Genomic DNA, 144,179 nt, shown 5'->3' on the forward strand with positions numbered 1-144,179 from the left:
GAGTGTACAAAGTGGTCATGACAGAAGCAGAGGCCAGGCATGGGTTCAACAGCATGGCTGCTCAGATGCTTCATTTCAGAGTGCACCAGCCACCAACCACCAACCACAGGCTCCAGTGCTGAGCACCCCAAACAGCACCATTCCCTGGTGTACCAGCCAGCTACGTTGTGCTATCTCAATTACATACAACTCTTTCTTTCATGGATGCAGCAACAATTTGTTTCATCTGTAATGTGCACATATTTTAGAAATGGATTTTCTTTGCCTTTACTTGGTGCTTCTGCCAGAACCACCATTGTGGACTTTTAGAAAGTCTTATTCACCATATTCAAACAAAATTGTTAAATTTCACACAATATTACATAAGACCACAGCACCTAACACAACAAAAGAGGTATAATAATGAACTCGTATGCCTGGAATTCACTGGTCTTACCACAGTCCCCATCACTTAGGTACAGCTGGCCTAACGAAATGGTGGGATGATCTATGAAGAATCATTACAACATTAATTAATAACATCCTGCAAGTTTGGAGCTATGACTTATAACACGTCATCACATGCTTTGAATCAGTGACAACACATGGGGTTCTTTCCCTCATAGCCAGAATACAGGGATCGAGAAATATATGTCACTATTCTATCTGGTGACCCCCTAGCAGAAGGTTTTCTTTGCATCCCAACAACTCTGTGCTCCACTGGTTTAGAGGTCTTTGTTCCCAAAGAAGCCATGTTTATACTAGTAGACATAATTGTTTCACTCAACTGAGAGTTCACACTGCCACTTGTCCACTTTGCATTCCTCAGGCCACTGAACCAAGAGGCAAAGAATGCGATTCTCCTACTGACCAGGGTGACTGATCTTACAGGTAGTTAAAATAAGAGACCCATTGGGATGGCTCTTAAAACTTCCATTTCCACAAGTAAGAGTTAATGAAAAACTAATTTTTATAAAGGAAGAACAACTAATTATTAAGACCTTTCATTAGTGCAAGTATGGGTCTTTTGGCCAGGTAAAGAACTAGCTGAAGTGCTGGCTAAAAACCAAAGAATCACGGAAAGGCTAATGGGAAAAAAAAAGGAAGTTACGAATGTCAGTTATAGCCTTGGGGCCAGTTCTAGAAACATCCAAACAACAGCTATACATATTTTCTTCCTTGTGCATTACATGTGTTTCTATTTCTCTTTTACTATTTTACATAAGGCGTGTTGGTATTAGTTAAATTGACAATTTAGTGTTTAGGTAACTGAATACAGTAGTAATTAGTTATGCATACATGGAAACAATACCTGTTGGAAAAGTGGGTCTCCTTTGGAGGGGTAAAGGGGAGAAGCTCCAACTTACTAGGCAAAAGCATGAAGTTCTTGTATAAAAGTTCTAATGTGTCGTAGAAGCATATTATGCTATTGCCCTTTAATTCTAGATTTCCTCTTCTAGATCCTGCCTTATAAAACTAGGGCTGAGACCTTTCAGACTATTTTGTCAACTGGATCCGTATTAAAATCTGTCATAAAAGGGTCCTAGAGGGAGTTTGAAAGTCAGGAAGAGGGCACAGGCACTTGTTCCTTTTTATTTGCTTGTTCTGCCTGTCAGTGCCCCCCAAGCAAAGGTACCTGACCCTGGCAGCAGCATTATGTTTCAGCCTCCGACTGTTTTTGGCATCCCTGAAGCAGCCTAATCAGTCCTGCTCTACTCAGAAGCAGCAGCAACAGCTGCCAGTGCCTCCTAAGGCTGAGTTTCAGCTCTTCAGACTCTTTCTGATTCTAGGTATTAGCACTAGTTGAGTAGCCCTCCCTCTACAGAGGTCTGGGTTCCAGCTGGCTGGGGCTCCTCCTCCAAACTTGAAAGCTTTAACAGCCCCAAGCTTTTGTATTTGCTTCCCTCACCCTACTGTTTCCTGCAATTACCTCTATTTTTCCTTAGTCTTTAATTTTTGTATTTTCATCTGTGTAATCAACACCTTATGTTAAATTCTCCGTTGAAATATAAATTGTTTTTCTTTTACATACTGGAGCTTGGCTGATACATATGATAGGGAACTATGCAGCAATTAGAAACAACAGTTTAAATGTACACAGAGCAATATAAATATATATATTAAATATATATTAAGTACTGAGCGAAAAGGCAAGAGACAGACAAGATATTCAATCCAACGTCATTTAAATAAATTCAAAATAATTCCTTCAGAAAAGCAATATGCATTTTCAAGAATACATACAAACATATTAGAATGGTGACAGAGACAGAAATTGAAGTGACATATGGGGATAAAGGAAAAGGAAGAAAAGGAGTGGGGAGGAAGGGAGGGAAAGAAGGAAGGAAGGAAGATAGATATGAGAAGAGCTTTACATGGACCTATGATGATAATGTGCCATGAACTGAGGTGTGTAATTAACTCAACCCTCTGCCCTTAAGAATATGAGAAACAAGAGTCATGACTATTTCAAATTCAAGTGACAGAAACTCAAACTAACTTCAGGAGTAAAAGTAACTCCTTGGCTTACAAAACAAAACAAAAAAATCTAAGGGTAGATTTTAGGCACATCTAAATTCAGGGACTCAATTATATCACCTTCTATTATTCTCCCCATTCCTTTTTTTGGTATTGGTTTATCCCAAGCACATTCTCTGCACACGGAACTCCCAGAAGATGAAGGCTTATACCTTAGCATATGTGCTAATCAGGACTTTAGTTGTTTTTTTCTCCTCATCATTCTGGCCAAAATAATGAGGCCAATGTTCATTGACCCTGATTGGCCTGCCCAGATCAGGTACACTTCCCAAACCAATCACTACTGGATGCAAATACTTTTGCTGACCAATTATGATCATTTTCACCAGAGAGTAGGGTGAGGCTTGTGGAATCTGTTACTAGAAGAAATAAATTATTTAATATAATACCAATCCTATTGAGACATTTCTAGTGCTGCCCAATTACTAATAAAAAATTCTACAATGATACTGTTTTGTCCAATAGAAATTTTAGATCTGGGTAGATCACAAAGGCAGAGCTGGTCTTTAAAGAGAAGACACAGCCCTGACCCACGTGGTCCAGCAAAGCAAAAGGTCATAAGTTTGATTCCAGTTCATGGCACATACATGGGTTATGGGTTAAGTCCCTGGTCCAGTGTATATTGAGAGGCAATCGATGGGTGTTTCTGATGGATATTTCTCTCTCACCTGGATGTTTCTCTCCCTCCCTTCCCCTCTCTCTAAAAATAAATAAATACAATTTTTAAAAAATAGATACAGAAGGTGAGTTGTGGCCATGTGGCTATATTGTAGGAGTGCCACAAATTCCTCTTGCCTAAAGTATCTTAAATTCCCATTCAAGATTCATTGTTTGGGGCCTGTGATACAACCTTCTAAGGTGCTTTGGAAAAACATGTAAATGCTATTTAGCATTTATCAGCTTTTAACACCTTGGTATTGATTACCTTATCAAATTGATGATGATAAGAAAAGCTACTATAAGGAGTGCCTCAGAGGAAAGTCTCAGTGGGTTAAAATGTCACAGAGGGCAGAATAGGAACCTGTGTGCTCAGGGTGATAGGAAAAGGTGACGAGAAGGGCAGCAGGTGATGGGACACTTGAGACACAACCTGTCTGATTCACAATTTCTTTTGGTAATGCTATCCACAACACCACTTAATTACATCTTAGAAGGGGCATCCTTTGAAAGGGTGTATAGGAATTGAGTCCTTTCCCTTAACAAGACAGGTTTCATGTTGGAAGCATGGCTGTAGAACAGCATCTGTCCTGTGTTTGCAGAGGGAGAGGACATTGTTTAAATAGAAAGTGGTCACCAAAAAGAACTTCAGACTCACAAGGGTGTCCATCCAGCAGGGTCACATGTGGCTCAGGATGAATGTGGCCCAACACAAAATCGTAAATTTACTCAAAACATTATGAGATTTTTGTTTTTGTTAGTGTTTGTATATTTAATGTGTGGCCCAAGACAGTTCGTCTTCTTCCAGTGTGGTCCAGAGATGCCAAATGTTGGACACCCCTGCAAAAACTCTCTCAAAAGATTTCCAGCTTCTAATCATGTAATAGTTACACAAAGATATCCCTAGGACCTTTGTCAATCTTTTTTAATGACATGAAAGTGCCAGTATCTAAGTAATTTTTTTTCAGCAAGTACAGCAACAGAGATGGAGCAATACCCCAAAGCTAGCTTCCCATGTGATTTGGGGCAAAAAATTGTCCTTCTTTATGGTGTCCAATTTTGTATTCTTTTAAAAATATATCCTATCTCACCAGGCCTCATCTTCCTAAAACCAGTTATAACAGTGTATAACACTAAAAATCTTTCAAAACCTTTAGTAAGTAGGTGGAAAAAGACAGAAAGGAAAAAGGAAGGATGGAAGAAGGAAAGAGATGAGGGGAGGGAGGATTTGGGTGGTGAGGGGAAGAGAGGAAGAAAGAGAAAAAGAAATTCATTAAACAGTTAAAAATAAAAAAATATCCTATGTATTTTATTGTTGTTTGACTTTTGCTTACAGTGATCATGTATTCGTGAATCCTTTTAGTAACTTAGAATTTAGTAAAATTTGTACTTAATTGATTCTGCAGCTAAAATGACATTTGCTCTCATATTTGGGATTAAATATGAGGGAAACTGTGGCCTCAGTAAATGCTGGCCACATAGATTAAAAGTGAATTCTACAAATGTCGCTGCTGGCTGAATTGACCTGCAAAATAGTGTTCACATGATATAAAGCCAATCTGAATAAAAATACAGAATACTCCACTTCTTTTTACATCTACTTTTTTCTTTTTTTCAGGGAGAATTAACTACTGTTCTTGAGAGTGTCATAAAGATACAGGTCGGTTATGCTGCTTCCCTGCATGGGTTTCATTTGGTAATAAATGGTTTTCTGAGAGGTTTGAGTTAAAGCTCTTATGTAAATAGAGGCTTACATAATGCTCTTTAAACTAGAACTTCGAAGACAATCTGCAGTAGGCATATGAAATCTGTCCATGTTGCAACTGGCATCTGAAAACTAACAGGAAACTATCCAAGACGTGGCTTAAGAAAACAGGAAGAATAAAAACCCACGGTGCAAGCTTTTGATCATTTAACCAAACCTCAACCACGACCAAACAGAGAATACATAAAAGGTATGTCTTGGGCTTATAGTAACGCACTAACCAGAGCGGCGCGGAAGTTCTGTTCACTGTAAATTTCTAAGTAAAATTCTCCAGGGGCTGGAGCCAGGCCTTTGGCCGCTTCCCTCCCTGTAAGGTTAGTGCATCATCTCATGGAAGAAGCTAAACTAGTATTGATTTTCCAATTTCTAAAAGAAGTAACCATTTCGAGCAAAGGCACGCTGGGGGCATGGGAGGGAAGGAGGGGCGTGGTGTCTGTGTAAAGGAGAAACACAGTCAAACCGAAACAGCAATGGAGAGCGGAGCTGGGGTGAGCCTGCGGCCGCTTCTCTGACCAAGCTGCGGTGCTACGAAGTTCTTGCCACAACAGCTGCGAAGTTGTAATTCTGCGGACCTGCCAGAAGAGACGTTCGTCTTCCAAAGGAAAGACATTTTTGTATTTTTTCCGGAATGGGGATAGGCAATCTTCTATCCGTTTTCACTTGCGCATCACCTTCCCACCGAACGCCAACTCCCTCCGTCGAGAACCCCGCCGAAGCCGGGGGTGGGGCTGGGGGGTAAGCCTGGCGGGGAGAGTGGGCGGACGGAAAGAGCAAGCACGAGGTTTCGAAAGTGGCCAAACTTCCCAAAAGCCGGGGCCTCCAACCGACTGCTTGCAGGCGTCCCTGCTGGACTCGGAGTCCAGCCCCGCCTCCCTCCCGGGCAATCCACCAGCCCGCCCACCGCGCCCCCCTACACACACACAAACGCACACGCACACCAGACTCCACACGGAATTGAGCGGAAATTTGCCAGCCCCGGATAAGCAAGGGGTAGGCTAACTTTCAAGGCAATCCAGAGACTGGATTTTACAAGGGGCTCGTAGTTCGCTCATTACCTGCCAAGTCTGAGCGCAGGTTGGGCAGCTCGCTGGCGGCCCGGGACCGTAGGGACTGCAGGTCTCGGAGCCTTAGGGAGCGCCCCCTAGGCCCCGCCTGCTGGGCGCGCCACCGACCCCTCTCCGGTCCGCCTCCACTCCCTTCACTTCTCGAGCGCCCCAAGGGAAAGGCAACTTGCAGGCAGAGCTCCCTCCTCTGCCCGCATCTGCCAACTTTCCTAACACCCCTTCCCTCGCCACTAGCACACGATTTACGACCGCATAGACTCGCGCTCACTCTCGCCTGCCCTTTCTCCCAGAAGCCTGAAAGTGCCTGAATGGAAACACTGACACGTGAAAACTCTATTCTGAGTGATTTAGAAATGCCGCCGTGAGGTTTTAATCTTGCTAGGCTCATCCCACCGGGTGCTCAGGGCAGCTGTCCGAAAGGTCCCCGGCATTCTTTACTACCCCTAGGGAAAATGAGGCGAGGAGGGAGGAGCAGGAGGAAACGTGAGAGGTCCGGGGCCACACCGGTATCCCGAAGAAAACACAGAATCCTAATCCCAGGAACTGAGGTCCTTGGGCATTGTTTCCAAACCAAATGTACATGGCAGCATTCTCTGGAGCCCTGGGACCTCCAAGTCGCGTCTTAGGAACAAGGAGAACGGACGCGCCACCACCGACCATCTGTCCTGAGAGTTGGGGTGGGGGTGGGGGCTGTTTGACCTAATCCTGCCCTTTCCCTGCCCCCTTTCATGCCCCCTTTCCTCAGCAACAGGTTTTCAAATGTGATAGACGCTCCCCACTCACTCCCCACCCTGTGGCCACAGCCGCCAAGGATTCACCCCAGCCAGGGTCAGACAGAACGAATTGGCCTCGCCAGCGTGGGCTCCTGGGTTAGAATGGTGTGAGATTTCTAAACGTCAGGGCAGTGCTAGGGAGATGATGGACACGCCTTTTATAAACCTCTTCAGAAAGGAAATGAGTGCTCTTGTCTTAGCCTTTGGCTGTTTTTTCCCTAAGAAAACCTTTTTTCTTTTCCAAATACAACATTGAAAATTACTTACATCCTTGTACTTCTAGCTTAGAAGTTTCTACTCTAAAAGGATCTGTGGTGCGTTTGGGCTGGACTAGACTTTCCTGCCTTCCCTGTCCCTGCAGGGTTCTTACCGCCTAGATTTCCTGAACTGAGACACTGACTGGTGACCCAGCCTTCTAGGGGCAGCTGCAACAGGTCCCTCGGATGCGCCAGGTCTTCTTGGGGACCTCCCACCAAGCTTTCTGCTCTCCACTACCACAGCCAGTAGGAGATGGAGAAGCAGCCTAATTCTCTATAATACGACCTCCAACCTGAGGGCTCTTCCTGCTGAAGAGTCAAGGGAAGAAGAAAAGGAAAGCTGTGCAAAGCCCCAAACTCTGGGGGGTCTGGATACCCTCAAACTCTGACCTCAGAAAAGGAAACCCTCAACTACCACCTCTCCCCATTTTGCACTGTATTCCTGAAACCTGGAAATGAAAATGGAAATTGTTTGATGTATGAGGAGACGTTATCTAATTAGGGCGTAAGAAATTTAATCTTTCCAGCATGCAGGTCATATAATTAATGTTAATTTAACGCTCAAATTCTCAGTCATTAATTTTTATTCTCTTAAATGCGGTTTGGCAGGGGCCCCTGATCCATGGCAATGGATTTTACTGGATGTGAGAGCACACTTGGTCTTAGAAGTGACTCACCGCAGACCTCCCCGTCCCAATAACAAGCTCACATCATGTATGCATTATTAAGCCCCGTAATTGAACGGTCCATAGTTTGCATATCAGACTATTAAAATAATGTGTTTTGCTTTTCTCCGAACACGTATTGTTCAAGCCTCTGCGAATATGTGGCGATTCTGATAATTATCACCAAATTACTGCAAATGTTCTCTTCATTAACATGATTTCTTTCAAGCATTTTTAAAAATTTGAATATTATTATGAATTAAGGAACTTCTTACAGAGTTATATAAACTTTTTTAAGGGACTTGTCCCTGGGAAGGAAAGGATATATTTGAATGGAGGAGGAAGAGAAATGTGTTTCATGTGCCTTTCAAGTGGCTTTTCTCAAGTCAAATAAAAGTTTTCTCTCTAGTTTCTCAGGCAGCTTCTAGGCAAAAGGCAGAAAAAGGGGGAATGGGAGAGAGGAAGAGAGAAAGAATTTAAAAGTCACAGGAAAGTAAGAGAGAATTAATTTTTATAAGTCCTTACAATCCAGTCCTTTTTGATGTAGATAACTTCTCCCATTATAAATAACTTTTTACCTGATCTAAAATAAACTAATATTCCCCCTTTAAAAGTACTAACTCAAATTTTTTGAAAGGTAACAGCTCGCAATTAACTAAATGTTGCTGTTCTCTCCCCCCAGTTATTCTGAGCCATACTGTTGGAGAAATTATAAGCCATAAAGAGCCTTTATTGTAACCTTCCCTTCACACACTGTTTTCAAAGTTGAATGGCAAGACATTAACAAAAAACTACTGCAAAATAAGAGTCTCTTGTAAATGTAGAAATTTGCATCCACACCACTTTCTAGCAAAATTTCCTTTGAGTGATGTTTAAACTCGTAACAAACAGGTCATTCTGCCGCTGGTATTATCTCTCCTTCTGCGTCAAGAGTCGGCGCCCCGTGCAGGTCGCTGTCCTCCGACGGCGCTTCCAACGCCTAAACGTGACATTCAGCCCCTCCCAGGATGTGTTTTCATCCACCGGGAAAGTTTCACGAGTTTGAGAAGGTTGTGAGATATTTTTCCCCTTAAAAAAATGTAAAATACGGCGGAAAAAGTGTGGGAGTGTGGGGCTGGAAGCGAATGGAGAGAGAGCGAGAGGTGGCTGGTGCATCTGGCCGCTCCAGCAGTTCGTTCCCTGCGTGGCTGGACACCCCTCCCTTTGCTGGGTTCCAGGATCCGCTGGGCCCCTTCCTACAGCCCACAGTCTGCTCTCCGGGGAAGGGGTGCCAGGCCCTGGGAGGCACTTTTATTTTGGCTGAGAGGAGGGAACGCTGCTCCCAGGCCCAGGGGAGGCGAACTGAGCTCTTCTGTTTGGATTTCCCTCCTCTCTATAGCAACCAGCAGCATCAGGACAAAAATGCGCCCTCCCTGGACAATGGCCCGGCCTCCCGCTTCTCGCCCTCGTCTTCCTCCCCCAGAACGCAACCAGGCCCTGCCTAGAAGCTCAGTAGCTCAGTGGCCGGGAACGGCTCCACCCCCTCCCCGCTGAGTTCCCGAGCAGTCCCTCGGGAGGTCAGGCCAGGGCGCCGGGGCGCCGCAAACCCTTCTCCCTACCGAGCTTGATCCCCCATGTAGGCCGAGGCCGAGACACAGAACCTCCTGGCGGAGCTCGGGGGCTCCCACAGCGGAGTTCTCAGCGGGATTGTGTGAGTGGTTGGATGGCCCCGAGTGGCACAAATTCCAGCTAGCTTTTTTCAGGGTTAAAAAAGAAATTGTTAGTATAATGCACAAAGCAGACCAGACCCTCTCCCCACCCCCACCTCCCACAAACACATTCGTGTAAATATAAGCATCCTAAACCAAGGTCCTAGGCATGATCTCTGACTTTCTTTCACTCTCCCAAGGTTAATTAAGTTCCCTTCCACGAACTGAGCTCCGCGCCTATTCATTATTCTCTGCCTCTGACCTAGGGCGTTAATATGATCAGGCCTGTGACTTGGCCGTGTCCTATTTTCCTATTTTGCATTTAATGCTAGGACCCGGCTGCCCTAGATTACCATCGAAAACTCGCAGGAAAGGCAAGAGGAGTGAGCTGGTTTCATTGCTTCATCCTGCCTAAGGCTTCCTATTTCTCCATCTTCTTCCCGACAATGTCAGTCTCTACATTCCCAGGACCCATATTCTGGAAATCTGTCTTTTAAAAAATAGTCGTCTCTAACTTCATTAAGTCCAAAGGTGCCTAGAATGTCAATTCTGAAACTCAGAGACCTAGCAGAAGGTCCCGGCCCACAGCCATTACCGCTGTGGTTAACTGTGCTCAAGAACATTTTTGCCGGGGTGCACCACCCCTCCCGCGCCGGCTGCTGCCCCCAGAACACTCATCACACAATTGTGAAGTGCACTCGTTCACTTTAGAAGAAAATTTACATTCATGCTCTGTGCAGCCGGAAGAAGGAATCTAAAGTTCAACCTCGACCAAATGCAGCCTTGTTTCCTCCAATGATGGAAACCCAGATCCAGCCCTTGGCCTCCGCACCAATAGCTGAGGACGCCCTTCCCCCGCGTCTGTGCTCAGGTGTTTGCCGTTGCTCTCTGCTCCTCGCCTTCCGCTACTTAGATTGCTCCCGAAGATAAGAAAGGGAAGGGACTGCGGCAAGGGCTTCATCTCACTACACTTCCAAATGCTTTAGAGCTAAGGTGGTTTCTGTTGAAATCACTTTAATTTATAAAAGAGTTTCCATTCCCTCCTGGTGGCCAGCCATCCACCTGCTTTGAGGCGGGGTAGGGGAATTGGGGTAGGGAGGGACACCTTCAGGCTCCATTGTTAGGAAGTCATTTAACTGTTATTCCTTTGAAAACGAATTTTCAGGAAGGGAACTAGGAGCCACCAATCGTCTCGTGTTCTGTTCCTGATATTTCAATATAAACAAGATGTATTAACTCCAAATAGAATTTATCTTGCACATTGATGAAATGTGTCCTTTATGCTTTCTTCCCCGTAAGGCCTCATATTCACCACTCAGAATTTAACAGCCTTCCTTTGATAAATTACTCAAAGTAATCCCTGAAACAGCTAGACTGCCTGAGTGATATGGTTTTAGAAGTCTTCATGCCTTGCCTGCCCATAAAATATTCACTTTTGGACTACAAAGGTGGGATCATTTTTAATGATGAGATTCAGAACTGGAATAAAAAGGGAAAGAGATTAGTATCCATGAATTCAAATAATTTCATTTTAAACACTCAACTTAGAACATTATATCTCACTGGTTTACACAGCAGTGAAGATAAAATAGAATCATCTATATATGAGATGTGGACAAACAGAATTGCCAAGCATATGAAGAATGGTAGTTTTAACTTTCAGAAAACTTTTCCTTCTTCAAGACCACTTATAAAATGGAAACAGAAGCATGTTTAGAAACTTGTAAATTATATGAATAGATAGTAACATATAAATCTATGTGGGATTTTTTTAATCCAGGAATCAATATGCTGCTACATCAAGATGTTAATTTCTGTCCCTTTTAAAGGTAAATGTTGATTGTGTTCTCACAAGAACTGGCAACTTGGAATAGCATTTTCCATGCTTCTTATAAAAGCATCCCAAGCCTGCAGTTCTTGAAGCTTTAAGGAGGTTTTTATTAAGGCAGCCAGCTGCCTCTTTGTGTGGATTGGCTGTTTAAAGCTACAGCTCTGAAGTGGGAGCCTCAGTTTTGACATTCTGTAGGCCCTTAGCAAAGAAGTTCCATTTAAATATAGGGGAGCTCTCCACCAAATCAGACAGCCTCTGGGGGCTCACAGGGAAGAAAACAGCATGGAAATGAATGGCCAGGACTAGGCAGAAGATGGAATAGGATGATAAGGAGAAGGAATTCAAGCCATCCTCCTTCAAGGTGGATACATTTAAAAGAAAACACCAATTTTACCCATTTAAACCAGGTGCCACCTCCTAACAAAATTTCCTTTGTTTCTCTGTTTCTATTATTATAGGAATACATAGATAATAAACTAAGATCTGTCAAATGACTACTATCTCACCTCTGTTCCAATAACCATGTTCTTTCAGCTCAATGTATGGTGGTTTTTCTGTTGACTCCTGGTATATAGAAATAAATAAATGACATTTACACATGGTGTGAGTGTGTTTGCTAGATGAATGAGTTAATAAACTAGAGTTTGATTTGGAGTGCAGGGACTGGTCCTATTGGTGTTACTCAGGTGAAGACTTGGGAGGCCGTGGGTGAAGGTGTAGGGGCCTACTAAGACAGGGCTGCCTCACTCTTTCCAGGAGTGTTACAATGTGAGGATAAATAAGGGTCTTTCGAATTAAGCTCGGATTAGCTGAGCTGTTTCCTCTGCATGGGCACCAGGGCAGGAGGGAATTCTCACCACTTCTTCATAGGATCAGGATACTGATTGAGTAAAGAGAGAGCCCTTCCTCCGGACCTAAGGGAAGGGAATGAACTGGTACCCTTGCCAGCAATTCCCCTCTGGTGCCTTGCGTTTATTCTTGAGGAAGGGGCCTAGGGGACTCCCCGCCCCAACTCCCCACCCCCGCTGTCCACCCCGAGGCAGCGAGGCCTGCACCAGCCGAAACGTCTATTCTTCCATTGTCCTAGAAAGTGATCTCCGGGAGCTGTGCTGGAGTGAGGGAGACATCGAGACACCTTGTCAGTTCAAAGCATTTTAGGGTTGTTTGAAATCCTCTCCACGTCAACGTAAGCAGCCTCTGTATTTGAACAGCTGCTTTGAACTGTGAAAGGGAATGAGCTGAATCAAAACCTGGAGGTGTCTCCCAGAGACATCTTCAACGTGCTTTTCTGCAAGTGGAAAAGGACTCTGCCCTAGCGGGGTCAAAAGCACAGAAAGGCACAAGCGACAGAGGGGGTGGGGTGGGGTGGGATGGGGGGAGAAGAACAGAGAAGCCCCCATCTGGAGCTAAAACCCAGGTTTCCGAAGCCCCAGGGAGACGCTGCGCGGACTAGCAGACAGGAAGCCGAGGCTATTCTGAACTCGGCGTTCGCGCCACCCGGGCCTCGGGCAAAGGGCTGGGAGGCAAGGGTGGTTGATGGCGTGGGGGGGAGGGCGGGGGGGGCGGCGGGGGTGGGGGGGGCGGGGAGGCGGTTGTACGCAGAGCCACTGTGCGCGCCCAGCCTTGCCCTCCCGGTGATTGGCCCGGCTCTGGGGGTGTGGGGTGGGATGAGGAGGCTGAGGCCCAGGGGTAGAGCATTGCTTTGTGTACTCCCAAGGATTTATTGGGTGTGTTAATCCCCTAGAACTACCAGAGCTTACCCGGTTGGGAACGTTTCGACTCCGTCGTCTACAAGTAAAAAGAGGCGGGGGTGGGGGTGGAGTGGAGACCCGAGACGTCAACGTAGATCTCGCAGCAGTAATCGCCACTGAAGTCCCATTGCAGACAGGAAGTTTTAATGTACTCGTGCAGCTTATTTTTGCCCACCCCCACCTACATATAACAGCGCCCTAAACTAGGAGTTGGGGGCGGGGAAAGGAAGAAAGAGAGAAGGGTGGGGGGAGACTTTTAAACTGACTCCAAGCCCAGCTGCTTCGCTTCCCTCAGAGATGCGTCTGGAAACCTTTTTCTTTGCTGGAGTGTATCACCTCATGGGCTGCAAAGGGACTTGTCCCTAGAGAAATGTGAAATCAAATCCAGAGAAATGCAGACACCTGCCCCGAAGCGTTGGGGGTGGGGAGCTGCTGAGTATCCCAACACGATCCTTCCCGACGGCTGGATTCACCCATCTGTGGGGGCTTAAAGTCTCCAGGGTCAGGAGGGAAGAGGAGAAGCTGTAGGGGTAGGGGGCGAGAGGGGCGCGGTGGACTACAAAAGGCCTGTGTGCTCCCAAAGTCCCAGGGGAGCCGCGACCGGCGTTTGGGACTCAAGGCCGCTGCCAGGAGGAGGAGGTCCTGCCCGCCGCCCAGACTCTTCGCTCCTAGTTGAGGAGCCGCCGGGGCCAGCCAAGAAGTCTGCGCTCTCCAAGGCTCGGACTTTCTCCTTCCCCCCCACCCCGGGCTGGGCAAAGTTACGGGATTCTTAGCAGCCTTCAGGCGCTCGGCCAGAGTGGCTCCGCGCTTGCGCTGGGATCATGCACAACACTGTGTGTCCTCTCCTCGCCGCGCGGGTGCGCGCGTGGGGGGATGTAGGTCCGTCCCGCTGGCAGCCTGTGGGCTCGACCCTCCCCTAACCATTTTGCTCTCTCCCACACACACGCTCATAAACACAGGGCACGTGGAAATTCTCAGCCAAAGCGCCTTGCCCTGGCGGGTGCTCAATGTAGTGATTTATAAACAGCTCAGCCACTCCCCAAAGAGCTTCGCTCCTCGTTAGTCATGATGAATTCTCTGGCCCGCTCTACTTTGGTGTCTAGATTAAGATACTCAGAAGCCCCAAAATGCTCCCCTTGAGCGTTGATTTGGCTTCCTTCACAAACCCACGACTGCCAGCAGCGCCAACGTTAGAGCTACAACGCGCGAGGCCAAGGGTGAACTTGGGGAACGCAGTCAAGTTCCTTGGAGTCTTTTTGCCCTTTCCGCAGCAACCTGTGATTCTCTTCGAAGTATATGCGCCGGTAAGCTTGGCCCGTGCTTCAGCCGGGTCCACTACCAGGCCTTTCCTAGCCAACTTGCAGGCTCCGAACTGCTGCAGGCATCTACCCCTGGGCGGCTAGGAAACTGACAGCGCGTCGCGCTCGCGCAGGGTGAAACGGCACCGACGGTGCACCGTCCTGCAGTCTCGCTGTGGAGTTCACGGCTGAAGACTAAGTAGGCAGCTACGCCAGAGAGCGCCTGAGAGCTGAGTTAGATCAACCCCACCAACCGGCGTCCGCAGAAGTTACTGATTAGGAAAGTTCCCCTAGAATCAGTCCATCTTCCATCACACACTCTTCCTTTCCATCGAAGCAGCTAACGGGAAAGTTGCATAGAAGAGCGCCAGGATCGCAAGGAAGCGCTCACACAGTCCTGGCAGCTCGGCTACTCGGGGCTGGCCTTAGTGCCTCCACTGCACCGGGAGGCTGAGCACTTCTTGCCAGTGCTCCTGTAGCCTCGCGTGAGGCAAAGGTCTGCGCGCAGTCTCCCAGTTTTCTAAACGAAAAACTGTGCGCGCGCCCTAGTGTGGGAATCTGACAGAGACTTTGAGAGTTTTGTTTTGCTTTCAGTCCGGCCCGTTGCGCTGTCAAAGCAGGCAACTCCGCGCCTTAACAGGAGTCTCTCATAAGCTGATGCACCGGCTGAGCCTGCCTCTCGTGGGGGCCTCTCGCGGAGGTGCTGGGAGACAATTGGGCCTGGCACCTAAAAGGAAGAGAGCCTGCGCTGGCTTCGAGGTGGAGGGGAAGAAGACCTTTCTTGGGGGCAAAAGTGTCCGCACACCCTGGAGCAAGAAGCACGTGTGCACTGATAATCTAGCCTTGAAGGGAAAGGAGTCTTCAACATTGGGACAAGTCTCCTTCTGGCTCTCGGTTTAAGAGGCGCTGATCTATATGTGTCCCAAGGTGAATAAAAATCGGACGCCTCCTAGGTGGGTGCTACTCAGCCTTTCTCTTCCTCTCTCCATCTTTACCATCCTCACCACCACCCCCCTCCCCACCCTCCCCAGCCCTATATGAGAAAGGAGGTAGAACGGCATCCCCCACCCACCCACCCAAGTCTTCCATGTGGCTGTGAACGGTAGTGCGCGGGGGGCCGGCCCGGGCCTCCAGACCCCCAGCCCCCTCCCAGCACGTAGGCTGGGGAGACAGATGGGGGGCGGGGCCCATCAGAGATGGTCTGAGGAGGCCGAGGGCGGGGGGTAGAAGGGGAGGTGAGATCTAAGAGAATCTGAATCGGGTGGCGAGGGGGCACTGGAGGAGGGCTAGGAGGACTGCGCGCCCGGGGGAAAGAGGAGGGGCAGCTCTGCGCCAATCGGTGGCGCCGGCCTGGGAGGTTGCTAGTGGTATCCACGTAAATCAAAGGGCGCGGAGCCAATGGGAGGGGGCGGAGGGGGCGGGGCCCAGGCGCGTGCCGCTGCAAGCCGGCTCTGCCAAGAGAGCGGGAGAGAGCTGGAGAGAACCGGGAGAGGGGGGAGCGCAGAGCTAGTCTGAGAGTGAGCGAAGCAAGAAGGAGGGAGAGGAGGAGAAAGAGAGCGAGGGCGGGTGAGAGGCGGCGGCGGCAGCAGCAGCAGTAATAGAAGGAGCAGCAACAGAAGGCGTCGGAGCGGGCGTCGGAGCTGCCCGCTGGGGGAAAGGTAGAGGAGACAGCGAGCGAGCGTGGAGAGGAGCCCGAGGCGAAAAAGTAACTGTCAAATGCGCGGCTCCTTTAACCAGAGCGCTCAGTCCGGCTCCGAGAGTCATGGCGACCGCAGCGTCTAACCATTACAGCCTGCTCACCTCCAGCGCTTCCATCGTGCACGCCGAGCCGCCGGGCGGCATGCAGCAGGGCGCGGGGGGCTACCGCGAGGCGCAGAGCCTGGTGCAGGGGGACTACGGCGCGCTGCAGAGCAATGGGCACCCGCTCAGCCACGCTCACCAGTGGATCACCGCTCTGTCCCACGGCGGCGGTGGCGGGGGCGGTGGCGGCGGGGGCGGGGGCGGTGGCGGGGGCGGCGGAGGCGGCGACGGCTCCCCGTGGTCCACAAGCCCCTTGGGCCAGCCGGACATCAAGCCCTCGGTTGTGGTCCAGCAGGGCGGCCGCGGGGACGAGCTGCACGGGCCAGGCGCCCTGCAGCAGCAGCAGCACCAGCAGCAACAGCAGCAGCAACAGCAGCAGCAACAACAACAACAGCAGCAACAACAGCAGCGGCCACCGCATCTGGTGCACCACGCCGCCAACCACCACCCGGGGCCCGGGGCATGGCGGAGTGCGGCGGCTGCGGCGCACCTCCCGCCCTCCATGGGTGCGTCCAACGGTGGCTTGCTCTACTCCCAGCCCAGCTTCACCGTGAACGGCATGCTGGGCGCCGGCGGGCAGCCGGCGGGGCTGCACCACCACGGCCTGCGGGACGCGCACGAGGAGCCGCACCACGCAGACCACCACCCGCACCCGCACTCACATCCGCACCAGCAGCCGCCACCGCCGCCGCCCCCGCAGGGCCCGCCGGGCCACCCTGGCGCGCACCACGACCCGCACTCGGACGAGGACACGCCGACCTCGGATGACCTGGAGCAGTTCGCCAAGCAGTTCAAGCAGCGGCGGATCAAATTGGGATTTACCCAAGCAGACGTGGGGCTGGCGCTGGGCACCCTGTATGGCAACGTGTTCTCGCAGACCACTATCTGCAGGTTCGAGGCCCTGCAGCTGAGCTTCAAGAACATGTGCAAGCTGAAGCCTTTGTTGAACAAGTGGTTGGAGGAGGCGGACTCGTCCTCGGGCAGCCCCACCAGCATAGACAAGATCGCAGCGCAGGGGCGCAAGCGGAAAAAGCGGACATCCATCGAGGTGAGCGTCAAGGGGGCTCTGGAGAGCCATTTCCTCAAATGCCCCAAGCCCTCGGCCCAGGAGATCACCTCCCTCGCGGACAGCTTACAGCTGGAGAAGGAGGTGGTGAGAGTTTGGTTTTGTAACAGGAGACAGAAAGAGAAAAGGATGACCCCTCCCGGAGGGACTCTGCCAGGCGCCGAGGATGTGTACGGGGGGAGTAGGGACACACCACCACACCACGGGGTGCAGACGCCCGTCCAGTGAACTCGAGCGGGGGGAGGGGCAGAGCGTGAGGCTCCCCCTCCCCTTCGGTCCTCCGCCCTTTCCCGGCCCCCTTGTTCCCTCTCTAACTTCTGATTGTTCTTTTATTTTTAATTATTATTTCCCCGTCCCTTAAAAAGAAAAAAATAAGGAAAGCAACTAAGGCACTGGACTATCCTTTAAACGGTAGCAGGTGTAATGATGTGTTTTGACCTTTACAGGCTAGTACCCAGGCAATGGAGTGGAGTGTCTCATAGAGTGAGGAGAGAATGCAAGAGAGAGTGTGTGCGTGTGTGAGAGAGAGAAAGAGAGAGAGAGGGAGAACTGCGATAAATACTTGGCAAAACTAAATAAATTACCAAAAAAAAATCCACCAAGCCGTGATAAACACAAAACACAGCTTCCTAATGCTCAGAGTTGGCACATGCTGCTGTGTTTACTTAATGGGATCCCCATCAGGAAAGAGGAAAAAATACACACATTCTTTGATGTAGGCAAAATCTAACCACAGAAATTTGCACTGCAAGAAAATTGAAGTTTACATGAACAAATTCATGAACACATTTTTTCCCTCCCGCCGTTAATTTTGAAATTGCCGGGATATGTGTTCTGTTTTGTTTCATTCAGAGGAGAGGGTTGAAGCCAGCTCTTGGCCACTTTCCATTTCTAACGTTCTTGTGTGGCCACTTGTTCTTCTCACTGTGTGTGAACTCCCGTTATCTCCAGACCCCCTATCCTCCCTCACATTGGTGCAACTTTTATCTGCTCCTTTTACCAAAGCAAAACGATTGGCTTCATACAAAATAATTAATTCTCTGCTTTCAGGAAATGTGCATGGTCACCCTCTGTAACCAAGGTGAGAATCCAGTTTGGAATATAAAAATGAGAGTCAAGCACTGGTTTTTGTTACCAGGAACAAAGTAAACTTCATTTTCAGGCAGTGTTTCTGGGGGAGCTTGCAGAGGGGAGAAAAAGAAAAAAAATTGATAATGAGTAACCGATTGCTTCATTTTATCAAGCGGGCCCATTGTGAAAGAGCTCAGAGACTATGTGGAGGTTAAATATATTTTCAGAGTTGTCCAACAGAAAGAAAGTGGCATTTTGAAGAAACCTAGGGAAATATATGTCTTCAGACACCCCCTGTATAGTTCTCTGCCTTCAATTTTTAATAACTTCACTTAGGAGGAATTATTTGTGCTGACAGCAGCAGTTAAACTTTGTTCCTGTAATAGCTTCTTTAAGAAAAAAAAATATAAAGAAAATGATCTGGGAACTTAATGGTGTATGCCTAGACTGTGTTTCTTAGCACACAAATACCCACATACATACAGAGAATATTTCCACTCTAGACTGGTTTTGTTTTCACTAGCTTATTTGTTTATCAAATTATATTTAAGGTCCCACACCCTCTTCTCCAATCATTTATTACAGAAAATACCAGTTTGACCTGGACAGCTCTCCCCGCTTTCATTAAGGAAGCCAAATGAAATGGGGAAATACGCTATTTTCAATCCTTCCTGTTCTCCCTTTGTTAATAGTTTTAAGTGCGTTTTTTGACCTTATCTTGATGGAAAATGGTTAATTCCCATAACAAAAGAATCTACTGGGAAATGTAGGTGAAAATACCTGTAACTGTATTGAAAATAAATGCCATTAAACTGTGATCAGTTAAAATACTTAAAAATAATCAGCACAAAAGGGCGCTAAAAGGGAAAACACTTTTTATTAATCTTAAAAGATCGGGGCTTTTTCTGGTTAGATATTAGGTAAATTTTTATTTAAAAAAATTAAATCTCAACACCATACAGTTATGGTTCAGCATCAGATTAGCATTGCACTCAGTAGTTAAGGTTTTAGGAACTATGGTTTATATTGTCTTTTCAAACACCAGTGATTGTTTCATTTTCAATGTTTTTGCAAGATAAATGATGACTTCTAATGGGCATATTTATTTGCCTGTATTTCATTTCCCCCAATGAATGTCATAAGGAGATGGGCACGGAGCTGCTTGGGGTGCATCACACTGCTTGTTCCTGAGGTGTGGGGACAGGCCTTTAGTGAAGCAATCCAGAGCAGGGCAAATAGCCAAGGGTAAGGGGAGGAAATGAATTTTCAGATTATTACCAAGTGGGTAAGGTTAGAAGCTGGAGTTCAGGGGATGTGTCCATAGCTCCTCTAACTCTCAGAGGTTTATTAAAATGAAAGTTACCACTGAACCTTACCACTATGTATATATGTTTAATATCTGTCTTTTGAAATGCAGAAATAGTTTAAATGTTTCTTTGTTTATTTTTCTTTTTTTTAATGCTACCCAGGGAAATATTTTCATATCATTTTTAAGTGGCCTGCCTCAATGTATATTTATTTCTTTTAAAGCAAAAAGGTTCTGGAAATTGTTTTTCTGTAGCTTTAAATGAGTAGGTGAGCAAAATCTATATGGGATGTAATTTTTTTGTTCAGTCTCTTTAAAAATACTTTGTTTTGGTACATTTGGTTGTGCTTGTGGGGAAAATAAAAACACAGAGATCCTTATATATTTATGTTAAAGTAATATTTTATTATCTACATAAAACAGAAATGCACAATACCTTCATAGTTTGTTCTAATTATTGAAATATCTTTATTTTATTTTAAAGTAGTGCCAAGTTTTGAGAGGGGAAAACCCTAGACCTTACACTGACTGAGTTGAGTTGTATGTAAAGTACTTCCCTTCCTTTATACTTCATGAAGTTTTGGAATAAATTTTATGCATATACTGCTAGGTTTCACACTGATAACTTTCAGAGGCTTTTTTAAAGAAGTGAGACTACTGTTCTGATTCACTTTTATTTGGAAAAAAAAATCAATCCCAAACCATTCAGCTAGTATGCCTAAAGAATTAAATTGAAATGGTCATTGGGTTTGAGCTTCAATTTGTTTGCCATTTCATGGTCTGACAAAGAGATGTTTGTGCCTCTAAACACATGCAGATATCGCTGCATCTTCTTTCCAGGTTAGCTGTACCTTACCCGATTTCACTTTTTTGGAGAATGTCAATGGAACTAGATGGACTTTAATCTTTACCCACATCTCCTCACATAATTTGGGGTCTACAGAAAAGCAAGACTTAGTTAAGGAAATTAATCTTTTTAGTGATTTACAAATATCTTTCAACAAAGAAAAGCTCTGACAATATGCAATGTGTGTGTTTATCAAGTGGTTGAGGTAGGTCCTATATGTTATTCCTGTTAGGTTTACAGGAAAAGGTGGATTTTGCAATGGATTATACAATACTGTCTGTTTCTCATCAGGCAAGCAAACAGCCTCTAAAGCAAGAAAAGAAATGTACTAAGAACTCAAGACTGTGGTGCGAATAACAGATTGTTTCTGATAGAGATGAGCATTATCAAAATCAGTTTTAAGGTCAGTGAGAAATCCAAACAGTGTTGGGTTAGTTTACAAGTTTGCTGATGTACTTAAAGTCCTCCTTGGAACATTGATTTTAGTATAAATGTTTATTTTGAAAGGTAGTTTTTGGGCTTATTACACCTGATCATCTTTTCTAACTCCTAGTCAATATTACACAGGTCCCAAACAGATTCAGCCAAATGATCTTATCAATAGCCTGAACTTGAAGTGACAGAAAGAAGAAGTGTTTTGTGACCGCAGACATGCTGATAGGTAAAATGTTTAAGCTGGGTATAGATTTGAGTTCTGGGTCAATAACCTCCTCCATTGTAGGCAGAAAACAAGCAGCATCTGCCCTCTGCAGGGCATTTTAGTGGACCTTGAGAAGGCGTTTTTGTTCTTAGCCACAGGGGCTACTGACTGGAAACCATCACGTGTTAAATGGACGCACCATGGTTTTGACCCATGCTTGCTGTTCAGTTCTAATGCTACTCAGGCAGTTTCCGTGCCATTTGGGGGGATGTATTACATGCCAAGGTGAAAAACTCCATCGCTGCCACTGGAAGAAATTTGTGGGAAGTCATCCCTAAAATGTGGGCTAGACACAATGACATACTCTTTCTTTTCCCTAAAGACAATAATGCAGAAGACAGCCATCCTGAAAGAGCTTCTGTGTTTCCTCAAAATATGTCACTTTTAAAATTTATGGTTTGAGATGAGGGAGAAAAGATCGTGTGGGAGAGTTATGCGAAGGTCAGATGAAGGGAATGGCCACAAATAATATTATGCTTGGCACCTCTAAACACCCTCTGTTCCCACGAAGTTACCCCCTTTACATTTCAGATGCAGCAACAAAAGCACTCCTCTCCTTGCCCTCCTGCTCCTGCCAGTGGGAGCCACACACTGGCTGGCAAATGTTTTCTGGTAAAATGGCTTTAATAAAGACACTCATCTTTCTACTTTTTTTCTCCAAAGGCAACTAATAAAGTGATGCATCAATGACAATGGGGGGAATGGCATATGAGTGCACTGGTTACCTGCACAAGTAGGTCTATATGTTGCATTAATTTGCCTTTCATTTGCCTTACTTTGGAAGCAGCTCAGGAGTGCTGGGCTGCTGGGTGAGAGAAATTATCTTTTTATCACTGGTCTCTGTGATTTGTCTTTGTTGATTTTTCAATCAGTTTGTACAACTCTGTTCTAGATTCTATTGAATTCCTAGACAAGTTAAAGAATGAGGTAAAGAATGGAGCTTGTACTGAAAAAGTAAGAAGGATGGTGAAGTGAGGGTCAAAGGTAAAAGTGTTTCTTTGGGTCTGCTTGTATATTTCAGTGAGGCAAAAGGGACAGTGTCCATTTAAAATAAAAGAAAATGATGCATCTTTAAGTACTGGAAATGAAACTTGACAATAAGACTAAGTGAGATGTATGGTTAAATTTTATACAAACGTTTTCCCTTTTCAGGAAAGTTTACTTTTTTCAGTGACATATAATCTATTAACAGGGGGCAGTTGGTAGTAGGAGAGACCCAGGGCTGCTGGTTCCTATCCCCACCACTTGGTTCAGGATAGGAAATAATTCCAAACTGGCAGGTAGCAAAACAGAATAAACTTGTCCACCTTTGTAGAACTTGGGTCAGAGTTATTTCAATGCCCTCTTATCTAGATATGGGTACAGGAGTGCCAGAAAATGGCTTTTGTAATTTTCTTTAAGGCTTTGCTTAGTTATGGAGATAAAGAAACAATCAGAATATTTTCACATTGTTCTTGTATTTGGTGGGAAGCTAGTAAATTTGTTCCTTTTTTTTAAAGAAAAAAGTTAATTAACTTTATCTGTAGTACTTCCCTTTACCCTAATAACAACTCTGCTTGGCTTAGCCGTTAGAGGTTTTAGAAACAATATCATACCCCATCAAAACCACCCTGGCCTCCCTTATTGTTCCTAGAATTCTGGTTGTTGATAACATTAAGATGTATTTCTTTTTAAAAATGTCTGAAATGTTATTTAATACACCAGTAAAAGTGCATCTATATCTTAAAAGTTTATTCCTTCCACGTCTTTCTGAGTTTTTATAGCTCTTTGTCTGGGATTGGGGGGCGGGGGGTGGGGAGGACTTCCGTATGCAGTTCCTTCGTGAGAGCCTGGGCTCTGGAGTGGTCTGTAGCTAGCGGCAAACAGCTCTCTGCTCTCAGTCTGGGGAGCTGTCATCTAGAAAAAAAGAAGGAAATAAATGCCCCACAAAGATTCACTTGTCACTGATTTTAGAAAGGGGGGCTTTGGAACCCCGTCTGAGCAATATGAAGGAGATTTTGATCGTTATAAATTGTGTGCGATTAACTCTCGGTGTGCAGAACACGGCAACAGAAACCTCGCTGTACAGTAAATTTGAATCTGCATCCTTTTTGATTTGGGGCATATATTTTTCCTCTCACCAACGTTTCTTCTGGGTTTGTTGTTTAAAAAAAAAGAAAAAAATGTCATACACAAAAGAACATGGTGAGTTTGGCCAGAGAGTAGGAAAAAGAAAAAGTTCCTTGAGGGTTTGTAACACAAATTAGCCATTGTAAATCACTGGGTCCAGGCAAATCCTTGTAGAAAGTGTTGGGAGTTCTTTCCCTCCTCCTATTAAGAAATCTCATTCCGTCAGAGGAATTTTTGTGTTCCCCAGCACATGATTCTGAAGAGAGGGACTTGGCATTACTAACTTTTTGTTTGTTTGCTCCCCTAACAAAATATTCCTTCGAAGTTGGTGAATCCCCTGGCCCAGGTGGGCGAGTGTGCTGCGGGTGGCACCTGCACAGCGCTGGGCGCAAAAGAGGCGCCCCGGCCTGGCTATGCGCCCCCCACCCCAGGGAAGCCCCAGCCCCTGAAAGGAAGGCCCAGACCTTCCCGTCGGTCTCGCAGGGAGGGGAGAGGAGCGGGGCGGGACGCTGAACAGCCCCTGACTGTTTGCCAAGAACGCGGATTCTGGATTCTCTGTCCTTCCCGCGGCTAGCAAGCAGCCCTAATTCTTAGGGGGAAGTTCTACAGCCCCGACGTCTGTAGCCATTCCGTCACTTTCCCTCTCCAAGGAGACCCTGGAGGTGGGGGGAGGGTGTGGGCGAGTGGTGGGTTCGCCCACTCGAGACTGAGGGGAGAGGTGGTGATTTGAAGGAGGACAGATACCATGGGCATGGCCGCCACCCCTGGGGAAGTCGCGGCGAGTTGGCGGGGCCTCGCTGGGGGCTCCGGGGACCAGGGCAGAGATGCACTTAAGGTGGCTGAGGGTCGAAGGTCCAGGAGCGACTGAATCTCCTAGCTTTCCGCCTGAGTGGCTCCTTCCTTTGACTACAAAGTTAGGCCCCGGACATTGCTTTCTGCTTGAGAAAGGCAGCTATGGGAGAAGGTGCCCCAGTATGAGAGGGCAAAAGAGGCAACTCCGAGAAAACGGGAGGAAAAGGATCCGTTACCTGTGGTGTAATTTGACCTTTTTCTGACTGTTAGTTTGGGGGTAGGGGGGTAGGGCTAAAGGTTGGGGAGGGCCAAGGAGCCAGAGCTGGAAAGCGAAGTTCAGAAGTGTGTTTCCTTCAGCTCACACCCATCAAACTTCTGGCCACTCCTGACCTCAGCGTCCGGCCTCCGGAGGAGAGGAACCTACTCTCCAAGCGCTGAAGCATGGAGGACAACGAACCTGGAAACCCTGGGCGACCGACCCCTCCCTGCTGGGCCTAAAATCGCTCTTATGTCAACACTGGAGGAAAGCCAGTTCCCCAGTGAAGGGAACCTGGGAGCCCCTCTGAACACCCCACCACGCCAAGTCAGAGCTGAGGACAGCAAGCAGGGAGGGACCGCGCCCCAGCACCCGAGACTTGGGGTTCCCAGCAGCCTGGGCACGAGCAGTGCGGACAGGCACCCTCCCACCCATCTCTTCCGTCCAAGGCCCCTGGGAGGAGTGCCTGGTGGGAGGAAATCAATTCTTATAACCTTCGCCGGGAGTTCCAAGGTGGTCTCTTGCCTCCGGAGGAGGTGAGGCCCAGCGGGGGACGGAGGATCTTGGGGACTGGGGTGTGCATCTGAGCTACCAAGGCGGGAAGCTGGCTGAGGAGGGTGGGCAGGCGGCCAGGGGCAGAAGCAGGGGCTCTGCCGGGGCGCAGGTCTGCGCTGGCGTTGGGCCCGGCCTCCGCCCGGCGCGCCAGGCCTCTTGCTCACTCCCGCCGCGCCTGCCCGCGGCCACTCGCTCACCCGGCCCCGCGGCCAACCAGGGCAGCGACGCACGCAAACAAGGATGCTTCTATTTACTCGCCTCTGCCTGTGGATTTCTAAGACATTCAGCAGGCACAATCATTAAACTAATTTGTATTTGATTGTTTGGGCGGACGGAGGGTAGTTTTATTGCGCTAAGCATTCAAGCAGGCACGCATCGCTGATTACCAGTATACATTAAATAAAGTTGTTTGTACACATTGTCTTACCACATATAGGCAGAGGCTTATTATTCTAATTACTCTAATTAGTGCATTGAAATGTTTTCTACTTGATTTGAGGAGACAGTGATTAGTTCTATTACTTCTTTTAACTCGTATTTTATGGAAAACTGTTGGTGCATGTTCAAATTACTTTACTTGCCCCTGGAATATAACGCTGACCCAAACGCAGTGAACTGCATGGCCCTTGCGGGGCCCCAACTTTGATGTGGGCTTGGGCTTGGAAGAGGAGCCGGTTATTTATTTCCCTCCCGCCCGCGGCTGCGTCTCCCAGCTCCGGGCCGCCACCCCCACGCCTGCCTGGGCCCCAGACGCACGCCCTGCAATGGCCAAGTCGGAGCAGACGCAGATTCGAAACTTGCTCGGATGCCGCGTCCCTGGCCCGCTGCCCCGCTAGCTCTCCGGGTGCGATTACTTTTTTTTTTAACGCCCTTAAGCATATTTTCTGTGAATCTGTTTCTTGAGCTTTAATGTTACTATTAATTGATAAGATCAGCTCATCAAACATACTATTTCGATAGGGAATTGTAATTAAAACCTTAATCCTGTTTGAGACTTTTTTTTCCTTTAAATTCCTTTTTCTTATAGAAGGGGTGCAAAGTTCACTATAAAAAGTATTATAACAGGGAGATTAATTCGTTATCTAAATAACAATCTTTGCTATTGATCCAACGTACTTTCCGCCACCTTTTGTGTTGGTCGGGGAGGCCCTTAAAAAGAATATGACAAAGCAGAAGATTTGAAATGCGCCCTGCAGACTCCGACCTCCTGGGCCGAGCGAGGGGTCCCAGGCCCTCCACCCTTAAGCACAACCCGAGGAAGCTCCGGAGGTGGGTCTTGGCCTGATGGCGTTGCCCCCGGGAAGCGCCTTGCCTGGGCGCCTGGCCTCCTCTGCGCTCTTCTCCCCTGGCAAAAGGCGACCTGCTCAGTTTCTAGGTAAATATTCCACCGGTTTTGCTTTTACTGCTAATATTTGAACTCGGATTATCCCGTCTCTAAATGCACGTTCCTAACCTTTGCCGGCGGCTGGGATATAATAAACCCTGGTGGGGCCCGGGCGTTCGGGTTCCTGGTCGCGACCCACGCTTCCCGCCTCCCGCACCCTTCCAGCCCCGCCGCCGGCCCCCGCCCGCCGTCCTTGGCCGCCCGCTCAGCAAGCCGCTCAGGGATGAAATCAGCTCCTCCTGGCAGCTGAGGGCTGAGCATCCAGGACGCTGGTATCTAGGGGAGGCCACCCTTTACCCGCCTGAGATTCCTCCAGGGCTGTAGATGGAACTGGGCGACCCGGCGGTGCCCAGGAGGAGAAAGGACCCGGCTTCCCAGAGGCAGCAGCCCCCAAACAGGGGTAGGGAGCGGGGAGATTGGGCGGGGTAGTTGGTGTGCTTGTGGGAAGCAGATCCTCTCCAAATCCACCTCCCCTGCTCCCCTGCTCGCATGCCCCCTTTAAAAGAGTTCAGGGCCCCAGTCTGAGAAGCCCAAGAATTTCAGAAGCCAAGAGGAGCATCTATGCTCCTTGGTCAGCTCAGTGGTCGGAGCTTTTCTTTTCTAAGAGCTTTCCGCCACTCAAACCCTCCTTTCCTTCTTACAAAGTCTTCTTCCTCCCTCCACGCACAGACTTGTTATGTAACAAAGTCTCCCAGTCGACTTTAACTGGAGAATAAAGAACACCCCAGCCCCACCCCTCCTTTCCTTTCCCTTCCCTGCCCCCCTTCTTCCCCCAGTACATCTGTTCCCCAGGACTTCTGTCCTGACTCCCAAGGCGGCCGCGGGCCTAAGCGGAGTAGAACTTTGGCGCCCCACAGTGGCGTCTGCTCAGAATTACTCTTGATTTTACAGCCTAATCTGTTCAAATGTTTTGTTTCAGATCCAATTCTCCTGCCCCCTCCTCTTTTCCTCTCTCTCCTTCCTGTACATTTTCCCCCCTTAACTCCTCCTAGACAAATACTTATGAAGGTGACTCTATGCACATGACTCACAAAAAGGTTTTTAAACATCCAGGTCCAGGTGGTTTCTGAATAGAGATTTGAAAAGCTATGACTGGAAAGACCATACATTCTATACCAGAAAAGTTCCCAAACAAAGGTAAGAGAAAAGAACAGCTCACCCGGTCTTTGGTTCCTACATGCTTGGACTGTGATAGATAAGTCTTCAGTCTCTCAGAGAAGCCCCAGCTTTTCAGGGGGCATGAAGACCGGAATAGCAGGTTAGAAACACAGCTTCACATCAGGGGAAAGGGAGCCCAGTGAATGCTATTTTTAATTCGGCCCAGGTTCCACCTGGGACTTCTTCCTGTCGAGTAGGTTTGTTCAGTTTCAGGGTTCAAAACTGAGTTTCTATCTGCCATTCGAACAGAGACCTATCCATGGAAAAACTTTCCAAAAAAAAAAAAAAAAACCACCCCTCCCCCAACATCTGCCCAAAGTATCAATTCAGCACGTGGAGCTGAACTTTGCTTCTTTCAGTGCCTGCTTAATTAGTCCTTTTCCCACACTGTAGGCATTTTCACATGAATGATTTCTCCCCCTACCTTTATCCTACCTACCACGACAAGGAGGGAAAAAGAACAAGAACCACAGGTGGCACCCCGCAGTCTCAATGGAACTGGAAATGGGCCTGCAATCAGAACACCTACATTTGTGTACCAGCCCTGCACTTATGTGTGAGCACCCTGGAGAGAGTCAGCTGACACCTCCAAGCCTCAGTTTCTTCGTGTGCAGAATGTGTATAATACCACTTCTTTCCTCACAACAGGATTTAAGTAAAGCTCAAATGCAACAGTGTACCCGAAAGCACACGAAGGACAAGTCCAATGTGGAGTGCTGTTGTTGCCAGCTCCAGTGGAGGCCTCTGCTGTGACTGTCCAGCAAGAAATGTTTTTAACCTAAAAATAATGATGCAGCCTTATGTCTACCAGCGTGGGGAAAGAGAAATGCACGCACAGCCATCTCAATTGCATTATCCAGGAAAGGCACCATGGATTCTGATTAGCTTTAAATCAGGGCTGCCACTTGCAGAGGATAGTTTGCATTTAGGGAGTTCAGACCCTGGCTTGTAGCTAAAACTATCTTTAGAGCCTCCTGCATCCACCCCAATAATTGCAGCAATGGTAGTGCCGCTGTGATGCGAGGGCTAGTCCAGTGCTCCTGAGAACCACTCCATTCCTTTAACATCTTACAACCTCTTGACGTCTACAGCGTCCTTCTCTGCGTGTCATTTATAGCAGCCTGCATTAGTCTAGAAGGGAATAATGGGATCTTACAATTAAAACCCATCACGCACATAAAGCAGCAGCAACAACAACAGCACTAACCACCAGCAGCTTATTGTGAATTGATCCAGTTCTGCAACCTGTGGAGAGCAGGTTGGAATCCTCCCGGGGTTGAAGGCCACGTTCAGTCTCTGGGCTTGGAAATACAGTGTGGATCCAACAGCAGCTTGGTGACACCCAGAGTTGCCCGGAGGGGCGCTGTGGAGAAGCTGGCCCCCCACTTTGGGGTACTCTCCACCACTCAGGGGGTCCTATCCCACTCAGAGCGGCCTTCCAACACCCCAAGGCCCCTTCCACCGACTTGGGGATCCCTGCGCCACTCCAGCGCAGGAGGAGTGGTCCCGGTCAGTCCCTCCCTCTGCTCGCGCCAGGAGGTCCCCGGGAGGCACCTAGATGAGAGCGGATGGCGGGGGTGGGGGAGGGGTTTCTGGGCATTTTCCCCGCAGTGTTGAAGCCGGGGCCGTCGTGAGGATATGGCGCCTTCGACAGGGCAGCTGCGCTTGAGTCCCCGCGCGGGCGCCCCGAAGGTGCGCGAGGGCCCGCGGAGCGGGAAATGCAGGTGGAGCAAGTGTGTGCGCCGGACCGCTCCAAGGAGGACTTCCCTCGTCTCCTGGCTGGCGAGGAGGGGCGGCTGGGGCTGTGCCAGTTTGAGTTTTATAAACTTTTACTTCCCAGGAGTCTCCTGCGGAGGCGAGAGATGGTCGGGGGCTGGAGCGCCCAGAGAGGCGCAGGGCCCCAGCATGGCGGGACCACGCGACGTGTGCGGACAAGGAGGGGGCCGGGCTTGGAGTGTTTTGCGGCCTACGGTCCGCTCCTCCGGCGGCCCCAGCCGAGTCCCACCTGGGTGGTTTCCTTCTGACCGCCTGGAGGCCCGGGAGGCTTCCACTGCCCCGCGCTGCCGGAGTGGAAGAAGGAGGCAGGGCCCCTGGAGCGCGGAAAGGGACTGAGGTCAGCACCAGGACGGCCTCCGAGGTTGACTGTCGGGCAAGAGCCAAGGACTCCACACTAGATGCACCTTCACCTGTTTCTAGGAAAAGCCAGACCACTAGCAAAAGGACAGCGATTCTTCTGCCAAATGCCTGGAGCCCCGGACCCAAGATGTGTGAGCTTTGCTCCCTGCGACAAGGCATTTGATAGTGCAGGTGACAGGAACTTACATGCCTTTGCAAAAGGACAGACCCAGATTTAATTCATTAGAGTTCTTAGTCAGAATAATCAAACTTAGAAAAGTAATTTAGCTTTTTATTTTCTTTTCTTTTCCTTCTTCTTCCTTTTGTTGTTGTTGTTGTTTTAGATGGGATGTGCTTTGGCAGGAAGAAGAAAGAGGTGGAGTGGGCCCCCTAGGTAGGAGGCGCCTGGCACAGTATGAGGCAGGGAAGCAGGAAAAGGCAGAGGGTGAGCAGGTTTGGTCGCTAGGTCGGAGAACACAGCCGCCACCAGCGTGAGAAGGCTACTGAGGGAGCCAGCGTGCAGAGTTAATTGGTAGAGGATCTTCAAGAAGTTTTAATTAGATTCAAAAGGCAATTAGGAGCCATTGTAGAGGAGTGATCCGGTGAAAATCCTGCTTCAGGAAGGGAGTTGGTGCTGTGCATCCGATGGGTTGGAGAGGAGGAAAGGCTGGGAGGTTAGCAGGGGGAGGGGTCGTGCTGACCCAGAGCGGTCCGAGTAGTCTGGAAAAGAAAGGCGGCAAAGGTGCTCGCATGGCTGTAGGGGCTAAACAGAAGATGTAAAAAATGGGGAGACCATGATTCCATTTGGACAGGAATAGAGACGAGAACAAAAGGAGGATTGCAGAAACTGTATTCAATTTCAGATGTGCTAGGTTCACTAGGTTGTCTCTCTCTGTCTCTGTCTTTCTCTCAGGTACGCAGAGCACCTTAAAGCCGGCATGACAGCAGGTTTTCCACAACATTTATCTGTTTGTAGGACCTAGCTGTAAGGCTGACCCAAGTAAAAATCAATGTAATTTCAATTCAGGAAACTGTTACTAAGTACCCACCATATGCTAGGCCTTTTCCTCAGTGCTGTTTCTGTAACCACGATGGAGAAAATAGGAAGAAAATATGAACACAAATCAGAGGCAACATATTTTCCATGCAGAGTAGGCACTATCCAGAGTGCCCAGAAACCTCTGGAAGGCCCTCTCCAGGCGTCTTGTCGCTTCCCCAGAGGCCTGCCTGAGCCACATCACTTCCCTTTCTGTGTGTCTGCCCCCACATGTGTTTATCCCAAACTTGATTCACTTCTAAGGGAGGGAGAGGAAGGAGTCTACCTTAAAGAAATTTAGACATAAACTAAACTTTCCGTACTTAACATGTCAAGCAAAACTATGAGGTTCAGATTTGGAGATATTTGTTTATATGAATGTTACTTCCCAATTAAAGTGCAAAAACCACTCTTTAGTAGGTCCTAGCCTTCAGAAGATCGGAACGGTACGTACTGGATTATTTTGAGTTAGGGAAAAAAGGAAGGCATGTGAGAACAGAAGCCAACAGAATACAAGTAGGTCAATCTTCCCTTGAATGTGGTATGAAGTAGCTGAGACTGCCTGGCTTAAAGGACAGGACAGGAGCTGACTTCTACATCATTTCTCTCCTTTTGTCTACCACAGGTAGTTGCCTGGCATTGGTTCTATTTTCTACTTCCCATTTAAAATCAAGCTAACCCATGGACCTTGTTTTTTGTTGTTGTTTTGCTTTGTTTTTTAAGTTTCCTAAGTAGTATTCAAAACACAACTTTTCACCTGAAAATGTTTGTTGGAAATTAATATTTTGAGGGTCCTGGGGGGAAATGAGAAACTATTTTCTGCAATATTTGTCAGAATAATATTTAGTTCTAATTAGTTAAAAGAATTTAAGTTTTCTGAAGTCCTTTTACAAGCATTTTTTTCACATGTAGACACAGGCCTGCCAGCCCACCTCACCCCCTGCCATATTTCACAAAATGCACCACATAAAAATCCTTTCCCGTGCAGCTAAGCGGACCAGAGAGGCTACTGGCTCCAACTCAGAGGATGTGTGTGAACAGTGGAGAAGCTGCTGGGTGCTCCCTATCTCTGTGCTTGTCATTATCATGATTAATTTGGAAGGAAGAGAAAAAAAGTATTATGAAATGGTCTTGAATGGGGACTGAATTGTGAGACTCATCTGTACAGTAAGGCAACATTTTAGAAAACGTTAAAATTATTTCTGAAACAGTTTCAGGTACCATAGATTATAATGTTATCTTAATCAGATATAAAATTCTGAAGTATAAAAGTCTCTTTGTAATTTTGCAGTATTGCATCTAAAGGAAAATAAAATGAATACCTGCCTTCCTACCACACTGTAAGAAATAAAACGTCGCCGAAATGTTACTTGCTCCTCCGTTCGGCTCCTTGATGACTTTTCTCTGTCCCACTAGAGGCACCCGCCGTTCCAAATTCAGTATTTCCCATCCATAAATTTCTTTATATTTTTATACACATTTTCATTCTTAACAGTTTTTAATGGTTTAAAACTCTGTGTAAGTTACAGAAAACTGACAAATAAACCATATGTCATAGAAAAATGTTAAATATCTCAAATGCAAAAGACAGGCCTCTTGGGTACACTGCTGCCCTTCTCGCGGTTGTGTGATGCAGCACACACGCCCCAAGGCCCGCACGGCTCGTCCCCGCCACTCACGTTCTCGAAAACCAAAGATCTGCAGTGGAGAGTAAAAGACAGAGTGGGTAGTAATGACAATATTTGTGTTTTGCCTTTAAAAAAGAGAATATTTATTTTTAGAGAGAGGGAAAGAGGAGGAGAGAAATATCGACGTGGGAGAGAAACTGGACTGGCCATCTCCTGTATGTACCTGCAACTGGTATGTGCTCTGACTGGAAATGGAGCCTGTGACCTTCCAGGTGGCAGGACGACACCCGCCCATGAGAGCAAAGCCTATACAATAATCCGCTTAGTCTACAGCCAAAGAGAATACCCTGGCGTGTGTGTCCTTAACTGTGTGTCCTGATGCTTTCCACTTCGGAAATATTTACTTCCAATGAAAAGCGTTTCTTTTTCATTTTGAGTGCTTTTATAAGTATTAAATGGTTCAGGAAGAATTCTACTGTGTGCATCATGACAATTTTGAAGTAAAAGTCATGCTAGTTTTATTCTCCAATTATAAAGAAAAACAACAGTGAAGCAGATTGTTTCCAAAGATGGCCACGAAGCCCCCATCCTGCACACTTTCAGCAGTGAGGTTCTGCCACTCCGCTCACTGAGTGGTAGAGTTATCCGCCCCCATCAACCAGTTCTATACAGGGGTGGGCAAAAGTAGGTTACTTATAATAAATAGCACAATTACAAATAAATAGTAATACAAGAATAAACTGTTTTGTACTTTTGCCCTGTTAGAAGCTGGGTTGGTGCTCACTTTGATGAGGAAAAGGCAGCCATAGCAATGACTACATGGCTTGCAAAGCTAACTTTTAAGAGACCTCAAAACTCTTGTTTTTGTACTCATTGAATCGCTGAGAGAAAAGGAGAGATGCGCCTCAACCACCTCACTGAAACTCAGCCCAACCAACCAGATAGCTGACTATAGTCAGGAGTGAGCTTGGGCAAGGACAGCATTGCCCAAGCAATCGGCAGAACTGTGGAAATAATAAACCATTATTGTTTTAAGCCATATATTTTGAAGTGGTTATGATGTAATAAATAACTGAAAAGAAAAAAGAATATGAGATGGGTCCATGTTTTGGGTCTGGCATATTTGCACTGTTAAGGTGAAGTCCTAAGAAAATATTCACAAAAGGAAGTCTTACTAGTTTTGCATCATTCTTGACCAGTTCTGTAAAATTCTTGGGGTGCCATTCCTGCCTGACTCACGGTCCTCTGAGATATGTAAAATGTCAATGAAGTGCTTTACACTAAATGAAAACAAGCAACCCAAGTGACACCGTAGCTGTTGCTAAGTGTATGGGGAACCCTGAGCTGCTCTGATACCAGTACTATTCATAATTGTCACAGTTTATAGTCCAAGTATACAAATGCACACCGATTTCCAGAATAACAAAACCACATGCATATTGTGTGAAAGCTGACTCTGAGTTCTTAGGTGGAGAATTCAAAGCTAGAAAGGGTAACATAAGAGAATGTTTTAGCCTTGTTTACTAAAGTGAGGTGACTCGACCTGGCAGGAGCAAGAGGGATGGTGCTAAGAGGGGACATGGGAGAGACAAAGGGACCTGCCCTTTATAGGACATGAGTGAATTAGTTGCTTGTAAGAACTTCTTTTAAAAAAAGTTTTGTATGACTAGTAGGACTCTTTCATTTGCAAATAACTGAAGCTGAATCTAACAGGTTTACATAAATAAAAACAACAAACAAAACAAAACGTTAAAGGAACTCATGGGACCACGCAACATAAAACTTCGGCAATGACTGGACCCAGGGGCAGACGGCGCCATCAGGACTATCAGACTCTCCTATCTCCTGACAGGTGAGCACGCTCTGGTGACAAGAGCAGCTGGCCTGGTCATGTGAGGTTTGTATTCTGTACTGTACAGTTCCCCAGGTGGAAGAATTCCACCTGGCACCCAGAATGAGTCCTACTGCCCTTCTTTTTAAACGAGCAGGGTGTGTGTGTGCACCTGTGTGCAAGGGTTGCAGTGCTTTGATTGGTCAGGCCTGAGTTCACACGCAGACTTAAAACCAAGGCATCAGCTCCATCCAAACCACATTCCCTGAGAGCCTGGGAGGAGCCGTTCCCCAGAGATAGTCAGGGTGGTGTTTCAAGAGGGGTTAAAAGGTGGCTGGATAGCCAAAAAGTCATTTTAAACAATTTTAAATAGAAAAAGAAGTGTCTACTATAATTAATGTACTTTTAATAGAGCAATGCTTATATTTTACACACCTCTAGTCTAACAACTAAAATGTAAGGGTATGTGGAAATGTCTTTTTCTTTTCTATCTTAGCAACTTAAAGAAAAAGGTTATATCAATTTTTTAAATTGTTGTTCAGTTACAGCTGTCCCACCTTTTTCCCCATTGCTCTCCCCTGCCCTGTCGCCCCCCAACTCCCACAGTCAATCCCCCACATTGTCCGTGCCTGAATCCTGTATTTGTGTTCCTTGGTTTGCCCTTTCCCCTTCTTTCTCCATTATCCCCTCCTCCCCTCTGGTCATTGTCACTCTGTTCTTTATTTCCAGGTCTCTGGTTCTATTTTGCTCATTTGTTTGTTTTGTTGATTAGGTTTCACTTGCAGGTGAGATACGGCATTTGTCTTTCACTGACTGGCATATTTCACTTAGCACAATCCTCTCCAGTTCCAGCCATGCTGTTATGAAGGGTTGAAGTGAGTTACAGAAGGGAAGATTATTAGTCTCAACCTACAGTTCCCCTATTTTGTTTAACTGTAGAGGTAATAGGCCTTTATAGGAAACTACTTTTAGATTAAAAGATTTCATCTAAAAGTGTACTTATTGGAAATTCTACAACATTCTTAATGAAAAAATATCTACATAATTATATTAAATGGCTTCTGGAATATATTACCACTAATGATGCTAACAGAGTTAGTCCACATGCAAACTATAAAAACATATCTATAACAAACTATAAAGACATCCATTATCTTTTGTCCTTGAAGGAACTTCAAAAGTTGCTTTTTTTCTTGTAGGAAGCTTACTAATGCTATACTCTAAATTTCTTGCATGTTGTTTTATAAACTGTTCTATAGAGCCACAATATCTCACAGAAGTTTCCAAAATGATTCCGAAGGTATATTTCATAATTTTGTACTTTTTTCTGTGGCCCAATTTCATATGTAATTGATGTAATGAATATAGTAGCCACCATATTTACATATTTAAATTTTTCTTCCTAGCTTGTAGTCAGGCTACAGATATTAGGTAGCACCATAAACAACAAAAATATTTTGTACTATGAAAAACAGCCCTGACTGGTGTGGCTCAGTGGATTGAGTGCTGACCTGTGAACCAAAGGGTTGTGGGTTCAATTCCCAATCAGAGCACATGCCTAGGTTGTGGGCCAGATCCCTAGTAGGGGGGCATGCAAGAAGCAACCACACATTGATGTTTCTCTCCCTTTCTCCCTCCCCCTCTAACAATAAATAAAATCTTTTAAAAAAGAAAAAAAATGTTACCATTACTGGTAATATATAAAGTTGAAAATAAGTTCCATTGTGCATCAGTGTTAACTAATAGTTTACAAAAATTGTCTGTAGCACTAAAGTATTTAATTGAAATATCCTGGGTCTCAAGTTTACAAAAAAGCAAAAGTTTTTTAGAAGTGATGTTAATTAGCAAACAAAGCAGGTGTTTGTAATGTAGGCAACAAGATGCTGATAAAGAAGTCTGAACACTTAAAGCCCAATGGATGACTAGATCTCTCCAATAAAGTACATGTAATGCAGACTTCAGCTACCTTTGATGTTTTTGAATCCAGTTAATAAAATCTCTTTATTTCCTTCTCTATAATTTGTAGGTCACAAACACTTTTGGCCTTGTTCAGAAGTTATTAGGGTTCTCCAGAGAAACAGAACCAATAGGATGTGTATGTATGCATGTATGTGAATGTATTTATATGCTACAATATTATAAGGAATTGGCTCATGGAATTATGGAGGTTGGAAAATCCAAAATCTGCAGGGTAGGCTGATGGGCTGGAGACCAGGAGAATGTTCCAGTTTGAGTCCCAGGGCGGTCTGCGATAGGACCAGAGGGAGCCAACGTTGCAGATGAAGTGTGAACTCAGCCTGGTGGGAAATTCCTGCCTGCTGGAGGACGGCCAAGCATGTTGTTCTATTCAGGCCTTCAACTGGTTGGACAAAGCCCACCTACATTAGGGAGGGCATTATCTTTTACTTGAAGCCCACCAATTTAAATGTGAATCTCACCCAGACCCAGAATACACAGACCCAGAATGATGTTTGACCACATATCCGAGCATCCTTCAAGTTCACACATAAAGTTAACCATCTCAAGTGCGCCCCTTGTCAACTTGGCATCCCTACACACCTCCTGAATCCATGTCATTAACCCCAAAACAATATGCATTATTAATCTCCAAATAAAGAGAATAAGAGGGTTATAATTCCACCTAACATGATACAACTATTCTGCACACCTCCAAAAAACTATACTAACACTTCCCCCAGAAGAGGATACAAAAAGTTCTTGGATATTTACTCTTCTTGATGTCCCTTAATTCAAAATACTGCGATGTAAAGTTAAGAATACTTAAATACTATGTGACAATATATCTGACTTACATGAGAATTAGGTAAGAGAGGGAAGAAAACAAAAGATACTTATTATACACACACCCATAACAAAATAAGGAGTAAATACTCTTGACAATCAGTCCTTGTTTCTGTAACTAGTCACCTGGTCAGAGCTGGTGTTCCTGACTGCCTCCTTCCACTACCCATCCCAAATTCCCTTTGCCTCAGCCAGCACCTCTGCTGGTCCCAGTTCCTTACCTGGTGCAGTGACCCAAATCGTTATATCTGACATTACCTTGGCTCACAGGGCATTTCTAAGCACCAGCCCAGGTAATAAGTAATAAGCAGTGAAGTCTAGGCCAGGGAGGAGAGAAGGTCTGAATAAGTGCAGTTTTAATGTGATTTAATTTCATTCTACTAAAAATGTAAATATTGTTAACAGCTACTTTTTCCCTTTAGTTTTCAAAGGGTGTTGGATCTACTGTCTAAACAACCTCAGTTCTGTTCCAGTTGGCATATTTGTATGGTATAAAAGCCTCCACCAGTGCATATGTTGGTGTTAGAGGGCATGCATCACGTGATGCTGAGGAATAAATTATCTTTAGCTTTGTTTTTAATCAAGATTTCTAGTTTCAGAGAAAATCGTGTACCTACCCCATATATGTATCACATGAAGGTAAGTACTCCGTTTTATGGGAATGTAAATTTGGTTCCTTTCACCAACACTGAATTCATATTGGGAGTTTCATATTTCAATAAAGTAATTAAAACTTGTTGAAATAAAATATCAACTTTAAATTGCCATAATTCAAAATAAAGTAGCAAACATAATTTAAAAATAGACTAGAAAAAGATCGAAAGAAAAGAGTTTGCAAAAGGGATGATAAATCTGAAATAAAATGACTTTCAAAGTAGATGAGAAATTAAAAGAAAATAAAACTGCCTAGGAAAACATTACTTATTTTATATACCAAAGCCAAGCCAAGCTGTGGATAATCTCCAAAAAAAAAAGTTCAACAAGTGTTTACTGAGTACCTACTACGTGCCAGGCATTATTGTGCTTATAGAACTAAAAATAAAGGGGTAGTTATAAATCAATACATAATATGTCAACTAGTCCTAAGTGCTGTAAAAAAAATAAATAAAGCAGAGTACAAAGGCTAGTGATTGATGGGTGGAAGGGAAGATCCTATTTTATTTTGAATGGTCACTAAGGGCCTCTGAGTAGGCAATATTTGAGCAGGGACCCGAAGAAAGTGAGGTCTGGCATAGTGAAAACATAAGAACAATTCAGTGAGCAGCAAGCTGCAGAGGATGGGGGTGGGGGGCAGTTAGGGAGGTAAGATTTTATAGGTAGCCACGATAAGGGCTTTGGTTTTTATTCTGGAGCATTTCAAGTAGAGAAATGATGTCTAAGTATGTTTCAAAAGGTGTACTAAGGCTGTGGAGCTTAGATGGTAGGGAACAAGGAAAGCAGCAGCAAGGCTAGCTGGATGTAATAATCCAACAGTTCTAGTTTTGCAGCATTTCATTCCGAGATAAATCCACCCATCAAAGCACTTTCACTTCAAAGAAATAAAATATTTTGGTTTCCACATTTCTAAAATTTATATATGAATGTCTAATACACTAAATGCGATAATAAAAAAAATTTAGTTCAGGAAGACAAAATACAAATGCCATATAAAGAATGTGTAATTGAGAAACATGGTATTAACAACTAATTTTAAATTATCATGCTAAGTATAGAGTATCCCAGTATGTGGTGTTTTATTATTACCAAAATAATTTATGGGGTTTGTACTGCTCAAACTAGTTTAGACACCTGGGGTGCTTGTTAAAAATGTAGTTTTCTGACCCTGGCTGGCGTAGCTCAGTGGATTGAGCGCGGGCTGCGAACCAAAGTGTCGCAGGTTCGATTCCCAGTCAGGGCACATGCCTAGGTTGCAGGCCATGACCCCCAGCAACCGCACATTGATGTTTGTCTCTCTCTCTCTATCTCCCTCCCTTCCCTCTCTAAAAATAAATAAAATCTTTAAAAAAATGTAGTTTTCTGGGTTCTCTCTAGTCTCAAAATCTCTAGGGGTTTGGGGACTAGAAATTTACATTTTAAACACACTCCCAGATGACTCTAACATGTAATGTTTAAACCAGCAAATCTCAGAGTCACTGAAAAGTATTGGTTTGAATACTAAGATTAAAAACAAAGGGGACTGTAGTCTATTACTTTACCTCAGATCCATTTTTGAATAGGGTTGGATATGAATTAAGAAAAATTAGAATTCCACTGCTCTGTGATACTTCTAAGAAAAACAATGAGTTAAGCTATAATAAAAAGTGCATAAAAATATGTTGTTAACTAGATGGCAATAAAAAAGCATTACAATAAAAGGTGTATAGTTAAGAATAATCTTAGGAAGCTGGTGGAACAACTTCCTCATTTCACGAATAAGTAAACTGAGACTCCAAAAAGTTAAGTAACAGTCACAACACTAGCACAGCCCTGAGCGTGGACTCTGCACAACTCCTGTCTCCCCTCTCTTGTTTCAATTACCGCACCATCAATTATCTAGGAACATTTCTATTAGTTTATCATATTTTCTTTATTTCCCACAGAATCAGGTAATAGTGATATTTGAGAAAATCTGTTTTCCAAAACCTGAAATATAGTGAAGATCCTTCTAAAAATTCTGAACCAACCTATTAAGTGGCCTTGTATTCTAACACCTACTATTTATTATTAAACTGGGTTTATATTTTTCCTTTTAAAAAACTAGGATATTTCCTTTCATATTATTTTGGCATACTTTGACTACTCAGAGTGTGTGCAAATATTTGTGGTACCTGGGGTATTATTGTTCAGAATTCGTTTTTCCAGCACCTTTGGCCATGACTTATATTGGCTCCCTGTATAAAGGGTAGTCTTATTGCTCAGTGACTGGGCTTGGCCATGCAACTTGCCTTGACCAAGAATGTGAACAGACTAAATTAGTATATCCACTTAAACACTTTTAGATCCATTTCACATTGCTATCAACTCTCGCATCGGCACTGGAAGGGCAGAACCCAGGTAAGGCCTTGTCTTTCAGCCTGGGCCCTGGATGGAACAGACCCGAAGCACAGCCTGGGGGACAGCCACAGCACCTACCAACCCACAGTAGCCAACATGCCCAAGTGAGAAATACATGTTTTGGAAAGCTACTGAAATTTTGGAGGTTGTTATTCATTATAATTATATATATATAAATCATATATATAAACATACATATAAACATACATATATATATTATATATATGCTCTTGAATTTGGACCAAAAATCTGGTACCTGAGCCAAAAAGGCATCAAAACTAAAAATTCTGAAGTCCCCAAGCAAAGAATCTTTGTTATAAAGATGTGAAGTATCTTGTCAATGTGCCTGCATAAACATTAGTAATAGAATGTTTTTATGCAGTTTAGATTTTGGTATATGACAGGTATGTATTTGAGTTATGGTCATCTGTGTTTGGAAAATAGGTGTAATGAATCTACATGACAATTTCATAATGTAAAATTGCACCGACGTGCAGAAAGAAAATGTCACAATTTATCTGGGGATGTAATTTCAAAGTCCATGGAAATATATGGGAATGTGTTTTAAAATTACAATCCCACAAACACACAATGCTCTATCAATTTATATGACCAATGTCAGATTTACATCAGCAAAAATAATTTCCTTCTCATTAGTTTTTTTCAAAGTTTTCCTTCTTACTATTCTTAAATCTCCTACTAGTGATTATTGGATATTTGTTTAGAAAAGTTTACCTTCATTTATTCTTTTAATGTATTCAGTGGCAAGAAAGAATTCCATCAATTTTGAAGGACAACTTGACTACAGAAAACACCAACTCTCGAGGAAACCTAGCTATAGATTATTACTCTTACTTTTTCAGAGATGATGAGATCAATGTTTAATAATTTCATCTGGTAGTGGTAAACTACAGCCCGTTCTTATCAACTCAAAAGAGTGAAGTGTGTGCATCTCATCCCAACTCCGCATCAAGTGACTTCACATTGGAAGCTTGCAATCAGTCACTGTGGGAGAATTTATAAGACAAAATCTGAAGGCACTACAAACCAGGGCTTTCTCTCCCACCAGAGCTGGTGGTGAAGCATTTCCACATGCACCACTAGGCTTAAAAATTCACCTTCTTTAACATTTGCTACACAATATTCAAAACATAAAAAATATATGGCCTAATTTGATTTATGAGGGAGGATTTAAGACTAGACTTAATACTGAGGCCAGTGGCTTCTTACAGAGGCTTAGAAGGACTGAGGGCACTGAGCAGGGAGGTCTGACGATGATCCAGGAACATGGTTCTGCTCAGACTCCAGGCCCCAGTAACACTGATGCACATACGCCAGGAAATGACACCCCCGACTCTGGCAGGAGTGTACGGAGGTGGGATGCCAGGAGAAATTTTGAAAGACAGAAGCAGAACAGTCACCATAGTTGAACAGTGTCTCTCTTTTCTGCATAGCTGCACGTGGTCAGACACGTTGCCGACAAACCATAAGGGTGACATATGCTAGCTACACACATTTAAAGGTCTTTTGGTTTTTCTCAGTATAAATACTTATGAATAGTTTTAGTTTTAATACATAGATTTATTTTTAGGACTTTAAACAAAGTCAAGTTCAGCACTATAATTCTTTATTTGGGGTATCTATAGCAAAAACATCTAAAGTAAGAAAACTGGTGTGCTAGTATTTGTATTAACAATTCTCTAGCTTTTGTTGTAATCTTAGTAGCAATTTAGAAATATTCAATGGAACATACTGCAGAAGTATAAGTGCCCCCTAAAATGCTTAACAATTAAACACATATTTACTGGAGACTGAAATAAATATATGTATATGTACATATGTGGCTACACATACAGAAGGGTTCACACAACACTATTCATCTGGGAATAAATGATCAGACTTAAGAAGTCCCTTTATGCATTCCCAAGGGCTAGACTATGGTTCATATTTCACAGAAAAGCAAAGACAAATTCTAAAAGTTTCATATATGAATAAAACTTGAGTTAGAAATTATGAGCCAAAATGAAAAGTAATCATGCTCAGAAATATTTTTTAAAATCATACACCAAAGTATTAATCAACTTCTAAAATGTAAAAATCAATTAAAAATGTCTTTGTTAGAAACAAATTACAATGCAAACTTTAGAAAGTATATTAAAAGTTACTCCAGTAAATACCTTCATAATATACCATACAATGCTTCTTAGCAGCATTTTCCAAACTGTGGTCTGAGAAACTAAGTTTTCAAAATATGTTGACAAGCATTCCACTAAAAACTGGGAAACACTACAGACCCTAACTCATCCCACCTTCAGAGGCTCCATTAGACGTCAATGGTTCTGAAGCTCAGCAGTAAAGAAACCTGCCTTTTGTTGACTCCATTGTATCCCATACTTACATGACCACAGAATTTTTCTCAGCACACATTTCCCAAAAATTGCTCTGCGGTTATTGATATGCATTCTATAAACCCACCCCCACCCTGATCTGTGCCTAGCATACAGATGTCAGTACATCTTTGTTGTCAATAGACACACTGTGGACTAAGTGGATGCCTGAATGTGTCTTATCTGTTGCCATTTAGTCCATTCTAGCTCACCAAAAGTAGTCTGGGCATGACTGACAACTGCAGGACAACTTTGGGGGCTAACAAGTAATGAAAGAATCGGCTTCTAATAAGAAGCAAATAAATACCCTACCAGTGAAGGTGGGATAACACTGGTAAAAGGTGGGTTACCAAACTTTGGTTTATGTGACAAACCTACCTTTTAAGTAAATAAATCCCATTTGGTGGAATTACAGAGAAAGTGGCAAGAATAAATTACAGTATGAAGTCAGTTTACAGTCTAATTGCAGACTTGTATAATTTTAGAGTTTACAATGCATCCGAGCTGATGTCATTTCATAGCATGAAGATGGACTGTTCAGCACACAGGTGATGGCTCATCTTCCAGGCTTAGCCTTGTCTGATTTCACAGAGGCCGGGACACAAACCTACTTACCCAAACCTTCCATTATACACAGCAGTGTCTTGACATGATCCATTTTCAAAGTGAGCTAATAAGGTACTCAAGCCTATCTTATTATTCTATAGTACAGAATAAATCAAACAATAAAGACAATTATTGAATAGCATTTTTACATAAATAAAATTTAAAACACCTCAGTTGTCTGTGCAGATTCTCACTTGTAACAGAAAGAACTATCTACTCAATTTATCTGATTATATGACTCCTTTGCTTTTAAATTTTTCTTTAAAATTTTTTTAGCTAAGACTGTACTAATATACTTTACCAAATAGATTGATGATAATCTTTATTCCCCTTAAAGTGTCACTTTGGACATAATTACCTTTTTCCTTTCAAACTATTAATAGTATTCACATGTACTAAAATTTAAGCTAATTCATTTATAGGCAAAAGTCTTTAAGTATTATTTCTGCTGTGCCAAAAGAAAAATCTTGGCCTCTATCCATATTTATAAAAATATATATAATAAATTATCTCTGATTAAAATAATTTATCTTTTACCTTTTGACTTGTAGCGATTGCTGTCGGTCACCACCTCATTTGTTTGCTGGCATTACTGTACTGCTAGAGAACGAGGCTCCAAGGATAAAATGATGGCTGCTACAGCAGTGTTTTGGCAATAGCTAATATTCTGTTAAGGGTCATTGACAAAATTTTCATAGTGGCTAGATGCAACACTGATAAATGTTTGATAAAAGGCTTTGAAAATTAAAATCACTGTCATTAATAACATCCTTTTAATATCTTAAAGTAAAAAACTAAAAAGCCAAACATTCATTGTTAATATATATGGTAACCAAGTGTAATTTTTATTGACACCTTGGTTAGTCATTACACTTGTAAATACAAGTTTTTGGTCTTTAGTTAATTCCTGGGAAGCACCAAAATAATACTTCTGCAAAGGAATCAGTTTTTCTTGGTTACATATTGGCTCAAACAAAGTCACTCCAAGGGAAAAGAAGAATGTTTTCTGCTACATATTGTGTATTTTTAGGGTATTATTTCAAGCAATTTAAATCAAGAGGATCCTGTAATTATGCTCACAGAGTCAGGGACACATCATTATCTATTACTACCCACTGGAAAGATAATTTACCTTCTCAAAATGCTAAGGCAAATAATTATTAAAAAACTTATGTCAGCTGACAATGCTAATAACAATGGGTCATTTGGCTTCAAATTTGAATGGATAGTCTGTACATGCACTCTTGTTAAGGAAACCCTGGTACACCATCGGTGGAAATGTAAATTGGTATAGCCATTATGAAAAACATAATGGAGACTCCTCAAAAAAGGAAAACTAAAAATATATGAGCCAGCAATCCTACTTCTCAGCATATATGAAAACAAAATCAGGATCTCAAAGAGATAGCTGCACTCCCACATTCATTTTAGCATTATTTGCAATACCCAAAATATGTAAACAACCTAAATGTCAACAGACAAATGGATAAAGAAATGTGGTGTGTCTCTGTGTGTGCACATGTATGTGTATGTATGCCACTTTATATAATCCATTATAATGGATTATTATTATAATCACTCAGCCTTAAAAAGAAAATACTGACATTTGCAACAATGTGAAAGAACCCAGTGAAGACTGCGCTAAGTGAAATACACCAAACACAGAAGTGTGGTCTCATTTTTATGGGGAATCTAAGAGATTCAAACAAGCGGAGAGTCGAATGGCGGTTACAGGGCATTGGGGGATGGGAATGGGGAGGTGTTGGTCAAAGGCACAAAGCTGCAGTCCTGTAAGATGAATAAGCTCTGGAGTTGTAATGTATAGCAACATGGCTACAGTCAACAATATTGGATACTTAACATTTGCTAAGAGAGTAAAGCTTAAGTGTCACTACCAAAATAAGTGATTAACTATCTGAAGAAATACATATCTTAATTAGCTTGAATGTGGTGATTATTTCACAAATGTAAAAAATATCAAATCATCAAATTGCACACCTTAGTATATACAATTCTTAATATAAATAACATATACATTTATATACATTTATATACCTAAAATAAAAAAAGAAAATATTCAAAACTCTCTTGTGTTATGGTAACAAGTTTGGTTTTCTCTAAGTCAATAAAATTCTTCATTTTAGAATCTAAGTGGTAGAATGAGAAAGATAAAGGCTGAGAATAGGTTTGAAGGGGTTTATAAAATTAGGAATGAGCAAACCTGGATTTACTAATTGATTTGAAAATATCCCAGGAGTTACAAATTCCATCCACAACCCAAATACAGACTATATGGTGTTTGTTTGTTTGTTTTTAAATTTTCTAATAGCTAAAAAAAATTAAAGGAAGAACATTTTGTGAGACATAAAAATTATACAAAATGCAACTTTTTGTGTCCGTAAGTAAACAGACTTTTATTGGAACATGGCCACACTCATTCACTTATGTATGTCTATGGTTGCCCACAGTACAAAGGCAGAGTTGAGTAACTGCAACAACAGAGGCCAACGTGGTGCTCACACTGTTTTGCACTGCCGCTTAGCACATTACATAGTACAGTGATGCAGTTATAACTACCAGCATTTCGAATGTCAGATTGTCATACCACAATATTTTTAAGTTTATTACCAGTGCATACTCATAATGTGAGAATGAGAGAGCAAGAGAGAGAGAGAACTTCAAGTGACACGTGTTTAAGGCACAGTGAGGTATGGATTATTTTGTTACTGAATTAGATGGCAAAGCATTGTGTTTAACATGCAGTCACACTGTAGCTGTTCTGAAAGAACGCTATATTTACACTAGCATTACCAAACTAAGTATTCTTCACAATATTTTCAATTTCTAGAATGCAGTGGCCAGAGAAATTAGAAAATTTCAAGGTATCTCATCACAGCAAAATTTCTTTATAAAAATAAAAATGAAGCTATAAAGTAAGTTTCTGAGTGGCTCATTTGTTAGCCAAGCAAAGAAAGCCTTTTTAGCAATGGGGAGTTAATTAAATTGTTTTTGATTCATTAGCTGAAGAGATCTGTCCAAAGCAAACTTGCTTAAGACTATTAGCCTTTTGGCAAGAACAGTTGTTTGAAAGAATTGAGAACACTGGGAACATCAACTCAAAAAAAAAAGGGCAAGTGATTCTGAGTGGTTTTCCTTGGCTCTTGATGAGTCAACAGATGTTAGTGCTACTGCCTAGTGATTGTTGTTTATTTGATAAGTCAATGCCAAGGTTGAAGCATTTGAAGAGTTTCTACAACTAGTATGTATGGAGCAACTATAGGTAAAAATATTTTCTAAGAAGTTAAAACATGATTTCAGTACAAACTGAAGTAGAATCTGCTAAAATGCGTCAGAACTAGTGATGGTAAAAATATGTGTGAAGCAAAAAGTAGGCTTAGTTGGTCAAATTTACAAAGCTTGTAAAAATGTAAAGTGTTAAAACCTATGGTTATATACTGTATTATTCATCAACAGATAGTTCATGGAATATATTTGACTCAATCTTGCGTTGTTGAACCAGTAGTGTTAACCAGCAGACTGTTGGCTTAGCAGCAGTTTTATTTTTTTTGAGCTCAGAGCTGGTATTTAAATTCTTCTGAATGAGAAGAAATACCCTCAGCCACTATTAAGAAACAGTGAAGGGCTTTGGAATTTGGCTTTTGTTGCAGACTTGATAATGCTTTGTAATGAATTCAACCAAAAATTGAAACAGCGCAAAATAAGGAGAACAGTTATTCCCACTTCATGTGGGTTCACTGGGATTCAGGAAAAGCCTCCAGACTTTTCCTCTCAAGGAGAGGTCCAAACTAGCGGCAGCAGCATCACCTGTCTGACTACTTTTCGAAATGCAAATTCTAAGTCAGAAGCCGTGGAAGTGGGGAAAAACAGTGTTTATATATGAAACATAGGTAATTCTGACAACTAACACTGTTTGAATTATGAAGTAACGTCAAGCTGCTTTATAAACTTCCTGCATTATTTTACCTTTTGGTAAGACAAAATAAGCAAGATCCTCATTCTCACACAAATCTGCAACAGATATTTTGAGCTCTGAGCTCAAACTATAGGTCCAACAGCATTTTTTGGACCTTGATGCAAGTATGAATGAAATTTCCATTTTCCAAAACCCATTCAGTTATGCAATTGAGAAGCCTCCACCTAATCTTCAACTGGAAGTGATTAATCTGCAATGTAATAACATGCTAAGTGGAAATTATCACAAGAAGGAATCTAATAGAATTCTATCAGTGCCATCCAAGTGATAAATATGCTCAATGAAAATCATATTCTTCTCATGATTAACACATGTATTTGGCAATACCTATCTGTATTTCATAATGTTTCATATTTTTCTTTAAAACTTACAAATGTCTTAATGTGTTAAGACATTCCCATCATTATAGAAACTACACAAAACAAAACCAGCCCTAAGACAAACCCCACAAAAGCACATTAATTTTACTACAGAACAAATACAAAGTCACTGAGTGAAGCTCTTTTTTATGAACACTTTTGGGAAGCTCGCGTTGAACTCCAGCACGGCTCTATTATCGATCTGAGAGCAGAAGGACACGTCAAGTAGGGAAAGGTCTTTACACGACTCCAGGAGTTTTCTTAAGGACGCCGGACTTACCATTCTTGTTCCTGTTTGGGGGGAAAAAACACACGAAACACTTTAAATAATATTTATATAATGATCTGGTAAAAAGCCCCTTTATTATTTATTACTTAAAATAAACTTAAAAGATTGCCTTTTAAAAATTAAAAAAATATTTCTTAAAACAAAAGACTTCTATTGAAACAGTCCTATAAACAAATACAAACTGAATTTTCCCAGACAATCTGGCATCTTCTGTCAACACTCTATCTACTCTCTTTGCCCCCACCACCTGCCACTTCCAATCAGCTCCTCCAGACGTTCCTATTTCTGTCACCCCAGTTCAAAACTGTTTGAATCTTCTTCTGTAATCCATGGGTCAAATCAGGCAGCAATGCTTACAATGATTCAACCTCTAATTCCATGCAATGCAATCACTGAGCAACTACCCTGCATAAACTTCTGTTGCTAGCACTAGAGATGCGAGGAACTCAGTGACCAGGATGGAACCCAAATACAACACAACTTGGTAAGTTTCACAGTAAGTGGTGGGTAAAAAGTGGCAGTAGTGGAAGACAGGTGACTGGTGATGAGTACTATTCAGTCCCTGTTAAATTGGAAGTGATGATGGGATATTCAGATGGAAGCTAAATTATCACTAGACTCTAAGATGTCATCTGTGGTCACATACCTTTCTTTAACCACAGCTTTCCTATGGAGAAAAAATCACAACGGTATTACCTGTATACATCTACTGAGATGCGGATGAAAGTTCCTGAAATGTTAACTCATGCCTTCTCTGAGAACTCCTTTCTGCTCCCCTCCCTGACACAGGCTCCGGAAGCGGTAACTATAATGCTACTGGGGCCGTGACTGGCCCCTCCCCAAACCAATACAGATTCTCCTAAAAACTGATAATTGGGACTCAGTAAAGCTGTCAGTGTCCACAGATACCTACATGTCTAAAGACATGTAGAACTGGGATGGGTCTGTTACTTTTGGCCATGTATGCCCAGAGAAGTGAAGATGACAAGCATTACAAAAGAACAAGGCACACAATTGCAGAGGGCAGAGGGAGGGGCAGGGTAGAAAAAGGAAGGAAAAACAGAAAATAGCTTCCTTGCCTTTTGATGGTTTCCCAGTACCTCCTGAGGTCTGACCATAACTAGCTCCTACCCATGGCATCTGACAGAGACACCTGTACCGTCCAACAGTTTTCTTATGCTTAAGTTACCTCAAATGGGTTTCTGTTATATAAGACCAGAGCGTCTCAACTAAGACACTTGGCTGTGTGGTGTGTTTACCTAGGATTGTGATTATTCTCTACTTGCCAGTCTTGGTCATTACAATCTGAGTTTCCTGATAAACTATGAGTTCCTAGGGGAAGGCCAGAGAAGGAAGCTTGAGACAAGATTTCACTAAGCTAGGGTGCACTGTCCTAGGCTTCCAGGGCACTCTGTGCTTCTGTTTGGTTACTCACTTATGACACAATTACATTTTCAGTTTGCTTGGTTTAACTAAGAATCCTTTAAAAACATAAAGATTCTAATATTTAAGTATGAAAGGAAAACAAAACAACAATAAAAGAAAAGGTAGCACAATGGTTAGGAGTACAGACTCTGGTTCCAGTCCAGATTCCTTATTAGCCACAAGACCCTGGGAAGATCACTCAACCTGTTTTAGCCTGTTTACTTACTGGCAGATAATGCTAATAATTACCTCCTAAGGTTGCTGTGAGGATTAAGTCACTTAATATATGGTATGCTCAGAACAGTATAAAAGCATGCAATAAATTGCTGTTTACATTACTATTAATACTATAATAATAATGTGACTTTCCAATATATTTGCATGATCGATATCTTCCATCTGTGATTAGCTTTGGCATAACAGATAATATTCCTTGTCCTTATGCCCATGAAAAGTTACAAATGTTTTCAAGAAGTCATTATACCTTTTACCTATTTTTCTTTTATGTCTCAATCAGGTAATACATGCATTTATTTATAAGCCAAAGTGAGGCCACCTGACAACCAACCCCACTGTTCATCACAACCGTGCTGCTGTTTCAGGGACCAGGTTCTGGAGGTCCTGGACGTCCTTGTGCTTTCCTGGCACCTGCTGCAGACTGGCTGCTCTTTGTCCCTAGCAGATGAGGCTTGCCCCTCCGTGCCCCTCCCTTTGCCTCCCCGGCCCTCCCCTCCCCTTTCTTTTTTCCCTCCCTCCATTCCTTCCTTCCTTTCAGGGAAAGAGCTGAAAAAACAGATTTTAAGCAACAACAACACTATCCTCTGAAGTGAAGCGTGATGCAATTAATCCATTTTAAAAAGCCCTAGTCATCTTTCTTCATTCTCCCTGTGAATTCATGATTTTTTCTTGAACTTTATAATACTCCTCTTGCAAATATTTTTCTAGGTAATTTCAAGGTGGGTAGAAGGAAAAGAAACAAGCAAGGTAAGTGGATGTGGTGCTACAAAAAATGGTACTGACTGTGGAGCCAAAACCCATGAATTTGAACCCTTGTTCTACCATATATTAACTGCCCTCATCTATAAAAAGACAATGATGTCCAACCTCCTGAGAAAGGAAAATATAACCTAGATGAGGTATCTGGCCCAAAATATGCATAAAATAATAGGCAAGAATCTCTCCCTAAATTTTTAGGCAAGAATTTTTCCCTAAATGTATCTTGAATAAGTAACACCCAACTATATAAGAAACACATACAAATGTATCATCAATCTGGACTGTGAAGAGATTCAAACTAAAATCACAAACACAGGTGTCAAAAATCTTCAGGTTTTTCTTTTGTTGAATGTTTAATAAACAGGAAAAATATAATTAGAATGTCATGGACTAATCTCTGAGTACCAACAGATTAGCAGAGAACACAGTGCATGTGCTGGGGGTTCACAAGGCAACAGCTGTGTGGGCAGTTACAGCTGTGGCATTGCAGCAAACCACTTCCGGCTAAAGAAAGAGGTAACAAAAACCCACAGGGTTCCCGGGTGAGAAACTGCATTAAGGACACACAAAAAAATCCCAGGATTGGAAAGGATTTTCCTTATATTTGCTTTGGGGCAGCAGTATTTCTAAACATTAGAATTATCAGGGATGGAGGTTTTACAATATTTCTTAATCAAGAGTTCAACATCAAAAAGAGATGTATGTGTGTGTCTAGGTATACACACATGTGTGTACATAGATACATACACATACATCTATATTTTGAATTCATGATAAAAATGGATTAATTTCTTAAATGTCCTTAATAAAACTGGAGAAAACAGCTCATACAAATTCTCACTCTTCTTACTAGGCTAAGAATTAATGGTTATTTAGAGCTTTCTGATTGGTTCAGCAATGAAATTGTTATTGTCCTCACTCTTTTACTCAAGTGCAGATCTAATTAATCTCCATATCAATTAACCTATCTTGCATCTCCTATCAAACCAAGCAGTTTTATCAGGACAAAATTTTTACTGTATCCAAAAAGCTTTTTTTTTTTACTTGTAAAACGTCTGAGGTTAGCTTTTATGTCAAGGTTTTAAAAAAATTATATATTGTATCCTTACCTAGTATGTCCAGTTGCCGTAATCTGGTACAATTACATGCCAGTTCTTCAATGTCTGTGTCACACACAGACCTGTTAGCTGTAAGAAAGAGTTTTTGCAAGTTTGGGAGCTGGCGTGCCAGTTTGGTGAAGCAGCCGGTGCTGCTCTGCAGAGTAGGGCACCAGCCAAGGTCAAGTTCCTCCAGAAGCTGACACCCAGAAGCCAGTTCTGCTATCCCATTCTCAGTGATATTTTTACATCTCCACAGATCCAGGGTACGCAGTTTTTTACACTTGGCTCCTATCATGCTAGCTATCACATCATAGTCTTCAATCTGAAAATCAGAAAAGTCCAATCTTTTACACATTATGCTAAGAAATACTGTTTAGAGCATGTTAAAACATTCTTAATTATCTCCTATTTTTGCTTCCATGTGGACATACCTACATTCTCATTAATACAGATTTGTGTACTCATCTCACAGACCTGCCACTGTTTCATGAGACAGCAAGAGTAATCACTTACTTTAAAATCTATTTAACAGAACTCCAGACAGAGTACGTTAATGAAAGAAATCCCAAAGCAGTCTGAAATCCTTAGTGTCTTGCAAAGATTCTGAGCATTCCCTGTTGTTCCTGTATATCTCCCATTCTGACCTTGCTGCTGCTACTTGATGCCGAGGCCTAGCTTCTCCTATTTTACATATAATTAACCAATTCTGGTAGATATGTAAGATCTCCCTGATAAAGGTGTACCCTCCACTAGGCTCTAACCTAGTATGTGAATATGATGATAGGACTAATGAGGATACTTACTTATTTTGGGTTAAATGAGGCATATGGGGACTGAATGCACAACACAAAAATGATTTAGATTATGATAACGTTAATCACTGTCAGTTATAGGAGGTGTCCAATGAGTTACCTCCATATCACAGCATAAACCTTTACTAACCGAGGACTAAACATTAAAATTCACAGGCTTTATATGCTTCAATGTCTCTTTAAACATGTTTTAAAATTTTAAGAGGTTCATTTAATTTTGTTATAATCAAGTATCAAATTATCACCAGAAGTCAAAAGGAAACAAAACAGCAAACACTTCCAGATTATTTCCTTTTGTCTTTTGCTTCATCATATTCTCAACTACTATGTGCCAGCACCACTCCGGATGCTAGGAACAACAGTGAACCAATGAAGACTCTGTTCACATTTTTGGGAAAGACATACATACAAATAAATGAGCAAAATAAATTCAGAGAGTGATTAGGTGGTATGAAAATAATAAAAGAGGGTTACATGAGAACAGTGGGAGTGCCAGGAGTTAAGGGAGCGAGTGGGGGTTGTTGGGATCTCCAGGATGAGCTCGGAGCATTGGAGGAACTAGAAACAAGATCAGTGTGGGCCAGGGTAGTGAGAGAGAGGCCAGTCGTGAGGGCAGAGGTTATGCTGGGGCTAAGCGAGGCTGTGAGGCCATGACAGAGTTTGATCTTTATTTAAAGTGCTAAGAAAATCAATGGGAGGTTAGAAACAAATATGATTTCTATTAAAACAAAACAAAAACTCCTTTTAATTCTATCTGGAAGACAGCCTATGGTGGGAAAGAATGGGGGAGGAGGTCCAGTGAAGAAGCCTGCACTAGCTTAGAGGACAGATGACAGGGGCTTGGATTGAGGAAGTAGCAGTGGAGCTGGAGAAATGGACAGATTTGGGTTACATTTTGAGTCAGAATCAAAGGCTTATGGACTAGGCATAGTGGTGAGGATTTCCAAGGTTCTGGTCTTTAGTAACTGTGTGGTAGAGCCATGCAGAAGCCATGCAAAACAGAGTGGGAGAAATAGCACTCTTTAACTTTAGTGAGTGCACCTGAATAATACAGAATTGTAATGTTTTTTTTTAAATATTTTATTTATTTTCAGAGAGAGGGGAAGGGAGGGAGAAAGAGAGGGAGAGAAACATCAATGTGTGTTTGCCTCTCACTCCTACTACTGGGGACCTGGCCTGCAACTCAGGCATGTGACCTGACTGGGAATCGAACTGGTGACCCTTTGGTTTGCAGGCTGGCACTCAATCCACTGAGCCACACCAGCCAGGGCCAGAACTGTAGTTTTAATAATCACTGTGGCCAATCTGCTTCTTTAGAAAGAAACAATTTAAAAACTTTCTGAAACCCATGAATCTGACTGATATTTTTTTTAATTTTTTAACATTTTTTATTGTTGTTCAAACACAATTTTCTGCCTTTCCCCCCAGGCCTCCCCACCACCCCAGCCCTCCCCACCTCCTTCCTCTGTTTCCACCCCCCCGCCAATGTTATTGTCCATGTGTTCTTTATATTTGTTCCTGTAAACCCTTCACCCTTTTTCCCTATTATCCTCTCCCCTATCCCCTCTGGTCACTGTCAGCCTGTTCTCAATTTCAATGTCTTTAGTTTATATTTTGGTTTCATTTTATTGATTACATTCCAGTTAAAGGTGAGATCATATGGTATTTGTCTTTCACTGCCTGGCTTATTTCACTTAGCATAACGTTCTCCAGATCCATTGATGCTGTCACAGAGGGTAGGAGCTCCTTCTTCTTTCTGCTGTATAGAATTCCATTGTGTAAATGTAGCATAGTTTTTTGATCCACATTTACTGAAGGGCACTTAGGTTGCTTCCAGCACCTGGCTATTGTAAATTGTACTGCTATGAACATTGGGGTGCATAGGTTCTTTGCTTGCTATTTAGTAGTAGTTTTAGCAATATTGGCATTATTTCTGAACTTCAATGTCAAGTCCTTAATATTTCATTTCCTGACAACAAGTACCAATGGTGGAAGTATTTTGCTAGTAGCTACATACTTCAATTTTAAAATAGCTTATTTTTCTAAAACAGTATTTACCATAGTATATTACATATTAATAAATTTAATATGGAAAAATGGGTTTAGTACTCAGGTAAAGTTGGAAAACACTAGTTTAATCAAAGGAAAAACATTTATTGTCACAGAAACTGCCCATCAAATGTCACTGGGCCCATCCAGAAGAGTCACTAGAGGGACTCAACAGAAGCTCATGAAATGACTTGTTGAGGCAAGAATCTGGCCAGAAGTAAGGAAAACCTAATGCTGAAGTATTGGGCTCCCAGCACTGTTTCCAGAGACCAGGACAGACCTGAGTCCACAGATGAGGTTTAATCAGGCCTAATCACCAGAATTAAAAACTACAAGGACATGGATACATATATATCATTATAATAGGCCTCTCCAGTCTCCACTACCAAACCTTGGGGCATCTCTGAAGCTATTGCTGAGCTCTAAAAGATGTTCAAACAGGACCTATTTTAGGTCAGTGACTGTGCCTGCTGACTCCAAGTCTAGGACACCAGGAGAATCTCTCTGGAATCTTGTAGCCATCCTTCTTATTCTGGTCTTCCTAATAAGTGGATGCAAAACTGGAAAGGTTGGGGACCTCCTGAATCTATCTTGAAGAGGAATGGATTACTCACAATTATATTGGGAGTTGGGATTCCTGTGAGTGTGCACAAGTGCACACAACACACACATACACACACAAACTCGAAGAGTTCTGCTGTCCCTTCAGTGTCAGAGTTATTTATAAGTCATGTAATCAGATAAAAAAGATTTAAATCATCCCATGAGCTCTTGGGATGGCTACGCCATCCCTGGCTGGCGTAGCTCAGTGGATTGAACGCAGGCTGCGAACCAAAGCATCGCAGGTTCGATTCCCAGTCAGGGCACATGCCTGGGTTGCAGGCCATGGCCCCAAGGAACCACACATTGATATTTCTCTCTCTCTCTTTCTCCTGCCTTCCCTCTCTAAAACAAACAAACAAACAAACAAACAAACATACATCTAGGAAAAAAAGATCAGAAGTTTAAAAAAAAATTTGAGTTCTAACATAGAAAATACATCTTTTTATCTCACCCAGCAAGATCAATAAAACAAACAAACAAAGAAACAAACAACCCCCAAACCTATCCATTATCATCAGCATTCTCAGGAATAATCTCAGAACTTAAAAACTAAATCCAGCTTTGTGAAAAACTTACTGAACTACTGGCATTTGGTATGATTGATAACTTTCTTCATAAAGAAATGCAGAGATGGAAATAACTTTTCTGGGGTAATATCTGACTTGAGGCAGAACCATACTCTTCCTACCATACTGTATTTCTTTTCTTGCTCTTATGGCTAAATACCACCAGTGTTTCAAAGACACACTCTCTGATTTAAAAAAAAATGTTTGCAAGTGGGTCCAATAATTAACCATACATCAGAAAAGCGGTGAGTGGGTGTGGGTGGGACAAGTCAGGATAAAGTTTACCCACGGGAAGGAAGAGAGAATGAGCAACTGAGTATAAAAAATTTTCAAATACTTACCATTACACAACTACCCAAACTGAGGTGTTGCAGCTCTGAACAGAAGTTCAAAATGCTGAGCAGTGCTGTTTGCTGCCATCAGGGACCACATCAGAGGCAAATATGGAATGTGAAACAAAGAGAAGAGGTCAATTAGACATTAAAGGCTGTCACTACTTCTCATGAAATAGAGCTCAAAGCCTAGGTTACAGACACCACAAATGCCATTTAATGAGTCCCCAGGCGCTCCCACCATTGATTGGCTTGGAGTCAAGGTAATCATTACCAGTCTCCATGTAAGTCTTCACTCTGGATATGATTGTGCATGCCCTAAAGATACCTATATTCCCTATGACCTCTCATTTCATATCCCAAAGGTAAGCAATTTGAAAGTCTGGTTAAGACTGAACAAGACAAGCTAAACAACCCCTCCCTTCAAGAAAAAAAAAAAAACAAAAAAAAACACCCGCAGTGGGCTGGCGACACTCTGAAGAACAGCGGCAGCTCTGACATTCACCAATCAGTTGCAGACTGATGGAACTGCCAATAGTCACCTGAAATCAGGATTGAGCTGGTGACTTTAATGTCAAAGGATTCTCTTTGCTGACAAGGATCCCAACAACCATTGAGCACCTGTCACTAGCAACATGCTGACTGAAACATATATAACGTGCACTTTCTAGTCATGTTCCTGCCATTTCAGCCCATCTATCCTGTGCAAGGCAATGAAAACGATCTCACTGCTAAAGAAACCCGAAGGAATGCTAGACTGTGACATAATCCTCGTACTTAAAATATCTCTAAATAGTCACAGTTTCATTTGATGACATGTCTGCCATGAAAACCTGTGAAAAACAATGCAAAACATTCAAATTTCTAATTATTTTGTAAACTAAGAAAAAAGCTACTCTACTTATGCGGCAGAATTTCTTTCTAAACATCTGAATTAAATCACATCTAACAAAATTAAGATGATATTATACAACTTATGTTTAATCTGTTCCAAGTGTTCAGAAACTGACAAATATCAGTTGGGGAGGGGATGACAAATATGTCAATGACAATACAAAACATCTGTTCAAACTCACATAAGATTCTCATTAAGAAAATGAAGTAATGAAGTATTTGGGATAAAATGAACTTAAGGCAAAAATAATAGGCCCTAGAGAGATACTAAACTTAAGGCTGTTTCACTGTTGGGCATTTCTTTAAATTTAAGAAAGTTTATTTTGATTTTTATGCTTAAGTTTTAACACAACTTATATACAAGGCAATCCTATGTAGCTCTCAAAATATTGACATTAGGAGAGATATATGAAGATGAGTTAATTTCCAGATTCTCCATAATACTTAGCTATTTTAACTTACTAATAGAAAAATAACATGAACTTTTTAAAATTAAAGTACAGCTCCTTACAAGGTTGTTTTGTAAGATTTTCCTATGAGCAAAACATATTAGCAAATTTTTAGAGAGGATCCCGCATATTTTTGTGGATAAGAAATTTTAAGTTAACACACAAACATACACACAAAAGATACTCAAATACACACAGACTTCATCATGGAACTTCTATGGTAATACATTTTTAAATTACAGTGAAGAATCCCTAATATACAGACTAGTATATTGTCCAGTATAACAAACATCCATTTTGCCTTCTTTGCTTATCTTTCTGTATTTTTGTATCACTCCATCCATTCACATACCTCCTCAGAGGTAACCTTTTTTATGACTCAGTGTTTAAAAACATGCCTGAAGTTTATGTAATTTTATTATAGATTATGTGTCCATAAACAGCATATGATATTGTCCTCCATGATTTATATATAAATGGTGCTATTGTGCAAGTATTTCTGCATCTTCCTTAACATGTTAGTGAGGGGTTTCTCCTTGTGGATACTCACAGCTTTAGTTCACTGACTTTTACCTGTTCTATATTATTCCATTATGCAAATATACTAAAGCATATACTTTCACTCAATGAGTATTTGGTTTGCTTACAAGTTTTACCATAACAAAGTACGTTAGAATAAATATTCTTATAATGCATCCTGTCTTTCTCTAGAAGAGTATTTATAGAACAATATTTCTCTAGAACTCATCCTAGAAGCAGAATTTCCAGGTGTTTATGTATGCTCTGACTTCATTAGATTTTCCAAAATAGCATTACTGAGTGACTGTATCAACTGACACTCCACCACCTGTGCAGAGCGTGCAGTCCCCACATTTTTGCCAACATTCAGTCTTCTCATTCTTTTTATTATCTGCCTATCTGATGAGTATGGAATGTCATAATTTGCATTGGTATAATTCCTACTGAGGTTGAAAATCTTTTCATATGTGTATAGGCCACTCCTATTTCTTGTTCTGTAAATTGCTTAATCGTATCTTTTGCTGAGTTTTTCATTAGGTTGTTTCTTCCTTCTTGACTTATAGGAATATCTTTCCTAAATCTAATATTTGTCATTTTGCTTTGTTTATAGAATCTTCTGAGACATGAGATTTTTAATTTTAATATAGTCACATCAATCTTTGTGTGTATTCTGTTGTCTTTTCTAAAAAGTCCCCCTTTACCTAAGAAAGAATATTATTCTATTATTTTTTAATGACAACTCTAAAGTTTTTTTTTTTGCACTTAGGTTTTAATCCAACTGAAATTGATTTTTATACATGGTAAGATATCAAATTTCATGACTATCTCCTTAGGAATAACTACTTGTCCCAGTTCAATTTATTGAAGATTGTACCTTATCCGCTGATTTGTGATGCTTTCTGTCTTATATCGAGTTCCCCTATATATATGAGCCTACTTCTGAGTCATTTTGTTTCACTGGTCTATTGACCTTTCCCTGCACTAATACTTCAGTCTTAATTATCATAGCTTGTAATAAGTCTATATATCTAGTAAGGAAAATACCCTTTCTTCATTCTTTAAAACTCTAATGATTTTGGCCATTGGCTCTTTCATATTTAAGAATAACCTTAAAGATTTTAGTTTACCTTGTAAAAAATAATACAAAAGATTAGTTTTTCAGCCCTGGCTGGCGTAGCTCAGTGGATTGAGCACGGGCTGGGAACCAAAGTGTCTCAGGTTCGATTTCCAGCCAGGGTACATTCCTGGGTTGCAGGCCATAACCCCCAGCAACCGCACATTGATGCCTCTCTTTCTCCCTCTCTCTCTCTCTCTCTCTCTCTCTCTCTCTCTCTCTCTCTCTCTCTCCCTTCCCTCTCTAAAAATAAACAAATAAAATCTTTAAAAAAAAAAGATTAGTTTTTCTTTCTTCCCCCATGATCATTATTTAATTTACTGGCACATTTATCAATTTCTCTGTCATAATTGTTTATTATATCTCACACTTTCTTCCTGAATTTTTCTTCTTGTTGAAAATTATTTTTTAAAGATGTTATTATCTATTTTTAGAGAGAAGGGAAGGGAGAGACAAAGAGAGGGAGATAAACACATGCCTCTCACACGCCTCCAACTGGGCCTGCAACCCTGGCACCTGCCCTGACAGGCATCGAACCAGTGACACTTTGCTTCATGGGATGAAAATCCACTGAACTATCCACTGAACCCAATCCACTGAACTATGCTGGTCAGGGCAAAAAATACTCTTAATAGTTCTTCTAGTGTGCATCCATGTGTGGTAAAAATGTGAACAAACATTTATTGAGTACTTATTAACATGTCGGCATTGCAGTAAATTTTTTATAAACATTAATCTTCACAATACCCTATTCATTCACTTAATAAATATTCACTGAATGCCTACTGTGTGATAGGCACTGTTCAGGCACCTGGGCTATGTTAGTGAACACAGCAGAAAATAACCTATAAGGTAAATATCATTATTTCCATTTATAGATAAGGAATCTGTGTAACATATTTAGCCTTTATATATCTCCTCAATCTTGAATAAGAGTTAATCCAGGCTTATCATTTTAGTATTAGTCACTTTCTTTCATCATTTTAAAAGCATTACTCCATTACCTATCAGCCTCTATTATTTTGATAAGAAGTCCACTGTCTGTCTAATTGTCCTCCTCTGTAAGTAATGTCTTTGGTCTCTGATAGCTCTTGTCCCTTTATCATTTATATTCTGCAATTTCATCACAGTATGTCTAGATAAAAAATTTACTTTCATTTATTGTTTGGTATCTTCAGTGAACATTTATTTGCAGACATATTTTTCATGAACAATCAAGACTCTTAACAATTCTCTTCAAATATTGCTTCTCCATAATTTCTTACATTTTTTTCTCCTGAAACTCCTACTGAATGAATATTAGAGTCTTCCAAGTATCAGTTTAAAAAATATGTCCACAAATTATTCTATACTCCTTCCTCCTAGACATGGAGCTTAATTCCTCCCTCTTCAAGTATGGCCTGGACTTAGTGACTTTACTTCTAACAAACAGAACACAGCGGAAGTGATGGTATGTTAGGTTATTGTGATGGTTAATACTACGTATCAACCTGACTAGGCCACAGGGTGGCCAGGTATTTAGTCCAACATTATTATGGGTGTTTCTATGAGGCTGTTTTTAGATGAGATTAATATTTAATCGGTATACGAAGTAAAGCAGATTATTCTCTATTGAGAGTGGGCCTCGTCCAATCAGTCAAAGACCTGAATAGAACAAAAGACTGACTCTCCCCCAGGTAAGAGAGAATTCTTCCTGTCAAATGGCCTTTGAATTGGGACATCCACTTATTCAGACTCAAACTGAAACATCAGCTCCCCCAGGGTCTGAGGTCTACAGGCCTCTAGACCAGAACTATACCGTTGGCTCTCCTGAGTGTCCAGCTTTCTGACTCACTATGTAGGACTTGCTAGCCTCCATAATCACATAAGCTAATTCCTTATAATAAGACTACATACATATACTCACTCTTATTTCTGTTTCCCTGGAAAACTCCAATACAGTTATAAAAGGGCTGTGGCTTCTCTTGGGTTCCTCCCTCCCCCACTGCTCATATGGGAAAAGCTAGCTGTCATATCATGAGAACTCTCAGGCAGGAGAGGCCCATGAAGAGAGAAACAAAGCCCTCTGGCCAACAGCTGAATAGAAACTCTGCCAATAGACCTGTGTGTGAACTTGGAGGCTGATCCTCAGGTGCAATCCAGCCCTAGATGACTGCAGACTCTGCAACCTTGTTGGAAACCCTGAGACAAAACTGCTCAGGCAAACTACTCCAGACCTACAGAAAAGTGAGATCATGAACATAGGTTTTTTTAAGCCACTAAGCTTGGGGTAATTGGTAGACAGCAATAGATAAATGAACAGAGAAACTACTTACAGCAGTGCCTGACATTCAAGGCTTTTACAAATTTAAGTACAACCTCAGAGTTCTCTTTCAATTTAGCAGTTCTCTGTGTCTAATTTAGAATCTATCGACTTACTTTCATAGTACAACGACCATCACTTATTTTTTAGATTTCTAATCAGTTCTTTTGCACAACTACTTATTCTTGCTGTTTTAGCCTGTGACCCATAATTCCTTGTTTTATTTTTTAAAATATTTTTCCTGTTCTGTTTAAAAAATATGCGTTCATTTACTTCTCTGAACTCTAATCCCCTGTTTCAGTCTTTATTCTTCCCTAAGGGCCTTGCAGACTGCCCCATCCACAACCACGTCTTCTACGGAAAGTAAGCCGTCCCACTTCGCAGTGCCATGGGGGACACTGAAGAGCCAGGTGGAGGCTTGGCTCAGTCATGCCTGTGAAGCACGGCCAATGCCAGGTCCCTGTACAGTTTTTGGTGTATCTACCAAGGTGCAAATACCCTCCTTTCTCCACTTCCACCCAACCCCTGGAGTGGCCTGGACAGCCATGTAAACACAGTCACCTAGCTCTAACTGACTACCCCCATACTGAGACATGATTCTTTTGAGATAGTTTGAAATGAATTCCCTGTTGAATGGTTCTTCTAATTAAAAATGAGTAGACAAAAAATACTTACTGTCAAGAATACCATATTGAGCTATCTGGACTGTTCCTTATAGGAGTTATACCTATTGCTTACTGTCTATCTTAAAGATTATAACTTTAAAGCACAAACAACTCATTGTTGAATTAAGATTCTAGTAACTATATATTTAGAAAACATCTTGTGTAAGGGTAGGTGCATTCTGGAGAAATTTCAAGTCATAGAAGAAGAATTCATGGCACACTATACTTATTCAGGCAAATACTTTACAATAACTTAAATAGTCTGAACATTAAATTGGAAATTAAAAATTCACTTAATAAGAGAGAGAACTATCATTTTTCACTCCCACTTTTAAAAAGAAGTAATGTAGGGCAAAAGAGATTTATGTTGAATGATATCACACATCTTTGCTAAATAAGAGGTGTGAGCTTGAATGCTAAGACCAAGAAATGAGGGGACAGAGGTGATGGCTAAAGAAAAAAACAAGGCTGACCTTGGAAAAGACGCTTTGAGGTCTGTAACAAGGAGTCAAGTAGAGATAAATCAAAGGGCTGACAGGTAGCACGGAAGTGAGCAAGCACAAGTGAATAGTTTCATGACTCTGTCCAGCAAAGCTCAGGATGAACCAGAGACTGTGAATATCCAAGTTTAAAAAACACATCTGTAGACCAATTTGCATTCTCTCTAAATCTAGTTAAATAGTTTCCTCCTAGCATATCTTTAGAATATTCTTTCACTATGCTATTAGTATTCAGAATTAATGCTATTGATGCTAAAGCAAACAGGAGAAACTAATTCTTCATTTTCAGACATAAAAGGGCTTGATTTTGTAGATCAGACTCAATGGTTTGGAGCAGGGGTTGGCAAACTACTGCCCACAGGCCCAATGCAGTCACCAGCTGTTTTGTAAATAAAGTTGTACTGGAACACAGTCACACTCATTCATCTATTTATTGTGTATGGTTATTTTCATACCACAACACCAGGGCTGAGCAGTTACCACAGAGACCACACAGCCTACAAGGCCTAAAATGTTTACTACTTTGCCCTTCACAGAAAAAGTCTGCCAACCCCTACTTAAAAGGACAATTCTACTGTAATGAGTACTTGCAGCACTTCTAGAACACTTAAGTGTACAGATTAAAGCTATAATAAGTATTCTTTGAAAAGGCATTCAGATATAAAAGTGAAAAATTTTAAGACTCCCTTATTTCAGACTGAAGATATCTTTTAGGTCCCTAAGTCTACAGATTCTGCTGTGGTTAGTTCTCCAAAATTCATTCAAGAGAAGCATGAAAGTAGCTCTATAAAGTTAAAATACAATCTAAAAGGAGAGTAAGTAATTTGTATAAGGCAAGGCAGCATTCATTTTCAAATGAGTTTGTAATTTTTAAACCAAGGCCAACCTTATTTAAACCACTGCAGAAAGAAATTCACTAAGAAATGACTGGTCATGTTAATTTCTTCTACAGAATTATCGAAGCATACCCTAGGTGAGTACTGGCATACCCACTGAAATGTATGATCATAAAGAAAGAACCCTTTTGCATTCCACCTAAAGTCTACCTACTAACCCAGTTCATCAGCTTTAAAATAAATCCAATGGATAACTATAAATTAAAGATAATTATTAGTGCCTCTACTTGTTACAAGGAAATTTATTAAGAGGTAAAGGAAGGCAGGAATTGAAATTTTCATTGACACCCTTTTAAGAGATGCTACCCATAAAGTTCATAACCTCCCATATTCCAGACTTCTAAATTGCTAAACAAAAAATAGTTCATAAAATGATGATGTTTATTATAGTCACATATAACTTTTACATAGGCCAGATTTATGGCTTAGTAGCTATATCATGTATATTCTACAATATTGTCAGACAGTATATAACCAATGTATGCAGTGCTATGTTAACTACTCTATATTTATACTTGTTATAACTAGTTTATAACTTTTACTCAAAGTCTTTTCTTATCTTAACTAAGGAATGCAACCCTTAATTACAACACTCTTAGCTAGGATTCCAAATCAGTATTCTCTACTTTAATACATGATTCCTAGAAAGCATATTAAAGGAACATATAACAAGTTTTATATATTTCAGACACACAGTAGCTAAAATATAGACTAGTGGCATCACTTGATAACAAATATGACACATTTCAAACACATCAGATCAATGTCTACATGTAACAAGATGGGTTGTATAAAAGTATATTCACTAAATGAAAATTCATAAATTTGCATAATGAATACCAGCAAAGAAATCCTAGTAACACAATCACTCAATTACTGGAATTTAAAATACACATATATATGTGTGAATCTCTTTCTCTAATTTTTTAGCCTCAGTGTTTCAGTATCAATAAATTTGGATAAGGAAAATATAAAAGTTGAAGTATTTTGAGGACTATTTAAAATACCTGAAACTAACTATATGTAGAAATAAACAACATCATTCTAGAATATTGCAATTCAATTACTTTACATAGACTTGCTGTGAACCATCCACTACAAATTGTTCTTTTGTATATAGTGTAGATATGCAATGTGGTACAGGTTATAACTGATATATAATCACAACCTGAAAATAACATTGTTGCCCTGGCTGGTGTGGCTCAGTGGATTGAGTGGTGGCCTGTGAACCAAACAGTCTCTGGTTCAATCCCCAATCAGGGCACATGCCTGGGTTATGGGCCAGGTCCCCACTATGGGGTGTGTAAGACACAACCACACATTGATGTCTCTCTCTCTCTCTTTCTCCCTCCCATCCCCTCTGTCTAAAAATAAATAAATAAAATCTTTTTTTTTTAAGAAAATAATATTACCTTTTACAGGTTAAACTTTAAGATTAACATTGTGGTAGAAATGTTAGACTTCTGATTAATCTCCAAAAAGAAATGGTCAAAGACCACATATGACATAATAAAGCTCCTACACATGCCTTCGAGGGGGGAAAAAGGGAAACTTCTTTAAATTAACTGTAAATAGTTACAGCTACAAACTCAGAAATTTGGTGCTATAGTATGAGATTTAGTATCAGGTTCAAATTATTTCTTAAATTCCAGAAATGCATGTGTATAATAGACAAAAATCTAAGACTAAATCACACATATCTTCCTTACCATAGTCTTACTTCACCTATTTTTACCATTGTGGTGGATCTCTCCCATAATAATATAGAATAATAATAATAGCATCTTTGTTCACAGATAACTAAACTGATCAATTTCTATAGCAACTCATAATGAACGAAGGCAGAGATATACTGCCAGAAAGCCACGGCAGTCTACACAGTAGCTGGACTTGGCAGTAATCTTCCAGACTATATAAAGAAAGAATATTTCAGTCAAAGGAGTAAGGGTTAGAGGGGATCATGGAAGCATGCAAGAGGAATTTCAGGCACCTGTTTGTTGACACTGTTCATCTAAATGATGCCCAGCTAAGAGAGTACACTGGTCCAAAAACTTACTCTATCTTCTCCCAAAAGTACCTCTTTTCTTCCTAATATGATGTCAACCTGTTCTGTGCTGATGCCCTTAAGCATTTGTCACATACTTCTCAGTGTTCTCACTCTAAAGTCACCAAATAAGTCATACTACTATAATTTGGTTTCCCTTTTGACACGCCAACAGTGAGAGAATATAGTAATCAGCTCTCTCTGTCGTTTCCAATGACTAGATTGATTTTTTTTAAAAAAATTTAAATTGTTATTCTATTACAGTTGTCCTAATTTTTCTCCATGTGCCTAATTGTTCTCTAGTGCCCATCCCATCCCCCACTCCCACAGTCAATGCCCACATTGTTGTCCACGTCCATGGGTCGTACACGTTCTTTAACTAGTCTCTTCCCCTTCTTTCCACAATTATCCAAGTAGATTTCTTATAATCTGGTTTACTGGTCACTGTTGTGAATGTGGTTGCTAACGAGTCTGACCCTGCCAAAGCTGCCCCCCTGCCCCCACTACACTGACGAGTCAGACTTCTTGACCCTGATGGAACCGCAGTCCGTTCCTTAGATGACATTCACCCAACCCCAACAAAAGCCTCATATTCCTATCGGAATTTCTACAAAGCCAATCAGGATGGAGAGAAGTATAGATATATTCTTTCCTGGAAACAGAGTATTTTTAAAACTTTGTTTATTTTAGTATATGATAATTAGTAACTTAAATATAAATTCTTAAAGTCTTAACTCTTGATTTTGTTTAAGAACAAAATAATTAATATCCTTTTGTTTTATATGTTACCTAGATAATCTGACTATACTGCATTTCAGGTGACAGCTAATGACAGCCTGTATTAGTCAATTTAGGTGACCAAAGTGGGTTGTTCCTATTTTAATTTCTCCTCATGGTCTTGGTTAGTTGTCAGAAATGGCTCTGCTAAGTGATAGTCCATCCCTTTCATTTGCCATACAGTTTGATCTTAGAGTCTGAGTATATTAGCCGCACTGGCTCTACTAAAAGGAAGGCTGTCCCTGGTACATTATATACTTACCAATATATAATGTGTTCCTCAAATCAAGTAAGAATGCAGCTAAGAAGACCACTTTATCTATGTATGAGAAAGCAAATTCAGGGCACTAAACCAAATCATACTTTTTTCAAAAGGCAGTTTATGTATTGTACATAGGACCAGATGCTTTTCACCAACAGACAGGGTGTATGCATTTATACTTTTATTTCCCTTCTGCCAAATAAACTGGTACAGAAAAAACAAAGTAGGAGAGTGTTGGTATGCAACAGAAGTAAAGATCAACTACTTTTGCCGTTTTCTGGTTCATGAAGATGAAGGCAGCAGGGTCCTTGAAACTGCTGTCCCAGCCCAGGAGGCCAAGTAAACAGCTGCCAAACCATACTTTCGGATTACTGTCATATACTAGTCCCCCACAATACATATAATCAGTTTTTTCACTTCTTCAGATTCTTTCAATTTATGCTCTATCATTCTTGAAGTGAGGCAATCAAAACTGGATGCAGGTGTTCCATTTATAACTCCAACTTTTAAAAACCACTCTTGGTTTTCTTGTCTGCTGCTAAGCAACAGAATGACATTCTTACTGAGCTACCTGTCATGCCCCATCTCACCCCTACACCAAATACATTTCTTTTCTGAACAAAGAAAAGGTAAATAGGCTCAAATGTCTAACACCAATCTATATTGCTTTAGTAAAAGCACAGGACTTCACTTAAAGATACTTTTTATGCAATATGTTAAAAAGTTATTATTATGCCATCCTTTACAAATTGTAAGAGGGGAAACCCCACAAAGAACCTGGAATTATCTTCTGGAGGGTGGGATCCTTGTAGTACAGGTTTCCCCTGCTGGCCGAGTGTTCTAGGAACCCATCTGTACCAGTGTACAAGCTGGCTTTGTTGTGAGAGGCTGTGTTTGGCTTCACTGAATTTTTTTTGAAGTCTCTTTCAATGCACTTGCCCATTTCATGATGGGTGATTTACAAGTGCACCTGCCTACACCTCTCTGGAGGTTCAGAAATTTTTGACCAGAGGCATGACCCTGTGCCACCCTCCCTATTCACCTGATCTTGCCCCAGGCAACTTTTTGTTTTGTTTTGTTTCCCTGGAAGAAACAAGTCCTCAAAGGGAAACATTTTGCCACTGTGGAAGAGGGGAAACAAACAAACAAACAAAAATGGCAGAAGCACTTAAAAGGTATCAAAATTGAGAAGCTCAAAAACTGTTTTGAGCAGTGGAAAAAAACATCTGGATAGTTGTATTGAATAAAATGGAGAGTACTTTGAAGGTGAATGAAGTTTAAACATTTAAGAAATACACAATTTTTTATAAATAAATTCATTTTGGGGGTTCCTCCCCTCGTATGACTTGCCTGCTCTGCTAGAACAAAGCACCACAGGCTAGGTCACTTAAACAACAGAAATTAACATTTTCATAATTCTGGATTCTACAAGTCTGAGAGATCAAGGTAAGGTGTTGGCAGGGTTAGTTTCTTCTAAGGCCTCACTTCTTGGCTTGAACAACAAGGATTTGCTATGAGGGACCACCCTAATGGCCTCACTTATCCCTAATCACCTCTTTAAAGACCCTATCTCCAATACATCATGAGGTAGAAGGAGTTAAAACGTCAACACATGAATTTTGGGGTGACACAACTCAGCCTATAGCACAAGTATTTAAGAGTATTTGGCAGACATATGTCTCTACTGGGGTAAAGGAGAACTGTATCTTCTACTTATTTTCAAATGGTTCAGGGGGAAAAATGAGTATAGTAAGGGAATTTACTATTTATACAACTTTTGCATAAAAGGTTTTTTTACTTTTAAGTCAAATTATTTCAAAAAAGAAGTTTTTCCTTTAAGAACTTAAAAGTCTACTTAATGAATTAAATTTTTACAGCATTCCTCTCATGAAAATACATCATTATGTGTGGCTAAAGAGGTGCTTGCAATCAATATTTATTGTATATATAATAAGAATCTTATGAATAGAGAAGAAAAAGACCAAAGGACAAACTTCTTCTAATCATTATATACTGAATACCTATCTAACTCTACTATAATTACTTTCTTGTCACAGATAGAAAAAGAAACAAAGTACAATTAAAAAGTTTTTTTTCCTGTCTGTTCTAAGTTCTCATCTTTTGCCTGAAGTTGCCCACACAACCCGAAAAGATTCCCCAAATTCAGTAAAAAGGAAACTACTCAATTTACCAATCCATTTCACTAATTATTCTGGGATCATGCAATAAGTGTGGCAAAAATCTCAACCCTAGGGTCATTTCTTCTCAGGTTTCCCCAACACGGATCATTCTCCAAACAAGCATAAACATGTGACATCGGCAGCTTGCACTGGGCTTCTCGTAAAAACAGTCATGTGGTAGCTTGTCTCTCTTTAATGTGGTAGTAGCTTTTTCTTTACTAGGCATATATTTACTGCTCTCAGTCCACTGAAATTCAACAAATGTATACCACTAAATCTGCAAATAACTTACATAGTGACTATATATTATTTCGGTTGATGTTATAAGACAGTTGTTACTTCTTTAACAAAGCAATTTTTCATCTCAATTTTAATACATCTGAAGAAAGAAGATCTCATGAAGTAAATTAAAACAAATTGAACTATATTTCACTATTTATTAGGGTTAAAAATTCTGAATAAATACAGTTCAAATATTCTCTTAACATGAGTTTCAAGTTGCTGATAGACCCACCCATCTGCCTAGTAGATGTCGTTATTTGGTAGAAAAGACAAACTTACACAACTTATCTAGTAATGAAAAAATGAATTGATAAAAGACTTCTATTGCTCATTTATTCAATTCAAGTTTTCTAAGTATCTACTATATACTATGGCGAGTAATACTATGGTGAATACCAGACACTGTTCTGTGTAATAGCTGTAAAGAAGTAAACAATCAAACGTGGTACCTCCCATTATGGAATCTGCAATTTAGGAATGAACATTGCTTTCACCAGAAACAAATCTTAAGCTGAAAAGAGATAATGAAACCTCATCTCTCTTACCACTTGATAGAAAAAATAAATTTAGGAAGATCTGTAAGAATACTTCATGGAGGTAGGACTAATGGTGTAGGAATATACTGAGTAAATCTTTATTATCACTTCACATGTACACAAATCCATTTAATTTACAGTTTGTTTGTTTTTTACACATGTGACCTAATTTGGACTTCTCAATAGCTTATGTAATAGGGTAAGATTTTTTAAGATAGATTTCAAAAAAAAAAAACAAACCTTAGTGTAAGTGACTTACCCAAGCACATACATCTTTCTCAGGAGAAAGCCAAGATAAGGACAGAGTTTTATGACTTGGGAATTTGATACAGACTAAGTAACAAATATCTCCCCAGGTTTTAAATTATCACACAATGTGTGAATCAGATAGATACCCAAATCTCGCTGCTATGCAGTTTAATAACAGCTAAAGTCTCAACAAGATCCTATTGCTGCTTTCTCTCACTGTGGAATGCTAGCCATAGTATTAGCCAAAACAGGGGAGGTGGGGCAGAAAAATCTTAATGATCTAGGCCACCATAAAATGTTGGGCTCAAAAATTGGTGACAATGACACCTGGGACTTGTTTTAAGGTTGCTTTCATTTTACTCTACCACCAGCAGCAATCAAGCAGTACAAAGGATATGCACTGGAATATACCCTCAGTTCTTGACAAGGTTACACATGAGGCTAAGAGGTCAACACAGCAGCCATGTTGGTGAAATCTATCAGGCAAAGAGAAGGCCAGCCCCCTGGGCCCACTGCCTGTTTCACCACTGGCTCATAAAGAAGCTATGAGCCATGCTGGGTCCTACCTACAAGCAAATAAGGCAATTCTCACCCTACTACTATAGGCTCATTCATATTGGGTAATCAGACCTTCAACATGCTTGGACATTCCTAATCACTTAAGAATACACCATCTAGACACCAACAATACATTACTTTCAGATCAATAAAAACATGGGCTAACATTTTTATGCTGGCATTCACAGACAACAGTCTTCTCATTTTACAAATAAACAGTCTAGGAATTTGAGACACAATGTGACTTAGCCTAGATTACTAAGCTTGTTACTGGTAGGGTCATAACTATAATCAAAATCTTCTTTTCATCATACCAAGTCACTAGTTAAACTCTAGCTAAACATTTTGCCCCTAAATCAGGAATGCTGCATTAAACAGCAGCTCTCATACTCACATAATTTCAGGCTTCCATAGATTAGGAAAAAAGCTGTCTAGAAAAAGGTATCTACTCTAATCTACCAATTTAAAAAAAGCTATACACCCGGGTGGTTTTATAGGTAAATTTTATCTAACATATAATTTCCATTTCTTCAAGTTATTCCAGATTAGAGGAAAAGATGGGAGTTTCCCAAATCATTTTGCTATGCTGACACAATCCTAGCCCTATACCTAATAAGACAGCATGAAAAGGAAAACCACAGTTCAATCTCACTTAAAGAAGCAGATGCAAAGGTATTTAAAGAATATTTCCCGTTAACCAGGCACTGTTGTAGACAAATCATTTGATCCACACAACTCCTCCTTGAGATGCATGCCAGTTTTACCTCCTTTATGTACTTAATAAAAGGTAAAGCTGAAGCACATGGGGTCAAGAAACTTCTGCAAGGTTAACATGAGGAGAAAATGATACAACTAGACTCTAAACCCAAGGTGTCTGACTCCAAAACGTTAGGAAATTAACCTAGCTATGTATTAAATTAAAAACATGTAGAGATTACTCCAGGAAAGCAAAGACTGTTCAGCATAGACCATTATATTAATACATAAGAGAAGAAAAAAGATGAGTGTTAATAGAGGCTTTAAAAACATAAAAAAATATACATGTTTGATAAACTATTCTTAATCAAACAAGAATGATAAAGACTATTTATCAGAAAACGCCATCAAACAACAAATAAAATTAGTAAGGTACATGAAAAATTGTCTGTTTAGTTGATTATTGAAGTCCCAGGGCTTAGTAGTGCCTGGCACAAAATATGTAGTAAATATTTTTTTGTATGAATATAAAAAACATAAAACATTGAGGACATCCCATTAAATTAGAAGTAAGGCTGGTATGCCCCTGGCTGGTGTGGCTCAGTGGTTGGAGCATCGTCCCACAAACCAAAATGTTGCCAGTTCAATTCTTGGCCAGGGCACATGCCTGGATTGCAGGTTCAGTCCCTAGTCAGGGCGTGTATGAGGCAACCAATCAGTGTTCCTCTCTTATATAGATGTTTCTCTCCCTCTCTTTCTCCCTCCTTTCCCTCCTCTCTAAAATCAAGAAGAAAAAACACAAAAGAAAGAAAGGAAAGAAATTACACTGGTATACCGGTTGTAACTCTAATATTCCACATTACTTATTAAGTTCTATCTAATATAGTATTGTAATAATGCTTTAAGTATTGGAAAAGAAAGAAAAAGTTTATTTCCAGATTATATAACTCTATCATTAGAAAATCCAAAAGACTAAAAAGTTATTACAACAATTAATAGGTATGTTGTAAGGTGAGCACATACAATATATACAAAAATCAAATTTTCCTTTACACTAACAATAACAAACTAAAATTAATTAGAAGAGAAAATAGTATCTGAGACTATAAAAGGCAAGAAATAAAATTTAACCAGAAAGATATAAACCTTACGTGAAGAAAACTATAACCTACTCTTGGACATAGAACAAGAACCTACATGAACAGATGAGAAGCCTCATTAAAGAGCAAAATGAAATACAGTGAATGTACTTCTAATAAAATCCTCCATAAAAGATATACCTGGAAGAATAATATACAAGGATTTATGGGGAAAAAACATTAAAAAAGACTAGAGACTTCCCCTGCCACATGGTAAAACACACTTCAAAACTGCCACAATGATATCACTCTTACTACTGTTTTTAGCATCTACTACTTCTTGAGAGTTAACTATGTTCTAGGCGTCCTCCAAGTACTTCACATGTAACTGAATTCCTACAATGATGATATGAAATCTGTATTTTTATTATCTCTATTTTACAGATGAGGAAACTGAAATACTGAGAGGTTGAATACCTTGATTAAGATAAACGTTTATTTGCTAATCTTTACCAAGTCTATTCTAGATGATGGAAACTTGGCAATGAGAAAAACAGATAAGGCCTTCATGAAACTTATCTCCCAGGTAAGGAGAGAGATAATAGCAAGAAAACAAACAATCTCAAAGTGATAAAGATGCTGAAAATAAAATAAAATGGGAGACATGAAAGAAACAAACTGAAGGGGGGCTCACTTTTATCAATATCTAAGAAGCCATCTCTGAAAAAGAAAATTAAGTTGAACATCAGACTAAGAAGGAGGCAACCATATAAGGCTGGGAGAATACTGCAAACAGACAGAAGAGAAAAAGCCATGAGCTGGGACCAGATCAGAATGTTCAAGGAACAGAAAGGAGGCCAACATGCCTGGAGTGCAGGAAGCAGTTGTAGGACAACAAGTGGGTATTAGTTACTACAGGGGCCCAGGCACATACTCCGACCCGGCAACCCCACTTGCAGAACTCCCTCCCACAGCAACGACGGCATGTAAATGTGAAATTCTGTGGTAGTGGGGAGGGTTGGCGTGGGGGCGAGGGGAAGACAGATAACTGTATTTGTACAATAAAAAAACAAATGAAAAAAGAATAAAAATGACTTGGAAAGGGAAAAAAATTCTGTGGTAGTTTGTAAAAGAAAAACAGCTGGGAAAACCTAAACACTGATCTTTTGGAGAATGGCTGAGTAGATTATTGAATAACATATACTACCCAGTTAATGGAAAGAGTCAGGTGGTATATGTAATGACCTCGAAAGATCTCATACAGATATTATGTGGAAACAGCCTGTAGATCAATATATATAACATAATCCCATTTTTCTTAAATGAGACTCTATGGTATCAGAAATTTTAACTCCTAAATCTGGTGCTGGAAAAATTCTACTTTGCTTTCTCCTACTCCAAGCAGCAGTCCTCCTGCATGCCATGCTCCTGCTCCTTTCTCTAATTCATTGCCTGCCACTTTGGCCCATTGCTTGTTTATTTGCCTGAAATCATGAAAAGCATTACAAAATTTTTAAGAGCACAAAGAACATCTTATAACTAAAACAAGAACAAAAAAGACTCTAAACAGTTTTGAAATGATTGAATTGGTTCTGATGGTTTTTGAATAACCAGGGGGCACCGCAAACTGAATCTATTTAAAAACCAGAAATCACATTATTATAGGCAACTAAATATTCAGCTGGCTATATGTATATATGTAAATATGTAAATAAGTTATTCCTACATAGCAAATATGTAAATGAGTTATTCCTACCTCTACTTTTGTTCGATAGAGAACAAGCCGTTTAAGGCCACATAATTTGGCAATGTGGTTGAAAGCTTGAGGTGGCAGTTTATCACAGGATGACAGATTTAATTCCTGTAGATTTGGACACGTCTCTGAAATAATCTCCAAGCAAGTTTCATTTAGGAAGTGGCTGCAAGATAACTCAAGGCGCACCAATTCGGATCCACAACCCTTCAGAAACCTGGAAAAAGAATGATCAACAGTTAGGTTTTTCCTCTGGATTTTGTAGAACTACAAGTATTTTTTTTTTTTGCAAGTACCTTGGAATTATATCAACTCTATGCAGACACCTTCAGAAGAATGGATTTCTACTAGGGAAAATGTAAAACTTGCTTCACTTAAATACTCATTTACTACATGCTGAAATAGGCATGGTTAAACTGAAAGAAATCAACCCAAGAAGATAAAATGAACTCATATCACAAAAAAGGTCAGCTAAGTGGAAAATTAAGAAAGCAGAGCCTGTGTGTCTCCAAGCATGTCTCCAAGGTACATGAAATTCCCATCTAAGTTAGTAGAGCCAAAAAACAAAACTCTAAACTCTGGTAAGCCATTACCCACCTAATCAGTACCTATTCAATATTGGTTAATTTACTTTGCATGTGGTACACAAAGTGACAGCTTTAATTAAATGACCTCAAAGCAAATCAAACTGGCTTCATCTCAACTCAGTGTTTTCTGGGTTGGCTTAACTGTACTGCTGTGATATGTTCCTTGTATAACTGTTACTATTAAGCAGTTAGACTGATGCTGAAATTACTACAAGATGTTAAAATGCTGCCTCACATAAAATACAGAGAAATAATTCAATGTGGAGGACATAAAATTCCTTTTCAGAACAGAAACAATAATATCTTAGTTACATTACAGATGGAGGAAAACAATTCTGTTTAAAATCATCATCTGAAAATAATCTAAAAGTAAATATGAGTCTAGGGGTATTTGAATCTGTGAAACTATCAACTAAACAAACTGAACCTTCAACAAGTGCACCAACCATCCCCGTCCAGTCTTCTGACATTCTCTTGCCCACCTCAGAGTCACATCACTAACATAATTTTAGTTTATGGCATGTCTTTTTCCTAAATGATTTAATTAGCTTACAAATGTAACGGTGTAGGCTGGGAGGCCCCAGGGCCCCCTAAAAGGAGGATTTGTAATGAGGTCCAGAACTTGGGGTGTCTGGGAATATAGGATATTCCCCATATGCCTGAATGGGGGAAGGGAGACTTGCACCAGGGCCATTGGGAGTTATTTTGCATATCATCAGCAGGCTAGCTTACAGCCTGAGTGGAGCCAGAAAGGATGCATTACTTTGAACCATGATGTAACTGGGAGGCTACAGCACCTGTACGAGAGCTTTAAGATGGTTGTTCCATGCCAGGGGCCACGCCTGCCTGAACTAACTATGGCAGCCTAGAAAGGCTGAAAATACAGGAGTGCTGGCAGGTGGGGCCAACTGAGGGAGGAGCAGGAAATGGGGTTACAGAGGAGGTTATAGGCTGGGATTTAAAGTAAACACAGGCCACCATGAGGGATGGGAGAGACAATGCAGGACTAGGAATGGAGACAATGCAGGGGACAATGGAGGACAACACGAGACCAAGCATAAAATAAAGGGGTGAAAGGACTCTAACTGGTGGGCCATGAGGAAGTTCCACGTGGTTTAGGATTAAAACTGGAGATCATGGTGGCAACACAGCTAATGGTGCTGGGGACTGCGGGAGACCTACCCAGCTGAGCATGGATTACAGGGAGAAACTGGGAGTCTAGCCAAGCTATGGACTTCTATTTCTTTTCCTGAGATACGTACTCTTGACTGGGCTGGCTGGACAAAGGAGGTAAGGCAAGACTGTGTGTGTGTGTTTGTGGGTATTTTAAAGGAACTTCGGGATTTTAATGGTGACATTCTGCCATTAGTTTAAACCTGCATAACTTTTGAATACAGTTCCTTTCCTTTTTACCAAACTCTGGCATTGAGAATCACAATTCCTAATACATGGCAGCAGGCAAAGAACCAAATGACAGAGAGAACCCAGGGAAGGGGGCTTGTCTCAGTAACAGTATCTGGGCTCTCTTCCCAACAGTCTGTGTCAGCAACAGTACCCCCAACGTAGAGCGCCAAAAAACTGTTACAGAATGGACCCATCTGGGGAAGAGACACTGTTACCAAAAGGACACAAACCTAAAACCAAAGACTCCAGGGGAGGGGGCTTGTTTTGGTTCTAGTATCTGGGCTCCCCCAATGGGTTCAGTCTGTAACACACATACACATACAAAATAAAATTAACTAAACCAATCACTTGAACAAATAAAGACGTAACACTGGACTTATAAGTCCAAAGTTGGATTTCTTGCCCCGTTCCACTACTTTCTAGCATACAACCTTGGAAAAGGCACTTACCTAAGCCTCTGCACTTCCTTGGTTGCAAAAGGCACACTAGAATTATATAACAGTGCTCAATACACTACCTCTTGGCTTTGAACATCAAACAACATGTGAAAACAGTTTCAAAAGATCAAAGTACCCCAGAAACACTAAAATAAAAGTTAAGTCTTGGCCAAATCACATTCAAACAATAAAAAGTACAGTTGCTACAAATTTATTTTAAATATGCAAATAACTCTGTAGCCTACACATCTTATTTACACTTGAACACCCATTTATTCTTAATCCATTGCAAAATGTGTCTGCTCTCCCTAAATTCAGCTTTTCCTTTAAAAAGGCAAATTCAATGGCCTTTATTTTCAGTATCTGTATTACTTGACTTCCTATGGCATTTCAGACAACTACCCACTCCTTCCTTAAAATTCTCAGATACCTCTCAAGCTACTCTCATTCCTGGATTTCCTCCCACTGTTCTGACTAGTATTATGTCTGCCAGTTGTATAAACTGAATTGCAGTTTGCATCAAGCACATTCATTCATTTATTCATTCATCCAACAAACATTTACTGAGCTCCTACTATGACCTAGCATTACTCTGGGCACTGGGGAATTAAGAGTGGACAGAACAAAGTCTCTGCTCTCATGGAACTTTGTATATTTGGGTAGTAGAGGTAGACTATAAACAAATAAATGAGTAAAATAAATACTACATTAAAGAGTCAAAAGTGCCAAGGAGGAAATGAAAACAGGGAAGAGTGATAGGAAATATTGCCAAGGGTGGATAAGATAGTCAGAGAAGCTTCACTGAGAAGGTGAGTTGACACCCAAAGGAAGTGAGTGGGTGAGTGAAGCAGGTATCTGGCAAAGGGAGAGGCAAACACAAAGACTCATGGCAAGATAAAAGGAGGCTAATGCAGGAGACACAAAGTAAGGGGGAGATGAGGAACAGATCGGAGAGGTAAGGGGAAGTTCATACAGTGTGTGTCCTATAGATTTTGGCTTTTATTTTTAGAAGATGGGATTCTGATTCACATAAGGGATTTTAGCAAAGAAGTGACACAGCCTGCTTGTATTTTAACAATGATCATTTTGGTTTCTGTGCAGATGAAAAACTGAAGGAAATAGGGGTAAGGCAGAGGGACCATCAAGACACCACTGCAATATTCAGGAAGGATGGTACACTGGATCCAGGTGGTAGCACTGAATGTGCTTTTCACTGCTGAAATTCCAGATCTATTTCAAAGGTAGACAACGTATGAGGTCTGTCCAGAAGGCATCCAGCCATGTAATATGAAAAATAGAAACATTTATTGAAAAAGATAAAAGAAACATTGTAGGTAGGACAATGACACCTCAGTCCCCCTCAAAGTAGGTACCTCGGGACCTCGCACAGTTCTCCCAAATGCCATCAACTGCCTCATTGTATTTTCCTGATTCTTATCAATGGTCTGAAATCTCTTTCCTTTTAAAGGTGATTTTAGTTTTGAGAAAAAAGCCAGAAGTCGCAGGGTGCCAAACCTGGGCTCTATGAGGTCTGAGTAACCTGGGTGATTTGGCGTTTTGCCAAAAAACTCTGCACAAGACGTGATGCATGAGTGGGCACGTTGTCATGATGAAGCCTCCAATCACCAGCTGCCCATAGTTATGGCCTTCTCAATCACCCGAATAGTTTTCTCAGAGGAATATTTAAGCTTAACACAAAATTTGATGTAGATTTGTTGCTCAACTCAGTCATTTTGAATGCAATGGCCACCAAGTATACATGCTCTCTCAGTGCCATCTACCACTCCCACTGCCTAATACAGTGAAGTTGTCACTGCTCACACATGCATGTTCCAGTCCACTTTCCTTGCCTGCCAGGTTACATCAATGTCTCACAAACTGTTCTCATTATATTAATAATGGCTGGACTATTTCTGGACAGACCTCATATACTAAGGTAGGATATACCTTCTAAATACTGAATTAAACTCTGGCTTATCTATTCCTCAACAACTATCTATTTTTCTCTTAACCATAAGTTCCTTACTAATTTGTTTATTGAGTTTTATAAGCTGCCTAAATCCTTTGGCATTTGAAACAGGTTCTTGGTATATCCAGTACATATAGCACAATATCAGGCATGCAAAAAAACATGATGAGAGCTTGTTGAATGAATCTTCCACTTATGAAAATGCACTTGAAGAATTTAGTCCTGGCTGGTGTGGCTCAGTGGACTGAGTGCCACCCTGTGAACCAAGGGGTTGCCAGTTCGATTCCCAGTCAAGGCACATGCCTAGGTTGTGGGCCTGGTCCCCAGTTGGGGGGCACATGAGAGGCAACCACACATTAATGTTTCTCTCCCTCTCTTTCTCTCTCCCTTCCCCATCTCTCTAAAAATAAATAAAATCTTTAAGAAAAACAAAAGAATTTAAGTTCCCTCTATTTTGGAACAAAGTTCAATAGACTCAGGGTATTTTTGCTTTAACACAGTCAAACTATTCCCAAAGACAATGACAAATTAACATTTTATCTTACTTTGAGTATACATAGTAGTTATGGGTAGTTCTTCATTATTTATAAATAGCAATCTAGAAATAACTGGACAAAAAGTTTCAGAGAACTAAAGATACCCTGTTTTGATTTGATACTTCTGAAATTAACTTCACCTCACAGAAGTTATGTGAGTACATTAGCTCTCTTAAAATTAAAATGCTTAAGCATCTTATCTCTTAAAGGTCTTCATGATTTGACACCACTTTGTTCTACAATTCTTTTTCAGATCGGACTTGGGATACTTTAACATTCCTTTTCTCCTCACATTACTGAACTTTTCCCCTCTAAAGAATTTACAGAGTGACATCAAGTCAATCACCAGCAAACCAACTGTTAACAGCCTAGAAAACTTCCCAAATTGATATAATGAATGACAGCATTTGAAAGCACAATAAAGATAATGATCATGTCTAAACTGCCTTTGAGAAGATTATTTGGTCAATATCCCTATATTCTCTCTTCCTAAACTTATAAGATCTACATTACCTCCTTTTTCATAACATGTCCATTCCAAGAAGGCAGAAGTACCAGCAGACCCAATTAGCTGAATACAACTCTTGTTTCCTTCCTTACTGCTGCTCATGTCACTTTTATTTTAATGCATAATTACATAATGTTTTTGTTTTGATCATGTATTTATTCATCTCAATTGTATTACTGGTCTTCCTTATTTCCTACAGCCTATTCATTCCATGTTATGAATTCTCATAAAGTATTTCTTGATATTGAAGGCATTATGAGAAGACCTAAGTTCAGACAAACAATCCCAAACTAGATCTCCTGCTATCAGAAAAGAAGTCTCTGGAGAGAAAAATAAATTGCTTATCCTTATGAGGTGAATTAATTTGTCCAGAGTAATACAAGTACACAGGAAGTAATTTACTAAATGGTAACTTGCACCCTAAAATAATTAACATCACATGAATGAATGATTTAATCTGATTTTACTCATGGCAAAATAAAATGCAGTAATTCTCACAATCTGCCTGATGCATAAAGGTAAGGGGAGAATTAGATATAAATAAATATCCATTGCTCTAATTCCTAATCTTATGTTTTGTTAGCTGAGCCTGGATTTTATAAAACAGTATGTTTAGGATAACTTTTAATCCCAAATAACTTGGAACATTATATATTACATCTGTTCTAAAATAAAGCCATTAAAAACTAAACTTCCTTAACTCTGTATGGTGCTATCCAGCAACTGTAGAAGGAAGTCTATAAATTGTCTCTAATCTCTAGGTATTGACATTCTAAAAGAGACAACTATATGAAGTAAGGGCAAGCAATTGAATACACTAATTTATGAACAGGCAGTAAGCTCTTTATCTCATACAACTATACCTCTGTGTCAAAATATCTAATAAAGCTCTAGAATCTAGAAAGCATCCAAGAATGTTTTCTGAAGGAAAGAAGTGGAGGATTTAGCAGTAAAAAAAGCTCTACATAATTAAGGTGGGTATCAGGTGATTAGTTTGGGTAACTACCTAAAGAAAAATAGTAGTAGAAAAATAAACCTAAGGCTCTCTGAACATCAGAATGATATGATTAAGGAATAGCCAAACTCCCAGCCAAGATAGAGGCATAGGTAGATACACTTTGCCTCCTCACACAACCAAAAGAAGGAAAACAAATTTAAAAACAAAATATAACCAGAAATGCCAGAATCAAACTGTATGGAAGTCTGACAACCAAGGAGTTAAAGAAGAAACATTCATTCTGACTGGCAGGAGAGGTGGAGACAGGCAGCCAGGGTGGAGAGGATGCATGACAAAGCAGTGGCTGTAGGACTGGCAGGGAGAGGCGGTGGCTGGTGGTCCTACATTCACATGTGGATAAATCAGGAGGAACAAGTGGGGAGCAATACAAACCACCCAACCAGGGATCCAGTATGGGGAAATAAAGGCTCAAAACCTCTGGCTGTAAAAACCTGTGGGGTCTCAGCAGTGGAAGAAACTCCCAGCCTTATAGGAGAGTCCATTGGAGAGACCCACAGGGTCCTAGAATGTACACAAAACCACCCACCTGGGAATCAGCACCAAAAGAGCCCAATTTGCTTGTGGGTAGTAGGGAAAGTCACTGAAAGCCAGCAGAGAGCTGAGCAAGCAGCATTGTTCCCTCTCAGTCCCCTCCCCCACATACAGCACCACAACGAAGCCATGTGGGTCACCCCGCCCCGGTGAATACCTAAGGCTCCACCTCTTAGAATGCAACAGGCATGCAAAGACAAAAAAATATGGTCCAAATTAAAGAACAGATCAAAGCTCCAAAAATAGAACTAAGCAATGAAGAGACAGCCAACCTATCAGATGCAGAGTTCAAAACACTGGTAATTAGGATGCTCACAAAAATGGTTGAGTATGGTCGCAAAATAGAGGAAGAAGTGAAGGCTATGAAAAGTGAAATCAAGTAAAATATACAGGGAACCAATAGTGAGGGGAAAAAAACCGGGACTTCAATCAACAATTTGGAGCAGAAGGAAGAAATAAACATTCAACCAGGACAGAATGAAGAAACAAGAATTCAAACAAATGACAAGAAGCTTAGGACCCTCCAGGATAACTTTAAACATTCCAACATCTGAATCATAACAGTGCCAGAAGGAGAAGTGGAAGAGCAAAATATTGAAAACTTATGTGAAATCATAATGAAGGGGAACTTCCCCAATTTGGAAAGGAAATAGGCTTCCAGGAAGACCAGGAAGCTTCAAGTCCCAAAGAAGTTGGACCCAAGGAAGCATACACCAAGGCACATCATACTTACATTACTCAAGATTAAAGATAATGAGAAAAAAGGATACAGTTACTACAAAGGAGTTCCCATAAGTCTATCTGTTGGGAACTGCCCTGCCTGGTTTTAGGAGCTGTAACCCCCATGGCTAAGGCTGAGTGGGAGACCTCTGAACCAGGACACACTAAGGAGACAAGCTTATCTCCCTGGCAGGAGCACTGCCTGCTCCTTGCCTGGTCTCCATTGTTTGGTTGGTTAGCCAATGACAGGTAACACTCATCAGAGGAGGATGGACCTCAGCCAGGCACAATCAAGTGGGAAGGCCCTCAGGAAAAGACTTAGGGGACTGTGGAAAAGAGGGGGTAATGGACCCCTGCACCCCAGCTTTGACAAATCCAGAGTCCTCATTCTGCCTGAGAGACATCCAAATCTCCCAGCTGCCTTTGTCTCCTCTGTCCAACTCAAGCCTGTAACAATAACAAGGGGTGGTGCAATCCACACTGGGGACTGCAGAGTTCTCAGGACTATCAGACCCAAAAAAGGAATATGTAAAATCCTGTGAAACCTGCTTTGCTGAGGATGCTCTTAGATTACAAAGGCCCAGGCAGGAAATGTTTTTAGCTCCTCAAGTTCTGTAGTTTTTTAGATGATAAGACCCCAATTTAGTGTGAGCCCTTTGAACGTTATCTATCTGTTTGATCCTCACTGCTAGACAATGGTTAATAAGCTGTATCTGTGTTCCTACCCAATACTACCTAATAAAAAGCCTACTTAGGCAGCGGCTTGGGGTGCTCTTTCCTTGAGAGAGTGGCCATGCCATCCCTATTCCTCCACAGGACTTGGTAGTCTGTGTGTATTTCTCTCGTATCTTGAGCATTCACAGTGGCTGTGGATATTGCTGGCCAGTATCTGCCACACCTATCAGCTGATTTCTCAAAAGAAACTGCAGGCCAGAAGGGGCTGGAAAGAAGCACTCATGAAAGGTAAGGACCTACATCCAAGATTACTCTATCTAGCAAAGCTATCATTTAGAATGTAAGGGCAAATAAAGTGCTTCCCAGATAAGGTCAAGTTAAAGGAGTTCATCATCACCAAGCCCTCATTATATGAAATGTTAAAGGGACTTATCTAAGAAAAAGAAGTTGACCAAAAATATGAACAGTAAAATGACAACAAACTCACAACCATAAACAACTGAACCTAAAAACAAACTAAGCAAACAAGTAGAATAGGAACAGATTCATAGAAATGGAGATCACATGGACGGTTATCAGTGAGATGGGTGAGGGGGGAGAATGGGGGAAAAGGTACAGGGAATAAGAAGCATAAATGGTAGGTACAAAATAGACAGGGGGAGGTTAAGAACAGCATAGGAAATGGAGAATCCAAAGAACTTATATAGTATGACCTATGGACATGAACTAAGGGGAGGGAATGTTAGTGGGAGAGGGGGTGCAAGGAGGAAAGGAATAAAGGGGAGAAAAAAAAAATGGGACAACTGTAATAATACAATCAATGAAATATATGTTTTAAAAAAGGAATAGCTAAGACTTTAGGGAACTGTACTATAAAAGAAAAGTAGAATTATAATAGATGTGATTTTAATGAGTAATAATATGCATGAGCAGTATTTGAAGCTGAAAATCATAAATCTGCAGATAGAATAGGATTTTAATAACTGATTAAAATTTTTAAATTCTTATTATTTCAATTTAAAGTATTTCCTTGCTATTTTGAATAATATAAATTCCTAAAAAATTCTTTAAAATCCAGTTAAACAGTTCCAACTTGTGAGAATAAAGTTTTTATGCAACAAAAATAAACTGCATCAAACTTTTCCAAGAGACTTGCTCAAAATGTAGCTCATCGTCATTGGTCTCCAGTTTAAAAGTGTACTTTTTTCTTTATAGTATTATAAATAAGTCTTCTTCACAGTAATGAGCACAAATAGACCATACTTATTCATAGATTATTCATTAATAATCAAGCCATGAATATTTATTGTTTATTCTAGGAAAGCTGCCTACAAACCATAATGACTGTCAATTCAGCAGTCATGTCAGGGGGCCAACAGCAATCAGGAGGCAAAACTCCAGTACCTCCCACCCCCCAAAAAGGTTCTTTCCCTGTTATTTAAACTTTCCTTTTTTTATTGGGAACAATGGCTATGCTTAAAGGAATGCTATCAAGATTTATGGTTTTACAGGCTGAAAACTACAGTAAAGTATGAAAAACTTAAATTTATGTATGTGTACTTCTGTGATTATTCAAACAGTCCCACAGCAACTAAAATGGCTGAATGAAAATGAAACAGAAATTGCTGGTGAGAAAGTAGATTGGAGCTTTAACCTTGCAAAAGAAGATCTTTATTCATTATGAGTCTAGAATTTAAAATATAGCACTGCTAAGTTTTCTTCTTAAACTTATGTTTCTGCTCATGCCCCAGAATGAGTTGCACAATTTTAAAATATTGATTTAATATTACCTTACATTTTATTCATTATATGAGTATTATAGGTAATACATTGCCAAAGAAGCTGGACTTCAGTCATCCACTATCAATGCTTCCTTTAATGTCTATATTCATTAATTGCCACCCTGTTATTTTATTTTAAGAAATGTAGCAAAGATATATTTTATGTTTACCTTTATCTTTCCCATAGCCTGAAGGCAGAAACTACGTTATACATCTCTTTACATGATAAACAACACTCATTAATATGCCTTTACACATAAAGGATTGAAAACAAACAATAAATCCTAATAGTGGGAAAGAGCTATGAGGGTAATTAAAATATGGGAAAGGTCCTTATAATGTAAAATAAAGCTTAATGACACCAACTGTTCTATTTGCTCTCCGTTTGTCTTGGTTTATAATCCATAGTGTATGCTCTCAATACCCACAGTCATCATCAGCTTCAGTTCTTCTTGATACCATTAGCGTAGAGGAACATTTGCAAACGAAGTATGTGTTTGGGCAAGGGGAAGTAGAAAGAACTAAACCCTCCTCCACTAGATAGCTGTTGTATGTCCAGCAATTTTTAAAAATTCACCAAAATCACGTTGCTAAAAAAAAGTCATATTTTTTCTATTGTAGATATCCTCTCTTAAGCAAATTTACATAATGAAAAGGAATTTTGTGTACATAGCTTATTATAAAATCTTTAGACTGTGACTGACAATACTGTAATGTTTTATTGAAGAATCCCTTCCCCTCGCTCCATCTCTGGCAGAAAAGAAGACAGACAGTGCATCCCTGGTTTCAACATGTGCTATAAGCTATTGCCTGCTTGTGTGTATTTTTTACTTTATTGCATAAACTATCAATATTAGCATTTTGAACACATTTTTACTACTTCAAACACTTATTTCATCTGAATCTAGTGTTATATTTGTTTTATTTTCTGGAATTACATGTTATTTTTTATAATGTAAGTTGAGGGGAAACAAGGCTCAATATACAAATTTCTAATTCATAAACCACCATTCAAGGATGTAGCCACTAGGGATGTTTGTACAGAGAGCTGAAGTTCATTTTTAACTTCTAAAAGCAGGATAGAAAATTATTCATTGATCAAATATAATAGGTAATTTTCCCAAAGTTTCTACTCTTTCATTATTTAAATTAATGAAATGATAGGGGTAGGTTGTAACATACATTGAGAAAAACCATCATCAAGGTTAAGAGAAAAACATCTGTTTGTATCATAAGAAAAATTACTATGGCATTACTAAATGAATATGCACTGGTGTAAGCTTTCCCATGTTTAACAGGTGACATTTAATAGTAAGGAAACTAAATGCTTAAATAGAAAGGAGCAGAAACACCTGGGCAGGTCTGCAAGTGTGGTCGCCTATTTAGCATGCAATTGCATTTTCAACATAATTAGTTTAAATGTGCTTCTAAATTTGGGTGATGTATTGCATATGTAATTAAGATTTAATTAAAAATGCTCTATAATAAATTGTTTTCCATTTCTGGCAAATCACATTACAGAGGTAGATTTTGATTTGAAAATAGTTTTTTAAATGTGTTAATCATCTGTGCTGAAAATACAAGAAAAAAAAAGAGCTCTGTTGAAAGTTACTTGGGATTTTAAAAGTAGGAGGTAAAGGGCATATCGTTTCCCTTCATATTATCATGAAGATTAACTCAAGAGTATTGTGAAACGTATTCACTTTTATAAGACAAAGCACTCTGAACAGGATGATGCACAAAATGTATTCTTTATTTCTGTAAAGTACATTGTATGTAATTTCAAACTTTACGATGGAAACTACTACAAAATAAGTACAGTCTGCTGGTGAAATAACCTCAATAAACTTGGTACTAACCTGCTAAATCCTGCAACGGAGATGAAGCCCCTATTGCCAGTCCAAGATAAATTAAGCCACTGGACCAGAGTGCAGCGTGTCTGCAGAAACTCCAGTGAGCTGTCGTTTAGTTTTGCCCAATAAGGTTGCAGATTGAGATGGATGTACTGGAGAGGGTCATAACAATGCTGATTCAGCAGTTTGCAAGTCTGTGCTAATCTACACAGGTCTGGTAGTGTAAGATGATTCAGAATCAGTTGAATGAGCTACATAAAACAGAGAAACCAAGATCATCAAGACTGAAGCACAGAACAGTATCATATATTTTATAATGCTCTTTTCCCATACTAAGAAAAAAATCAACATTCAACCAAATTATCCAAAGAAGAAACCATACCTCCTTAAGGCTCTATTACATTTCAAAATTGCTCAAAGTATACTCAGCTCACGTTGACTAAATTTTTTCTAGTGCAGATATATTTTAGTAATCAGTTAAATAATACAATTTTTCATAGATTCAATATTTACTACCCATCAAACACTGGTGATAGAAAAAGAATTCCCACTTTCAAACTTTTCAGAGTCCAGGGGGGATAGTGAGTACAATGACATGTTTTAATAGCGCTGATGGAGAGAAGCACAGACTGCTACTAGAACCTAACACAAGACATGGGCCTAACAGCAGGGTGAAAGAGGACATGTACCAGGAAGGCTCAACTTTAAAGGGTGGGAGGCAAACTAGGTGAAAGGAAAGGCAGGTTACAGAAAGCCTCACAGAACAGCCGGGATTTATTCTGAAACCAATGAGAAGCCTTGAAAGGGTTGAAACTTCAGAGTGACATGCTCTGATTTGTGTTTTAGAAAGATTATTGCAGGGGGTCTTCCTGGAGACAGGGAGGCAGGAAGGGAAACCAGCCAGGGTGCTACCGCAGAATTCCAGAAAGAAAACAGGAGCCAGTTTCAAGAAGCTAGCAGCAATGATGGAGTAGCAGACAGATACCCTCCCCACCCCCACCCCTCAAAAAAAAAGAGAGAGAGAAAGTAAAAAGATTGTTTATCTCTAATTAAAAGTTTTCTCGAGCTAGCCCAAAATTTGGTTTTTTTTCTTCAGGGTGAACAGTTGGGAGGTTCTACACTAATATTCAAAGAACTACTGCTAAGTAACCTATCTGAACCAAGCAACATAAAGAGAGAAAAAAAGATAAAATATTTGCTAAATGGTAAAAATCATTAGATGAGAAAAAGGATTGAGTTGTTTTTTTTTCTTAATGCAGCATTATTTATCCAGCTACATTTTCTTTTTGGCAAATATGCCCTTTAACATAAATGTTCTTTTTCAATTTCTTTGACTATGTAAGCCCAGAATGAATTTCACTGTTTTGGGTCAAAATATTACAAAATAAAGAGTGATAACATGATATTTAAAATAAGTTTAAAGAGTATATACAAAACCTTAGCATTGCTGACAAATTATTTATTGAGTATGATAAAACTTAGGGTGTTTTTGCTACTTATTTTTAACATCTGAACTGGGCTTTCCAACAATAAGATTAAGGGTGTGCATGTTATAAAAATAGGGAAATATAAGAAAACTAAAAATTAGTCTAAAATCTCATCAGATAACATATAAAGTGTTGACATGTAAAATATTACACAAAACAATACAAGAAAATTCAGGTAAAACATTAGAAAACCAAACACTGAGAAAGGTAGAAAATAAAAAGTTTCTAACAATTCCTCTCCCCAATGGAGATAATATGTATGAAATCTATTCTTGGATTTACACTAAAAGAATGATACCATATATACTGTGCTATACCTCATTTTTCTCATTTAATGATATATCCTGTAGATATTTTTATAACTGCACATACAAATCCACCCCATTCCATTTTCCATATGTGGCATACTAATTTAACTCATTTCTCTTTAATATATTTCCTGGGTTTTTTCCTCATTGCAAATATTACTTCAATATCACTGTGTATATGTATATCTTGATAAACTTTACAAATATACATTAGGGTAAATTTCATACATGTTAAAGTTTGGTGTAAGCACAAAACTGTCCTTCAGAATGTTTGCATCAATTTACCACTAATAGTGTATAAAAGCAATCATTCACATATCCTAAACAGCAGTGGTATCAATACTTTAACTTTTATCAATCTGAAAAGCCGAAAAAGGAAAAAAAACATTTGGAACTGTTTGTTGTTGTGTTGTTTTATGTATTAGCTCCTTTTTAAAGAACTACAGAAATCTAACGCTTTGACAATGTTCTCTTCTTTCCGTTGCTTTTTTTCTGGATTCTCTTCTGTTCCATTTATTTATTCATTATTTCTTCCATATCAATAGCTCTCTCTGGGTCAGATAAGTTTATAGATACCATAGTTATTTTATGCTAAGTGAAATAAGCCAGTCAGAGAAACACATATGATTTCACTCATATGTGGAATCTAATGAACAAACAGAACTGAGCAAGCAGAACAGAGACAGTCATAGAGAGGAGGATGACAGATGGTGGGTAGGTTGGGAGGGTACAGGGATTTCACAGAAAGGAAAAAGGACTCATGGACATGGACAACAGTGTGCTGACTGCTGGGAAGAGGGGGGTATAAGGGGACTAAATGGTCATGGAAAAAATACAATAAAGATTAAATTTTAAAAAATTAATAAAAATTAAAAAATTAAAAATTCTATTACCCAATAAATAATAAAAACTTACCACTTGTCATATTTAAATGTGTTTTTTCCCCTTGAAATAGTTTACATTACATTTAAATAATCTGGGTAATTTTTTGTAAGAAAAAAAGTTTCTCTTTTTACTGTGAGATCATTCAGTGTTTTGCAGCCTTAATTCTTTATGTGTGATACTCTGCTTTCATCATGGCTAATGTCCTTCAGAACTACTGATTCTATCTCCTGGGTTTTTCTACATGACTTTATTGTACTGATTAAACCCCTTGTGTATTTTGGAAGCTTTCCCTCTCTACTGGCTCCTTCCCTTCAGCATATAAACATGCTTAAATCTCTTCCAACCTGTATCACAAATGGAAACTTTCCCACTCTGCTGCATCTTCCACCACCCACTCACTTGTCTTTTCTCCCTTTAAAAGGTTAAGTCAGAAGAGATATATCTATAATAACTTCATACACTCCCTCATTTTGACATGCCCTTTTTTGAGTGTGACGCAAAGGGGTGGAGTGTCAGTCAGCATGCCAGTATTATTCATTATTGGTAGACAGTCTTACCCATGTTACAGCCCATAATTATATTATCAGAATTATTTTTCTGCTTATAGTCAGAGATTAAGCCCTTCTTTGTCTCTGCTTCTTCCTCACTCCTTGATGCCTTAACCAAATATGGTAAGGTTTTCTCATCTCTCATCCTATGGTCACAGTTCCTCTGAACCAATAATGGTAAAGGATTATCAAAGATCTCTCAAAGGCCAAAACCAGTGGGCACTGTAACTTACTCTCCGCAGCAATGTGTCTGACTACATCCTTTTAATGCTTTCTGTACTTTAGCTTCCTACCACTTTGCTTTTAAAACTGTCTCATATTTATCCTAAGTGCCTTTTATAACTTGTTTTCCTCTTTGAGATTCTTAGATGTTAGTATTCCCAAGATTCTATTTTTGGTCCTTTATTCACACTTCAAGGTTTCAATGGTCAATTTCATCTACCACCATGTCCCTCCCCTCTCTCGAGTAGACTCTCTCATATGTAAAAATCAGACCTTCCTCCTGAGTTTCAAACTCAGACAGCAACTGCCTACTGTCCTCAATCAGACAAGTCTGCTTTGATGAATCACAGGTACCTCAAAGTCAACGTGCCCTTCCCAGCTTTACCCACTGTTTTATGATAATGGCATGTCTGTCCACTGAGTCATTTCAACCAGAAATTTAAAGTCCCTCTGATGTTTCACCTCCACATTCACAAGTTACCTTTGATTTCTACCTTCTGCATCTCTGGAGTACTTTCCCCACTCATCTGCTTTCCAAAACTTCCAATACCCAGGGCTTCATCATTTCTTGTTCAAATTACTGCAGCAGCTTCCTAACTGGTTTCGCTGCCTCCCACCAGATCTTCTGGTCTATTCTTCATTTACCAACAGAGTAATCTATAACAGAGATCTTTTTTTTCCTTTTTTTAAATAAATGAAATAAAACCTTCAGTGTTTCCCTACATACAAAAAAGTTTACATGATGCCAAACACCTGGGCAGTTACTTTAATTGTGGGCCAAAGCATGTGCAAAAATGCCTGCACATTACGGATAGATAATTCCTGGAATGCTAGCTATTATTCCCCCTCCCTTTCTTTCCACTCAAAAAAAGCCTGGGAAGAGTACAAAAGAACACAAGAGAGTATGAAATTACTACAGATATAATTCTGGGTTGCTCTAATTTCTTAAACAAAAGTGAATTATTCATCATATCTGAAGGATGTATGACTCTCCCAACTGACTTTACTGTGTACTGGAGAAACACAGCACCCTGAGGACATTGGCTGAAGGGATAAAATGCAAACCTCTTGGTAAAACCCACAGAGCCCTCTGTGACACAGCAGAGTAGGCTATGCACTGCCATGGCTAAGATGTCCCAGTCATTGTCACCTCTGCAAAAAGAGTCCTGTGGAGTTCTGCACAGAGGCAGCCCTGTGCCTGCATCCAATTTCATCTCTTACAGCTTCTGCTATCAAATCTGTTCCAGACATACTGAAATGCTGCAGTTCCTAAACAGGTCACACAGTTTCACTTCTTACCTTTGTACACTCTTTTCCCTCTCCTTGAACTTCCTCTCAGTTGCTCATTTAAATGCTATGCATCAAGCATTTTGTCAGGTCTGGACAAAACTTAAACTGTTTAAAATACATTTGCATGAATTTAAATTTCTATTTTGTAGTTTTAGGAAATGGGTAAGAATCAAAGAAGTAATTTAGCTTCCTCCAGATGAAGTACTGTCTCCTGGGAGCCCTAGGGAACAACTGTCACTACCTCACGCTCCTCTCCTTCCCCACTCAACTCTTCCTTCATCTTTCCTCCCTCCTCCTACTAAGGGCCAGAGGGTCTTGTCTTATCTGTGAAGCTTCCCTTCCATAACATAAAACTTGCCCTAGAAAGCCTGGGATGGATCCTAGTTCCATGGCTTATTGACTGAATTATCTTGGATCCTTTAATTGGATCCTTGGATCCTTTAATAAAGTTGCCACCTCTTTATGTGGTGACTTTAGCTACTTCGCAGGATGTACCATAGCATTTTAACAGTAAAATGTTGTAGAGGTGTTATAGTTACTGATAAGCATTGGAGAGGCTATCTTATTGTCCCATGCAAGTTAAGCTACTTGTGTTTTATTACAATGAAAATTGAAATACCCACCAATTTGAAAGGAATATAGTCTGAGTTGGTTAAAATCTAAGATTGTAAATTTTTCTTTAATGTTTTTGAATATATTATTTTTTGAAGATTTCATTTATTTATTTTTAGACAGAGGGGGAAGGGAGAGAGAAAGAAAGGGAGAAAAACATTGGTATGCCCCTAAGAGGGGACCCAGCCCACAACCCAGGCACATACCCTGACTGGGAATCCAACTGGCGACTTTCTAGTTCACAGGCCAGCACTCAATCTTCTGAGTCACAACAGCCAGGGCAATTATACTATTTTTAACCACGCAAAGCAGTTCTCAGCAGGGAACAGAAATGCCAGACCCCACCCCACCCCCAGAAGGTGTGATACTGGCATGTGATACCTGGGAGCCAGGGATGCCAAATATACAGCAGAAACACGCCTATAGAGACACACAAAGGTACTCTGTGCCTGCCTAGACCAAAAGTTGAGCTAGTTAAAAGAGTAAGAATAGAGCTGGCATAGAAAAATAAATGACACTTGGAGAAACTGGACTATTAAATAGAACAAGCATTCCTCTTGTAATGTTATTAATCCTCTTATTTTTAAAAGCAAATCATCCTGCCCTGGCTGGCGTAGCTCAGTGGATTGAGCGCGGGCTGGGAACCAAAGTGTCCCAGGTTCGATTCCCAGCCAGGGTACATTCCTGGGTTGCAGGCCATAAACCCCAGCAACCGCACATCAATGTTTCTCTCTCTCTCTCTCTCTATCGCCCTCCCTTCCCTCTCTAAAAAATAAATAAATAAAATATTTTAAAAAATAAATAAATAAAATAAAAGCAAATCATCCTTAACTAGCATAAAGTTAAGCACATATTGCTCATATTTACCTTGTATAATTATGAACTAAAGTAGAATATAATTTGTTGTTTTATGTATTTCAGTTATTGTTAATCAGTGGCATAGACACATATTACTTAATAGTTTATCCAAAATTATTAAAGTCAATCCAAAACCAAAGTGATGAAACCACTCAATGTAATTTTATCTAGTTTTTCCAAAACCAAGATATATAATACATCAGGTTATGTACACCTTACCAATACTTCTACTTGTTTGATATCTAGCAAAACAAATATCAACATCTAAACTTTCAAAAATTAGTGTTATATCCAATATTGCTACTGAATGTATTTGGCTTACCTCATAAGGTAGTTTGTCAAAATATCCATTATTTGGCCCTGCCCTGAGGGCAGTGCTAAGCTTTTTGTTAAGACTGTCCATTCCACAACCATCCTTTTCTTCATAGTCATCTTCTTCTAGATCATTCATGTCAATAACTGAAGTCTTGAGAGAAAGCACTGGCTTGTCCTTCGTACCATGTAACACAACTGCATCTAATTCAGTGTAATAATCCAGAAGAGAACTATTTACTTCCAGCCGTATAAGATTTGTGGGAAAATTTATGTGCTTAATACAAGGTTTAAACTGGCGAGCCTGGGAAGCATTCACCTTCGTAGGTCTCTCTGACCAAAGAATCTCCCATCTGCTAAAGAAAGAAACTTCCCTATAATACAGTTTAGAATGAGTTTTACTGTTACCTTAAGGCTATGGCCCATGCCCAATATTTTACAGTGTTAAGCAAAGACATTAAATAAGGTGAAGAGAACCAAACACAAATATTGTTTCCAGGACATGAAAAAAAAAAAAACAACTTAAGAACTAAATGCCATAGACCTTATTACAATACTTAAATATTTTTACTGAATTACTTTTACAACTCCCAAGAAAGTCCTTTTTGGCAGATTTCACATTAAAAACTGGAATAGGTAGTTAGAGGTATATGAAGGACAATGTTCAGTTTTATTTAAAAAAAAAAAAAAAAAAAAGCAAACCCAAACTAAGACTAAAGCACACAGGATAAAGCTCCGTTGTACACACGTCTTCAACCAACTGAAAACTACGCTGATCATCTTGCCTACGAAGGTCTCCTTTTCCAGCTTTTCTGTTTCTGTTACTAATATCAAACAAAATAAAAGTTTTGTTATCTTTTATTTTTTTAATCCACCCATTGTTTTTTCAAAACTTTCATGAAATTGTCTCATATATGCCCATCTTTTAAATTTCCATTATTATCATCTTTTAGTCGTCCTTGTGCCCTCAGTACCTAACAAATAATGAACACAAACAAGTGAATAACATTTTCTCCAATTCCTCCAAAATGAACTCCTCCTTTGCAATTAAATTAAATATTACTTTCCAGAAAATATACTTATTTCCACCTTTGTGTCTCTGTTCATGTTGTCTCCCCCAAGACAACATGAGGTTGAAATACCCAACCTACAGATTATCCTATTCTTCAAAGCCGAATTCATACTCCATCTCTTCATATATCTTCTTATAAAACAATTTTCCATTTTTAAGATTCCTCATAAGACAGCATCATTAGATATATATAATATTTTCACATATGTATCATAAATAACTATTTCTCTATATTATTTCTTAATATACCAATGAAAATTAGAGAAACAGAACAAAATGCTCCAATAAACCCCTTTCCTCTATTTCTAATTTAGATACTTTAGGTAGAACTTTTTAAAAAAAGATTTTATGTCAAAGACTAAGAATATTTTTAAGTCTCTCAGTATAGACAAACTACTTTGCCAATAGTATATAAAAATGACTACTGAAACAATTATTTATTTTTAAAAGTAATCTCTAATACCATAGTGAGCCCTATCTCCAAATTACCTAATTTATAATTCACTGATTACTAATAACACTTAAAATGTTTATTCACTTATTAATTATATGAGGATTTTCTCCTCCAGTATAGTTCATTTCCTTGGCCCAATTACCTATTACAATCTAAATAAAAACTGATTATGGCAAATGTTTATAAATCTGAAATAGACAAAAGAATGTGAAATCGAGGGGAGAAATCTGAGCCCAAACTACAGAAGTCATCCACATACAGGTGTCCTGATGGTCTTTAGGCCAAGATCGGAGCAAGAAGGGCACACAGCACCAATCTCAGAAGAATGGAGAAAGGAAGTATGGTAATTTCTACCTTCAGGAATAAAAGCATAAGGCAGAAGCCCAATGGGGATTTTAGGAAACATATCACTAATCATTAACAGTAGGAACTTTTGCAGTTTCTAAAATCTTTATAATCACCCCTACATTTGCTAGTGTCATTGATTCCCTACTGAAAATTAGGAATAAAACCGATCAAACATAGCAGCCTGTAAATATTTGTATTCGAAGACAATATGAAAGTAGAAATACAGATTGATCCCACTCTAAAGCCAATCTTGGGAGGCAGGGGAAAAATTCTAAGGCATAGAGCAGGTTGTGGTAGGTTTAAAGAGGAAAGGAAAGCTGACGAGGCATCTTCCTCTTCCTGTGACGAAGCAGAAAAGCAATGGTCAGATGCCAGTCTAGACCTAAAAAGTGCTCCTAAAGCTTACCCGCAAAAATCTTGAGGGTTCCTAACAACGGAATTGATTTGAACGCTCCAATGTAAATCTATGTAGTTAAACAGAACTAAGCATAGAGGTACATGGAAACAGTAGTATTAAACATTTAAAACCATGTTGGTGGGAAAATGAATTCCTAATTCTGGACAGTATAATTCCAAGAATCATGAGGTAAATGGTGAAATGCATGGGAAAAATTCAAACTTTGGTTTTACTCATCCTTTTCTTGCTACTGTAAAATGACATCAGATGATGTTGGAGGAATGACTCATGTACAAAAACAAGGACCACTCAGGACTGAAATAACTGCCTATGCTGGTTCACAGGACCTGTGGACTAAACTGGCCTATTTTTCAGCTTCAATGAGTTTTTATGAGGCTTAACAGAAACACTGAAAATGTAACATAGAAATCACCTCTGCCAGGTCCTTCACAATAAATACATACAGGAATGTGTTCTTCATGTATAGCCTGATTTGCAGTATAATGTAAATTACACTGTAAAATCATAAATATAAGCTTAAAGAAAAGCACTGATTAGTGCAGAAATACACTATTTTAATAATGTATTAATCAAAATAGTCACAGGGATGTAAAGTACAGCATAGAGAATATAGTTAACAATATTATAATAACTATGTATGATGCCAGGTGGGTATTAGAAATATCAGGGGAAAACTTTGTAAAGTATCCAACTGTTGAACCACTATGCCATACCCCTGAAACTAATACAAAATAACTGAGTATAAACTGTAGTTGAAAAATAAAATTTAAATAAAAAGTAATGCATTAGTCCCCTCTATCTACCTTGTAGAACAGACAAGGTTAAAATGATGCTTTATTTTTTATTTTTTTAATATTTAAAAAATTGATTTGGGGGTATCTGAATTAAAGTGAATTTTTGTTTAAAATTCCATGATAAAACTACAATATATTATTTCAAAGTTAGAAAGAGAAAGGTACCTATATTAGCAAATAAGAATATGACAATAAATTTTTATTCTGGAAAATGAACGCCAGAATCTTAAAAACTAGTGAGAACAAGCAAGCAAATGTAACAAATGTGCATATGTGCACACAGATACGCACATACACTTTTCTATGAAAAAGCACCAATTTTTTAAATCATCTAGACCCAGGGCAGTGTTGATGTGGGATTAAACTGCTTGAAGCCATGGCCTTTGTAGTCTGTACATTTATGTTCTATGTATGCTTACACATTGTATTGTCTACTGGACAAATCTGCCAAATGCTAATATTCTATGTAAGTATTTTAAATCTACAGTATCACACATGCAAAATTCAGGTTGGAATCACTTTCAGGCTCTGCTTCAGTCTGCATTCAGAGTGTTTAATTCTGGGATGATAACCAACAGGACTTACTCCACCAGCACACTTATTTCTCCTTGTGTTGGTTGCACTAAATGCCTACTGTGTGTCCAGTTGTTGGAAACAAAGCAACAAGTCACTCTGTGCAACTGCTGACCTGTTGTTACCCCAGTGAGAAGGTCTAGGGCTCACTGAAAGCAGCAGGTAGATGAGAGAGAAGAGAGATGTTAATCAATGGAAACCCAAGAAAGCAAGTTTTCTAATGTATTCAGGTTGGAAGGCAGCCATAAATGCAGAAAGCTTCTGTATAGCCAACATTTCTCCTGGTTAGTAAGCATATCTAGTAGACAGCACAAAGAAAGTTCTCTTACCAACACTCTTCTATTTCACCATGTGAAAGTAAAGAGATAGAACAGGAAAGCAACAAGAATAAAGGAAAAGTATTCTGATGGGTGTACCTACTCACTCCCTGCCTCCCAGCCCATCTCTATTTGGAACTAACAAACTGGCATCTGCTTTAACAAAAATCAACCAGTAAAGGGTCTGGTCAATTCTGACTTAAATGGCCAAATCATGCTTTCTGGCCCACAAAGTCAAGGGAACCAGACCATGACCAATTCATGAAATTGTTGCTTAATTAGGCAACTCCTTTGGGCAAAAAATTCTCTCTATAACAGCCACTTTCTTTTCTCTTTGCTTTCTTACCATCAATATCATATGGTTAAAATGCCTTTAACACTCCAAAAAAAAAAAAAAAAACCACCCAGAAAAGATCCATACCACTGAATTTTAGCCCCAAATAACTTTATTCTAGTTTCTTTAATATGACCTAAACTTGTCATTTTCTTCCTCCTCTGTTATCTCTTTTCCCCTGTGTAACTCCATGCTAGCCTACTTTCTGCCTCTTCCCCAAGTGCCCACAAAGATCTTCAGGACCAGTACACTCGATACTACCTTTCTTAATTTTCCTTTAATAGGATAGTAGGCAAGAAGTCAGAAGACTTTGAGATCTTATAGACCTATAACTTTTCTACTTCATTCCTTGAAAAAAGAAATACAACCAGATAAAATGGGGAAAGGTTCCTTTAAATTCTGAATGTTCTGGACTACAAGTCCATTTTCTACAAATAAATTCCTGAGCCACTCCAATACACACTCTCATTTACCAACTCCTAAGACAGGCATAAAACCGTGTGCTCAATTAAATGGGCAGTATAGTCCAGTGCTTCCCAAACAATAGTGTGTGATGAAGATTTCCACGGCTAAATGTAAAAATTAAGGAATATATTAATATATACATAAAAGTATGCACATATACATATGTAAAATTACCAAACTGTTTTTTTGAGATTATGATCATGCTACTTTCTCAATATAAACTGAGGTTTTAATATGAGATGACAGTGATAAATGAGTTGGTATTTCATTTGCTTGCCATTTTAATGTGTTTATTTAGCAAATAATCTGACAACCCTGTATCAGTTCTCTAAGTTTTATTATCATTACTATTATGTTCACTGATTTATCATAGCTGACTTTTCCTACCTGTGGTCCAGGTAAGTTCTTTGGGCCAATCCTTCAGATCTGCCTGCTTCACTAAGGGCTTCCACCTGCAGCCTTATTCAGAGAACTACCTCTTCATCCAGAGTGTGGCATGTGCCTGAAAGATTTCCATTCCATAGCCCATAGCCAAGACAGACAGGTGCAGGAGAGTACGAGCCCATCTCTATACCTCGAGGCAGACTGGGACGGCACACATAAAACTGTACCCTTGCGTGACTTCTTCCCTTCCCCAAAGCACTTTCCCCACTCTCATACAGGTGTCTCCAAGAGCATTTCCATAACAAATCATTTACAATGAACAGTCTTCTCAAGGTCTGCTTCTGGGAAACTGGATCCAAGGGCTCTATGAAATCCCAAAGTCTGGAAACCACTACTCTAGATCTGAAGAATAGCACTCCCATGCTAGTAGACCTTCAAAAGTTTGTTTTCTACACTCTTGGACTTTCACTTCTTCAAACACCAAGATCTCAGTTCATGATTTCATGAGTTCATGATTTCATTTCTGCATGGGCTGCTCTCCCTCTACCTTTCCTATCCAAACTAAAGCCTCCCTCAACCCTCGTCTCAAAGTCACTTCCTCAAGGAAAAACTTTGCTGAGCCCCATAAATTAGGTTCTTCCTTCCACCAACACACATTCCCCCTATAATCTCATAGTCCTCTTCCAGACTGGCCTGTACACTCAAAGAACACAAGCCATGTTTGTCTGACTCTCTGTTTTGTTCCCAACACAAACTGTCAGAACAATCAATGTTTCTGAATGTCCAAAGAAATTCACCAAAATGTTAACAGTTACTGAATCTGGGCAGAAGAATTGTGAAGGGTTTTTTATTCGCCTGTGTATTTTCTTTTTTTTTTTTTTTTGGTATTTCCTAAAAAGCTTTTTAAAACAATGAAACATCTATTCATTCCATAATCAGTAAAATTTTAAAAGGTCCTTTTTTATTCTGCAGTAATAAATGTTGGTTAGATTTTTTCCTAAAGTATAATGGTGTTTTCTGTATAATAAGGCTAAAAATCAGCTAAGCATATTAGAGATCACTGTAAGTAAGCTGTCACTTTAGTCACAATCATGCACTAGAGCTCCCGGCTAAGAAGCCAAGAGCACAACTTCCACTCAAAGTCAGTTATGCACACATTAAGTTTTAAATCAGACAAAAGATACGACATGATTCAAAGCTTTCATCCCCAATTTGTTCAGCTTTTAAAGAAGAAAGTAGATAACTTTGTAGGAAAGAAGCAAAGAATGACAGAGTTCAATAAATCAATTCTCATATCAGAAAGGATCCTGCCCAAGGTACTTTTTTCCTCAGGAAAAAAAAATCTGTGTATCAAAAGATGCTGGTTTCCCATGTTTAAAATCATTTGATTCTCTAATAATATTGTTCACAATGAATTGTCAAGGTGGTTCTGAAAAGAACAAATAAAGATTATACCAGCAGTTTCCAGCTTGAATTAAGCTCTGTATTTGCTTCCTGGTAGGCTGGTAGGTGTTCCTTAGAGTGGAGGGAACTGGACTTCAAAGAAGCAGTATGTCAGGTGGCAGCCGACCCCTACCCCACTACTCCTCCACTGGCAGCTGGGGTCCTACAGGTTAACAGGTGCCAACTAACTGCTCTGGAGCCAGAACAAACTCGTAAGGGCAGGGGTTTTTGTCCATTTTGTTCATTGTTCACTGTTGTATCCCCAATACCATGCTTAGCAGATGGTAGACACACAAATATTTAATGAATAGATTAATGGTGCTATAAATATCTAAAAAGTGATAATATCAATAAATAATAGAAAATCAGCAAATAATATGATCAGATAGCTGAAGGGGAAGGAAATATTAATGGCTCTTAAACATGTAAAGATATTCAACCTCAGAGAAAATAAAATTTAACTTAAAATTAGCATGACATAACATTTATTTATCAAATTGACAAAAATATTAAAATCTGTTAACACACTCTATAGGTGGAGCTTTGGCAAAACATCTGTGCACAATAATTACTATTAGAAATATATATAGGTAGAGCCTCTTTGGAGGGAGAGTTGACAATCTATTAAAATTACAAATGCACAGACCCTTGGCCCAGAAATCCTTAGAATTTATCGCGTACGTGTGCACATGTGAAGTGACTCATAACAAGACTACTGTTTTAATGTTTATAACAGCAAAAGTATGGAAGCAACTAAGTACTCATCAATAGAAGCATGGTTAATAAGTTGGGGTACATATACACTGTGCATTACTTGTAAATGTAGAAAAGAAATGAGTAAGTGTTCTTAATGAAACGCTTTGTACTTAATGAAAAGATCCAATACATACTACTAAATGAAACGAATAAAGTATAGAACAACATGAATATTGTGCTTTTATCTGTGTATAAAGAAAAGAAGAATATATTTGTATTTGCTTGTATTTGTATAAATAAACTCTAGAGAAATACAAAGGAAGTGGATAAAAGTGGGTTGTTTTGTTTTTTGGGGAGGAAGAGGTAGGTACTAGGCACATGGAGAACAGGGCACGTGCAAGACTGCATTACATACCTTTTAGGTTACTGAAACATGAATATAATAGTCAAATAACTATATATTTTTAAAGATTTATTTAATTTTAGATAGAGGGGAAGGGAGAGAAAGAGGGAGAGAAACATCAATGTGTGGTTGCCTCTTAGATGCCCCCCACTGGGGACCTGGCCCACAACCCAGGCATGTGCCCTGACTGTGAATCGAACCAGCAACCCTTTGGTTTGCAGGCTGGTGCTCAATCCACAGAGCCACACCAGCCAGGGCCACATAACTATATTTTAAAAAATCATCAGGCTGAACTACTAAAACAAGAGAGAGTGAGAGAGAGGGGCACTGGCAAGCAAATTAATGAGGTTTTAGGGAAAATGCATGAATTACTTAAAGCATATTTACTTAAATGAATATGCCTGTTATAAAAACATTCACCTAACATTAAAGCTAATCCCCTAAGGACGTCCTAAAAGTACTTAAAAGCAATAACCTGATGCCTATTTGAAAATGTTAGAAATCATATTTCCTCCTAACTTCTCAGATTTGCCCATGTCCCAATTAGTTCAAATCATTTTTTTTTGTTTATAGTAAATAATGGGACACACAAATTTCACAATCTATGAATATTATAGCGTGAGGTGCTATAGGAGAATGTATTAAATCTTTGTATGTGTGATCTTTTTTCCCTATCACAAAAACTAAGAAAAAAATTTAAAAATCAAATTTGTATAATTTAAGAGAATGCTTCTAATTTAAAAAAAAAAAAAAGGTCCTTCAATATTAAAACAACCAAAACCTTTCAGGCATATTACATGATCATTAAAAACTGAGTCTTACCTTACTTCAGCTAGTGGACTTGGGGCATAGGGATTTGCAGAACAAGCTAGAATTCTAATAACTGCTCCAGGATGATAGGTTTCCAGAACGTGAACAGCTGTAGGATACACCTGTTGTTCAAAAGTAAGTTCCACATAGTCTTGGCTCTGAAAATTAGGCGGTGTCCTCTTGAATGGCGAGGAAGCACTAGGACACTGATCCCACCATGTTCCATAAGTTCGAAACACAGCTGTCTGAGTGAAGTCACCAGAACTTGGAAATACATTAGGTACACCTGCCAAATTCCACATGGTATAGGACATACTATTCTCACTTCCATAGTGGGAACTAAAATCCACTACTTCTTTGGCATACTGCACCACCTCTGTGTTCAGAGGGGAAGTCCGGCTGTTCGATTCTATAGTTCTATGGCTGTTCATCACTTCTCCTCTTGTAGCTGTCCTGGCTCGGCGCCGAAGGCATAGATAATAAAACATGGTCAGAACTGTTAACATAGGGAACACTGGTGACATCTAGATGTGAATTATGAAGCTTCAAAAGGTCAGGTGTCCTCCGTAAGATGCATGAACTCTTTGAAGGATGTTCTAAAAAATTGAATGACTCGATAAAGCAAAATAACTTAAATTAGCAGAAAAATGCATGAAAATAAGGTAATAAATAGGCTTTTTGCCCAATGTAATTTCTTAGAATGAAACAAAAAACACTGTAATGTGAATCTTTGGTATAATCTCTATAAATATATTTAAGAAGTCTAAAATACTGAAAATTAAACAATTCCATGCTGTTATCAGAAGCAAACTAGTATTATAAAACAATGGAAGATGTATGACCCCCAAAAACCTATTTTACACAAAATTATAACTATCTTTCCAAAAACAATTAAGTCCTTGAACTTTTAAAATTAAAATTATTTAAAATACATGGTGAACCACTAAAATACTGCTGTTAATCCAAGACTCTTAGGCATTTTATAACTTCATTTTTAACTAATGATTCCCTATTGTTAATTATTCATTATGTCCAAACATGCTAAGTACAGATTTCACATTATGGGAATATAGTTTTCTGGAGCTGACAGTTAATTCAGACCAACTAAATTAACTGCCTTACACATCACAGATCACCAGAGAGTGTTTAATTTATAACTCTTACCATTATTTGTTAGGGCAGTCCACGGCTGGTTGGCATCTGGTGTGCTGCCAGCTACTCTTAGAAATCACTCACCCCCAGATAGAAAGGTCACATGATACAGAAAAGTTGGCATTCATCCATGTGTCCTGAAAATTGCATGCTAATTTCAGGTACAAATGTTGATATGTGACATTCTTTTACCTGTAAGATAAGAATTTTAGAAAATATTTTAATTTCCAACTTGGGAAGTCAACTATCCCAAAAGATTTATCACAGATAAACAAAGAACTTTCCCAATGAAGAGGTACACTTTTCTGAATTTGTGGACTATTATGAATAATTAATATATTTTGTTAATTTTATCAAAAAATATATAAAAACATAATATTGAATTCCTTATATATAGAGGTTGTAAATACAGAGTTTACAGTCAAACTATGCCAATAGATACTTTATTGGCACCAAATAGTGTTTTTTAAAATTTGGACTAGTTTGCAACTTTTAACAATCAAGAGGACTGCAGTTAGGACAGGCCTGAGCTCTCTGGGGGGCTGCCATTGTTCCCAGCCAGTTCTACCCGTTTACAACCCAGGTCCGAACCCTGTCCACATAGAGTAGTCAACCTCTTATCTACACAAACAGGGAAATCAAACATACGTATTTTTGTACCTGCAAAATCTTGAGCTTAACTTCTCCTAAGCAAAATAAGAATATACCAACTTTTCTTTAGTAGAGCAACGTGCTAGCCTTTCAAATCTTTAGCACTAAGACTATAAAACATCATAATTTATAAAACACATAAGTAGGCTTATTCTCTGGTAACTGCTGGTACCACCTTTGTATCAGATATATACCTGAGCTCCCCCAGGGTCTACCAGGCTGAGTTTCTTGAAAAAGGGAATCTAGCCAAAGATCTTCATTTCTCAAAGTACTCAGCACACAGTCAACACAAAAATGTTGACAGAAAGGTGGTAAGCAAACAAAAAAATGTATGTAAGTCTAAAATAATTTAAAATTACTTAATAGCGTTCTCTCTGTCTCTCAGTCAATCCCAACCAGACCCAAATACATTGAAATGCTTGACAAAATGTAACAAGTAAAACAGTAAATTAACAGCTGAGCTTGAAACAAATAAAGAAAATATCCAGAGTTGAGAGAAACAAAGAGGAAGTCCAAGAGCAGAAAGCAGGAATTAAATCTAATATGGCTCATGGAAGCAGTTATAGGTCCTAATGGTAGAATTTCTAACACCCATGTAGAAGTGTTATTTCAAGCCATAGATCACAGTTGGAAGTAACTTCATAAAGCCAAAACTCAGGAAACATCACCTTATCCATGACACCAGGCATATGAAAACAGCTCACCGGCCAGGAAGCCCAAAGAGACATTACATTAACGTACGCAATGGGGGAAAGTCACCAGAGTAGAATCAGAACCTTTTCTGGCATGTACTGTGCAACACAGAGTGAGCCTAAATTCATACTATCCTCATGGTTTAGAATCCATACTCCATCCCCAAGTCAAAAAATTTAGATAGTCGTCCTAAACTGGTAAAACATTAGGGACCTGTTAGGGGCAGATGGAAAACCTCTTTGCAGGGATGCTTCCACAACACAGGACAGAGATTAAACCCTTTAAAAGATGCCTCACAACAAAAAGTGACAGACCACAAGAGAAAATGAACCACTATGAGGGACAGTCAGTAGGCAGACTCACTAAATGGAAGAACTTGTAACCTAAGAACAAAAAATAACAGAACAATCTGAGCAACACTTTTTGGAGTGACAAGTCATTCATGAAAATAACTAAGGTGTTTCCACAGTACATGTTCCCAGTGCTGATGTACCATGAATCAACAAATCAGATTCACCTCAGGGCATAAAATACCAACTGCTGAAGTACATAGGTCATACTATAGATGTGGGAAAAAGTAATTAGCTAGTATCACTTGCTTACACAAGCATTTCATCTACCACAAGGATAAATCTGTCAAGAAAGAAATTTTCACAACTGCACAAATCTCAAATCTCTCACACCAAAATTTCAAATGATAAGGCTCTTTCTTTCACCACATACATTTTATTTCAAAATAGGCCCCCGGGTAAATTAAGAAGGATAATTTGCGAAAGAAGTTACCTAGTCTCTTTCTTAAAAGAATAAGAATGAAATAAATTTAAATTATAAAAATGAAATTCAGGAAATAAGCAACAATGTATATGTATCTACTTCAATCAACTGATCAGCTAATGTGGAAGACTGGATGTTTTATTCCTGTAAATCTTCAAGAGAAGGAGAGAATACCATCTGCCAAGGTGGATGGATGAATTTGACTATATAATTTTTGGACATCACCTCTCACTCCATAGTCTATAAATTGCTTCAACTAAGCTCCTTTCACTTTTTTCATAAAACTGCAATTATTAGAAAGTAATTTTATAAAACCAAAAAAATCTGCAAAATAAGGTATCATTCATGTGAATGTTCATATTCTTGGCAAAAATATTGAGACAAATTGTGACAGTCAAATTCTATTTGACATACAAACCACAACTTCATAGCTGTTTCCCAGCTAGCTTTTACCACGTAGATTACGGGATAATATCAAAAGCAGCGAGAGTGTCTTATGGGCAATATCATTTTTAGGCTGTGTTAAAGTCAAATAAAATTTGGCACTGAGGCAGCATATATAAAAGTGAGTTAAAAAACTGTAAATATACATATTATATGTTCAAATATCTTCACTGTATAAGAGAAATGTAAGTGGTGCTTTATTTTTGCCAACTATAAATAATAATCTTTAATTTTTTGTGATAGTTAAAATGACAAAAAATTTGAAAAAGCAAATACATTTATTCTTTTACAGCAACACTATTCCAAAAAAATCTAATAAAATTAAAAATCTCTTTTTGAAAATAAACAAGGCATAGAAATTTAAAGAGAATGTGTGAACCCATTGTTATTAACATCTTTCACTGATTCTCAAGTCCTTTTTAGTCAACGAGGATGACACATAAAAGTGTTTTGTAGGTGGGAAAAAATACATGGAGAAGAAAGGACAGCACATTTTACTTTTCCCTGGGAAATGAAGCCGAGAAAGGGAGTAGAGGCACAGTCTCAGCAACAACCAACGCAGAAGCCTGCACTGCCCATGTACTGTTGGACTTCTGCCAAGGCGTGGAGGTGATTTGTTGTTTTGTGTTTTTTTTTTATTTTATTTTATTTCTTTATCTTCAGAGAGGGAAGGGGGGGAGAGAGGGGGAGGGGGGGAGAGAGAGAGAGAGAGAGAGAGAGAGAGAGAGAGAGAGAGAAACACCAATGTGCGGTTGCTGGGGGTTCTGGCCTGCAACCCAGGAATGTACCCTGGCTGGGAATCGAACCTGGGACACTTTGGTTCCCAGCCCGCGCTCAATCCACTGAGCTACGCCAGCCAGGGCTGCGTGGAGGTGATTTGTAATAACCAACAAATATCCTGCCCTGGCTGGCATAGCTCAGTGGATTGAGCGCGGGCTGCGGACCAGGCATCACAGGTTCAATTCCCAGTCAGGGCACATGCCTAGGTTGCAGGCCATGACCCCCAGCAACTGCACATTGATCTTTCTTTCTCTCTCTCTCTCTTTCTCTCTCTCTCTCTCTCTCTCTCTTCCTTCCCTCTCTAAAAATAAATAAAATCTTTTAAAAAAGTGTACTTTAAAAAAAATATCCTAATAGGCAATAAACCAACACAAATGATACAATAACTCTATTTTGTAAAGAGAATGGTATTCAAAAACAAAATAGTTTTTCCCACCTGGTGCAAATAAATAAATATTAGTCTGGTATGCTAAATTTTTCCAAAAGAATGATTATAAAAATATACCTCTTGGGAGACATTTTCCTTTCCAGTTCATTCAAAAACACTTCTTTAAAGATTCTTGTAACATATAAAAATATTACATTCCATTTATCAAAACATCATAATTAGGAATAGGGTGACTTTTATTTTATTAGTTGTTTAATCCAATCACTTATCTGCAATGATTATGCAGTGAAAAATTCTCAGTAATGCACTGAACTTTTAGATTAGCATAATCAAGGAAATAAAACAATAGCCATTTTAACTTGTATCATGAGACTTTCACACTCCTTGGGAAACAACCTGCTTTATAGGATGTGATTTTATTATAATACAACTTTATTTTCAACTATGTCTTTCATATTATAGAATGCTTAACAAAGTTAAATAATACAATTACAGAGAAAGCAGTAACAGTGGAAAAGAGAAATTGAGAGGCACAGACAAGGGAGAACATATGGTTACTACAGAGATTTGAAGTGAGATGGGGAGTCGATGAGGCGGAGAGAAGCAGGATGGCAGGAACTGCAGAGAAGATGGCTTATGCTTCAGCAGGGGAAAAGGAAGGAAAGGACTTTTCATGAAATAAACAAAAGGAGGCAATGGCAATGAACTTGAGCCAGGGCCACACAAAGGCTAAGTTCAAAGGCTAAATGATGAAGGAACCTGCAAAACAAGTTTAACCTCAAAAGAGAATTCTTGACTTAAAGTGAAAAGAAACAGAAAAGGACAGGCACAGTAAGGCAGTGTTATATATTGAAGGCAGTCATAACATAATACTTACTTGCAAAATACCCCACCAAAACATGTCCATGAAGTAAGAGAAAAAAAGAGCGTTCCAGCAGCTTTGCAGCACAGTACCGAAAGGTAATAACAGAGTGCATAATGTGGCACCAGATCAAGCAAAAAAGCCAAACCTTGTACATCATTTCTGTATTCTGCTGAAACTGACCAAGAGACACTATTTTGAGGAAAGGACTTTGCTGGTTGACTCCAGAAATCAAGATATGGGAAAATGCAGGAAATGATCAAACAAGAAGAGTGGAATTATAGTTGAATTTGGTGCAGAGCTGACGCTCATAAGCAACCCTCTTTCCAGGCCTGCCCCCTCAAGGTTTCTATGGTACCACAGGCTATTATAGCCCCTTCTACCTCTCAACTGCTTCTCAGTCTCCTCCTGGGTCTTATTCCTCATTCTCAAATGTATAGAGGCACCAGTAAAGGAAGGCTGTCTTTCTGATGAAATGATACCCCAGAACATTCCACCATCGTGGCACAAGTCTTCTCCCACCACGCTTGCTGTATACCCACTGGAGCTGCACCTGGGCTTTTCCACCAAGGCTGGGTTCCTCTGGAATGCCCTTGTATCCCTCAATGGGGCATCCTCTCACCCATCTTTTAAGGTAAGGTTTAGATCGGACCCCCCACCTACTTCTTTGCTCTTACAAGTTATATCATTTCCCACATGTTGAGATAACTTTCTACCCTAATAGAAGTGAGTTCCCCAAGTTCAGTGAATGTGTCCTAATTATAACTACACCCTTAGGGCCTAGTATATGCCAATATATGCTCAATAAACATTTGTTCTGTGTTTTTGAAAACTGTCAGAGTACATGGCAGAAGATAATTAAAATAAGTACAGAAATGAAACCAGTGACTCTTTAAGATGAGAAACATGTAGGTAGAACAAAAAAAAATTAAGCAAAAAAAGTTCCATATCTTGATATAGAGGAAAAGAGGGAAAAATGAATAAAAAACGAAACACAATAGGTGAGAATCAAATGTATGAACTTCTTTGAAGCCATCCGATAAAGGAGCGTATATATATTGAAATTTTACTGTTCAAAGACAATGTAAAAAAAGTAGTAACTTCTCTTAGTATAAAAGCAGCCCCTGAATATGTAAAAGACTTGACTTTGGCCACAAAGAAACTCTGATTGAAATTAAAGAAAGATTCATAAAAGAGATGATTGGACAGTTAAAAGAAAACTATTTCTCAAATACAATGATTTTTTAACACTCCAAAACTGTGTTAGGACCATAGGGTGATTATGGGGAACTGAAAAAACTATGGATAAAAAAGAAATTTATCAACAGAACAAGAGAAAAGAGACAGCACAAGAAAGGCAATAATATAAGAGCAAGGGTAAAAAGACCGGTTGATACTGTTCTTAGCAAAAGCATCCTTTGCCTTTATCATAATTATTTACATTTCAATGTACTATATCAGTGACTTTCAACCTTTTTCATCTCAGGGCACACATAAACTAAAAATCTGTGGCACATCAAAAAAATATATATTTTGCCAATCCGACAAAAAACGATATAATTCTGATTTACTTACACAGGACAACTATTGTTGTATTGGCTGTTGCCATTTTTTAATTTAACAATCTAAGGGAAAAGAGGTCAGTACCCCTCGCTAAACAGTACGGTACTGCATGTCTTAAAATTCTTGCTGCATGCCAGTTGAAAATTGCTGTACTATATTGAAAAAAATGTAACAATGTCAGGAAGGAGAGTTCTGGAATGGAATATTATGACTTTATGTGCCTCTCTTCTTTTAAAAAAATTCTCTTTCAGTTGAAACATTTTATTATGATTATAATTTTTAATCAACAAGTTTTCAGTATAGAATAAATAGGTAGAGTTCTTAACTGAACCGGGAGGATGAACAGGGATGAACAGGGACAATACAGCCTCCTATCCAGCTTTAAAGCTTCCTGGAAATCCAGGTAAGTAAAGCAGAAGGAGAAGGTGGGGGGGGTGGTGGGCGGGGGGGACAACAGGGGACTGTAAAGGCAGAGGAAAAAGCTAGAAAACCAAAGAGGCAAACAATACCTCTCTTCCAGATATATACAAAAAGTACTGAAACCCAGTGGGCACTTCAAGCCTTCTGCTGAGTTAATGAACAAATGGTGAGAACTTATCAAGAAGTGGTAAAAAGTCAAACTAGGAATGGACTTGTCAGAAACAAGAGATAAGATTCAGAATTAATTTAAACTAGAAATTAATAATGGTTAGTTCTGCAGAATGTTTCTCTCTACTCTTCTTTCCTAGATTTTCTTTAACAAGCGTATCTAATTTATGAAATACTGCAAGGGGCATTTTCAGAGCCGGCAGGGATGTTAACAATCTTTAGTAGCAAGAAAAAAAGAATTGAGTCAATTTTTTTTAAACAAAGCAGAGATGTAGGATAAGTGAATTGTGAGTTTCTGATATAATGGATCTGGAAACCCTCTTCCTGCCCAAGGTACTATATCACAAAGTGACAAGGAAGGGCATGTTTCTAATTACATAGTTATGATAATAAAAAATACCTTTGATACAAATGTCACTATGCTATGGTATCTATATATTTACCCGTTTCTTCACTGTTAAACGATGGGTACAACTAAAATCTGAATGGGAAGAAACATGAAACTAGCATAACCTTAAATCTTCAGCAGATACACAATTTATATTTAACTAAAACCTGGAATATTAAAAACTAGGGATACTTGGTTGAGGATAATTTTAATGGACTCAACTAGAGAAAAATATATCCCTCTAACTATTAAAATGACAAAGTAAATATGAATTTATTTTAGCCTAATACTAGCTATATGTTTTGTACATTAAAATAAAGAACATTTTACATAATAAAAATATACTGAATTTAGTTAGCTTTCCTAACAAAAGTCCAAACACAAGATCATAGGTATGTCACTGCTAGCCATTCAACCTAAGAGTACTATTTTTCAGAGGATAAGACACAACCCTCCCCACCCACCAGCCATTTGGGAGGAATAATGGTTGTTAATGCTGCTGTTGAGTTCTGTTTACATTTACATTGGTGAAATATTATGTTATTTATGTTATTAAATATTTTACCACATTTTGTGCTTCAAAATTTTTTTCCCTATTTTCCTCCTCTAAAATGTAGGTGCGTCTTATGGTCCAAAAAATATGGATAACTAAAACAGTGCATAATGTTATTAAATTAATTTTGGGATACACTTTATATTCCAAAAAATGTACTCCATTTTAAGTGTATGGCTCAATGACTTTTGACAAAGGCATATACCAATGTAACCACTACCAGAACCAAGATACAGGATATTTCCATCAGCCCAAAAGCTTCCCTGGTGTTCCCTCCCAGTCCCCCATCCACTCTTTGCACCTAGTAAAAACTGATCTCCTTCCTGTCACTATAAATCAGATTGTCCTTTATTCTAGAGCTAGATATTAGTGAAATATGTATTCTTTTGTGTGTTTATTTTGCTCAGTATATCTTTGAGATTTATCTCTGTTATGTTTATCAGCCATTTGTTCCTCTTTATTGCTGAATCATATCCATTATATGGACATATTCATTCACCTATTAATAGAAATTTTGGTTGTGATTAGTGCCAAAATGTTTCCAAAATGGCTGTAGCATTTCATATTTCTGCCAGCAATATAGGAGAGCTCTTTCTAGTTGCTCCACAACCTCACCAATTGTTAATATTGTCAGGCATCAGCCATTCCAGTGGGTGGGTGTTGGTATCTTCTGGTTTTAATTTGCAGTTATCAATTGACTAGTAATGATATGGAACATCTTTTCATCACCTTATTTACAATCTGTACCTTCTTTAGTGAAATGTCTACTTTGCCTATTTTTAAAATAAGGTATTATTGACTTGTAAGAGTTCTTTATACATTTTAAATACAACCTTTATCAGATACATGGTTTGCAACTATTCCAGTCTATGCTTGTCTTTTCATCTATTTGATATCTTTTAAAGAGAATAGTTTTCAATTTTTATTAAGTAAAATTTACCTTTTTCTCCTTTTATGGTATTTTTGTATGTCCTAGCAAACATTTTACTTGAGTAGGTAGTATCAAGCACAGTTTCAAAAGGGAAAGCCCTGGAACAGGTAGTATTTAATATTTGACATCTGAGAGCAGTTAATTACATATTAATAAAATTTTAAGATGTCAAATTGAATGCTACAAGCACTTCCAGTGGAAATGCAAAATGATAAAGCCACTCCTAGATGTTTACCCAAGTGCACTGAAAACCTATATTCAACCAAAAATCTATACACGAGTGTTTATAACATATTTATCCACAATCATTCCAACCCGAGGAGATCCAAGATGTACTTCAACAGGCAAAAGGATAAACAGTGGTACAACACAATGAAACACTACTCAGGCAACAGTTTAGATGAATCTTTAAATGTATTTTGTAAGTGAAAAGAAGCCAGACCGTGGCATCTTTGTTCAATTTCATCTATGTGACACTCTTGAAAAAGCAAAGCTATAGGGAAGGCAAACAGATCAGTGGTTGCCAGGAAGTCAGGGGAAGAGATAGGGGAAAAGACAATAACTAAAAAAAGGGCCACACAAAGGAATTCTTAGGGTGATAGTAATGTTCTATATGCTTTTCATTTCTTTGTTTTGGACTAAAACAAGTCAAGCTAGAAATGTGATACCCTCGTATTAGCTAGTTTATGGGCTTAATTTATTAGTCTGTTCTTGAGCAGCACACCCTGAAAGATACCTGCCTCGTCCTGCCCATTCATTTTGCCCAAGGCAAAGACTGATCTCAGAACCTCAACCACTCACTGGGCCTTAGGGTACCAGTCTGGAAAAGAGAACAGTGACTTTCACCACTTCAGAAAGATTCTGGACCAGGACCAAATCAGTCAATCTAGATGTGTGTGTGTGTGTGTGTGTGTGGCCATCTTACAGTGTGTGTGTGTGTGTGTGTAGCCATCTTAAAGACCAGGGAAACAAGTTGGGCAATTAAAGCTAATGGTCTTTAACAAATGTTAACACAAAAAATAGAATAGTTTTAAAATAATAACTCGGATCGTTAGTGTGAATTAACAAGGTATAAGATCCATAAATACGAGCAAGCTAATTAAAAATTTTTTAATTTCTGCCCTGGCTGGCGTAGCTCAGTGGATTGAACGCAGGCTGGGAACCAAAGTGTCCCAGGTTCGATTCCCAGCCAGGGTACATGCCTGGGTTGCAGGCCATAACCCCCAGCAACCGCACATTGACGTTTCTCTCTCTCTCTCTAACTCCCTCCCTTCCCTCTCTAAAAATAAATAAATAAAATCTTTAAAAAAAATTTTTTTAACTTCTTAGAAATTAAAGACATGTTAGCCAAAAATTTGAAAATTAAAATTAAAAGGGCAAGAAACCTAATATCTATAGAAAATAAAGTCAAGAAGAGAGTGAATCTGACAAAAATTCAAGAAAATGCTAGAAGATCATGTAGTACTTCAGAAATTCTAAAGGGAAAAGTTTGGCTACAGTTCTTACTCACATAGAAAACAAATAACAAAATAAAAATATTTCTGGACATGCAGGTGTACTCCCCATAACTCTTCTTAAAAGCATTAGTCAAAAAAGGGTCTGGCTGGTGTGGCTCAGTGGGTTGAGTGGTGGCCTGTGAAACAAGGGGTCACTGGTTCAATTCCCAGTCAGTGCACATACCTGGGTTGCAGACCAGAACCCCAGTGAGGGGGCGCACCAAAGGGAACCACATATTGATGTTTCTCTCCCTCTCTTTCTCCTTCCCTTCCCCTCTCTAAAAATAAATAAATAAAATCTTAAAAAGAAATTAGTCAAAAGTATTCCAGTCAATAAAAAAAATTAAATCATCTTAAAAGGGGGAAAACAGAATGTAAAAAGTAACTAGTGACCTTGTAGTTAAATCTAATTTATTACATATACAGTACTGGTAAAATTGAAAGGGATGGTTAGAGAAAAACAGAAGATAAGCAATGTAAAAAAGGAAAAAATATCAGTAGAACCAAGATTGGGGTAGAGAGAAAAGGTTTCACCTTTTTAAATGGAGGTGAGAGGGTAACAGATAATCAATGGTACATGGTTCTAGAATTTGTAGACTTTCAGGGGAAAAAAAGAATAAAATGAGTAAGTTAAATTTTCCTGTTAAATCCTTTCCCACAAGGGATCCTTGTGATAGAACAATTCTGTATTTTGGTGATGGTGGTGGTCACAAAATCTACAGAAAATTGTAGAGAACTAGACACACACATGTGCATATAAAACTGACAAAATCTGAGTATGATCTGTAGATTGTATCAATGTCAATTTCTTAGGCATAATATGCTACAGTTAAGTGACATGCTACCATAGGAGGAAACTGGATGAAGTGCACACAGGATAGCCCTGTATCATTTCTTATAATTAATTGCATGTGAATCTGTAATTATCTTTTTTAAAAAACAGAGATTTTTTTTACAATGCAAAAAAATAAAGACAAACTTTCAAATTGGAAGGAATGAAGACTGAAAAGAGAGTGGAAGTCCAGCCATGTGAAGTTTGATGTATTATAGAGGTAAGTAAAGCCAAATGATGTACAAAGACTCAAAGTCAACATATAGGCAATAAAGATCTATCTGGTACACACAAAATTGACAGAGATGGTAACTGTAATATTAGATAATGTACACTCCAAAGCAAAAGTCATTAAACAGGGCAAAAAAAGATACATTTTTAAAGACTAAAAATCCACTAAGAACAAACAACTACATACAGTAATCTATGAGGATGAATTCAAACAAATTAATGGTCACTGTAGGAGACAAACATATTTTGCTTACTGATTTGTCAGTTTTGAGAAAACAATAAATAAGGATATAGTATGTTATAATGAATGTGTTAAATCAAAACATTATGGAAAGGACAGCTCATCAAAAATGTTTTAGGACAATGCTCAGACATTTAGAAAGTAAATTTAGATTATTATCATAGTGACCATTTTTCTTAAATCTATATAGAATACAGACTATCCAGTAAGAGAATGTACAAAAAATATTTTAATAACTTTGGGGTTGAAATGCAAAAGCCATAAAGGAAGAGAATAGCAGAACTGACAACAAACATTTTAAAGATTTCCATACAGCAAAAGCTTCCAGAAACAGAATTAAATACATAAACTATAAAAGTACTAGTAAATGATGTCAAGTCATTAATAGCCACTACATGTAAAGAGATATTACAAATCAATAAAAAGTAACACTTTAACAAAAAGCTAAGCAAAAAATATAAACAGTAAAAAAAGAATACAAATGGCTATAAACACTTATATTCAATTTTGTCAATAAGCAAAGAAATGTACAATTAAAGCAGTAATAAAACAGTATTTTTCATCCATAAAATTACAAAAATGTAAAAGATGATTGTATCATCTTAGTGGCAATGGTTTTGAGACAATTCTACACAGGTGTCTCACATTTCTGCCTGTCCTATATGCAAACCTTTTGTTCAAAATTATCTTTCCAAGAGTGTTTCTATAGCAAACATCCTTGATAAAAAAAGATCTCTCTCGGGAGGAGAGGGCAGGTTTGTTTACTATCCAGAATAATATACATAATATCTCTATCTAGGACAAAGGTTAGGGAGGTTTACTTGGAGCCTATTTAAAAGATTCAGGTTCCCTAGGCTCAGGGTTCCTTTCCTGTAATGCAATCTACTATATGTGCTAGAATCATCTGACCCTCATCACATCACCCACTGTAAATTAGGGTTCAAGGAAGCAGCACAAGAAAATGATCATCCTCTGGCTACTTTTACTGCTATGATTTGGCTCTGACCCAGGAGTCTCATGTCTTCTGCAGCTTCCATGAGACTGTTAGCTTGCAAGTAAGGTAAATCTCAACCTTGACAATTCTTGGCAATGATATGGCAACAGAAGCATTGTCATAAATTGTATAAATTTGCTCTTACAACAATCTTTTCAAGAGCAATATGAAACAATCTATGGAAATTTAAAACATAGCTATCCTTTGACCCAGCAATTCCATGTTTAAACATTTACACTAAAGAAATAAACAAATGTGAAAATGTGTATATACACAAAAATGATCCCTGTAGTTTTGTTTGTAATAGAAATAAATTTGGAATTGGTTAAATATCAATAGGGGATTGGTTATATATTAAAATTTTGGGTTTGTTCCTATAATGAAATACCAAAAAGAGTTTAAAAGGACATTGTTATATGCACTGACACAGCTTGTCATCAATTATTACTAACTGGAAGCTATAGTTAAATATACATAGTACACAGCCATCTTGAGATGACTGTAGACTTACACACATTTATTTCTAATATCTGAAAGGAGAGAAAACAAATGATTAAAATTTACTGGGTCGCTGGGCAAGTAGGCACACAACATACTTACTTTCTCCTTTGGCTATTTCTGTAGTATTGTTTAATTTTAAAAATGTATACATTTATTTTATGATCTCATAAAGTTTCTAGGTATCTCTCATAGCAACGCTTGGAAATTCATTATATTTAAGATGTCCAGTAGGGATGGTAAAATACAGACATGGGGCTGTTCCAGGGGTCCCTCTATAAGCAGTCATCCCTTAGAGCTGCTGAAACCAGGTACATACAGCCCTGCAGAAGAGCTGCTGAGGGGAGAAACACCACACTTAAAATACACAGTGCAAATCAAAAGACATGCAGATTTTGAATCTAGCTCTTCTCCATGTACAACTCGGAGGAGCAACTCTCTGTGGAGAGCTGCAAGTTAGCAACAGGAAGGATTTAACAAGTTAGTGATTTAACTGACCATGAGAAAAGCAAGCTTAAAAAATTAATTCAATAGTCAAGAAACTTCAGAAGGAGGGTTAAAAAAGGAAATCAACTTACCTGACTAAATATGTTCATTCCAAAAATATTTAGTCATGTTAACAATATGCCAGGCATTGTTAGAATCTCTAGCCATTAAAACACATTGTAAACCTAGAATAGTAAGAGCAGCATGGTATTAGCAACAGAAGCCAGAGATCACTGAACAGAAGTTCAGAAGTGCCAAGGATAAACAAGAACTAGGACCTATGATAAATATAGTATTTGTTATCAGTTGGGAAAAACTGAATTCAACGTATAATGGTGGGGTCTTTGGTTAACAATTTTGGGGGGAAAAACGGTAGAGCCTTACTTCCTTTCTTACCCTAAATACTGTGGAGGTAGGTTAAAGATTTAAATATAAAGAATAAGACCACTGAAAAATACTAGACGAAAACAGAAGTGGAAATACTCAATCCATGTAACAAATGGTCTAAGAAGGTACTAGAATTAAAACCATGGAGTTAAAATGGATTATCAAAGAGGATGGGCAATGAGACTAACACAGTGAAGAAAGAAGGGGCAGTTTTTATTAAATGACCACATTTTAAAATGAAAGATAAGCAGTTAATAATATTTTAAGATGCCATTATACAGACAGCTATAATTGCATTGCTGGATCGTGGCATTAGTAAAAAGATATTAACCATCTGACGTTTAGCTGACCTGATTTTCAAGTCCGTAACAAAAAGGAAGAACATGAAAATACAGGATTCAGAGAAGCCAGTATTTGGCAAGGCAGTTAAAAATTTTTTAAACTTGGTACAGAAGAAAGAGATGTGGAAAGAAGAGTCCGATTCAACGAACAATTTAAAGAATGCCTACTATGGGTGATGCACCTTGCCACTGGAAATGTAAGTACTGACCCTTTCCCCTAAGAACTTAATCACTGTCGGACCATTTGGTGTATCAGGAAAATCTCTCTACTCAACCAAAAGGTATAATATGTAATACAGCCAAAGCATGTAGTGAGCTCTAAGTGGGGCGTGGGGGGTGGAAATGTGCCTAGAATCTGAATTTAAGAAACCGAGGAATGCACACCAGAAAGCAGTCAAGAAAGGTAGCTTATGTCCGGGAACAGCCCAGAACAAGCAAGATTCAGCACCTGGTGTTTGGGAGTCCTCCAGGGCTTAAAGCCTACGCAACTACCTGACCACAGGTTTGTATGGTCTTGACTTTCTAGTTATTTGTGTATTTCAGTTAGTGCATGCAGTCTGAGACTATGGCAATGAGTACTTGGGAAACCATCGAAGAAAAGCAAAACCACTCCTCTTGTTAACATGTTGACAAGGAGGCCAAGTGGATGTTCATCACCACAGTGCACTCTAAGGACACCCCTAAACTTAGAAACAAGGCTGCTGCAGCGTTATCTCGTGGCGGTCCTGAATGAAGACATGGGCCTGGTCGGGCAAAAATCACAGGACGCCACAGGACTATCAAGGAAGCACACACAGGAGCAACAAATACAGACGTGTAGGTGGCCGATGCGGGGTTCAGAGCCACAGAGGGGCTGCGGAGTCACTAGAACCCGCAGACGCCGCGGTGTAAACACCTGGCGCCGCTCACCAGCCGAGGCAATGCCTCACGCCCGCCAGGCAGACTAGGGTGCAGAAAAGCGCCCGAGTGCCCAAGCTGTTCTCAGGGTCCCCAACAAACCCTGCAAACGCTGCGTGGGCGGCGGGGGCAGGGAGACGAGCGCCGATCTCTGAAGTGTGCCCAGGCCCCTTAAGCGTGGCGCTCCGCCCAGGCCCGGCCCTGCCCCAGCGCCGAAGGAGGAAGACGGAGACCGGATGAGAGAGAAACAAACAAACAAAAAAAAGGGGCCGTACCCTGAAGGGTCCGGGAAAGCGCGCGCCGAGGGCTTCACCAGCGACCGGGCAGCGCGGAAAGGCCAAGGCCCGACGACAGCCCCCGAACTCCCGCCTAGCTGCGCGACCAGCCGAGCCCGCCCAGCACGACCCGGAAGAAGGAAGGCGGGACCAGAGGAAGGCGGGGCGCTGCTCCCCCTGGAGGCCCCAGGAGGCGTCGGGACCGCCCTCTCCCGGGAGGAGTGTTCCCAGTCCCGGGCGTGCTCTTTAAATTGCTCAGTTGATTCCGGCGGGCAGTGTTTGCGAGTCCTCCGCGAAAATAATTTCTTTCCGGAATCCACCTGCCGGCTGTAGAGAAGTTTTGCTAGCGATCCTTCAGTACAGAGTTGGGTAATCAGGTGATGCCTAGGGTTTGCGGTTGGTAGAATCTTCAGAGGAGAAGTGCGACAAAGTTGCGTCTTCTAAAGGCGTAATTCACCAAGTTTGCAAACCTCTTCTGCCCCAGATACAAATCTTTCCTGCAGGTTCACTTCCTTCCCACCATTCAGAAGCCCGTTATCGATACCACTGATGAAGATGCTTTCACGGTCTCCCTTACTCAGTTGTTTTTTTTATATATTTTTGGTATATATAATATCATCTTTTAAAAAAGTTTGCATTATATTTATCTTATTACAAGGTTTCCATTAAGATAGAAAAGCACTTAATGACGGTATGTTAAACTACACATACTTGCTATCTGCTCCTAAGGGGCCAAAATAATGATATTTATACATATGAACTGAACTGATATATGATGTTTAGTATAAATTGTATACAAAGTGGGAAATTTGAAAAGGGAATTGAAGCTTCATCCTCAACCTCCCTTGAGTGTGGGCAGCTATTAGTGACTTGCTTCCAAAGAATATGAAGGAATGGAAAGTAGCTTTATTGTAGAGAAACCTAGTAAACACTACATTGACCAGATGAAAGTTAACACTGTGATAAACCAAATTGATAGCATGCACCCTGATATGCTGTGATGAGAAGGGCACTTCATCCCTATGATATTCTTCTTTAAAACCCGTAAACTCAGTTTAACACTGATATAACATCAGTATACCCAGATATCCTACAAAATGCCTGAACAAACTCTCAAGTTAATGGGGGAAAAAAAAGGAAAAATTGAAAAAATTGTCAGTCCAGAAGGAGACTTAGGAGACAGGACCAGAAAGTGTAATATGGTATTTTGAATGGGATCCTGAACATGAAAAGGTCATTAATGGGAAAACTAGTGAAATTGAAACAAAGAGTGGAATTTAGAGAATAGTAATGTACGTACCAATGTTGGTTTCTTAGTTGTAACAAATGTGCTATTATAATGAAATGAATGAGTAGTATACATTAACCCTTTGTACCCTCATTGCATCTTTTCTATAAATCTCAGTCTATTCTAAAATAAAAAATGTATTACAAATAATAAATGGAGGTATTAATAAGTAAACAAACCTGACTCCTTTATGGTTCCTGGTGAGACTTGAGTTGTTGCCTTCAGGGCACCCAGGCCCAGTCTAAAGCAGTTTTTCATTTATAATGTAATTCCAAATAAACTTTTTATTGAAATATAAAATATATTTAGAAAATTAAAGATAATCTGAGTGTATAGTTTTATGTATTCACCACTCAGATAGAAAATAGATAACTACTAGCACTCAGTAGCTCTCCATGTGCTCTCCTAAATTTCTACCCTTTACTCCTCCCCAAAGGCAACCATTGTCCTGATTTTTAATACCAGAGATTAATACCAGAGATTAATTTTGCTAAGTTTTTTCCTTTATTCATATAGATGGATTCATACATTACACAGTCCTTTGAGTCTGGCCTCTTTCTCTTGTGAGAAGTATTTATATCATTGAGTGTAGTGGTAGCTTCTTGAGTTTCTATTGTACAAATATACCATAATTTCCTTACCTATTCTACCTCTGAGGAGCACTGAGCTGTTTTTAATTTTGATTATCACAAACAATGCTACTGTGAACTTTCTTATGCATATCTTTGATGAATGACCCTCCATACATTGTTTTTTAATTCTGGAGAGAGAGGAAGGAAGGGAGAAAGAAAGAGAGAAACATCCATGTGCTGCCTTCTGCATGTGCCCTGACTGGGATTCAAACCCACTACTTTTAGGTTCGCAGGACAATCACAACCAAGTGAGCCACACTGCCAGGGCTACCTTTCATACATATTCATGTTCCTGTGTTTTATAGATGTGGTAGTTGGTGCTGTTACTTTATTTATTGTTTTTGTTTAGTTTGCTTAGTTTTGTTTTTAAAGACACCTAAAATACTTCTTGGAAAGTATGCAAGTTTATAATTAAGGAAAGGAAAAGACTACAGCAAAGTTCTATTTCTGTGACTAGATGGAATTTTGGTCATCATTGCTCAGTCTACTCTCCCTCCAATCCTCTTGTCTCAAGGGCCATGCCATTGCCATGCTTTGTTTGTTGGGCAGAAGAGCCCAGTGAGGCCAAGGAAAAGGGTGATACTTATCAGTTAGTGATGGTGCTGATTTAATGGGTGAACTAATGCCTAGTTATTAAATGGAATGTTGTTTGCAACTGAATAGCATCCCACGCTGTAACAGCACTATTACAAATAAAGAAACTCCCAACAAAGCTTAATTGTGCATAAAGTTACCAGCTCAGCAAGCTGGTTATGATCCATTCTATGTTAGCTTCAAAAGTTTCAATGCTCTACTCAGACGGGGAGGCAGGCACATAAGGAGCATGTTCAAAACTCTTCTTTGTCTCTAATCTTGAAACACTCATCATCATGACCCTTCACTATTTTCAAGTGATTTTTTTTTATTTTGAAATGGAATGTCTACTGATTATAAACTTTCAGGATAAAGAGTATGCATGACAATAAGATGCTATATCAGAGAAGTAGAGATATCATTCAGCATACTGCAGAAAGGGCCAAAACTGTCTTCACAATGAGCTCCCTTAGATTTTCTATCTCTGGTTCCTGAGTAGGTTTTTCTATTAAGTCAAGACCTCTCAGAAAATGCAACTCCGTGCATTCTCTAAATAACTGAGCCAAAATTATTTACCTCTTTGTGAAATCTTAAGTTAGCTAGTTGGTTGGAAAGTGGTGTTTAGTCAGTAGTGTTAGTTCAAGGTTTTTAATATGCTGGTGATTAAAAACGTGTGACTAATATGCAGTAGAAGTGATCTATTGGTGTACTTTTTAAAACCTTTTACAGTCAATAAAAGTTTCATTTTAATATTAATTTATCAAAATATTAGTCTAGAAACAGTTACAGTCATGAAGAAGAAAACAAAAATTTTAAGCAAGAAATAAACCTAGAGGAGTCTAAACCCCTTTTTTTACAGATGAGAAAAATGAGGCTCAGAGAGGTTAAGTGTCTTCTCCAAATCATAGTGTCAGAACTGTCAATGAAACACAGTTCCAGCTTTAAATCCAGTGGTTTTTTTAACCATGACATCACATTACTTTATGATTTAACAAAAACTTAACTAATCATACACCCATATTATCATCACCTATAAGTAGCTGAATACAGTAGAGAGAAAATCTAGCTTGGGAGTAGGAAGACCTGTCTACCCAGCTCACCATGTATGTGCCTCTGTGATCTTGGATTAGTCACAACCTCTCTGTGCTTGTTCTCACTTCTGTGAACTGGGCCCAACTCACAGGCACTGGAGAGCCTTAAAAGAGATCATATATGTGAAAGCACTTTGTGAGCTATAAAGTAGTATGCAAATGTATGAATATTATTAATATTTATTAAAACGTGTTGAAATTCAGAAATTGAGTCTTTCGAGCACAAATTATCAGAATAGAACTTTCAAGTTTATTTTAGTCTAATCCTTTCCATTGTTGCCAGAGGAAAGAAAAGCTTAGAAAGACTGGAAAATTTACTCAAAGACTTATGGTAAGTTGCTGGCAAAGCCAAGTCTCAAATGTAGGTCTCTTAACTTGTGACTTCCGATAAACAATTTCTAATATCTCTGATAACTAGAAACTAGTAATATTGTTTAAAATAATCTGATAAAACTTTAGACTGAATTTGCGCAGACCTGGAAGGGATATCTTGGAATATTTTGTAAAAATATTTTGAGTATAAAAACATTTAACTAGCACTGGCACAGTTTGTTGGGCATCATCTTGCAAAGCAAAAGGTCTCTGGTTTGATTCCCAGTCAAGGCACATACCTGGACTGCATGTTCAGTCCCCAGTTGGGACATGTACAGGAGGCAACCAGTCCATGTTTTTCTCTCATATCTGTTTCTTTCTCTCACTTCCTCCCTTCCCTTCACCTTTCTCTAAAAATAAATAAATAAATTCTTTAAAAAACTTATCTAACTTATACTGTTTTGACTTGTACTTTTCCTTTTTCTATAATGGATCATTTCTTTACAACTTAGCATTAATGAAAAATTGTCAGTGGTCAAGAATACTGTAGGGGAAATATCACCTAGAGACAGAATAGATCTCTTCCTGAAGTAACTTCATGCCTGTGGTTCTCTGATGGATGGAACTCACAGCCATGAAAATGAAGCTTGTGGTCTTTGCCCCAGGTAATCCCTCTTCTTCCTATTTTTTTTCCATTTTTAAGTAAACTTTTGAAAGAGTTCCTGTGTCTCTGTAGTAGCCAGATCCCTGTGGTCTAGTCACAGAATGACTTGATAATCAATAGAAAAAAAAAGCAAATTTTTTGTCCATATAAGTAAAACAAAAGTAATATGTGATTATCTCAGAGTTTCAATATTAATGTTTCATGTAATTCAAAGTCTTCAATCTCTCACAATTATTTTCTCCTCAGTGGAAGTTTTGAGGGGACTACATTATCGAGATAGGCACTACTCACCCATTTATTTGTGCCCTTGCACAACTGTGAATTCCCTTCCCCATTATAACATAATCTGTGTATTTAAAACAAAAAATTGATCATAGGATTTTTCTGGGTTACCCATGTTTTTTGAGCATTAAAAAAAGTGTATCCAAACAAAACCCTTACATACGCTGTCTACAAGAGACTCACTTCGGATTTAAAGACACACACAGACTGAAAGTAAAGGGATAGAAAACAATATTTCATGAAAATGGAAAAAAAAAACAAACAATAAAAAGCTTGGGTAGCAATACCTATACCAGACAAAGTAGACTTTAAAACAAAGGCTGTATATAACAAGAGACAAGGAAGGACACAATTCCACTTCTGGGTATTTCTCTGAAGAAAGCCAAAACACTAAATCAAAAGACATACATCCATGCATCATTTCAGCATTATTTCCAATAGCCAAGATATGGAAGCAACCTGAGTGTCCATCAAGAGATGAATGGATAAAGAAGAAGTGGTGCATATATACAACGGAGTATGACTCAGCCATAAAAAAGAATGAAATCGTGCCATCTGCAACAACATGGAGAGACCTAGAGAGTATTGTGCTGAGTGAAATAAGTCAGATGGAGGAAGACTACTGCCATATTATTTGACTTATATGTAGAATCTAAAAACAAAATAAACAAATAGGCAGAACAGGAACAGACTCATTGATACAGGAAACATTTTGATGGTGCCAGATGGGAGGGGGGTTGGAGGGATGGGTGGAAAGGTAAAAGGATTAAGAAGTACAAATTAGTACTTACAGAATAGTCATGGAATGTACAATATGGCATAGGGAATATAGTCAATAATATTATAACAACTGTGTGTGGAGTCAGATGGGTACTAGATTTATTTGGGGTGACTACTTAGTAAGTTACATAATGTCTAATCACTGGGTTGTATACCTGAAAATAATATAATATTGTATTTCAACTGTAATTGAAAAGTAAAAAAATATTTAAAGGCAAAAGAAGTGTATCCTATTTTTTAAGCTATAAGTAAATATTTTCCCATATACTTATTATAAGTAATATAATATATTGTAGTAAATAAAAATGATTCCAGAGTAATTCATTAAGCATCATTTAAAATGAAATCTTTACAATGATTGAAGAACTTTCCTTAAACCTTTCCCCACACCCAGTACCCTTTGATGATGCGTTTCCTTCCTCTCTGGTGGATAGTGTGTGAAGGACAAGTGTAATCTGGCAGATGCTCCCCAGAGTGCATCTTAAAATGTCATCCTTTGTGATACTATAACGGTTTGGGGGTTTTGGCTGAGTCCTCAACATCTCATTGGGAAAAATTCCTCTGTTTCAAAGTTATTTATAAAGTGATATAAAAAAAAAACATTTAAAACAAGGCTTGCCTTTTCCTTCCACCCCCAGTTATACATTAATAGAAGGTTTCTGAATTTTGAGAAATTGACTTTCCTCTCTAATGGTCTCTCAAAATGTTACCAAATATAAAGCTCCCTATTATATACTATCTTCTTGGTATTTTTTTCTTGCTCATCATTTCAGGCTTTAATGTTGAGATATTTGATTACTTTAGAGGAGGGGTCTTTTCCTCCAAATCAAATGACTCACAAAGTCACCAAGAGAAGAGGGTGAGAAGACAGGATGGGCTGCTGGCAGCATTCCCCCTTCCGGCCGCCTCCTGGCCTCCTGTCCCCTGAGAACGCCTGTGGCTGCCAGGACAGCACAAACAACTTGGAGGTGGGCCAGACAAGATTTAACAGCGGTCGGTTGGGATCGATCTGTTATGGAACTGGGCACTTTATTTACTATTTACTAAATAGATTGCTATTCATATGGTGTTGGATTATTTTATAGGATGAGAGGTCTTGAGCCAATTTCATATTTGTGTATCCTATTTCCCTAATAATGAATATTTTTTCCATAGCCTTTAGTGCAACTACAAAGTGAGCTTAATGCAATCACTCAAAAATATCTCTTTAGGGAACCAACACAAGCATTTGAAATTCAGAAGAGTGGGTGTTTGAGCTACTTCCTTTGAAGGTCATATTTTGAGGATGAGAGGGGCCATTTTTTTTGTTAAGACAATATCAGTATTTTATTCTCCCACTAATAAGAATTCATGTTCATTTAGACCAAGAGTTGGAGCTCACATACAAATTGTGTTTGGTGGTTTTTTTCTATTCCAATTTTGTCTGTGCCTCCAACTACAGATGGGAATCTAAGCAGGTATTGTTTTATGTGGAATGCCAGATAAATGCTATTTACAGTAAAAATAATAGTCCTGTAGATCAATGCTTCCCAAACTTTAAAGTACAATGGTATATTATTCATCCACAAGAAAGGAAGAAATCTTCCCATTTGTGACACCATAGTTGGACCTTGAGCACATTATGCTAAGTGAGAAAAGTCAAAGTACTGTATATCACTTATTTGTGAAATCTAGTAAAATTAAATCTGTAAAAATTACAAGTAAAATGGTAGTTACCAGAGGAGAGGGGATAAAACTGATGATGTTTAAGGGTACAAACATATAACAAGTAGTAAATAAGCTATAGGGACCTAATTCACAGTATATTGAATATAGACAATAGTATGGTACTATAATCATGTAATATAATCATAATATATAAATGTATCATATAGTGAATACATTGTATACCTTAAATTTAAACAATGCTACATGTCAAATTTATTCAATTAAAAAACAACTTTAATGCCCAAATGAATCTTCTGGGAATTATATTAAAATGTAGCTTCTGATTCTGGGTTAGAGCCCGAGTTTTGAACTTATAACAAGGTTCCAGATGATCTGGATGCTACTGAATCCTGAACTATACTTTGAGTAGAAAGATTAGGCCATTTTACTTGCCGAATGTTGTATCTGCACTATGCAGATTTACCATGAACAAGTACTAATATAAAGCAATACCTCAACTCTAACTGGAGACTTGAACAAAGTAAATGGATAGACTCTTATTAAACAGTTGTGTTGATTCCTTTAGATAATTTTAGATTTCCTTGGAAGTACAGGAAGCTAATCCATATTCTATTTTGGTTTTACTGAAAAGGCAGGTAGGTGCAAGAAAAAAAATCTATGCAGTGATGGCACAAGTGGGCATCTCTTTAGTCTCAGAAGACTATGGCTGACTCATCTTTCATGAGAAGCCAACAGTCAATATTAGAAGGGTTTTGGGGATAGAATTCTAAGCATTTACCAATACCACATGACCAGTTTACCTTCCTATATGTCAAAGTTCTCAATGAATGTGTCATGTCTCCAGCTGCTATTCTGCATCAGCCTGCCTTTGTTTTCACCAAGAGCAAGTGCAGTGCAGAAATGAGGGCATAAGAAAAACATCAGATTTTATATTCACAGCAAGAGCTCCAAGCCCAGACAGCTCCAAAGGAAATCCAAACAAGGTCTTGCTGTGACTTTGTGACTAAAAACTTAATGTTCTCATACCATTAGTGAGCTCTGGCACTTTATCAAACCTGTGATATTGACTAACTACCAGTAATTGCTGATTTATGGGCAGAATTTTCTCAGCCTTGTTTTCTCCAGGACTCTAATGTAGCTTCATCTTCTGGAAACATGTTGAATCAGTCTATTCACGTGCTCTGTGAGCTTTGCTGTTGACTTATCTAAATAGAGGACACCTTGCTCTTTTACCTGTTGCTGTTAAGATGACCTTGTAGTACTTTGCTTGCCTTAAGTTGTCTCTTTAAAAAACAACCACACTTCTCTGTTTTCAGGGAGGGCAATTAACAGAATATATAGCATGTGGGAAATAAATTTTGTTGTTCTATAATTTTCAAAAGCTCTTTACTTAAGCAAGATAAGATAATGCTATAACTAGAAGGATTTATAAAGAGGACCTGGTCCAGGATGACAATGGGTGTCACTTCCAGTGCCCTCCAACAGAGGAATGAGGGCAGATGTGCCTCTGATTTTCCAATACAGATCTATATCAACCCCAAATTCTAGTCCATGCTTTGCTTTTCCTTTCTTCCTTTCCTTCCTCTGTCCCCCTTTCTTCCCTCCCTCCCTCCCTCCCTCCCTCCCTCCCTCCCTTCCTTTCTTCCTTCCTTCCCTTCCTCCTTTTTTCCTTTCTTCATTATCTGGTACCACCTATGTATGTACAAGTATCAACCAGGCTTCAAAATTATATCCGAGGGTGGATTAGGGTTATGTCATGAGCCCAGGACAACTCTACCAATTTCACCTTGCTTTCAAACTTCCTCTACCCCTATTCCATAATTAATCAATATCTGGGTAACCACACACAGGCCAACCTTGACCCTCAAGCAGCTCCAAAGGGGTTAGTGTTACTACTTGATGCTTTGTGCCTGATTCCATACTTATGAATGGTCATGTTACAGCAACCCTTGAAAGCATTCTACAGACCAAGCCATAGTTCATAAACATTGGACACATAGATGTGTCTTTGGTTTCTATTTATATCATTTTCCAGAATCAAGGCCTCCAACTCTTGTCGGGGGACTCCTCCATCCCTTCTATTCTTCCTTGTTCATTGGAAACAGCATAGGGAGGGAGGCAGAGGCTGATGATAGCACCATTTGAGACCATATAATATCTTTGAAGTATTCAAGAATAGAAATATATTTTGTCTTATTTCTTTCTGGATTCAGAAGAGCACTAATTGGAGACAAAACATCTAGAACTGATTTAGATTTCACTCTGTCAGTGTGAACTTGGTTGAGCTACTTTGCCTTCTTGATAGTTTGTGGATAATGACACCTGCTCTTAAATGTGGTTCATCAAAAAAGAAATGCAAAAGAACTTTGCTCTCTCCACAGAAAGGGTTCTAATCTACATAAACACAAAGAATTATTTATACTGATATTTTCACACCAAGTTAGGTGTGATTGAATTTTACACCATTAAATGTGTATGTTCAGTGATTTTGTTATTTGTGGGTTATTCTTGGTATGTTAATGAAGACCTATGTGTAGTTTTCTTGATCAACTCATGGCTTAGGACTTGTTACTTCAAGCACCAAACAAGATTCAATTTTGGGGGCATTATATCCAATATCTCAATTATTCATCTTAGGAATTAGTGAAAAATTAATACAGATCCTTGTTTGTATGGAAATAGATGGATATTTTAATTGAAATGCTGTAGCTGGAAAAAATCTTACATAATGAAAGGATTGATACAAATATATTTGAATGAAAATGTAGATCATATTGTTAATAAGAAATAATTCATTCATGTGTATGTGTTGTAAACAATTTGTGTAGGTTATCTCAGTTCTGAGGAAGGAACTATTCAATATACTTAGCGAGTATTTTGAAACAGAAATATGCTAACACACTTCTTAACTTAAAGCTGTGGTTAAAACATTGAAATTTCTTTGTTACTTGTTCTTATCATATTTTCTACCACTTTCCATATTCAAATTTTCACACTCATTTGCTGTAAGAGTTTATTAATTCTTAATTATAACTAGTAATTAGGGTATACTTCCACTAACTATCCATATTAAACACTAAATGTGTGATAACTTGCCATCACTAAAATTCCCTGGATTCTCCCAGGTAGGTCCCTTAGAGCTTTTCTGAGTTTATAAACAAAGTTAAGCCTAAATAGTGGGAACAATGACATATTGAAATGCTGAAGGAAATGAAATACCACATCACAGGTAAGTGTGTATATATATATATATATATATATATATATATATATATATATATATATATGTGCATACACAAACACACATACCCTGGACTCCAGTTGTGTCCTCTAATCAGTTTTATATTTTTGAGCTTATTATAATATGCTATAACATAAATTATAGAAACCTTCTTATTATGTTCTTTTTTTTATTTTTCACCATTAATTTTTATTTAGAAATTTAATTCTGAAATTTAACAAAACAACATGTACTGGGGTCTATTATGGGAAAGGCATTCTGCTAAATGTTGTAAAGGAAGTAAAAACCAATGAGGACCTCACTATATATGTGTACAAATACTCATGTGTACAAATATCTTAATGAAAAGGAGATTTAAAAGTATTATAAACAAAATTATTTGTGAGCATATAGCTGAACAAGATTGCCACTAAGCATGACAACTTAAAGGAGTCAGCATGTTTAACTGAGCTAAAAAGGTAAATTCCAGGGATTATCAGGCAAAGTCAAGGGCATGAAGAAAAGCCTGCGGGTGTGGGGAGGGGAGGCAGAGAGGTGGGAAGGGCAGGCAATGTTCTGGGACAGGTGACAAGAGAGCTGCAGAGTACAGGACAGTATCTCCTACCCCTTTTCCATCCACAGCACTTTATTATAATTTTACCTCCTCTTCATCAATATTGTGAAAATATTATTTTTTTAATACAGGATGATAAGTGAAGAAATTCTAAAGCAGAATGTGATTTTTCATAGAGAACATTTGTAATAATTTCACTGCTTCAAACTGCCCAGGATCACTGAGGATGGCATGAACTAACATTTAAACACTCACCAAGGCCTAAGGAGTGCCCAAAAGGGAAACAGAATCATCTGGTAGTGTAGTGTTAGTGACGGTCTGACAAGCCCAGTGCACAGTGAAGACAGTGCCAAGGCATAAGAGGCCACGGGGTGAGAGTCTTCATCTGAGACTGCAAATTCAGGCACCAAGCATTACTCCATGCTCCCCGTAGTGAAGGAGATTGGGGCTTTGGGATAAAAATATTGAGCAAGTAATCATACAGTGGAAGGGCTTCTCCAACCATCTCTAACTCAAAATTAAGGGAAGAGGACTCCTAAACACTCAATATATCTATGTTTCTGCCCAAAGGGATTGATTCACTTACTATGACTGCATAATAAATTACTCCAAAACTGTGTGGAAAAAAACAACAGTTTACTGCACTTAGACTCTGTGGATCTGGTTTTTGACACAGCATAGTGGGGCCTCCTTGCCTCTGCTCTGATCTCTCTGGGGCTGGCGTCATCTGAAGGCTCACTCACTCACGTGTCTTGCAGTTAACATTGGCATGTCAGCTGGGGCCAAAGTTCCTCAATAGTTGGGCTTCTGCATGTGGTCTCTCTGCAAAAAAACTTGTTTGACTTCATCACATTGTGGTAGCAGAGTTCAAAGGGCAAGTGGCCTAAGGGAGAGCGCCAAATGTAGGCTAGTATTATCCTTTGTGTGCCCCAGCTTTGGAAGTCATATAGCATCACTCCTGTGATATTTTACTTGTGGAAGTGGTTGTAAGCTCCTCCCCAAATTCAAGTGAGAAAACAGAGACCTCACCTCTTGGGACGAGGAATGGCCAGGTTCTGAAAAGTGTGTCAAACCAGAAATACTGCCAGAGCCATTTGGAAACTACAGTCTGCCACAGGACCTTGGAGAGCTCACAAACCAAACACTGCCCTGCAACCTGTTTCTGCCCCTCTCTCCTTCCCTTTCTTCTAGCCTTTGTAACTGTTGCAGTTTCTTGAATAAAGAGAGAAACAGAGGACTTAACAAGAAAGAAGCTTGGACTCTGCTTAGTGGAGTTGTTGACAAAGTTTATTATGGGTTTTCAATATTCAAGCTCAATGTAGATTGATATATTTCTGAAGCATGGAAAACATAAATGTAACTGGAGAAGTGCTTTGGTATAAACCCTTGAGGTCTTTAAATGCCACGATGAGAATTTAGGTTTATGCCAGATGCTGGACTTTGTTCTGTGGCAATGGAGAAATGATTGCATGGTTTTGATCAGATGAGTGACATAATCATTTAGGAAAATGATACACTTTGAAAGTCCTAGGCAGGTTGGCAAGAGATCGAAAAGTAAGAGAAAACAAAAATTCTCTTAAATGACCTCCTCTTAACTGAAAGGCCTCATTAATTTCTGCTCCTAATGTTGTCTCTAAAATCCATGGACTGATTTGCACCCTGGAAGCTGAGACCAGTGAGACTGGTCTTGTATTCAACACTGCCCCCAACACTGTCTTGTATTCATTCCTACTCCTTCCAGATGAGCTGCTTGCTTACCAACAGTCAGGATGTTGGCTCCTACAACAGTTTATGAACTTTAGTTGCATAATTCAATCAAATATTTTTTAAAAGAATTAGTTATGAGGGCAAAGGAAATGAGGGTGGTTATTTTGGTAAAACCAAAGTACTTGCTTTGAGAAAAAGTAAATAAGGATTTAATAAGTGCTGCAGCCATAAGGGTGGGTGAGACAAGGGTAAAAAATTGGGAATGAATGAAAATATGGAGGGATTCTATAGGCAGGTTACTCTGGAAGAGTTTTTCAGCATAGCAGAATGGTTAAAAGCCAAAGAGCTAAACTTAGTGAATCCTATTCCAGTTCTACCATTTGCTATCTATGTGACTTTGAGTTATTTACTTAGCTTTTATGTGCCTCAGTTTCCTTATTTGTAATGTAGAGTTACTAATAGTACTATCTCATTGCTTACAGTTGGGTTTAATAGAATTAAAAATTTTAAAGTGCATAAAAGAATACCCGCTACTTAGAAAGTGTTAAAAGAAGGCTATTATTACTATTATTATTATGCACTATGATATAGCTTTTTTAAAAAGGACAGTGCAGAAGATCAATAAATTAATAGAAAAATGCTAGACCACATCAAAGATGATGAATGAATATATGTGGTCTGTCCAGAAAGTATCAAGCCATATAATGTGAAAAATAGAGACATTTATTAAAGAAGAGACAGGATATAAGAAACATTGTGAATAGGACAATGATGCCATAGTCCCCTTCAAAGTAGGCACCTGGGGACCTCACACAATTCTCCTAATCACCATCAGCTGCCCTGTCATATTTTCTTAAATCTCATCAACAGTGTGAAATCTTTTCCCTTTTAAAGGTGGTTTTAGTTTTGGGAAAAGCCAGAAGTCACAAGGGGCCAAATCTGGGCTATAGGGAGGCTGAATTACCTGGGTGATTAGATGTTTCACCAAAAAACTCTGCATGAGACATGATACATGAGTGCTGTTGTGATGAACCTGCCAATCACCAGTTGCCCATAGCTGCTGCCTTCTGAATCATCCCAATAGTTTCCATGGAGGAATGTTCCAATTAATGCAAAATTTGATGCAGATTTGTGGCTCTACTCGCTCAGTCATTTTGAATGTCATGGCCACACATTACATATGGTCACTCAATGGCATCTGTGGCCCCCACTGACTAGTACAGTGAAGTGGTCATTACTCACACATGTGCATTCCAGTCCACTCTCCTTGGCTGCCAGGTTACATTGCTGTCATGCAAACTGTTCTAGTTATATTAACAATGGCTGGACTCTTTCTGGACAGACCTCATACACTTGTATTTTCATAAGGTATGTGTGTCATAATTTTTATAATTCCCCGTTAACACAGACTTAAAAGTAATATTGTCAAGCTATTGGTCCCAATGATCTCCGACAAGAGAGCCTTCTATGTCTGGAGGGCTCTTGTCAATGGGTGATGTAAGAGGTCTAGGGCAGAGACAGGGAGATTGGAGAGTAAGGGACAGAGAGGATGGACCTGATAAAAGGGAACCCAAAAGGACCTAAAAATCACACACAGAAGGAGAGCCAGGAATATGACCTCAAGTCTTGAGCTTGAGTACTTGAGAAGACATTGACCAGAAGAGAAGATCCAGTTTGGCGAGGAAATGATGAAAACACTTTATTTAAATATAATTGATTTAAACTTTGGTATTTCCCAAGATGTGATCCCAAACCCTCTTTATTTCTTCCCCAAAACACTCTCTCTAGGCAAATGCATCTCATGGCTTTGGCTAGCATTTCTAACCATGCCAAAATTCATAACCAACCTCAAACCTCTTCACTGAACTTTAGGCTCATATAGACTGCTGGATCCCAAACAGAACTCTTCTTGAATGTTCCACAGAATATTCACTGAACATTCAATATGTGCAAAGTAGTTTATCATCTTCCTGCTAACACCTGTTTCTTCTCCAAATTACCTTAACTAATGATGTCATTATTTACCCAATTATTCAGGCCATGGATGATTTGAAAACCAATCTGAATTTCTCACCCTACCTTAACCATCACACTGAATTAGTCTTTAAAACTTGCTATTTCATTTTTAAAATAATAGTTGAATCTCTCCCTTCTGCCTCCCAATTCACCTCCCTACCTTCATAACTGGTATCTTTTCCCTTATGTTTTCTCCCTTCTTACCCATGCTTCTCATTGCTACCAGAGATAGATTAATAAAATGCAATATCACCATACTACATAAATGGCTAAAACTTCAATAGTTCCCCATTGTCTAGAGAATTTGACCCAAAATTTTACAAATGGTACGTAACATACATGACATGTAATCTATTTTCTGCCTTTCTCTTCGGATTCATCTCTACTCTTTGTATCCTATAATCAGCTGTTTGGAATTTTTGTGCAAATAACCCCACCTCCAAGAATTTACCATTCAAAAATGATACAATGAAATTTTCAAGAAGATCTTAACTGAATCGGCGAAGAGCATCTCTATGTGTTTTAAAGAATCTTTCAAGAAACAGAAAAAAGCCAACTCAATCCAAACTTTCTGAATTCATTTTAAGAAGCCTACTTAGTATAATTCCACAGGAAAAAATCCTCAAAAAGGTATGTTTGCAATCTACATTTTATTCCAAATATTTGTTTTATGAGTCTATACATCCATTATGAATGTATTTCTAGTTACCAATTGTATTTTGTATTTTGCTTGCATTTACTTCTATGATTAATTTTGGTATTTTTATAGTGTTAATAGGATGAGAACTCTGATTTGTAACTTTTTATCTATAGGACAAAAAGAATTTGTCTAATAATGATTTAACTTCTAACAATAATAGAAGAACCAATTATGCTGTCAGAAGTGCCCCATACACAAAGTTAGAAATGAAAAAGAGAACAGAGAGGATATTAAAAGAACTCCAAGAAAATAATTTGCATAGCTCTATAATAATAAAATCTACAAAAAATGAACAGTACTCAAAGAAAATATAAATTACCCAATTTGGCCCTTGAAGAGATAGAAAATCTAAATAATTCATTTTTTATGGAAAAAATAGTTATTATAGAACTACTCCTCAAAAATGTGTAAGACCCAGATGGTTTTACAGATGAATGATTTCAAACTTTCCAAGAACAAATTGTTTCTATGTTATATAAACTGGTCCAGAACACAGATAAAGAAAGAAATTGTCTTTCTTTCTTATGTGAAGTTAGTTAGCATCATCTAACAAGGAGAGCACAAACTTCAGACCAACAGCCCTTAAAAGCACTGACATAAACTTCTAAGTAAAAGATAAGTCCATTTACTTTAAATATTTTCAAAGGTTTAAGAATGACTTAGCACAGTTAGTTTCAAAAATGCAAAGACAGCCAAAGAGTAGAAAATGTATTAATAAGTCCCAAGTAGAAAACCATTTATCATTCTGTATTGTAAAAAGTTGAGGGTGGAGTGGGAATTTATTTTGATAAATTTGAACCCATAAAATGCATGGATGCTCCAGGTTTGGCATGGCCCCCACCTACTCCTACAATCGGTATGAAACAGTTAAATGGTGAAATGTACAGACTTCACAATATCCTGACCACACCTACAAAGTGCTGCCAAACAAGCCACTCCCCTGAGTCCTGGGGGCCAGGGTTTCTGGTGGAGGTCCATCATGCAGGCTTTCAGAACTAACGGACAATCACAGTTGCTCAGAGTCTACCACCTGCCCAGGCATTCTCCATAAACCACATTTTATTTTTTAAAAAATAGACCTATTTTTTAGAGTAGTTTTAGGCATACAGCAATATTAGGCAGATGGTATAGAGATGTCCCACATGCCTCCTGGCCATTCACATGCATAGCCTCCCTCATTATCAACATTTTCCACCAGGGTGGCAAATTTGTTAAAACTGAAGAACCTACATTGAAGAATTAACATTCTTGGTGTTGTGTATTCTTCAGGTTTAAACAATTTTGTAATGTATATCTAGCATTATAATATAATAGAGCAGTGTCAGTGCCTAAGTAGTATCTGTGCCCAGCCTCTTCATTCCTCCCTTTCCCCAGCACTTGGAAACTTGGAGATATATATTGTTTCCATGGTGTTGTCTTTTCCAGAATGTCATACAGTTGAAACCTTTCGGTAATCTTATCAGATTGGCTTTTTTCACTTAGTAATATGTATTTAAGTTTCCTCCATGTCTTTTCATGGCTTGATAGCTTGTTTCTATTTATCCATTTACCTACTGAAGGACAACTTTGTTGCTTCCAAGACTTGGCAGTTACAAACAAAGCAGTTATAAACATTGTGTGCAGGTTTTTGTTTGCATGTGTTTTCAACTCCTTTGGGTAAATACCAAGGAAGATGATTGCTGGATCACAGGATAAGAGTACGTTCAGTTTTGTAACAAACCAACAAACTGTCTTCCAAAGTGGCTGTACCATTTTGCATTCACACCAACAATGAATGAAAGTTCCTGTTGCTCCACACATAAATTACATTTTTAAGGTAATTGTACCTGGTAAACAGATGAAGCATCACCCAAATATTTGGGCATAAAAACAACTTTCATCAGACAGAATATTCCAAGGTCTCAGAGATTATCTCCCAGAAGTTGGCCAAGGGCCAGCCCTGAAGATAGGCCTTGAATTTGAACAACCAAAGGCCTTCTGGATTAACCCTTTACTATCCCCAGAGCCTAGCTGCTCTCAGTAAGAAGCTGATTTACACCCAATTAGCACTCTAAAAGGGAGTGCACTTTGACTCTCTCCCAGGCAGCCTAAACAGGAAACCCCACTGGCTGAAATGCTGATCTTTTTCTGCTCAGAAGGGGTGTTTTCATTATACCCGGTGTGATAGGACTCCAATCCCTAGTTCCCAATTTTATTTCTAATCAGTCCTGTACCCTCTGTGGTCCTCCGGACTAGAAATGCAACCTCTCCTCATCCACATGTCCAAGAGAGGCTGGAGGGAAGCATTAAAGCTTTCCTAGGCTTGATTTCAAATTGGTGAGTTAGAGTTCTTGGGAAAGGAACCATTTGATTAGAGGAAAAGAACCTGCTCTCAGTTCCTTTTTTGGAACTAAGTAAAATGGTAATCTTCAATTGACTGCTTTAGAGACAATCCTTTGAAAGGCTGAGATGTGACTGTATAGAGTGAAGACTGTGCTGGGTTGGCAGTGCTCCCTCTCTCTTGTAGCCAGAATGTTTAGGTCTGGGACACAAACAGTAGCGGTGAGAATGATGCCACTCATAATGACACCTGGGCATCCACTCTCAACATTTCAGGTTAGACAAGGTCAAACCAAAAAAAAAAAAAAAAGTGCATTCCATGTCAAGAAAGTTGGATTTATCCTGGAGGTAATAAAGCTATTAAAAGAATTATAGGGTCCATCAGACTAAGATTTATACTTTATATTTTTATTGGCAAGAAACTTTATTTTAATTATATTTTATTGTTTATGCTATTACAGTTGTACCAATTTTTCCCCCTTTGCCTCCCTCCACCCAGCCTCCTCCACTCCCTCAGGCAATCCCCACACAGTTGTCCATGTCCATGGGTCATGCATGTATTTTCTTTGGCTATTCTATTCCCTATGCTGTATTTTACATCATCATGACTATTCTGTAACCACCAATCTGTACCTCATTCCTTCACCCTTTTTGCCCATCCTCCTGACCCCTCTTCCTACCTGGCAACCATCAAAACATTCTCTGTATCAATGATTCTCTTTCTGTTCTGCATGTTTGTTCATTTGTTTGTTTGTTTGTTTGTTTGTTTGTTTAGAATCAATTATTGATAGATATGTATTTATTGCCATTTTATTGTTCATTTTTTTTCTTCTTCTTCTTCAAGAAGACCCTTTAACATTTCATGTAATATTGGTTTGGTGGTGATGAACTACTTTAACTTTCTCTTGTGTAGGAAGCTCTTTATCTGTCCTTGGAGTCTAAATGATAGCTTTGCTGGGTAGGTATATTTTCAAAATATTGCTCTGAACACAATGAGGACTGAGGGGAACAAGAATGGATACCAATTTAGTAGGAGATTTCTGCATTAGTTACAGAAAATAACTGACCATACTAAGACTCTGTCTGTGGAATAGAAAGTAATTTGAGCAAGAGATATTCAGAGAGTAAAACTGACATGCCAGAAAGATTCTAGCATGATGCCCATGTTCTAGGATGGATGAGAGAACAGAGAATCCATCAGTCCAGGTCCTCCAGCACGGAATATAGAGGAAGGAGGGCCACCAAACATGAGTTAAAGATGACTCCTGTTTTCCAATTTTTTATTCCTGGTTAAAGTACCCAAGTCATATGACTGAAGTCTCATGGATATTATTAATTCTAATAAGAAACTTCAATGTGAATTTTTATTGTTGGCTAAATTATTTTTCTCCAGTTGGCACAAAAGTCTCATTATACTTAACAACCATTGTCCCATTGGGAAAAGAAGTTTTCTTGCCCAGAATTAAACTGATTGCCAAATTACCATTTGTGCTGACAATGTTGAAGCACCACAGCTTTTGTTTCTACCTGATTCTTGCTCCCTGATGAATGGTGATTTAGTTAGTGTAACTGTTTAACACACTGAGTTTTAAAGACTGATTGTAACTTTTAGTTTGAGATGTTTGACCTTTTATCCACATTTAAATATCTGAAAAACATTTGGAAACATCAGCTAGAAGATCAAACAAAATTCTGTCACAAAAGTTCCTGACCTTTCTATATCTCTGAGTAAAGGAATTAAGACGTCAGGCTTTCTTAATACACATTTGAAACCTAGTTCATTGATTGAGAGCTTTCTGTTCTGCATTTGTCTCCTCGGCTTTACCTAATGTCAGTGCGAAATCTGTGGAGCTCTATCCATTACTTTCTCTTTTTCCTCTAATCTCTATAACGTTTGAGTGACTTGCAGTTGAGAGAATACAAGTTCAGATTCTGTTTAGGTTTGAGTATGTATTACCAAAGTGGTCAGAATCTTATACTAGGAAGATAAAACTATAATCCTAATACTGGTTGGAAGAGAATGTACTTAAATTTGGAAACTCAGTCTTGTTTTCATTTTACTAAAACTGACTATTTTCTACTTCTTTTATATTATTATTTTGAAAAATATTTTCTACTTCATTTATTCATTTAATGAGCCTTATTGGTGTATACTGTGTGCCAAGTACTTGGGGTGAAGAAGTGAATTAAGACCTTCCATTCATAAAGCTTGTAGTTGAGTGAAGGTATAAGACAATAAGCATTATAAATAAGTAAATCTATGACACGTGAGGAGGAAATTAGTGCTCTTAGAAGAATAGCAGGTAGAGGAGGGAATGGAGCAGAGGAGCTGCTGTATTAAATATGGAGATCAAGGTAGACCTCATGGAGGAGGTGACAGAGGAGCATAAACCTGAAGCATATGAGGGAAATAAACAGAAAAATATATGGGGAAAGAGCATTCCAGGCAGAAGAAACAACAAACACAAAGACCTTAAGGCAAGATGGTTCTTAGAATGTTCCAGAAACAGATGGAGTTGGAGCTCAGGGGAGATTAGTAGAGGATGGAGGCTGTTGCAAGCATAGGCATATATAAGTACTCAGAAATACCTGCTGACAAATTCAAGGCCTCATTTGATCTAGTCATAAGTGCTCAATCTTTCTTCATCTCCCCACAATAAATTTTCTACTTATGAAGGTCATGTTTTCACCATGCCTCCAAGCCATCCATGTCTATTTCTCCTTCTGTGCTTTTGTAGATCCCTCTGGCATCACATTTTGTACTTTACTCCTGGTGGTAAAGATCTCTCTTTTGCTCATGTGTACCTCATGGTTCATCCATCCTTGGTGATGTTTTTCCTAACTTCACTTACACATTATTTTTAATTTATTCAGTGCCACACATTTCATCCTTTACTTATTTTCTGTCTCATGTCATTCCTTCATTACATCATGCAGGTTACTCTTTTCTTATACAATATGTGCTTCCTGAAGTTGAGATCACATGTAATACTTCCTCTGTATTTGGACTTTGCAGAGTGTTTATGTCCTATCGGCACTGGTTATACAGACATGAGTTAGACCCCATCACTATTCTGGTGGAGTTCAATCTGGAGAGAAAATGACTGGCAAATCAATAACAATGTGCGACTATGATTCTGAGAGTAACAGCACTCTGAACAGAGAGGAAACAAGGAAACAAAATTAATTTTCCTGCCACATGTTATCTAATTTAATTCCTGCAACAGTCTGGCAGACAGAGGTTACAACCTCATCCTAGAAGATGAAGAAACTGGGGTTCAGAGAGCTGAAGTTTCTTGACCACGATTACTCAGGTAGGTACGATCAGTCCTGGGACAGAAACTACACCTTTGATTTTCATTTAACTACACAATTTTTCCACTTGTCTGCTATTCCATACCAGTCCACAGAACACAGCAGCTAAGAAAAATGAAAACATACCAGTCAAATAAAATAGCAATTTCTTTCATTTGACCTTATGAATATTCCCTTTCAAATATCAGGGGATGGCCATGGTTTAAAAAAAAACTTTAATAAAAACAATTGGCAACTTAGATCCTATCTTTCCACATATCTTGATTTACAAAAAATGAAATCTAGTTCTAGACATACTGTTCTCTTACAATTCCTATTATGTTTGTTTAAAGCCCAGCTGTGAAATGAAAATGTCATGTTAGACTTCGAACTTGGCCTTTCATTTTTTTATATGTTGTTCACTTTAGTGATTTTGGGTCACTCCATTTGTAACAAACAGATACCAATATGATAATCTAGGTAGAATTAATGAATATTTTAAAAATATCTGATACTATGTGACTGATAAATACTAATTAAGGGAACAAAATCCGTTTTCTTTGCACATATAGAAAAGACTGTGGGATACATGCATTAGACAATTAGGTGACTTCTCAAGTAACTTATGAAAAAAACAAAGACCATATGAATGAGAACAAACAGAGGCTTTTCATTCAGAGATTGCTGTAGCAAGGGAGTGAGCCATCATCCCTTGCACTTGGGCAGAGACACAAAAGCAGGCGAAGGAGTGGGAAAGTTTTGTAGTAGATAAAAGAAAACCTTTGGTATGTCCTGATTGGAGGCTGTTGGCATTGGGAAGCTGTAGAGAGGCTAGCTAGAAGTGTGGTATCCTAAGTGAGTGGTTAGGAGTGCATATTGGCTTTCTCTGGTTGATCCTTAGTTGTGTGTTGGGATGCATATTAGGGAAGCTGTCAGTTATCAATCAAGTTATGACAATTTTGTTTTTTTAAGTATGGTTTATTCATCATGCTATTACAGTTATCAAATTTTATTCCTTTTGTCCCCTTCCACCTGTTAACCCCCTCCCTCCAGCAATTCCATCCCTTAGTTCATGTCCATGGGTTGTGCAAAAAGTTCTTTGGCTTCTCCATTTCCTATACTGTTCCTAACATCCCCCTGCCTATACTGTACCTATAAATTATGCTTCTTAATCCCTACACCTTTTCCCCCATTTTCTCCTACTAGCTGATAACTCTCCAAGTGATCTCCATATCTATGATTTTGTTCCTATTGTGGTTGTTTGCTTGGTTTGTTTTTGTTTTATTTTTGTTTTTTAGACTCAGTTGTTGATAGTTGTCATTTTAATGTTCATAGTTTTTATCTTTTTCTTAAGTAAGTTCCTTTAACACTTTGTATAATAAGGACTTGGTGATGATGAACTCCTCTAGCTTTACCTTATCTGGGAAGCACTTTATCTGTCCTTCCATTCTAAATGATAGCTTTGCTGGGTAAAGCCATCTAGGTTGTAGATCCTTGCTTTTCATCACTTTGAATACTTCTTGCCAATTCCTTCTGGACTGCAAAGTTTCTTTTGAGAAATCAGCTGACAGTCTTATAGGAACTCCTTCATAGGTTACTCTGTGCTTTTCTCTTGCTGCTTTTAAAATTCTCTTTATCTTTTATCTTTGACAATTTAATTATGATGCATCTTGGTGTGGTCCTTTTTGGGTGCAACTTGTTTGGGACTCTCTGTTCGTCCTGCATTTGTATCTCTATTTCTGTTGCCAAAACTTAGGGAAGTTTTCATTCATTATATTTTCAAATAAGTTTTCAATTTATTGCTTTTCCTCTTCTCCTTCTGGCATCCCTATGATTTGGATGTTGGTGCTTTCGAAGGTGCCCCAGAGTCTTCTCATTCTCTCCTCATTTTTTGAATTTTTGTTTCTTCATTCTGTTTTTGTTGACTGTTTATTTTTTCCTTATGTTCCAACTCATTGTATTGAACCCTGGCTTTCTTCCCTTCACTGTTAGTTCCCTGTCGATTTTTCTTTATTTCACTTAGTGTACCCTTCATTCCTTCCCTTATGCTTTTGCCATATTAAATGAGATCTCTAAGTATCCTTATCATCACTGTTTTAAACTCTGTATCTGATAGGTTGGCTATCTCCATTTCACTTAGTTCTTTTTCTGGAGTTTTATTCTGTTCTTTCATTTGGACCATATTTCTTTGCCTTCCCAATTTGGCAGCCTCCCTCTGTGTGTTTCTGTGTATTAGGTAGAGCTGCTTTGACTCTCTGTCTTGGTGCACTTGTTACATTGTTAAGGGTGGAGCCTTAGGTAATCACCAGGGTAGGGGCAGCCCGCTTCACTGCTTTGTGGCGCTGTATGTTGGGGAGGGGTCAGTGAGGGAGTAATGCAGCTGCCTGACTGCTGGAGGCTCATTTGGCATTTGCCCTGTTTCCAATCATTTCTGTGACTGGCACCAGTCTAGCTGTTGCCCTCAGGGTGATTCCCAGAGTGGGTAGTTTTGTGTATGTTCTAGGACCTACAGGCCCTTTAAACAGACTCTCCTGAGAGACTGGTAGTTTTTTCCATTGCCCCAACCCCTGCTATTTTTTACAGTCAGGAGTTATGAGGCTTTATTTTCCCAGCGCTGGAATCCTGGGTTGTGCAGTATGGCCTGGGGTCCGCTCCCCAGGTGTCCCTAATGTGAGACCACCAGTTCTGCCAATGGCCACTGCCACCACTGCCTGATTGCCACTACTGCACTGCAGCCACACCATGTCCTCTCCACCCTGGCTCCCTGGCTGTGCCGCAGCTCCCTGTCTCCACCCCTCCTACACATCTAGATGAACATAATCTTCTTTAAATCCTTGGTTGTTGGATTTCCATGCAGTTTGATTTTATGGCAACACTGGGTGTTTTGTATTTTGAGATTAGTTTTAATCCTAGGGTTATCTGCTCTATGCCTTCCTCTTGACCAGAAGTCTCATTGTCAAGTGATGGCCATTTTGTTGCACAGGTTATTGTTTGGCTTCTTGGGTCAGTTCCTAGAGAGAGTGATCTGACTTTCTACAAGTCTGGCTTAGCAGGTTGCCTTCCTGGTTGATTATTGTAGATAATGGGTTGATTTCCTGGTCTGGTTGCTGTAAATTATGGATCAAAGTTCTATTTTTATACATGGCCTGACAATTGTGTTTGTATATTCAGTCTGTTACTGTAGATCATCTGTTGATTTAGTAAGTCTCTATGATTTATAGGATTCTATATGTGCTTTAATGAATTGCCAGTTTTTTAAACTTTAGTTCCAGAATCATCTAGAATATATGTACCAATTTTTCTAAGCATTAACTTCATAAAATTTGACATATATTAATAATTTGAGTGTTTCCTTCTCCTGTCAAATCTTTAAGCTAAACATTCCAAATGTGACCTAAAATTCCTATTATGTGTCATTAGACAATATATAGGCTAGAAAAGTCATTGTTGGATTCTAAAGAGTTTATTACCATTGTTAACAAACATTGCTAATTAGCCCTTCAAAAAATGTTAGGCTGACCATATATGTGTACATACTCTTCAGAGCTTACAATAAATTTTAAAAAACCTATAACTGGGATTTAGGTGCTATACACCAGACAATATAAATGTGATAGGAAATGAAATCATTCTTATAACTCTTCACAACAAAAATCATAGTAGCCAACATAGAAAAGGTAATTCAGGTATATGCTGAGAGAGTCATAGGACTACTGCTATGAACATCCTGGCTCTTCTCTTGGTCCCTTCACATGAAGGTGTCCAGAAAGACAGAGTGAACATCTGTTGTTTGTGTGCTTGGATAACTTTTAACTAGCAATGCATTCCTCACCTCTCAGTTCTTATTGTGGAGTGAGATGAGACTCCTTTACTTCCCTTACAGGGTAGACCCAGGCCTAAGCCAATCAATAAGTCAAATTTCAGAACTGCAGTCATTCATTCAAAGATCAACTCGTGATCAGAACTGGTCCAATCAGAGTAAATGTCAGAAATTTTAATGAGAATGCTAGAACAAATACTCTCATACATTTCTGGTGGGTATGAGCCAGGAAGACTACACCCTAAGGGCAGTCAACAGCAATCTTGCACCTCAGGAAGCGTGGAAGCCTGAGAATAATGTCAACAGAGACAAATGAGACAAAGCGCAGTCCAGCAAATGAGACAAAGTGCAGTCCAGCAGTGTAATAAAAACAAACAAACAAACAAACAAACCTGCCCTGGCTGGTGTGGCTCAGTGGATTGAGTGCCAGCCTGCAAACCCAAAGGTCACTGTTTTGATTCCAGTCGGGGCACATGCCTGAGTTGTGGGCCAGGTCCCTAGTTGGGGGTGTGTAAGAGGCAACCAATCTATGTATCTCTCACACATCAATGTTTCTCTCCCTCTCTTTCTCCATTCCTTTCCCTCTCTCTAAAAATAAATAAATAAAATATTTTTTTAATAAAAACCTCTCAGTTTTCTAGCTTCCTATGTATGAAAACCTGGGGGGTTCCCTCACTCTATTCTTCTTTTAGGTGGTAGTCTTGTGTTGCTGTGTCTGGCAGGTCTCTTTGTAGAAGGGGCTTTGCCTGTCATGACACCTCATCCAAACACTCCCCAGGAAAGCCTCCTGGGATCCTGTCTTTTCTTTGTTCAACCCTGACATCTCTGAACTTTACCAGAGCCATCTTAGTCTAGGCTTTTCTAATGCATTTGCACCATTTTGTTCAGAAGACATGTGTTCCCCAGCTCGTATCAATAAAGCAAATTTCACTGTATATTAATATTAATATATTTTTCCTGATCACTCACGTTCTGAACCATGTAAGAGATAAAAGAATCAACAATGGTCCCAGAGCTAGGCAGGTATACTCACTCAGCCTCGGGAGGGGCTGGAGATCCAACTTTCCCACTCCAGGGGCAGATCAGAATTCATGCTTCCTCCAGAGAGCCAGGTGGGTACACCCCCAAGTGACAGGCAGAGAAAGAGGCTCAGACTTTTCCCAAGTGCACGAGCCAGAGAATACACTGAATGATGGGTAAGACACCGGCCAAGAGTTTCCTCATGGATGGCCCTCCATGCAGAAGGAAGCTGAAGTACTGGCAATGAGCGTTCTCCCCTAATAACCACATTCTCTTTTGTAATGGCAGCTTATGACAATGGGCATATTTCTGTGGAGAAATTTTATATCCATGATGATATGATTTTCATTGAGATCCACCACTTTTACAATCATACATTAAAAGAAAGTATATTCTTTTGATAAAATTCTCAAATCATATCAATAAAATGACTGAATTTATTTTTATGTTCAGAGTCATAATATACATGCCTAGAAATAGGTAAGCTTAACTGAATGAAACAGAGTGGATTGACTAACACTTAGTTTAGTGGATGGAAATTTTATATTGTGGTCTGTGCTAGGAAAACATGCCACAGTTGTGGGTGTGTTTAGAGCTTCTAGTGATTGTGCAATAGTTACTTTCTGGCTTTTCAAAATGAACAGTCCTCTCTTGGTTCTAAGAAAGAAGAGGCGCTCAACTTCAGCAGTGGTGACGGCCTAAAATATATGACAAAAAAAGAGAAAGCAAGTGTGGGAAGACATCACCCTAAGTATCTCCAGGGCAGGTTGTTGTGTGACTTTCATAAAGTCACAACCCTAATTACAAATTCTGTAAGCTCGCATATCTGACTGGCATGCTTCTGCACTTTCAGGTGTACTTATAAATACCAACTGGGCATAAATTAAGCATACAAAACTGAAGTCACAGGGAAAAAGAAGGGAAAAGTTTTGAGCACATGAGAACAAGAAATTATATGAGGGTACTGTGGCTTTAACTGTAAGCCCTGAAAGCCTGAGAGTGTTGTGACACTGTTGTGACATTTAAGAAGAGTTACACCAGACAATTTAGATTTCACTGTGACATATGCTGTATAAATTCTTTAATGTTTAGCTTATCTTGCACTAAACAGCAGAAGAATACTTAGTAAGTGCAAGTAGGTCAACATCACTTTAATTTGCATTATCAGTTCAGAAGAACATTTTACACTATATGTGTTGTGATAAAACACTGTGTCATTTCTGTCACCCAATGCAGAGTATTTTTAGGTCTTTGCACATTGTGTGTAGAGATATTTGGTATTGCCTTTAATGTAACTTACCATCTGTGTTCTAGTTTCTAAGCATTGGCAGAAGTGAGCAAAAAGCATTGGCCAAACTTCAAGGGGTTAAGGTTTTTGCTAACAAATATGGACTATTTGATATGAAAACCATCATTGTTTGATATGTCAAATAAAACATTTGTCAATCAAAAGTCTTTAAGCACTGGGCTATGTGACATTTACTCTTTTATAAACCAACAAAGTCCCTGGTGGCATGCCTTTTTTCCTCTCATTTAAATAGTGGTAGGAGAACAAATCATACTTCAGGGCAAGTTGATAACTGCCAGTCACGATTCCTGCCTTGTTTACTATAATGAGGAGGGTAATAAATGCATCTGACCATTCCGGCTGGCATTTGCATAGATGAATGATTTGTCCAGTCAGTCGCTCTCTA

The 144,179-nt window shown here is 39.4% G+C and overlaps 2 protein-coding genes across 5 annotated transcripts; one reads left to right on the forward strand and one right to left on the reverse strand.

Annotated features, from left to right (window-relative positions):
• The first annotated feature begins 15,799 nt into the window (after positions 1-15,799).
• POU3F2 (POU class 3 homeobox 2) lies at positions 15,800-22,680 on the forward strand. The gene has a single exon (XM_045842577.1). It carries the CDS (start codon positions 16,029-16,031, stop codon positions 17,358-17,360), a length of 1,332 nt encoding a protein of 443 aa, XP_045698533.1. The 5' UTR covers positions 15,800-16,028; the 3' UTR covers positions 17,361-22,680.
• A 22,452-nt stretch (positions 22,681-45,132) lies between these two features.
• FBXL4 (F-box and leucine rich repeat protein 4) lies at positions 45,133-116,659 on the reverse strand. Of its 4 annotated transcripts, none has more exons than XM_045843860.1 (10): positions 116,526-116,659; positions 114,718-114,810; positions 101,245-101,424; positions 100,093-100,676; positions 91,580-91,922; positions 85,054-85,298; positions 73,032-73,245; positions 55,283-55,354; positions 50,921-51,233; positions 45,133-47,392 (listed from the first exon to the last, which is right to left on the reverse strand). In XM_045843860.1, the coding sequence occupies exons 4-10, from the start codon at positions 100,602-100,604 to the stop codon at positions 47,229-47,231; spliced, it is 1,863 nt and encodes a 620-aa protein (XP_045699816.1). In that variant the 5' UTR covers positions 100,605-100,676; positions 101,245-101,424; positions 114,718-114,810; positions 116,526-116,659; the 3' UTR covers positions 45,133-47,228. The 4 variants fall into 4 exon arrangements, with proteins under 4 accessions (XP_045699816.1, XP_045699812.1, XP_045699814.1 ...); XM_045843856.1 differs by having other exon boundaries at positions 91,580-91,925; XM_045843858.1 differs by having other exon boundaries at positions 91,580-91,925; positions 100,093-100,692.
• Positions 116,660-144,179: the final 27,520 nt, after the last annotated feature.

This window comes from Phyllostomus hastatus, unplaced genomic scaffold, assembly GCF_019186645.2.
Source record: "Phyllostomus hastatus isolate PE091 unplaced genomic scaffold, TTU_PhHast_1.1 phas_contig_40, whole genome shotgun sequence".
NCBI classification, from domain to species: Eukaryota; Metazoa; Chordata; class Mammalia; order Chiroptera; family Phyllostomidae; genus Phyllostomus; species Phyllostomus hastatus.

Excerpts from the sequence above, each read along its gene's own strand:
- POU3F2 (XM_045842577.1), top strand. The coding sequence starts at position 16,029 with ATGGCGACCGCAGCGTCTAACCATTACAGCCTGCTCACCTCCAGCGCT.
- FBXL4 (XM_045843856.1), bottom strand. The coding sequence starts at position 100,604 with ATGTCACCAGTGTTCCCTATGTTAACAGTTCTGACCATGTTTTATTAT. Across the intron at positions 91,926-100,092 it reads AGTCCACTAGCTGAAGTAAG|CAGATGGGAGATTCTTTGGT; the intron begins GTAAGACTCAGT and ends TTCTTTCTTTAG. Across the intron at positions 51,234-55,282 it reads GTTTGGGTAGTTGTGTAATG|ATTGAAGACTATGATGTGAT; the intron begins GTAAGTATTTGA and ends TCTGATTTTCAG.